At 41.2% G+C, this 125,194-nt stretch overlaps 2 protein-coding genes and 1 long non-coding RNA gene across 8 annotated transcripts; 2 read left to right on the top strand and 1 right to left on the bottom strand.

Moving 5' to 3' along the window:
* Positions 1-13,370: 13,370 nt before the first annotated feature.
* LOC125179842 (uncharacterized) lies at positions 13,371-16,349 on the bottom strand. Its single transcript, XR_007157717.2, has 3 exons — positions 15,800-16,349; positions 14,570-14,771; positions 13,371-14,416 (listed from the first exon to the last, which is right to left on the bottom strand). It is a non-coding gene; the product is annotated as an uncharacterized lncRNA (long non-coding RNA).
* Positions 16,350-16,567: 218 nt separating this feature from the next.
* On the top strand, positions 16,568-19,229 carry NKX3-2 (NK3 homeobox 2). The gene is made up of 2 exons (XM_066995655.1): positions 16,568-17,227; positions 17,486-19,229. The coding sequence occupies exons 1-2, from the start codon at positions 16,816-16,818 to the stop codon at positions 17,962-17,964; spliced, it is 891 nt and encodes a 296-aa protein (XP_066851756.1). The 5' UTR covers positions 16,568-16,815; the 3' UTR covers positions 17,965-19,229.
* Positions 19,230-43,338: 24,109 nt separating this feature from the next.
* On the top strand, positions 43,339-105,484 carry RAB28 (RAB28, member RAS oncogene family). 6 transcript variants are annotated; one of them, XR_010830963.1, is made up of 8 exons: positions 43,339-43,633; positions 50,421-50,517; positions 55,770-55,858; positions 62,545-62,674; positions 94,534-94,637; positions 97,504-97,581; positions 101,629-101,840; positions 103,798-103,898. XR_010830963.1 is itself a non-coding variant. In XM_048046048.2 (8 exons), the coding sequence occupies exons 1-7, from the start codon at positions 43,556-43,558 to the stop codon at positions 103,891-103,893; spliced, it is 672 nt and encodes a 223-aa protein (XP_047902005.1). In that variant the 5' UTR covers positions 43,339-43,555; the 3' UTR covers positions 103,894-103,898; positions 104,812-105,484. The 6 variants fall into 6 exon arrangements, 4 of the variants coding, with proteins under 4 accessions (XP_047902005.1, XP_047902011.1, XP_047902014.1 ...); XR_010830964.1 differs by lacking the exon at positions 101,629-101,840 and adding an exon at positions 98,495-98,613 and having other exon boundaries at positions 103,798-103,886; XM_048046048.2 differs by lacking the exon at positions 101,629-101,840 and adding an exon at positions 104,812-105,484.
* The last annotated feature ends 19,710 nt before the right edge of the window (positions 105,485-125,194 follow it).

Below are 125,194 nucleotides of genomic sequence, written 5' to 3'. Positions count from 1 at the left end.
TTTTTTCTCCCCTAAGCAAACTTGAGTCTGAAATACAAAACCTCTCTGCTCTGAAAGTTAACTCCTTTTGATCTCCACCTCAACTCTGCTGAAATATATACCTTGCTAACATATTACTAATATATACCTATACATGACTAACAGTAATGTATGCATTAATGTGTACTAAGAGTAACGTATACCCACTTCTTCACAGGATGAGTTGAATGTCTTCCTTTTCTTCCCCTTTGCCCCCTGCAGTATGCATAAATTAAAGTTGTAGGTTTCTTCTCAGCCTTCATTCTGTATGTCTAAACAAGCTGAGCTGTTTGTAATCTTTTTTTTCCTTTTTTTTCCCCATCAGTTCTTTTTAGGCTTTTGATCATAGCTGGAGTCCTCTGTTTCTCTTCCTGCTATTGTTTCCTTACACCTGAATTCAGCAGTGAGGCTGCTCGGGAGGTTCCTAGCAAACCTCCCATCACACTGAATGTCTGCTTCTCTCTCCCTCTGCTGGTAATACCTCTCCTGCCCCAGTGCAGGTTACATTTGCCTTTTTCACAAGCACATCTGTTCTCATGGCTTATGGGGATGAAGCTCCTACTTAAGTGTCAGAGCCTCTTGACTGTCTTTTGCCTGACAGACAGTCAGAGCAAGAGAATCTGAGCAGAGAAATACAACCTTGAAGATCAACGACAGCCTTTCAGAGCTAACCTAGAAGCTTTCTTACTGTCCTTCCTCTCACTGGTGGGCAATATTTAGGAAAATCCTCTCGTCTTTGGAGTGTATCTTTGATCATTCATTGCATGATTTCATAGTCTGAAGGTATTAAAGGAGTTCTCTTCCTGCAAAAGAGCTGCTTTTACTTAATCTCTAGAGGAGGAAGAAAGTGCAAATTCCCCCAACTATTTTAACTTTGGCAAACTCCACTTGCTTCGTGATGGATCGCTGGCTAGCTGTCAGCATCTCTTCATTTTTTTTTTTTTTAGTGCATTCTACTTAAAAGTTCTTTACATCTCTCTAATGCCTTAAACCTAAAATGCTATGGATTCACATACTATATAGTTTTTTAATCACTTGTGTGGATTTGGGGTGGAATTTGTTTGCTTATTTTAACCACCTAAAGGATCATCAGTAAAAGTTCAGTTACAGTTGTCATTTTTTGATAGGGTTTGGCAAGCTAGTAACTCGTGCAGCTGGTGAAATTTCCATCTGGAACCCGATCCAAAGTCAGTAGGTGCACTCAGCAGCTGGAGCAAAGTTTTTATTGATGCTGGCAGATCTGTGAATGCCTCAATTTTCTCTTCGAACAGTATCTCTAGTAACATCTCTCCTTAGTTGTGGTTTGCTTTGTTGTTTTGTTTTTTTAATCTGTTACATCAACCCAAAGTACAGACATTCACTGTTTCTTATCTCTGTATGTTCTAGGGGCATCACATGTTCAGATCTGTAGCTCTGGCTCCATTCCCTCAAGAGGCTGAGGAATTCCCTACAGAACCTCAGTAAAACTTTTTACCCTAACACTTCGCAATGCAGAGCAGCAAATGTTTCTGGCCATGGTGACAGTATCAACAGATGTCTGCTTGATGCAAGTCCAACACAGGCTTAGGTGTCAATACTAAAAGTGGTCAAATTCTGATACCTGCCTTGAGTTGTGCTATGGGAAAAGATCATTTGCCACCCCAGACTTTTACCACTCCTTGCTTTTGGAAGAGGTAGTGGGACCTCTGTGGTGCTGAGTGAGTCGCTGCCCCGAAGCTGGGATGTGCTGGGCGACTGCTACATTTCTTTCCAAAGCAGCGTTTGATTTCCTTGGAGCTCTACCTGTTTATATTGTAAAGAGTGGATTTAACTGGTAGGTTTTAGCTCTCTTCCCATTGAAGTCATTCCATGTGAAATGTTTTCAGTTTTAAGATCTAATGTAGACATCTTAATGAAGTAAGCTGAATGCATATTCATATACTCCATATAGTTAATCCAAGCTCTTGATCCTGGGACTTCTCAATATTACTTTGGGGATTATCAATATTGCTGCTCAGTCATTTTGTATACCAGCTCCGAAGACTCTTATCTTTGTGACTTCAACAGCTCTCCATCTATTTCACTTGCTTGTAGCTTCAGTTCAGAGGAAATCACCTGTGTCTGCCTTCTGCAGGTTTTGGCAACATCTTAAAGATACCGTGCTTGTTTCTTCCAAGAGATTCCTTGTCCCAGCTGTGTACGTCACACTCCATTACTTCCATCAGCTTCTCAAAAACTCTGGGTCTGCTTCGAGCAGGGTGTTTTTTATACTAAGACATGAAAGTTTAAACACCAAGGAAATTCCGTCTACATTCTAGTCTTTATTTCCAAATTCCAGTGTTATCCGAAATTCCACTAAAGGTTATTTCTGATTTAAATCCGTTCTCTTTCAAATCTCAGCTTTTTAGCTCTTTACCCTTACTGGCTCTGTGGGGGAAAAAAGAAAAAGAAAGAAGAAAGAACTCCAAAAGGAAAACATAATAAAAATATAAACGTCTGAGAGAGTCCATAGATAACTGAATTTAAAGATTTAATGCTAGGAACATAATGCCAAACAAATGTGGAAGAAAAATATATAGTTTGAAATGGACACAACTTAGTAGAGCGGGAGTAGATTTTTGGAACTGAGTGTGCAATGAATTAGCCAAAGGTGTGGTTTAATGGCCGGAGTAGTCAGGCTGCCACTAGAAGGCACCTTTCATCTTCTGTCTTTTGCCCCATGGCCGGTGCCTTCCTCCATGCCAGCACCGAGTTGTACAGCCACAGACTGATGGATAAGGAAGCCTGAAATTTCCTCTACGAAACTGCAGGTTAGTTTTTAATGTGGTCTGTTTACTAAACCGGCTGTTGGCATAGTGCAAACACTACTGCCTGCACAAAGATGGCCACGTGGCCAGCGGAGGTGTGGAATCACCATTCCTCTGTACTATAGGTTTGGGTGCAGTTGCACTTGGTCATCCAAGTGCACCATTAGCTCTAGCATGTAAAATAGCAATAGCTCCGTGCCAAATAATTGGTGCATAAATGGACAGTGAGCTATTTTGTGGGTTGTATCCTTCCCTTGTGACAGGGGCTTCTTGTAGGAAGTGTGGATTATCCAGCCTAGTTAGGGATCCTTGTTCCAATGTGTCATGTTCCAAGTGATCCATGTGTCAAGAAGAGATCACACAGTTGCTGAAAGCTGAAGACAAACTTAGTCTGGCTATAATGTGCCATGTCTCTTCTTGGCAGTGTGGGTATGTCAGCAGTGGAATGACTTGCAGGGTCACAGTGGGTTCGCCCCTAGTGGGATGCTTTAAATTCTGATGTGGGAAAAGATTTTTCAGGGTTCTTTAGGAACGAAAGCCCCATTTCTAAAACTGATGTAAAATGTAGGGTTGTGCTCTAAACTGAAATTGGATCTAGTGTTGAAACATCTGAATTTAAGCCAACTGGCTTCCTAAGGAAGTTAGGGATCCAAGCAAAGCCTCAAAGCTTTCTCTATTAGGAGAGGTAGGTGCCTCAGATGTGACCCACAACATTGAACAAGCTGTGCTGGAAGCTGACGGCACTGGCCCGTAGGAAACATGTAGGACATGCCTGTAGTGCTGGATGATAACTTCCATCTGCTTAGGTTTCGCCAAGGGTGGACCTTTGTTGGTCTTCCTTCCAAAGGCACAAAGGAGGAAAGTTTTTTTATGCTGCAGTGAGAGCATTGGAGGATTTAAGCCCTCATGTCGCGAAAGGTGAGGCTATAGGGTATCAAGTGGGTACTACTCTGTCTCCTGTTAAGATATTTAATGTGCCATAACATATCAGTACTTGAAGCAGAAGCTAGAGACCAGGTCTCACTGTCCATGTTCCAGATGACTGTTCCCTTCCAGAGGATGTCGAGGAAATGGGTGTTAGAGGCATGCGTGTTCCACCATCTCATACAATGTTTGTCACAAAGCAATGCCTAGGCTTTTATCTCCAAGGTAAGTTTCATGTCTGACTCTCGAGCAGGGTGAAGCATCTGCTTCCACCCCAAGTTAGGTGTTAGAACAGGCTTTCAAGTGTTGTTTGTCTAAATTGCCTGCTGAGGTGGTGTGATGTCCAGCAGGTACCTACCACTGAGAAAGGTACCACAATATTCGTGCAAGTCCTCTTATAACCACAGGCCTGTGTTTCTCTGTGGCCTCATCATTGTGGAAATGCTTCTTTTGCTGTTTTCTGGAGATACACTCTAGTTTAGGGCAGCTCAGTTTTCCCATGTTGGAAGCACCTCATGTGAAGGTTATTGGAAAAAGCAAAGAGAGAGTGAGAATGAAAAGAGGGGAAAATAAAATTTAAAAAATAAATAAATAAGGAAAAAGCATCACTAACAATGAGGCTTTATTGTTTATTTTGTGTATTAGTTTTGGGTTGACAGATAGATATACTGGCACCTGAAAGGCAGAGTTATGGTGAGAACAGCAAGGGGGAGATGTTACAGACTTTTTGATGTACTTCTTTTGTCAACATCTCACAACTACTGAAACTTGCAACTTTAGTGTGGGCATGATGTAGAAATGATGAGGCAACTGATGACCTTGACTATGCAGGAGGGCAGACTGGGTTATTCTACCAGTCTCTGCTAGCCTTGAGACCTTGATCTTTATTAGTACTACATAAAATCTTAGGCAGGGTATGACAGGTAGAGCAGACATAGACTAGAAAGTCGAGTACAGCAAGTGAGTTTGCAGGCACCCGTAGCTACAGTGCCACCCCCATGCTTGCTGTTAGCTTTTATTTATCGAGTGCTCACTGACACTTGTATAACTCTGCTGAGAGTCAACAGTGAAGGTAAGACCCAGCTGTACTGTCAGTTTGCATCTCTGCCCATCGACAGCTCTTATTAGCAAACTGAACTCCCAGACTGAGCCACTTTTTAAACACAGCTCCTGTGCTGATCACACAACAAGTCAGCAGGAGCGCTGACTGTGCCTGTGTGTGTACTGGGGATGTAAATGAGAATAACGGAGAAATATCAAAGCAATTGATTTTATTGTCAGGTAGACAGCTTAACCCTCTAATTCCGTTCCTTCCTTTTCTAGATTTTATTGTGACCCGTCACACATGCTATGCCATAATTTCTGTCAGTTAACATTCCTAAAAATAAATGCTAAGGGTTACATGAGAATGTTAAGGAATACAGGAGAAAGATACCCCAGCATCAATTCCAGTATATAAACTTAAAGAGGTTGAAATTAAATAGTCATTCCTGCTTCAGTGCCCAGAGCAAGCAGAGAACTGGAATGCGACTTTCCTTTCAGACAACGAGAGCTTCACTCTGCTTTTTCTATAAACAAGACCTAAGAATTGCTCAGTAATACAGTGCTTACTTAACTCTATTCAGCCAGGATTTTTCAGGCTAAGTAAATAGGCAATATAAGGCCACTTAAAATAGATAAATAAATAAATAAATACGCTGAAGGTGAAGCATCTTTCAACTAATTCTGAACTCAGCACTCTATTCAGCCCTCACCTCCAGCCTCCCCCAGCGCGGTGCAGCGCTGGCTGGCACGCAGAAGCCTTTTCCTGGGTTAGACTTCAAATATTTTTTCTAACCTGCAGCTCCCTGTTGTAATTTATGCCTTTTTTGTTTGCTCTGTGACCATCTCTCTCTACAGCAAGGCGCTACCCCTTGGAACTTTTTCCTTTCGCCTAATTTGGTTTTGTTATTTTTCTGCTTTAAAAAGTTGTTAGCCACTTTCCATGTCTCCTGTGACTTCTTTCTCCACTGAAAAAAAAATGAAAGAGAAAAGGAGGACCAGCTTGGAATATGAAATCTCCAGGTTTTTGCCCTGCAGTCAGGCTTTGTGGATATACGTTCGTTTGCTTTAGCCTGGAGCTAACAGACCAAGGAGCCTCTTCAAGAAAGGAAAAAGGCAGCTGTGCCATATAACACATCCACAAAGCTTTACTGTTACAGACACATTGCTAGCTTCATTTTTCTTGCACGAACAAAACACTGTCCAGTCACCGTTACAACTTTGTAATAGATGTTCAGACAATTTTATTGTGTTTTCAGAATTAGGGAGGTTCTGCTTCTGACAACAGCAATGGGATCTGGGTGCAAGTGCTAAGTACTTAAAGTACAATGGGATAATATTTGCTGCTGTGATTATATACCACAATGGCAATAATCCAAAATGGAATAATCTGTCATGAGTGAACACAAAGACAAGCAAACGCTACAACAGCAGTGGATGTGGTGTAGAGATACTCCATGAGACAGAGGAGGGAAACTTTCCAAACTTCCCAAATTTTCTCTCTTTTAAGAAAATAATGTATTTTTTATTTTATTTTGCTTTTCTAAGCAATTCTTGGGTCTTGTCAATTCCATTTTCTATGGTAATGGGATTGTTTGAAGATGATGCCAGTGAGCAGGCATCTTCGCCAGCTCTCATTCCTTTGCTCCTCTCCCTCTTTTCACACCTTTCTTAAAATTTGTCTCAGCTTGTATCACCTCTTTTTATTCTGAAAGATAGTAAAGAACAGGAATGTGATCAGCAGTGTTTAAAAACGGGAAAGAGCTCCAATTAGTTGTGTTTCCAACCAAGGGCATCAGACCCAAAGCTGTCCATCTGCACCAGCTCTTCAGCGTTCATTGACCAGGGATGAGAGATGGTGTGGAGCAAAGCTCCACCACGCATGCGCTGGGCCAACTTCTGCTCTGTTTGCCCAATGTCTAAAACGCTGTGTCTTGGTCTGCCTGGGACTTGGCAAAGGTGATTGTATTGTTATATAATAGGGAAAACTTTAAGTGTATTCTAACATGTTAGAGGCCAAAGTCCTCTAAGCAAAAGGTGAAGAATCCCTGTCCCACTGGAAACCTTGGAAGCGTCGCCCTTCCGCCAGGGCAGGACCAGCAAGGCTGGGACTTTGGGGGGATTCCTCCTCCGATGGGAGCCTCCTGGATCCTTTATTACAGTGAATGCAGAGTGGGACCGTGTCCCTGGGTGCCTAGCATGTCCCTGGGTGCTGTGTCAGGAGGGCTCCCATCCACACAAGGGCTCCCATCGCCGGCCCGACGATGGGACGAGGAGTCCGGCCCTGCACGGCCTCGGCAGCCTCACTCGCAGCCTCCTGCGGCAAAATCGAGGCTTGGTGGGGAAATATAAACACATAAATAAATAAATAACCCCCGGAAAGGTGCTTCCCAGGCGCGGATGTCCGCAGGCAGCCGCTAGGTGGCAACGGGTGGCCGCCGGCAGCAGCGCCCGCCGCCCCCGGCCCCGGTGCGGGGGGAGGCCGGGCCGGGGGAGCCCCCAGGACGTGTCGGGGCCATGCTCCAAGCAGCCGTGGTGCCCCCGAGCCCACCGCCCTGCACCCGCAGGAGAAGTGCCCCCGGATTCTTCAGGAGCACATCCACTTGTATCCCTGCTTTTGTGAGCGTAGTGCAGGGCACAGGGGGCTACGGGGTCCCACTCCGGCCCCCACCACGTCTCAAGGTGCAGTGTAAGCGTCGTGAACCCCGTACCTGTCACGGCTCTGTGTTTATCGGCACTTCGGGCTTCTGGAGGAGCAACACGTTCAGCACGTTCCCTCAAGCGCAACAAGTTGGGTTTGGGGGTTTGGCAATAGCTTTCCTCTCCGGTCACCGTTTCCTTGCCCAGCGCTTCCCATCCCTTCTGTTTTCCACCCTCACTTCTCTGTCCTCCCTCCTTTGCTCAACCCCTCCGTGTCTCGCACAGGGCCCTCTCAGCTCTCAGTTCTCCCTTCCTGCCCTCTCCCCTTTTCTTTTCCTTCCCATCATCAGCTTGTTGCTTTCTCTCAGGCCAGGCAGGTCCTGATGGCTCCCTCTGCCCTTGTCCTTCATTTATTTTTCTTCAAAGTCCTTTTTTTCTGCTCCAATTTCCCTTCCTGCCATTCTTCTTGCCACAACTGAGAACTTCTGTGAGTAGCCTCTCCTGTTTTGCTGGTTGTTATTGGAAGGGACGCTTACTGCTCTTTCACTAGCTTCAGCAAGAGGCTTTGCTAAGACCACGAGCTTTAAACAGGCCTGGCTCTACCCGTACTCCGAAAAAAAAAAAAAAAAAAGGCACTCACACCTGCTGTAGCTCCTGCTGCTACAGGCACGAGTCCTGGCCAACGCTCACTTGCTGGCCTCATTATGTAGGAGAGGGCCCTGGTGGCCCTCCCGAGGGTGGCAGACTCGTGGCTGCTCCCGGCTGGATGAGCGTGTCATCTCCTACCCACAGCTCTGCAACCAGCTGCAGGAGTCCTGGGAAGCCACAGACAAGTGAAACGGCCCAGTCCTACTCCCCCCACACATCAAGCTGCTGCATTTTCACCCAAACTGCTCTTTATTCAAAACAAAAAGAAACCAGATAAGTATTATTTATCAGCACTAGTGCATGACTTCTAAGGCAACAGGCCTGACTGGTCTCTTCTTGCATACCTGGAGCAATTCTTGCTGACTTCCCAGTCAACAAGCGTAACACTTACCTGAGCTATGGGAGCAGCTGGGCTTTCGCACGGATCCCAAACCCCGTGGAAGCAGAACATGTGCAGACCCACAAGTCTGGGGTGCAGGTAGATGTGAAGGGGGAGGCATGCTATCATCCAGTAATCCGAGACATCAGAGAATTCAGAAGCCTGGACTGCTTTGGTGACAGGCAGCAGATGTTCTGCACTGCTTGGAGAAAGTCTCGTCAGTAGCGTGGGCAGAAGTTCTTCCTCTGTGCCTCGGTGCTTTGAAAAAAAAGAACAAAAAAGAGGATCACAGGGGTCTGGCTCAGCAAGATGCTGAGACTCTAGGGACACATGACTTGATCAACCGGCTTTGTAAAGCAGCTGGCTTGCACTGGATCGCTGGTATGTGGACCTACTGACATCCAAACAGGTTAGATATGGGCTAAAAAGCCTTTACTAACTACTCTTACTAGCTGTTGAGAGGAAAGGTGATAAGAGAAGTTGTGAAAATATCAGGCAGAGCAATTATAATCCACATTTCATTAGCCACCCCTACTCCTCATATAACTCTGATGTGACCAGAATCACCTTCCAGGTTCCCAGGACCCTGCAAACAAGAACTGGGCTGGAGTCCACGTCCGGCACCAGTGGAGCCAGCACGTGGAAAGGCAAGAGGGAAGACTACAGCCCGTTCTTGAAGGAAACCATCAAACACTCCCTCTGCATCTTGGAGGAAATGCATGGGGGATTTCTGTATGTCAGTTGGGGTCCGAGTGCTGGGACAGGTGATAAGGTGCACACAGTATCAAAGCTAGCTTAGGACACTATTTTCATAAGCTGGTCTTGTCATGGGGCTCAGAATAACACTTTTTGAAAATACAAGAGCACGGGGCTGTGATGTTCACCACAAAAGCCACTACTACACACCCTGCCCAGAGCACTACGGCTGCTGAAACAAAAACACACACACGTTCCTGTCATGACACTGGCTGTGGATGGCAAGCTACTTTTCAGCTCCACAGCTGATAGTCTTGTCTTCTCCTCACCAAAAGGATCTTGCTGCCTCATTATCTTCCTGTCCAGGTGTTCTGACATTTAATATGCTCTACGTAAAAGCACCTGTTACCTTGTACCAAAGCAGTTACACGGCCTGCCCAGGCCTGCTTCTCAGAAGCCACCATGAATGAGAAAGGAGCTCTAGGAGACGTAGCAGTGCACCTGGCCAAATGCAGACCCAAGAACAAGGCATTTAGGGCTGGAAGTTGGAAACTCTTCCATGCCAGGTGCTGCTGTAGCCCCCCCAGTCAGCCAAGTCTCCTCCCCAGGCCTGCTGCCACTGTCCCAGCATCTGCCAGCAGATCCCAGGGCTTCAAAGTCAGCACACCTCATGGCCACAGACGTTTCTTACAGCTACCACTGGAGGGGCCACCAAAAGAGCTGAATTAAGTCCTGTGCGTGATATGGTGTTGTATGTGAAGATCCTTTGCCTCCGGATGGTTTCTGTCCCCTCCATGATAACTACGGGCAAAGTCAGAGGTATGAACATCACCACGGGCGCAACTGATAATGTTCATATCATTCCTCCTCACAAAGAGGAGCAATCATCGTGGTGACAGTACAAAGAGATTAGACTGCAAGGATGTTGTTGTGTATTTTGCAGAAGACTCTGTCGCAGTGGTCTTTTTTGGAGCTATGAAGCACAACACTTTGTTTTGTTAGGAGATGCATTTCCGGCAAACGAAGCACATCTAACGCAAAAGAGCATTGGGAGTGAGTGAATGCATTGCCCCTGCATTACCCTTCTCTGGTCAGAGTCCCTTTGACACAGAAGTGTTGCACAAAGTATATATACACTGTGTGAAAGAAACACAAACTCATCAGAAGTCCTCCAGAGATATGAAAGGACAGATGATAGCAGCATTTTTGGCTGAAGACAGGGTTTTAACGCTTCCTACAGGCAGCAATCTATGATGGTCTTATGTGGGGTTGGAACAGCGAGAGCGTGTAGAGAAAAGCGTGGGTTTTTTAATCAGCTCTCATAAAAAACAGACAACGCTATAAAGCACCAGAATGCCACACCACATACTGCCCTCTTTCCCAAGCAGGGAGAGCAGAAAGCTCTCACTCCTCCTGCCAAAAATAACCTCATCCATAGTGCAGGAAATCACAGCTTTCCATCTTGAAAGTATTACCAAAATGTCCTTCCAGCCAGCACTCCTCTGCCTTCCCTGCTTCATTCTCAGGCAGATTTCTGTGTCCTTTTGTTATGGAAAACCTCCTGGATAAATAAAAGGACTTTCTTGGTTTTCCAAGGGATTCACAGCTGACATTTTGTCTACCCACATGTCTGGTCCCACTTAAGCACAGCCCCCCCGTAGTGCTGGGGACTTCTTCAACCTTTTCATTTACTCTCATTCATGTAACGAATTGGGTGTGAACTGCTTTTGTCATATTGCATATTTTTAATTCTTTGTCATGCCTTAGCGTTTTTTTTCTTCTGTTAGCCCCAAATGTCCCTGGCTAATAAATTATAGAAACTGTTACTCCTATGGCAGTAGCACCCTGAGGACCCACTCAGGCTATGGTCACTCAACACCATAATATCACCCAGCAGGAGACACCTTGAAGCCCAAAATCTCTAATTTTAGTTGAGAAAGCACTAAAAAACAAATGGAGCAAGGAATTCTGAGAGGGGAGAATGAGCTTCATAAGGACAAGGAAGCGTGCGTATTTGCAGTCATCCATAATCGACATGTTCAAAGTCTCTGTTCTCTAAGATGCACGCGGAAAATACGGACAATAACTGAACTGCCTGCAGACAATTCGTGTCGTGTTTGCTAATTTTCTGGCGGCCAATTAAATTTGCATATGACCTGAACAAACCAGGGCCATTAATTCATTTGTGAAGTCTATGTAAGTATTTGTATTATCACTGAGCCAGCCAAAAAAATTCATGATTTAATGTAAAAGCTGTGTTTAAATGAAATGTACGGTCACTGTTCATACAAAATGATTGCCAGTGGAAACAACTCCCACGGTGGAGCTGCTAATTGCCCTAACTTCATGAACAAAACACTGGATCCAAGGTCTCTGTGCTCCAACAGCTTGGCCTTGCTGCTCCACGGGTTATGGGGTGTGGATCACATCATGAGTGAGCTGCCCTTGTCCCCCTGCTGCACGGTGTGTCGAGCTGGGTGTCCTGCTTTCTGCCAGAGGTGTCAGAAAGCCCTCAGACAGGCTAGGATCCCTTTGGAGAGTTGACACACCGCAGGGTGAGATGTTCGGTATGAACTGCCTGGCTTCAGGCTCTGCTCGGAGAAGGGATGGGTGCGCTCCCGGAGGTGCTGCTGGTGCTCATCCTGGGGTTGGGGGCTGCAGATGCTTGCCCAGGGGTAGGAACAGCACAGCCTGCCTGCCCAAATCCTGCTGCAAGGTGAGGTGGCCCAAGGGCATCAGGCACCAAGGGGAGCACCAGGCCACGGCAGCATAAAGTGTCAGAATTCGCCAGGGCTCCTCCCTTTGCCTCAGTTTGACAGAGATCGGTGTTTACAAAAGACGCTCTTAACAGGAGATTGTACCCCTCTCTCCAGAAGTGAAGGGAATTCATTCTGGAAGGTAACTGCATGGGCCTGGGTCGAAAACAGGACAGCAGGACCATGATTCTCATCTCCGCAGCAAGTAATGTTTGGGCACCCAAGTTCCCTATCGGAATCCAGGCTCCTGAGTCTGAGACAGCCAGCTCTGCAAGCAGGAATCTGCCCAAGAAATACATTAAAAAAATAATAATAATTTTAAAAAAGGTTCTCTGTCTCCATAATTTAGGCTTCCAATTGAGTGAAAACGGTGTGAAAAGAGGGAATCGTTTGTCTTAAATTCAATTTTTTGGGGTAATTGGTGTTTTGTATAAATTTATAATATATAAGCCCCAAACCATCTCAGATATTAACTTTTATAGGTGATGAATAATAAAGGGGTAGAAAAAATAGTATAAAATGACTATTGACTTGCTACCAATAAAGACATGACTCTTAGACAAAGATCTGTAATCACCTTGTAATTGTAAACAGTTCCAGTGTCCTGAGAGGCGTGCAGGTTTGCTTGATTTACGTAGCAGAAAATCGATTGTTTAAAATTTGCCTCAATAAGTTAGTTACCAAGTTAGTCCGTCGTATGTGAAAAGTGAATTCAGCTACTTCAAAATTAAAAAAAAAAAAAATAGGATGAATTATTACTTACTTATAGATTGAGGAGCAATAATAAAGGGAACCTGAACTTCACGTGATGTTGCACCCAATAAACATCTAATGACTAATTTGTACTTTAAGTGTCCTTAAAAGCCTAAAGACTCGCACACCGCAAATGCATCTAGTGTGTTTTAGCAAATATTTATTAAAACGCTCCAGCAAATAGTAGGCAAAAAATCAAAACAAATAGATGGACCAGATACTGGATGGTGACTCACGCGTGACTTCGGCATGTCATTCTGCTTCTATTCTTCTATCAGAAAGTGCAAATAAATTCCACTTTTATTGAATATAATATAATTTGAATATACGTATTGAATTTAACTTTATTAAAACAGATGAGAAGCTAAATACAGGAACAAAAAATCTCAACATTTATTTCCCAGAAAAATTCAAAAGCTTTAATTAATGCTTACAAGACGCATCTGGCCATTTGGATACGACGGCTTGTTTTTTATTAGTAAATCAATTTAATCCTGCCCGGGCTGCATTTAACTACGTCAGAAGACGAGGAATATATAACCATTTACTTGGGTAGTAGGAAAATCGGCGTAAAAATAAGGAAAGAGTCAAGGAGAGGACTGACTTCAGGAGATGGTCTTGCCTGCAGACAGCTGTGGGCTGGGGCTCCCGGTGTGTGCAGCTGGAGGTGGCCTCCTGGCACGGCGCTGGGCATCGACAAAGCATCTTCTCTCTTTCTTGGGAGCTCAAGGATTGGGTAATCCGTACGGTTTTTTCCTCCTGGGGGTCTTGCAAGGACGGATAGCTCGGGAGAAATGCTGCCACGCGGTGCTGACAGCGAAACGCTGGCAGCTTTGCTTCCTTGCTCGGTGGCCGGGCGTGCCAAACCCTGGCTTTTTATCCTAAAGGTGAAGCAGCAGGAAGGGGATCTGGGTCGGTTTTCCCAGGAGCAGCAGCTCCGAGCGATAACAGCGGGCCGAACCGTGGCACACCACCCGCCAGCCCCCGGTTTCCTCCCGTTCGGTTGTAAGCGGCGACAGGAATGCTCGCATCGCAGCCTCCCAGCCCTAAAGGACACGGGCTTTTCCCCATAAAAGGAGCATGGGAGAAGAAGGGGATCGCCTGCCAGCTATTAAAACCCGCTGAGCTAATTTGCTAAGAGTTTGTCAAGTCGGTAAAATTAAACCCCTCGCTGTCAGCGTTATATTTGCACATTCTCCGGGCTTAATATTCGGTTGGGTTCCAAAAATCATTACTTTTTTCCCCTCTAATTTGTAGGTGTCGTGTCCTTCTGTCCCTGCAGTCCATAAACATCTCACCCTCGACACCTCAGCGGGCTCCTGACGTCAATTTACAAAGCGATTTGGGGGCTGAGTGTCGCAGCAGAGGTTTACGCGAGGTCCCCCGGGCACATATGGACGAATCCTGCCTGGGGCTTGTCTCAGAGGCACGCAGTTACAGCTGCGGTTACATCTGCCTGGAAATAGGCTGTTACTGTTTAAGAAATAGGGTCGAAACCCGTTCAAAAGCAGACGACCTGAGATTTTCCTGCAAAACCAGCGAGCTGCCCAGGGCACCTTTACATTCGTTTGGTGCGCAGCCAGGGAGAGGCACGGCCGAGGTAAAAGCCACGAACCGCATCTTCCCCGCCAGCAGCAGAGCCGGAGGGGGGCGAAACCCCCTTGCAGGAGGAATCCCCGTTTGTGCCATTGCCATCTTCCACCCGAGCCCCTGCGAGACCCGGCAGGAGGCTCCGTATTTCTGTAAGCACGTCGGGAGGTAAAACAGGGACGAGTCTGGGGAGGAAAAAAAAAAAATCGCATCTGAATAAATACAGCAAAGGTACTGTGTCCCAAGCGCGGGGCAGCCCTGGGCCATGAAACTGAGGAAGGGTTTTGGGGCGGGTGGCCGGGACAGAAGCGGGTCTGCCCGGCAGGAGCAAATCCTACCCTGGAGGAAAAGCTGGAGCATCGCCTTCTCCCCGTGGGAGGTACTCCCACCCGGGAGAGCTTTTTTTATACATTATGTATGGGGTGTGTGCCCTTGAGAGAGGTTTTGCAGCCGTCTTTTTCCTCTGCGTGTGTGCCGTCGACTCTTTCCTGAAGCATCAGGGCATCCTGACAGTGCTTCAGCGAGCGAGTTGCATCGCACCTGAAAAGAAAGATGGCCCGGCTGATTGCATGAATAATAATAAATAATAATTAAAAAAGTAGTAGAAAGGGCCGAGGGCAGGAGCAGCGGCGGCGGGCAGTGCGGCCGGGACGCCTCTAGATGGGGCAGCCCGCCCGCAGGCGGCCCCGGGCGCTGCGGAAGGCGGGCGGGGAGCCGGGAACCCTGCAGGGCGTCGGCTGAATCCCGGGGGGGGTCTCCAAAGAGGGTCCCCCCCCGGGGAGAGGCAGGGATGGGGCAGAGAGGGGAGGCTTCATGCTCGGACTCCCCTCCGCCGCAGCCGGGCTGGCTGTGCGTCCCCCCGGCAGGCTGTCCGTCCGTCCGTCCGTCCCGCTGCCCCTCTCCCCGGAGGGTCGGGGGGGGGGGGGTCTCGGCGGGACCACCCAGCTGGCCCCCGGGCTCCGCAGCCCCCCGCCGGCTTCCCCCCTGCGCTGCTCGCTCCCCAGGCGTTTCCTCCCCCGAAATGTCCTTTTTTTTTTTTTTTTTTTTGGCCGGGAAGAGGGCGCAGAGATAGCCCGGGGAGGAGGAGGGAGGTGGTGGTGGGGATAAAGAGTAAAAAATAAAAAAATAAAAATAGAAAGATAAAAAAAAAAAAAGGGACGGCAGGGAGGGAGGCTCGGTAAATCAGCGAAGAATCGCAGGCATTGTGAGCTAACCGCAGGTATTTCCAAAAGCTTGGAGGCGAAGCCCCGCAAAGCAGGCACTCGGGGGGCTGCAAGCTAGCTCTTCCTCCTCCTCCTCCTCCTCCTCCTCGCCGCTCCCCGAGCCCCACAGCGGCTCTGCCCCTGCTCTGAGCCCACACACCTGAGCGGCGCCTGGACGAAGGAGCGCAGCCCGCTGCTCCCCGTCCCCTCCGCGCCCCAAAGCCTCCCCCCCGGCCCTGCCCCGCCTGCCCTTCCCCTTGTTCTCCCCCCCCCCCGCACTCACACGTCCCCTCTGACACCCCAGATTTCATCCCTCGGCTCTCCAGCACCCCTTAAACTCCCCGCGCAGGGCACCCTCCTACACACCTCCTCCTAAGAGGATCGCTCGCGGCTCCCCTCTTATTTCCCTCCATCTCTTAAAAAATCCCCTCGGACGTTTCCCGGCTGCATCGTGGCACGGACGGCAGAGCCGGCAGCTTCCAGGGGAAATACCTGGGTGGGAAAACGGGAAAAAGAAAGGAGCCCCCCGGGGTTACCGGCGCGGAGGGATGAGCCCTCTTCTCCTCGAGCCAGGCGAAGACCATCTCCGGCGAGGCGCTGCGTACCGAGGCGGGGTTATCTATTGTCCTCATTTATTTTGTCCGCTGAGGACGGTGTGGGAAAACATTTCCCTCTCGCCAAAGTCGTCGCGAACCGATTCCGGCGGGGCAGGAGGGTGCTGGAGGTGGGCGCCCGGCCGGGCAGGAGCAGGTCAAGGGCGCGTGGGTGCCCTTCGAGGGGCGAAGCCGAGCCCGAGGGCACCGCGTGGACGCGCTCTGCTCCGGTCCCCCTTGCTCCAAAAAACCCGGGTGCCGCCCTCCCGTCCAGCAGCATCCCCCCGACGGCGCGGCCCCGTCCCGCTGCACACACACACACACCCCCCCACACCCGCCCCGCCGCGGGCCGCAAGGGGTTAACCCCCGGGGCGCGCGTCTCCCCGCGGCGGGGAGCCAATCGGCGCGCCGCCTGCGCGCCCGCCGCCCAATGGGAAGGCGCGGGGCCGGCGCCGTCGCGCGGCGGCGAGGGCCGGCGGCGCCGGCGGGAGAAAAAGCAGAGGGCGGGCGGGGGCGGGACAGAGCGGGGCGGAGGCAGCGCCCGCGCCGCCAGGGACCCGCGGCGGAGCGCGGCGGCGGCGGCGGCCCCGGCGGCCCCGTCCCTATGGGCGGGCGGGCCGGTAGCGGCGCAGAGAGGCTGCCCCCGCTGCTGCCCCCGCTGCTGCCCGGCCTCGCGGCGGCGCACCAAGGCCCGGCACCGGCAGCGGCACCGGAGCGGCCGGCGGCGGCGATGCGGTCGCCCAGCTGAAGGCGCGGCGCCGTCGCTGCTCGCTGTCGCCCCGCCGGGCCATGGCCGTGCGCGGCGGCAACGCCCTGACGCCTTTCTCCATCCAGGCCATCCTCAACAAGAAGGAGGAGCGCGCCCGACACGCGGCGGGGCGGCCGCCGGGGCCGGCCGGGGGATGGAGGCTCTGCGGGGCCGCCGAGGGCCCGCCGCTCCCCGCCGGTGTCGGGGCCGGTGCCGCCCGCCCGGCCGCTGCCGCCCCGCGGACGCCGGCGGGCTGGGACTCGGACTCGGCGCTGAGCGAGGAGCCCGAGGGCGAGCGGCGCTCCGAGGAGGAGGGCGCCGGGGGCAGCGGCCGCCCCGCCGAGGCGGCGGGCGGCGGGGGGAGGCCGGCGGCGGCGGAGGCTCAGCCCCCGGAGGCGGCGGAGCGGGACAACGCCGGGCTCAGTGACAGCGAGATGTCGGCGGCCGTCTCAGGTACGGGACGGGGCGGGAGGAGGGGTCGCCCTCCGGTGCGTCGCGGGTGGGAGGCGGCCGCGGGGCTCTTGTGCCGAGGGCCCGGACCGGAGGGGTGGGGGGGAAGGGGTCGGAGACGGGCCCAGGAGGCCGAAACCCCCCCGGTGCCGTCGGGCCCCCGGTGCCGTCGGGCCGGAGCTGCCGGGGCGCGGGGGACCGGGGAAGGGGGCGTCCCGGTGGCTGCCCGCCGTGACCGCCGTGCTGTCGCCCTGCCCGCAGATCGCAGCCCGCCGGAGGAGGAGGACGGAGCGGGCAAGTGCGGGAAGCTGCTGCCGGCGGAGGACGAGGCGGCGGCGGCGCCGAAGCCGCGCAAGAAGCGCTCCCGGGCCGCCTTCTCCCACGCGCAGGTCTTCGAGCTGGAGCGGCGCTTCAACCACCAGCGCTACCTGTCGGGGCCCGAGCGGGCCGACCTGGCCGCCTCGCTGAAGCTCACCGAGACGCAGGTGAAGATCTGGTTCCAGAACCGGCGCTACAAGACCAAGAGGCGGCAGATGGCCGCAGACCTGCTGGCCGCCGCGCCCGCCGCCAAGAAGGTGGCCGTCAAGGTGCTGGTGCGAGACGACCAGAGACAGTACCACCCCGGCGAGGTGCTGCGGCCGCCCTCGCTGCTCTCCCTCCAGCCCTCCTACTACTACCCCTACTACTGCCTGCCCGGCTGGGCTCTGTCCACCTGCGCCGCAGCCGCCGGCACCCAGTGAGGGGCACCCAGCGTGCGCCCCCCGCAGCACCCCGGGGAGCCCAGCCCGTCTCCCGCCCCCCCACCCCGCTTCCCATCCAGAGCCCCAGCCGCAGCTCTCGGTGCCTCGGACAGTATTTATTATTATTTTATTGTTATTTTTATTATTAATATTATTTGGACGGTCCCTCACCCGCTCCTCTCCCAGCGTAGGACTTCTCAGCCACCCCCTCACCCCATCCCCGCCCCGGCAGCCGAGGACTCTTGCAATTCGGCACGACTAGTTCATGGTATCCATGTTGTCAGTGTATTTGGTGTAGACTTTTTTGTTTTTTGTTTGTTTGATTTCGCTTCGGATCGGTAGAGACTCGATCTTGTGTGGGAGAGAGAAAGAGAGAGAGAGAGAAAAAAGGAAAGGAAAAAAAAAAAAAACACCACCAACAACAAAACGCCGCGAAACCAAATGCAGCTCCAAAGAGGAGATCAAGGACTCCCTCGGTGGATTGTAAGGAAGCTTATTTTTGACGTCTGTTTGAGTCCTTGATCTTCCAGCTCGTTGCAAACTGAGTGTGCCTTGTATGGTGCTGAATGTAAGGAAGCCTCTTTCAGATCCCCCCTGCTCTTGTTGCCCATGTTATTCCTGTACTCCATGATCCCTGGCAAAGGATAAATATGTCACAAAAGGGTGAGACTTATATCGCAACTCCAGACTTCTTTTTTTTTTTTTTTTTTTTTTTTTGTTTTCCTGAGATCTTTCCGTGTTCGGGGAGGGAGGAGTTACGGATTTTTCGCACTTTCCAGTTGTATTAAAGTTGTTGTTATTATTATTTTTATATTCAATGTGAATATTTCTAGTCAGGCTTTAAAAAAAAAACAAAAATCGATGTAACGGGAAATCTTAATACCATCAGTGCCTTTCACAGTTCTTCTGCAGCCCTCTCCTTCAGGGGCGGGGATTTCCGATCTGCTCAGCAATGTAATTACACTTTCTTTCATTCAAGGTAACTCGTCGCTTTTTTTTTTTTTCTTTAATTTTTTTTCCTCCCTTTCTCTTTTAATGGCACTGTGCACTCAACTAGAGTATTTACTTCAAATGAATTGTGAATGTTTGTAAGCTACCCGCTGTACCTTTTTTTTTTTTTTTTTTTTTTTTAATTTATAAACTTTAGTTTAACACCTCGCTCTGCCGCGTGTGTCGTTTCTGAGGGCTGGCAGGGATTTCCCCGGCGGCTTTTTCCCTCCCAGTTCTGCTCCTTTCCCTCCGTGCCCTGCTCCAAGGGCACCGGCAGCGGCTCCCGTTCCCCTCCGGGGGCTCGGCCGTGCAGGGCACGATGCTGTTCGGTCCGTCCGGGACGGAGCAGAGCCCCCAGAGCCCCCCCAGCTCCCGGAGAGGAGGCTCCCGAGCGGCTCCCGGGGAGGATGCGGCGCGGTGCGGGGACCCCGGGACCGCCACGTCGGTTTTCCCGTGCGAGGGGCTCGCCCGCATCCCTCGAAAACCCGGGCGGCTCCTGAGGGAAGCGGATGGTGAGCGTTATTATTATTCCCCCGGGTCTGCGGGTTATTCCCTCCCTGCTGGAGCCTGCAGCCGGGCTCGTCCCGGCGACCCGAGGCCGCACGGCCGCGACAGCCGCTTGGGGCAGCCTCCAGCTTTGGAGAGCAGCCCCCGGGGCCGGCCCTACAGTGAGCGTCCTGCGAAGGGCAGCTCCCCCCCCGGGGGGACGGGACGGGCCGGGCAGGGATGCGCAGCCCCTCGTTTTTCCATCCGATTTTGCCTCGCCCCTCTCCCGGGCACCCCCCCCCCCCCCCCCCCCCCCCGGCTCCCCGCAGCGAGCGGCCCCGGGCGGATTTGCAGCCCCACCGCGCTGCTGCCGAGCCTCGAGTCCTCCGAGCAGCCTCAGGAGGCCTCCGGGCAGCTTCCTCAGCAAACCCCCTCGCCCCCCCCGGTCGTAATTTCGCCCCGAGAGCAGCGCTGCGGGCTGCGGCTCGCTCCCAGCCAGGCTCCCCGCGGCGTGGGCAGGGGCAGAGGGGTCGGGGGCGAGCGGGTCGCTCCTAAAGCTGGCGGTGTCGGTGGCACGGAGGGCTCCGCTCTGAGTTCGGGGCTTTAGCTGTGCCCCGCCGGGCGGATTGGGGCCGAGGGAAAGGTGGTTTATAGCGAAAATCTTGGCGGATGCGGGAGGAACGACATTTGTTAGCCCCGACCCTGAAATATATTTTTTCCTTCCTTCTTTCCCTTTTTATTTATTTTTATTTTTATTTTTATTTTTATTTTTAACCGTCTCCTCCCGCCTTTCCCTTTCCCTCCTGGGAAAACGAAAGCTGTAGGTGGCTGGAGCAGGGATGGCTCCGAGGGGACAATTTGCAAGAGCGGAGGGGCCGGGGGGGGACACGAAATTTCTATCGCGACCGGGGGGGGCTTTCGGAGAAGCTGCTCACTGCCCCTCTCGGGCTCCGGGATGGAGAGGGGGGATTATTTCGAAGCCTTTCCCGTAGGTGACCGGGTTTTGTTATTTTTCTCCGTGCTTGCTGACGGATGGAGCGCTGCAGGGAATCGCCTGCTGTGAAAAGAAAGCGTCGGTCACGAGAGCTTCCCCGGGGCCCTTCGGGTTGTGCCACCGGGTAACAGCCGCGGGGCAAAGCCGCAACCTATTTTTCTTTGAATCGAGTAAAATTAAGATGCGTTTTATTCGGGACAGAAATCGCTGAACAGGGTGATCCGGGCGAAGTTACCCGGGACGCTAGGACGAGGTTCGATATCGAATATTTCAGTTTCGCTGCTGCAATCGTTTGGCGTTGGCAAAATCTGGTATTGGAGGAACGTCAGTGTTTTACATCGGGGGGGTTTTAACTGGTAATTTAATGGAATTTTACGGCACTTTGGAGGCTTTCCTATTCCTGCTTCTACCGATAATTTTACACTTTGAAATATAAAGCAATCGCTCCGAGTCTTTTTGCCTTTTCTTAATGACAAAATCCCCAGTAAACCGCGCGTAACTGCACCAAGGCCGAAGGAATTAGTCTGGATTTTCGACGGTTCAGTTCACAGCAAAACCCGGGCTCTAGCGTGCTCTCTCCATCCCCCCCGACCACATACTCGGCTCTACAGCACATCCACTGCTGCACCACGACAATAACCTCCCCATCGGTCTGTCCCGGCCTCTCTCCCCGAGCCCGGATCGGTGCAGGAGCCGTGGGAACACTTTTCCATCCGGCCACCGGCAGGCTACGGTCAGAAAGAAGGAAAAAAAAGCAGTCGCAATAGGGAGAGAGAGAAACTACCGCAGCTACGAGAAATTCGATTGTTGAAATGTAATGTAAATTGTGTATATCTTTGCATATGTCTCCACAGGCGCTCGTGTTTGTGTATGCAACACTCGCACAGGCGCAGAGACCAGCCCTGCGACCAGAAGGCTGCCTATATTTAGATCCCTCCTGCTCGCTCGCAGGGCAATAAAACAGGAAACCACGTAGGTTTCCCTTCTCACACGCGCTTGTCAGGTAGAAACCGGCGGAGAAGAAGGAGGCTCCGGGCTCGGGTGCTCGGATGCCCGCCGTGCCCGCTGCCTGCTCCCGACGGCGCGACACCTGCCCGGCCTCCCGGCGGCAACCGGCAGCGGAGGGCAAAGGTGGCCCGGGGGTTAAGGGCCTGTCCCCAGCCGGAGAGGGGCTTTGCAGGCCCCGTTCCGCTCCGCTTCTCCCGTCGGTGGGGAGAGAGGAGCCCCGAGGGCGGCCGCACGCCTGCCGTCGAGGGTGGCTGGGTGCCCGGCCGGGAGGGACCCTTCTCCGCCGTCTGCAGCTGCGAAGGTGCCGGGATCAAGCGGCTCCGTGAGACGGGGCTGGAGGTGTCCGAGGAGGCCGGGCAGCGCTGGGAACCCTGCCCGAGAAGGGAGCGGGGGCGCCGGGCACCGGGGCGGCCCCGACGGGGGCAGAGCGGGAGCCCCGACGCCGGGCAGTGCCGAGCCCTTGGAGGGAGCTTGGAGGTACAAAGCCGGAGCCCTGCGGCCAGGGGAGCCCCGAGGTGGTGGCAGCGGTGGTGGCAGCGGTGGTGGCAGCGGGGAGCTTGGTTTTGGCCGAGGTGATGCCACAAATCCGGGGCGCTTCTTCCTCGTCCCATCCCCGGGGCTGCCACCGCTGCCAGCCTTGACGAGTCCTTTTCTCCCGTCCGAAAGTCGCCCAAAAACGAAATGCGGGCTGTGCCCTGCCGTTGCCCGTTGCAGGGGGAGCAGCACCGGCAGCCAGGGAGCAAAGGCAGCGCGTCCCCTGCCGAGTCGCACGGCGCCGGGACCGCGCACCGCACCGCGCCGGGGCAGCGCTCTCCAGCCTCGGCAGGGCTCCCCCCATCCCCGGGGGCGAGCAGAGAGGTCGGTGGGCGAGGGGGCTCTGCCCGGATCCCCCCGACCCGGCTGGAGATGCCTGCAGGGCCCTGCGCACCACGGGTGCCGCATTTCCCCCCGACGGCTGCCGGTGCCTTGGCGAGGAGGGGGCGGAATGTCCCCCGCAGGTGGGATTTGCTCTTTTTATTTATTCCTTTATTTAGTTTTATTTTAAGTATTGGCGTTTACGGTCTTTCTTTTTTGCAAAACAGGAAGGAGCCTGGAGCTGCCGGGAGGAGGCCGCGGGGCCGAGCGGGAGGGCACGGCCGGGGGGCGACAGCGGCGGTGCCCGGCGCGATCCGGCACCATTCCGGGGCAGGGCGGGGGGGGGGGGGCAGGGCTGCCCCCTCCCACCCTGCCCAGGGCTCGGCCGGGACCCTAGGGCCCGAGCAGAAAGCCCAGGGGAGCTTTAGTCCTGGAGCTGGGAGCGCTCGGCTGCCCGGAGCCCGTGGGGAGGCTGGGGAAGAAGCATCCCAGCCTCCTCGCCGGAGGGCTGGAGAGGTGGGACCCCACGGCTGGTCCCCAAAGGGATCCTGGCGAGCAGTGCCACTGGCGGGGGGCTCCTTGGAAATAAGAGCTGGGGCTGCGGAGCTGCGGCGTTTGCATCCCTTGGGCTCTCAGGTGCGCCCGTGGCTTTTAGCCTCAAGTGAGGCTCGGTAGCAAAAGAGGCCGGCGTTTGGGCTCCCCGAAACCCCCGCCGGTTAGGGACACCGCTGGTGATAAAATATAAATCTCTGTAGCAGGGCTCGTGGATAATTCAAACATTTATTTTAACTATTATTATTGCTCTTATTTATTTTAAAAAGAACCCAAGGCGGGGGCTCGGAAGGCTCCACGCAGCTTTTTCTTACACGGCCGACCGCAGAGCAGCCCGGTGCTCCCCCCCCGAGCGACAACGTCCAGAGAACGGGGAACAGGGCTCTCCTGCGACACAAGCCCCGAGCTGAAAAACCGTGGCAAGGCTGGGAAAACGCACAAGTGCCCGATCTGCAGCTTCTCGGGGCCGGACGGCGGCAGTGGGCGAGCGGGGGCTCGGCTGGGCAAGGGCAGAGGGGCGGCGGGGGGGTTGGGGGGGAGTTATTTGGGATTGTATTGGGGCGAGAGCCCACGGGGCAGCAGGCGGCTGCTGGGCGGCGCGGCTTGCGGCTTTGTTTCCTCGATTGCTCTGTGGGGAAAGCAAATCCTGCTAGCGATGATGGCTCGGGAAGAAAAAAAAAAAAAAAAAAAAAGGAAAGGAAAAAAAAAAAGGAAAAAAAAAAAAACTGGTTCAGAGGCGAGCCCTGCCTTTCTGCTCCGGAGGGAGGTGGCTGTTTGACGACCCCGCTCGCCGTCGGTGCTCAGCTCCCCGCTGCAGCCGCCCTGTAGCGGGACCCCCCCAGCCCCAGGCTTTTCTCCGGAGCAGGGGCAAAACCCAAACGCTCTGCCCGTGGATCCGCGCTCCGAGCAGCCGGGGAAAGTCTTTGTGTCGCAAAGGACTCGAGTGATAATTAGGGATGAAATGCGCGTGGAGAGGACTAATATTATTTTTGGCTTGGGTGGGAATAATACAGATTTGCAACCCGTAAGAATAAAGCCGGGGTAAGGCTGGGAGAGGAGGGAGGGAGGGGAGGCGGCTCCGCTCGCCGCCGGCAGCACCGGGTGTTGATGGCGAGCTGCGTGCCGGGCGCTTCGGCTTGGGACAGCGACGGGCAAACGCTGCCGTGCTTGGGATTTGCCTCTTGGGGTCTCTGGGGAAGGCGGCCGGGGCAGGGCTGGTGCCGGGGCGGGGGGGAACGGGGCCCTTTGGCTCTCGGGCGGCTGCCGCGAACGGATTTACCGAGGCTGCGGTGCCCAAGGCGATCAGAGCAAACAAATACTGTGCCTCGGGTAACTAAAAAATAGTAATAATAATAATAAAGTGTCCGTTCGCAGCTCCATTTATTCGGTTAGGAACAAATACTGATCACAAACGGGGAATTTCTGCGGCCGCACTGCGTTTTCCCAGCGAGCGCACCGAGAAGGGAATATCTGCGCTCCTCTGCTGCTTACAGGCACCGCTCTGCAGGGCTGCGGGCTGTCGTTTTGTCAAGGGTCTCCGAGGTTGCTTTAATTTCTTACAAATCTGGCTAATTTATCGGATTTAAAAAACCCAGATGATGCCTGGAAGGAAAGGACGCTTTTCCTCTCTCCCAGGGCGCTTTTCCTCTCTCCCTCTTGCGCGCTGTGGGCTCGCGGAACGCGGGGAGCTGCGCGTGGATGGCCCCGTGTCAGGCTGTCGGGGATCACCTTGGCATGGTTTTTACCAGCAACGCCTCCCGAAGACGCTGAAATATCGGCTTCGCCTTTGCGAACAACTGATTTCGCCGAAGAAGGATTAGAAGCGAAGGGAGAAGGCGCAGAGAGGAAAAAAAAAAAAAAAAAAAACACACAAAAAAACACCAATTCAATCTCCAGCCCTCGCCGTAAGGGGGGAACTTTAAAAGGAAAGAAACGACATTTTCTCTCGGAAAAAAAAAAATACGCAAGCCTCGCAAAGCGCAAATTGCTCTCGAATTGGTCTCGCCTCGGGAAGGATGCCGTGTGCCAAAAGCCCCTTGGCCAGGAGGGCACCGGGGGGCTCGGAGGGAGCGTGGTGCCGGCCGTCCCTTCGTGCTGGAGCAGGGGGCTCAGACGGGTCCCCCCCGTGGACGGCATCCCCCAGCAGCACCCCACAACCTCTGCCCTCCGGGGGGTGCCAGCAGCACCCACGGGCTCCCCGAGGTGCTGCCGGCCTCCCCCGGCCGGCGGGGAGGGTGCCCTCAATGCCAGGCCTGTGCGCTTGGGGCTTGATTTCGCACGTCAAGGGTAATTTCTCCATACAACTTAATGGACGCGGCTTGACATCCATAATGATCGCTAATCATTCAAATTATTTTTGCTAGCGCCCAGACATGTTCCAGTTGTTGTGATAGATCGCGTTTCACCCATAATGACGGACAATTACCATTTCTAATTCGCCGGCTTTTGACACCTAAATCCACCCACCATATGTGGCTGAAACGCTCGGCGGCGAGGCCCCGATGCCGTTTGCACCGAGCCCCTCTCCTCGAGGGAGGGCCGGCCTCCGGCCTCCACGGCCTCCACGGCCTCCCCCTCGGCCCCCTCCCGATCCCGAGCCCCTCCGGCTGCCTCTTTACGGGACGAACGTCGGAGAAAACCCGGCTGGAAAACCCCCAAACCCGAGCCGCCTCCTCGGGCTGGTTTTCCTGGCTCTCCTCGACGTGAGGATGCGCAGGGGGAGAGAAGGACGGGCTCGGGGGGAGGATCAGCGGTCAAACGAAGGGGCCCGGAGCCACTTTCCGTTAAGAGCATCCCCGTACCGCCGCCCCGTGCCCTGCAAATGCGATGCTCCCGACGGCCCCAGCCCCTCTGCACCCCGGGTGACTTTTTAATCTATTCCTTTATTTTTCGCGAACGCCTCCGTGCCAAGCGCTGCAGGGCGAGAAGACCCCCCCTCGCCGCCGTCTCCGCGTGCCCTAAATATTTCTGCCGCCCTGACGGTGGAAAATTCCCCCTGGGCAGGGATAACTGCCCGTGGGCATCTCCGGCGCAGCCGCCAGGCAGGGCAGCGAGGAGCAGAGCCGGACGGATGCTGATGCCGCCGTGCTCTGCCTCGCCGCGAACTGCTCTCGGAGGCAGCCCGAGGCCCAGGCAGGGCCGGGGCCAGGCAGAGCCACGCGTGTCTGGGGCAGACCCGAGCCAGGGCTGCCCGCTCGCGACACGCCCGAGACGCCGCGGGATCGCCCTCCGCCTCGTGGGGCATCCCCTAAGCGACCCTACAAAAACACCCGCAGACTCGCCTCTCCCCTTGCCCGTTTCCCTCGTTTCCCCGAGTCGCAAAAACTTCGAACCCACGCGAACCCGACAGCTCCGCTTTAGCTGCCCTTTTCTTTATTCTTTTTCTTCCTTTTCTCTTTTTTCTTGTTTCTTTTTATTCTTTTGTTTTGTTTGTTTTTTTTCATTTTTTCTTTTCTTTTTCTCTTCTTTTTTCCTTTTTTTTCTTTTTTTCCCATGTTCCATTTCATTTTTTCCTTTTTTTCTTTTTCCTATTTCCTTTCCCTTTTTCTTCTTCCTATTTCTTTTTCTTTTTCTTTCTCTTTTGTTTTTTTTTTTTTCTTTTTCTTTTTCTTTTTCTTTTTCTTTTTTTCTTTTTCTATTTTTCTTTTTCTTTTATTTTTCCCTTTCACTTTTTTATTTTTTCCTTTTTCTTTTTTCTTATTTCTTTTATCTTTTTTTTTTCTTGTCTCTTTCTTCTTTCGTCTTTTTTCTTTTTTTTCTTTTTCTTCTTTTTTCTTTCTTTTTTCCTTTTTCTCTTTCTTTCATTTTTTTCTTTTTTTTTCTTTTTCTCTCCCTTCTCCTTTTCCTTTTTTTTCCTTTTCCCTTTTTTCCTTTTCCCCTTTTCCCTTTTTTCCTTTTCCCCTTTTCCCTTTTCCCTTTTCCCTTTTCCCCCTTTCCCTTTTTTCTTTTCCTTTTTTTTTTCTTTTTCTTTTTCTTTTTCTTTTTCTTTTTCTTTTTCTTTTTCTTTTTCTTTTTCTTTTTCTTTTTCTTTTTCTTTTTCTTTTTCTTTTTCTTTTTCTTTTTCTTTTTCTTTTTCTTTTTCTTTTTCTTTTTCTTTTTCTTTTTCTTTTTCTTTTTCTTTTTCTTTTTCTTTTTCTTTTTCTTTTTCTTTTTCTTTTTCTTTTTTTTCTTTTTCTTTTTTTTCTTTTTCTTTTTTTTCTTTTTTTCCTTTTTTCCTTTTTTTCCCCGTTTGCTCCAAGGCACACCCCGACGGCAGCGCTGCTGCCTGGAGCCTCGGCGGGGCGGCGGGGGCCGAAGGGAGCGGCAGGGCCGGGGGCGTGCAGCCAGCGGGCTGAGGAAGGGCTGCCGTCGGGTGACAGCTCGGGGCGGTCACCAGGAACTGTCAGCGACCGGAAAGTGCTGAATTTTGACAGATTCTCGCAAGTCCCGCCTGAAGTTGGCACCCCCGAGGTGACTCCAGTGAAACGGCCCCACCAAGAGCAAGCCCGGCAAGCGAGGCACTGAAGTGTTTCGGCCACCACAGTGTCTTTTTAATGAAGAAAGCTGGAGATTTTCTCTTTTTCTATGCATTTCAAATTTAGCACTAGCATGGGTTGCCTGCCTGAGTTTTCTTGGTTCACAGATAGGTATGTGGGTGAGGAGGGGCTGGCTTCTAATTAAACATCCACGGCATGGCTGTGGTGTATTGCCATTTCCCCAAGAACTAAATGCATCTCTCACACTTTTTACAAGTTAAATATCAGGTGCTGAGTGACCGTCCTCCGTGAGGGAAGGCTGCCCCGAAGCACATCCCATGGCAAGGCGATGGGGCAGCCAGGGAGTGCTCGAGCAGGATCCCTGCCCTTTATCCTTGTCCCCATACTGAATGCAGGAAGCATTGCGTCCCCTCCCTCCCGTCCCTTTGCTACCTGCTGCCCTGGGTGCTTTAACCCCCAGCCCTTTTTTTTCTGGAGGGTCCCCACCAGTGCTTGCACCACCTGGCTCCTCAGCCAGCTTCTTGTCCTTCCTCCTCTTGCTCCCAGTGGATCATCCTGGTTTTAGGTCAACTGGAGAAGTGCATAAGCTTGAGCAGTACATGGCACCTTGGTAGAGCAGCATCACTGCAAAAATCAGTCCTCGTTCAAGTGCACTGCCTTAGGATGGCGTCTGGCCAGGCCATGGAGCTGAGGTGGGAAGAGAGGTTGAGGCATGGAGCAGTGCAGGGTCAGTCTTTCTCTGGGAAAGTCATGAATCCCCCCATTTCTGAACCATTCCTGTGATGTGAGACGGGATGGCATGGCATGGCATGGCATGGCATGGCATGGGATCAAACTGCTACAACATGGGTCTCACCAGAGATCCCTGAAAGACTGGTCTCATGGGACTCACTGCCCTGGTCCCTGGTGCCAGCAGCAGTGCCTGATCACCCCACCTGCTCCCACCACCAGTGACCGAGCACTGCCTCCACCCTAATCACTACAGTTTTGTAGGACAGGGCCCTCCCTGCCTCTGTATCCTTCTGGTAGCACCAACCACTGGGTGCTTACCTGGCTTTGGGGCGCGTGGGTCAGAACAGGACCTCCAGCCCCAGACAGACTTCTGCAGCAGCAAATGCTCTTATACTTAAGCTCTTACAACATATATTTTACAAGTTCATGTTGGCTAACTTTCTTCACCCCAGTAAGAAGCCCCAAACTCAGCAGAACAGGGAGTGTTAATTGCCATAGTTGGGTTTGGACATACTGGTACGGTTAAAGGGTCTTTAAAGTCTCCGTCCCTACCGAGACCTTATCAGGTGTCTGGACTCCAGAAAGGTTCATTTCTGCCAGGTCTGAGCTGGAGCTTTGGCCACAGGTTTAAATCATGTTTGCTCTTTCACCACCCTCACCTACACATTAGTTGTAGTGAGCTTCCAAAAGCAAGCAACAAAACCAAACCATAGCATTTAAGAACTAATAAATAAACTTTCCTGTATTCCTTTGACAAAGATTGGGTTCTTACTACATGTGTCGCTCTAGCCAGCTACAGTGAGAGGTAAGTATTTTGAAAAATAAAATAAATAATAATAATAAAAAAAAACACCCTAGATTCTGTTCTCTGCTAAGATAAGCACAGGGAAAAGAAAAGCAAAATTCCAGTGGTCAGTTTTCCCTGATAAATTTGGAAGGCATGTATTATTCTACATTCAACAGACTGTCTTAAAACGTAGAGATCCCAGATATCTGCAAGGAAGCAAGACCAGTTCTGCAGCAAATACTGTTTCTTCATCCCTTCTGCAGGGTATTTTCTAGGTATTCGGGGAACAAAGATGTCTCTTAACTTCCTAGGAAGATTTCCACAGGGGTATCAAGGAGAGCACCAAGTCCTCCGTGCTGCCTGCTCCTGCTCCCCCTCCCAGGAGATGCAGCTGAACCAGCCTGCAGTCCCCTGCTGCCCTGGCACATTGCGTCTGACACTGCCATCTTGTGTCCTAGAGTTTAACCTATTATTTACAAAAGCAGAGTCTTTGTCACTGTTTCATCGAAAAGGTGTAATTGAAAAGTAAAAGCGTAGCTGAGTCTGCAGACAGTCTGATACGTGCTCTCAGAAGGAAATGCCAAGTGCCGGTTTTATTTAAGACAGTTAATTTCAATATGTTAGCTGCTAGCCAAAGAGGAAAGGTTTAAGCGTACTTTGAGCCTGTTGGATCTGGAAGGATGAGCAGGTATTTCTGTGTCTATCATGGTTAGACTCAGGCTTTTGCTGAACTCCCAGGTCTCTCCAGTGGCACTTTTCTTCCAGCCATGTTCATCATCCCCCAGGAAGAAACCAGGAAATCTGATTTGCCCTTTGTAGACAAGAGCATGAGGGTCATGGCAACACCTTCCCGCACATTTTCTGTCTTTGCTACCACCACTGTAACCTCCAACAGATCTCTGCAGACTCACTACTCTACTAACCATGCAGTTCTGGTGTGTGACTTCAGTGGGTATAGCTGCATAAGAGACAAGCAAAGGAAAAAATCTCAAACAAGCTAAGACAAGGAAGACGGTACCCTCGCTTTATCATCACTCTTAACACTCATGCCGAAGAGAACTGCCCTGCTGTACAATGGAAAGGGGAATTTACCATGGATTGGCAGAAACATCTGGACAGGGAAGACAGTTGAGGTGAACCAAGGGTGATATGCTTGTTTTATGCCCAGTAGGAAACACCAAAACATTTGGGGGAGCTGGAAAAGGATGAGTGAAATGGGGACAACAGAGACATATCTGGAAATGCAGAAAGCTCGTCAAATTGTGTCTTCACTTTTAAGTTATCTCTCTCTCTATATATATATTTCTCCTTACAGAGAAGGCCTAGTAGCATGTTAATGAGAATGAACCAAAGTTTATTTAATGTTTCCTGACTTTATTTCTTTCCTTTTTTTTTTTTTTTGTATGCTATGACCTAGATTACTTAAACAGAGTTTTCTTTTTTAATTAAAATAAGTATAGATTGCAAATCACTGTATCCTTTTAAAAGTATTACAGTCACATAAGAATGGTGTAATTAGAGTAAGTGATGAAAACTTTCTGGTAAGGACTTCAAAACACGTCAGATTAATAATGAACAACTTGAGGAAGGCGTTGCAAATAATGTTAATTAAAAATGTCCACGTGCAGTCCCTTTGAGGGCATGTGAATAAATATCTAAGAGCTTCTATTGGGGTCTCAGTTTATACTGAAAATGAGGAAGTCTTTATAATTCATAACTATTTGGAGGTTTTATGAACAGTCTTTCTCATATTTCCCACTGGAAACCATTAGATAATCTGTTTTTATTATACAGAGCCAAACATTAGGCTTAATATTTTTGTTTTAGAACAGACCACAGAATCATGGGGATATTAGCCATCTCATAATTTTTAGGGGTGTCTTAAACCATGTACATTTATTCCCGTCTTGAGAGTTTCTTAATGTTACAATCTTTGATCCCTGTTCTCCTAAAAATGTTGCCCAAGATACATATAAAACAGGCATTAAAGGAGTTTCCTACTCTATGTTTCTTCATTAACCATCTACCTTACCACCCACCAATCTACTGGATTTAAGAGCCTACATAACCGAGTCCGTAAATTAACAAAAACTCCAGGCAGCTGGAGCAACCAAGCAGTAGATGGTACATTGGCCCTAATGTTCTCATGTTAGCACATTAAACAAGCAGGCAGGGAGCTTTTAATTATTATTATTATTATTATTTTTTACAGACAAGGTGCATGTCTTTCCTTGACCTTCTTTCTTGCAAGCCAGTTCTTTTTTGGGGCCAAATCTGAATTAACGGAGATGACAAAAGGCCTTGGATTGAAAGATTATTCTGAGTTTCTGAGGAACATTGTAAATGGGAAGTAATGAACTTCAGGCGCAAACAGAACTGGTGTTCGGTATTCTAACCGATGAGTTATTCAGCATGTCAAACTGACAGCTTGTAAATGTAAATTTTATTAAACGCAGAGCAATAAATATTTCTAAGTTTCTGTCATTTTGAATTTTAGTGGCTCACCTTGAGGCCTCCAGCCTTTTAAATCACAACTTGTACGAGCACAGCTCTGTACCAGTCACTATTCTCAAACGCCTGCTTTTAAAAGCCTCATTATTGCATTTGCTCACAAAACATCCTTGTCAGAATCCAGGTATGCATGTCTCATGTCAGTGACAGGCTGACAGGCTCATGCCCGCTGTTGTGTTTACATTGTATGTTGTATAAAGCTTTCTCCTCTTCATTCTCACTAGGCAGAAAATAAAACAGGGTTAGCCGTGATATCATCCTTCAGACCAGCCAGATTTTCTCCTTTGATCTCACAAAAATGCTTTGCATGTGCATGGCAAGAGTCTGGCTCAAGGATCCTTGTTTTGCAGTTGAGACAGTCACTGAAGGATTCAGGACAAACGAAAACACACCAACACATATCAATTAATGCTAAAATCCACCAGGAAATATTTGGGGAAAATTCTTGCGTGACACAGTGAGATCAGTGGAGACCTCTGGTAACACTTCAATGCATTAACAGAGCTTGAGGAGGAGGCAGTTTGGTGTAGGGAAAGGATCTCAGGAACTCGGCCAAACAGCTCAGACATTTATGAGAGCAATTTTTTTTTTTCAGAAGATTACAGCTGCCACTGAAGCACCAAAGCAAAGTGACAGAATTGCACAGCCTCCAACAGGTTTATGATTGCCAGTGAGAATCTAAAATCCAGCCACTTCACTTGATGTGCTCCAACAGTCACATATAAAATGCACGTCTGTGTGTGCAGCTTGAGAGTGAGTGTGTTTGCCCAAGTAAGGGAACACTATCAATACAAATATCATTTTTTTTTATAAAAATGGTTACTCTAGTTAAAAGTAACCATAGTAAATCACAACAAACATTTCAAATTGTGTTGCACGGTGATAAAAATTAAAGACTCTACACGTCCAATTGTATGTCTGAATCTTGGTTCTCTTAGCACTCTAGATGTGTATTTTTTCACAGTATTTAATTTTCATTGTATTTCATAGTATTTCACCTGCAATACACTGTACAAATTTTTTATTTAATATATTGACAAGCTAAAAATTTATTCATGTATTTATTTATTTATTAATCAGCAAGAATTTCCCCTGAGAAATAACTTAGCAAAACCAACAGGTTTAGATTCTATTAGATTATTCTATTATAGTCAACAACTATTAGATTCTACAGGGATATATGATGAAAGCCTCAAGACATTGAAAAGAACACCTAATATCTTATTAGTAGCACCTGCATATCCTCAAAACCTTAACAGCGGTCTACTTGAGTACAGAACTAGTTACGTAAATTCTGTCATAGTCTTTGCTTTTAATTTTTCCTGGTGTGCTTCCCCTTACAATCTCTTACTCACTGACCATTTTCTATACTCCTCTGGCTGCTAACAGTTTGGCTGACATAGATCTGACATAATCACATCATAAAGCTAATCCAGCTCTGTCAAGAACACCTATAGTTTTGGCAGTGGTAAATTAAGAGGCCTCAAAGATATGAGGAGGAAATTAGTTTGGGAGCACATAGACTAGCACTGAATGAAAGCATTTTGGGTAAGTCATGAGTTTTGATAACATAGCAGAAGAGAGTTTTGCAAATCAGTTATCCCAGACATTATTTTGATGGTCAGACTCACTTAGGTATTATTAGCAGCTCATTCTCGTTTTAGTTTGTTGTGTGCAATAAGAAAGATGGACAGAAAGTCTCTGAAACTCTAGCCCCTTGTCATTCCAGCTGAGATACATTATCTCAGAACTGCAAGCTTTACTGTGTTAAATAACACCAATAATATCCAAGAGAGTATGTTTACTAGAGCTATGACAGGCCAGCTGCTGAATTTGTCCGCCCTCCCCAGCTGCCCAGCCAGGACATCAGCTGCCGGCTTGCTGGGTAGCCAAGATGGCAGGAGGGATGGATATGTGCCCAGCCTCGCTGCTCACAGGGGGCTGAGGTGTGACTGAGGTACGGGTACACATTCATTTTTCCCAAACCTCCCGTGGTGGTGGTAACCGCGGGCAGAGGTGTGGTAGGAAATAACGGAGGGAGCGGGGATGATAACATCTCGAACTGCTGCAGCTGTTTGCGCTCCGATGTGTCAGAGCCCTCTGTCACTGGTTGGTGACAAGAATGCCTCTTGGGCACAACAGACATTTCAGAGCTGATTAAGACTTGCTACATTTGGTTATTGAAATGGGGATCACTTTTCTGGCAAAGCACACGGGGGTATTTAATATCGCAGTCGTCTTTGCCTCTGTTTGCTGACAGGTTGCGCTGACGTGGCTCGGCGGATGAGTGGCTGGATGGTTTGTGGAGGAAACATCAGGCCCATCGTCTCGTGTAGTCACCAGCAGCAACACATGGCGTGAGTGGGAGGCTAATAAATGACACTTTACAGACATTTCAAACTCATTTTGGACTGGAATAATTGTCTGGTCAAGAAAATCAAGCTCGGTTGTCTGCAGTCAGTGCAAACCTATGTCTCCATGAAGGTGTCACAGAAAAATGTGCATCCAGCTAAGTAATTAGACTAAATAATTACTTATATATATATATTATAAAATCAGACTGAGGTGTACAACTGACTGACTACATTGGTTGTATAGTTAAGGCAGCCCAAAACTCCTTGTCAGGGATGAGGATTTCAGTCCACTAAGTGATTTACACAACCAAAGCCACTGGCTCATATTTGTTCCATAAAAAATGCAACTTGCAAGCTAGGCATAAAGAAAGAAACAGGAACTTGCCACAGTCATAGAGCAGAACCAGGAAACAACGAGGCAGTTTTATTCAACAGGATAGATGACTGTACTGGATCACCAGTACCTTCCAGTTAAGATATTTATAGACAAGCAGGTGGAGCTGTGAATGAGAGGAGCAACAGGCTTTCATCTCTTCACATCCGAGTCTCTGTGTAATTGGACTGATTTTTCCCATACAGTATGGGGTCTTCTTGAAGAGCTCTGCAGATGCATAACCATGAGCATAACGAACATCATTAAAGACTGCAGAGATCTCTTTCTGAAAAAAAAAGCTGCTGGAACAGAGGTTCAGGTTTTTCCAAGCAGATCATAACCCAGGCTATTTTTTCTGTGCTATTCAGAGACTAGTAAAAGAAAGCCTAAGAGTCTAGGGAACCAATTAGTTTAGAGCACACTGAAAGCATGGTTGGCATGTGCTGTAGTGAACACAGAATTGCCTGTTTAGATAGAGCAGTCATGACTGTAACACCTGCAGTTTAGTGACGGAGATAAATGTATTTCTGGAGAGGTCAAGGTAGGAGGCCCTAAGCTCTAATCTTGCCTTTGACGCTGACATCATGTAGGACTTTTAGCAGGTCCGTTAGGCTTGGCAGAAAAGGGATGGTAGTGAATTTCCCAGGTCAAGATTCATTCAGCTCATGTATGTGCAGTTCTTGGGACAGATATCAATAAGGAATGGTAATTGTTGGAGAGGCCAACCATAAAAATGTTGAAAAGGATAAATTCACTATCATGGACATTTTAACAATCGTTTGCAATTAATAATTTCTTCAGAAAACTGAATTTTTCTTCTTGTTCACGAATTGTTCATAAGTAGATCATATCTTCACAGATTGATAGACTATATAAAAGCATTTACTGATGTACTTCCAAGGGATTTCTCTTGGCATAAAGTGCAGTGTGAGAAAAGAATAATTAATAAGGACCCCCAGGCAAGTAGAAAATAGGATACATTGCAACACAGGTTTATTTCAGGTAGATTGTGTCAGATTGACGTGACAGTTTTCTTTGCTGAAAGATTTTTTAGACAAGAGGTATATAGTAGGTATCATCTATGTGGACTTTGATAAAGACGGGGCAGCTACTCATCAAGTTAGAAAGGTGGAAATCAGTAAATGATCTGTAAGATGGGTGGATTAGCTAAAGGGAAAATGATTATGGTATTACTGAAAGAAGTATCATGTTGGAAGGGTTGGGCTACCTCAAGGAGCTCTAAGCTTCAGCTCCAATCTTGCATTTCTTGATGAGGTGACTACAAAAAGAAGGATTAGTCTGACTAATTGATAAGAGGATGTTCAAAAGCTATAGCAGTGTCTCAAGATATTGGGCCAAAAGAACTGGTTGACTGTGGGATAAGATTCAGCCATATATAAACAGCTGCACTTGGAAACTAGCAACTGAATCTTCAGGAGAAGATAACACACCATAGCTAACAATTAAATAAGGGAATGCATTGGCTGCTAGATCTATTGGAACTATCTGTCACCCCTGTGATTTATCTTTGAAAAAAAAAAACACAAATGCAATCCTAGCATTTATCTGCAGAGAGACTTAAGACAGAGAGAAGGGAGTTGCACAAAAGACTGCTGTTATCTGACCCTCTAACGTACTTACTCGGAGGGACTGGTAAATTGGACTAGAACAAGTGCAGGGAACTGTTAAGATGATCAAGGGATAGGGGACACTGAAGGGAAACTAGACTAGAAATAAAAAAAAAGACTGAAGGGCAGTATTTTGGCTAGACTGATAAAATTAAAGATTAAAGAGTACAAGACTGCTGAAGCTACAGGATGAATAAAGCATCAGACAGGAAGCTACAAGACAGTTTAAGCACCAAACATAACGACAGAAAGCTCTGATCGATGAATTTAGCTTATGGTTTAATTTGTAGGCACTAGTTTTGGAGTGTACTGAGTCTGGCTGGGATGGAGTTAATTTTCTTCATAGCAGCCAGTAGGGTGCTATGTTTTGGATTGTTGACTAAAACAGCATTGATAACACCCTGATGTTTAACAGCATTTGTATAACTTCAAGGCCTTTTCTTTTCCCCATTCTGCCAACCTAGCGAGTACGCTGGGGGTAAGCAATAGGCTGGGAGGGGACACAGCCAGGCCAGCTGACTCCAGCTGACCAACGGGATACTCCTTACTGTATGATGTTCGGCAATAAGAGCTGGAGGAAAGGAGGAGGAAGGGAGAACGTTCAGGATTATGGCATTTGTCTTCCCATGTAACTGTTACATGTGTTGAGGCTCTGCCTTCCATGATGTAGCTAAATATCTGCCTGCTGATGGGCAGTAGTGAAGGAATCCCTAATTTTACTTTGCTTGTGTGTGTAGTTCTGCTTCACTTACTGTACTGTCTTTATCTCAGCCCATGAGTTTTTCTTGGTTTTGCCCTTTTGATTCTTCTGATTCTACAAGAGGATTACTGATGACTCAGGTGTTTTCTTCCAATCCTGGCTTCTTAGATGCTATAAAATAGGCCAAGAATTATTTTCCTTAATTGTCGTAAAGGGAAGAAAACTTTCATGGCATGGCCTTTCACTAGACTGTCATCAGGCCAACACTGTGAGAAAGACAGCTTTCTCTGTTATTCGAACAAGCACTGTGGTTTATAGACAAGGAACAGAAGTTCTTCTTGATCCCTGGTGTTCAGGCAAGAAATTTCAAATTTACGTGACTCAGTAGCAGTTAGACTTTCTTTGTGTGAATGCAAGTTGCCTCTCCTCTAGATAAGTTATTGTTCTGAAGGTCTTTCTGACCTCTTTTGTTTCCCTAGCTGTTGTTGTAATTTACCCTGGCTGTAGCTGAATTTTCTGCTCTGAGTTGGCTAGCGTGCTTTCCTTCAACAGCGAGAAAAAATGTTTACCACAGTGAAAATGTGGTGTGGCTTTAGTAGCAAATTTGGCTAATGGAAAGACCAGAGAACTTGTTTGTGAGTTCACACAACTGGAGAGCAAGTTTCCAATGTGGGTTTTTCGGGTTAGCTGCGGCCAGAATTACTGTTGGTGTCTTAAGTACTGGCCAGGTGTTATTTAGCTATTTCCCTTTTCACAGCGCAGGGAAAATTTAGCACCTTACACAAAGAAAAAAAAAAAACAAAACAACAAAACAACACCATACTATTTAATTTACTCTTCTCTCACCAGCACAGACTGGGTAGAAGGAGATGTGCTGTTTAGGACCAAACGCCTTGTTCACTTTTGCGGGGAGGAAGATGAGGTTAGCCTTCTCTTAAACATTTAGCTTGGCCTCCATACTCTTGTGCCTGGTGAACCTCACTGGTCCTGTTTTACTGGTTATTTTGTGGGGAACAGCTGGCTAGCGGTTCTTCCCTGTTTTATTATGCAATGTAGTTCATAAAAGTTGCGGCCTTCAGTTTAACCATATTCCTGTGTGGAAAGTCTTGTTCACTGCAGCGTCTGGGCCAGAGACATTTACATCACTGTAATCAACAAGCACTTAAAGCAGTTATTCCTTAAACAACCTTGGCTTAGCAGAAAGCAAGATGGAAGAATGCCCTTCCAAAAGCAAGGATTTCCAACTTGAGTAGGAACTGTTTTTTTACATGTATTAAAAACAAATGATTATTTGCCATTTCCGTTCAGTTGCCAGTCTAGTCAGCTGTGTTCATCACTCAGCCTGACTCAAGGCACAATAATCAAACAGCACAGAAGAAAGATGATCTGGTAAAGACATTAGAGATGATACCAATGAAGAAGAAACCATTTGTTGCTGTTGTTTGTTTGTTTGTTTTGTTTTTATTTGGAAATCTCTACTGCAATGAAAACTAACAACTGCTTTCTAGTCTGGTCTGGAGCAGGGTGCTAAGATCAGCATAATAATAGATCTGTTACTTATTTTTTATTGATGCACATACCACCTATTTCTGCAACATGTTCACTTTTCAAGAAGGACACGTTCCTCATTCAAACAGATGTAACAGGAATTTCCATCTTGAAGATTAGGAGGATCTATGGATCTCAACTGCAAAGGACTTGAAACAGAAGAACTGGTCTGAATGAAGTATGTTAGGAAATGTGTGTGTGTGCAAGCACAATAAGAAAGAGCAGAACAAAAGTTAAAGGAGGGGCTTGTACTGGTAACAGAGGCCACAGTTCCCACACAATCAAACTGAGAAATGTGTTATTTCCATCAAGATCTGAAGACGACAGCCTCAGTGACTTGCTAGCTAAAGACCCTGAATTCTTGACGAGGGTGGCAGGAAGGTTGCAGAATCTCACACATGCCGTTCCTTTTTCCATCAGTCCAGATTTCTACCTCATGGAGCTTGATTCACAACTATTACCAGAACGTGAGAAACGTCCACAGGTCTGACACAGGGAAGGATGACGCAAATGATTGATTCTTACTATGGATATTTCCTATGAGAGTAGTGATTTTAGTTTGCAGCAGCAGCAATAAAAATAAACAAACAAAGCCTTGTGGACTCTTGAAAGTCTCAGTTGAAAGTGGAAACCTATGTTGACTAAATTTAAACCTTCTGACATTTGGTTTACTCTTCTCAGCAACCTCTCAGGGACTTCTGCAAGGTGTTTCAAAACGCTAAGGCTCCACTGATCAAGAACCATCAGGTTAGGGAATTGAAATTCCCTCCCTTTATCTGAAGTATAGACATAGAAAACTCTACATACTGTTTGGTTTCATATACTGAAGAAGTTGATTTAATTCAGTAGAAAATGTTAAAGCCAAGTAATAGGCCAAGACGTGACAGAGGATGAGGTTACAATTAGTTTCATATTTAGAACCTAAATGAAATATGGGGATTTGCAATTTGCTTCCATATAACTTATCATTCAAAATATTCTCGGGACCATCAGGGGAATTTCTTCATAAAGGAATAATATAAAGTACAATGTAAAGTAGAGAGTATAATGAATAACAAAAGAGTAAATATGAAAATACTGACTGAATATCTACTAAACACTATATAATTTTCCATGTCATTGGGTGTTCCAGGCATTTTTACATGAAAGTTCTATTCTGAGGCACTGCTCAAGATTTTTTTTCTTAGTATTCTAAAACTGCTGAAAAAAAAAAGTGACTGCAGTGTGTTCAGTTTGTTAATTCCAGGTCTTTTCAACAGAGTTCATAATATACTTCCTTTACCTTTATAGTATCAGACAATCCAAGACTACCTTCTTTTCACCTATAAAATTTGTTGACACTGAGCAAATAACAAACTAGTTAAGACTGCAATGACAAAAACATTTGAATTTCTCCCTAGAGGGCCTGCTGGAACCAACCACCTGTATCACTCTGTAAAATAACCACAGCACAGTGCTAATGTGCTTACTGAACATTGACAAATAAGATATATAAAGACTTGTACCCTGATTGTCCTCTCTGTTATGGTAGTATAAATCAAAATAATGGTAAATAATCCTGTTTGGTATTTCTATTTTCAATTAAAGCTTTAACTGCACCAGGCAGCTTTAACCTCATACACTGGTTTTCCTATGGCCATAAAGGATTTTGGTACCTCACTGTTTTCCATGCACTTAACAACTGCAAGGAGGCTTTGGGAGTTGAGCTGTCTGCTTATGTTACCCCTCTGTCTCCTCGGGTAGTTTGCATTCACCTTTTCTGGTGGTCAATAACAAACATCAATTTTTTACCCATAACAAGTTTTTTTTTTTATTTGCAAAATAATGCTTTAATATATAAACATTTATTTAAGCAGATCAGTTATGCAGCCTTAAGACAACTTTAAGGACATGACAAAATAGTTCTGTATTGTTCACTCGCTTGGGTGATGAAGCTAACTTTTAATAAGTTCAGATGATTTTCTAGAGGACAAATGAATGTACTATAGGAATAAAATTAAGTTTGGGGATACGTATTATAACACAGATGTTTCTTTGTCGTGTTTCAAGTGAGAATACATGGAGCCTAGAACACCTTCCCCTCTGACTGTCCTGCTTTTGCACTTGTGGCCCCAAACCACGCTAAATTATCTTAATTGTCTTCTCTCAGAAACGAAAAAGCAGTGGGGAATTTTTATGTCTCTGGGGTTTAACAACCTGCCTCCCTCATGCCTTCTCCTCAGCCTCCGCCCCTGCACCCCGAGGGGAGCAGCACGTGCGCCCAACGGCTGCCATGCCACCCCTGCCTCCTGGCAGGTGCCCTGTCAGCACAGGGTGGCCATCCTCCCCCACGGCCCAGCTCCTCCCCTTCTGGGCTGGGAGCCCTTATCTCCCAAAAGTGAGTTCTCCAAGGGTTGGGGCTGCTGTAAGGTCGTGGGACCTGCGTGGAAAAGCTTCCCCTGACAGAGCTACGGACCTTTGTGAGGAAAAGTTTAAAGCTGAGCTCCTGGTGGAAAAAAAAAATGTAATGAAGGATGAGGAGCCTGGCTGTGTTTTCACTTGCTAACCCGTGCTATGAGAGCACTGATATAAACATCTCTTCTGGAGGAACGAGGAAAAAAACGCCCTTTTTGTTCATGAGTTTTAGGTAACTTAATTGGGAAGCTTTGAATTCATCCATTCTGTTCTTTCTTAAGGTGACTGAGGCAGAATCAGGAGGGTTGTGGATGGTTCCACCAATATTTCCAGTGGTTTACTGAAGCATGTGTCTGCCCTGATGAGAGATGTGGAACTTTTAAATGCCTAATGGTAAGTGTACAACAGCTCTGTGTCAGAAGTCTTCAAGGAAAATTCCACATTTGTTGTCCCCATTGCTCTTTCTCCTGAGAGCTGCCATTCAGCTGGGCCCTGGTGCTGATCTTGCTGAAGTTCCTACTTAGGATAACTTGCAGTATAATTAGGCCAAAAGATGATTTGAAGTGGAAAATAGTTGATGAGTAACACGCTTAATTTGTTTTCAAGTATAGAGAGAAAGTGACATAGATGTGTGTCTGTCTGGTTTTCCATTAGAAATTAGTCTCTCTTTTTTTTTTTTTTTTTTTTAAGAATGTCACTGGGAAAGCATTTAGCCTCAATTCTGCAGATGCATGAATACATGAGTAATTTCTTTATTTTTTTTTTTTTTTTTTTTTGCATAAGGAACCTTGATCCCATTGAGGATTCAGTAAAACTGCATACTCGTAAGATTGGAAACTTCTGGCATACATTCCAAGCACAAAACCTGAAAGGGATTGAAACAGGAATTATTTCTATTCAGATGTTATACAAAGTTGTTTTAAATATTCATAGCTTGTTAAAGTACATCTATACTTTATACAGCTTATGTTGTCTCTTTTGTTCAACTTGCTTAAAGCCTGTTCAAAGAATTGTTATCACTTGTCATACTGGAAGGATATGTCAAGTAGGGGAGTGTGGTGATCTGGCATTATCGCATGTTTTATGACTTTGGAATAAAGCAATACGATTCTTAAATTTACATGTAAAACCAAGTTGGGAGATGTAGCATGCATTTTGGAGGACAGTACAATGAATAAAATTATATCGACAAATTTTATAAGTAACCTGAAATATAGGATGAAATTCCATGGGGACATGTAGAAAGCACCACAGTTAAATAGGAATAAAACCTTAAGTGTATGAAATTCTGATAACAGGAGAGGATTCAGAGGTTGTGGTGTGCTTTCTTTTTTGCTTTTTTTTTTTTCAGTAAATCAGAAACAGTATGAGTCAGCAATGTCATACCGTGAAGAAAGCAAACATCATACTGGGATATATAAACAGGAGTCTTGTATGTAAGACACATGAAGTAATACTTCCACTCTACTCAGCACGTATAAGGCCTCAACCAAAGTACTGTGTCCAGTTTTTGGCACAACACTTGAGGAAAATGGAGAGGGGCCAAAGGAAAAAACCAAGAATAATCAGAAGTCTAGAAAAGACAACACAGGGAAAGACTGAAAGAAGAGGAGTTGTTTAGTCTACAGAAAAGAAGACTGAAAACATACTAACAGTTTTCAAATATGTGAAAGATTGCTGTAAAGAGAAGGATATAAACCATTGGACATTGTGCATAACAAAATAATGGTTTAAAATTTGGTTGGGGTAAGGTTTTACTACCACTTATCTATAGGGATAAAAAAAGTTCCGAGTAGATAGCCTAAGGAAACTGTGATGTCTCTATCTGGTGGCTTTTGGAGGCTAGAGAAACAGCTGTCAAGAACGGCTGAACTGCAACTTGAGGAAAATAGGCTGGCCTAGGTGTGATGCTTGCTATTGTATTTGTTTTCTACGCTAGTACAACATTTTTAAATAAATATTAATCTATCTTGTTGCTGTGTGAAAGCCCAACCAAACAACACAACAAAGAGCCTTAGCCATGCAAGATGATCGAGCTAGAATGAAAACATAGCTCCACTGTCAAAATACATTACTTTCTGTTAAGAAGGCTCACAGACCATGTATTTTGTGCTTCCAAAGGGAATCTCCTGGGGACTTGCTCATTTTTTATTTTCCTTTTGTAAGTCTTACAGTGACCGGTCAGAAGATGCCTTTCACTGGAGGCCTGTAGGCTAACAAGGTATGCGAGGACGCGGCAGGACACGAGGTGGCCATCCCAGTGGGACAAGCGACATGAAGTAAGATGGTCAATGATTTGGACTTAGTGAGCTGCTGGCTGGGTGCAAGATGGTTGAAATTGCGCCGGTAGGTTATAAACTGAGTTTGCCTTAATCCAGTGCTTCTTAACTAACTTTCTTGGACATCTGTCGTTTCTTATACATTAAAAAAAAAAAAACAAAAAAACGCCAAGGAAAAGGTTTGAATTGTGTGGGAATTACGGCAGTGGGAAAGAAGTATAATTATCTGAGTGCATAACTTTGTGACGTGATGATCGCTCAGACCAGGAATTAATTATATGAGCGCAGAACCTCGTCATACGTGACGATCACTCGGACCAGGAATTAATTCTGAGCGCAGAACTTCGTGACATCCGACGAACTACCGACCCGAGATCCCTCGGGCCGGGCGCGGGGCGCTCCCACGCCAAATGGCGGCAGCGGGCGGGCGGCCAGCAGCGCAGCCCGGCTCCCGGCTCCCGGCTCCCGGCCCCCGGCCCCCGGCCCCGCGCTCCCGCCACTGCCCCGGGCGGCGGGCAGGCGGCTGAGGGGGCAGGGGCGGGGCGGGAGGCGGGGCCACAGCGGACCGTTAGCCCCGCCCCCGAGGCGTGGCTGGCGGTGGCCCCGCCCCCGCCCCTCGTTGCTTAGTTACAGCGCCGGGCGTCACTCGGCGCCGGGCCGAACCACTCTCCCACCCGCCGCGGGGGGGGGAGGAAAGAGAGCGAGCCGCGGCTGCTCCCAAGTGCGGCTGCGGGCCTCGCTGTCGGGATCCCCTTTCCCCCCTCCCCTCCGCTGTCCCGTTGGTTTCGCCCAGCGCGGCCCTTAGCGACGGCGGGGGCGCCGAGGGAAGATGGCGGCTCCGTGACCGCGCCGCCGCCGGCTCCGTTCCCCTTCCGCCGCTGCGCCCCGCGCCTGCCGCCCGCCCTCCCCGCCGGGGCCGCCGGCCATGTCGGACTCGGAGGAGGAGGAGGGCCCGGACCGCCAGCTCAAGCTCGTGGTGCTGGGGGACGGCACCTGTGGTAAGGTCAGTGCCGGCCCCGCCGCCAGCGCCACGGGCCCCTCCCGGCCTTCCCTATCGCCTGGCGCTGTCGCGACATCGGGCGGCGTGACCCCTTCGGGTGGTCGCCCCGGTGGAGCTGCTGGAAGGGCGCTGAGATGGCCTGGGGGTGCCCGGCAGGCTGCGGGGGCCGAGGGCTCGGGGCCCGGCCCGCGAATCCGGTGCGAATCCGGTGTTCGGCCGCAGCGACGAGCGGGGACAGGCCGCTGGTGGCTCTGTGCAGGGTGGTTCCGGAGCTAAACACCTGCACAGGGGTACGGAGCGTTTTGCAGCTGTTCCGGTTACTGTTTCAGGGTTTGGAAAGGCACCTCTGGGCTGTTTTAGAGTGTTTGTGGCTTTTGTTTTTATTTTGTTTCCCCTAGTCGATATAAGCGTCTTTACAAACAGTTTCTGAATGTATGTAAACATCTTGTGATGTTTGCAAGGTGCTTGTGATCATATCTATTGTAATACGTAGCCTAAATCGCTTTGTGAGTTGCACCCACAAATATTCCTTTGATTGTGTATTAGACAAGTGTACCTCTGTCATTAACTTGTGTATCTGAAAAATACAGTCATACCTCTGTCATTAACCTCTCATAATGAAGAGGGGCAGGAGGTCTTCCTCACAGGTCAGATGTAAAGTAGAAATATTCACAGAGGTGGTTTAAACGAACTGCCTGCCATTAATAGAAAGAAGCCCTTAGCAAAACCATGCACATGTTTTCACTCACGCAGAGCCCTGTGAAGAAACAAAAGAAATGTTGTCTTTAATGATTCTAAACCCAGCCTGAAGTCGTGTTGTGCTCATGTGAGTCAGTAGGTACAATTCCAAGTGACTGTGTGAGGAGAGCATAATAAATGCCTAGGACTGACAGCCAGAGTGCTGTTTCACTGGTAGCTTTCCCCAGGAGTCTTCTATTGAAACTGAGGAATCCTTTCACTACTCCTGTTCAGCACCACGTGGCAAGACCTCTCGCCGAACATGGATTTTCAAGCATTCTTGAGTTTTGATGTGTATGCCTGCTGGTTCCTACCTCTCACTCAGGAGCTGCCATTCATTGAGTCTCCTGCAGGCTCTAGGAATCCTGTACTTCAAGTGCAGCTTATTTTCCATGAGCAGCAGCTAAATTGTGGTGGGCTGCTTTTCCTCCTGTCCCCCCTAGATGATGCTGTAATAGAGGCTTCTTCCACTCATCCTGATGGCCTGGCAGCAAACACTGCAATAATATATTTATTGTAAGATATTGGAAAATAAAGAAGTGATTTGGTCTTGGAATGGAAGGGTAAATGTGCATAGTGCCATTTCAAGCACCTCAGAAGACTAAATTGTTGAGGTTCCTCTCCTTCATTGCTTACTAATTTGTTTCAGTTGTTGAAGCATGTGTATATGTCTATATGTTTTCAACTCTGTCTTACCTCTCATGTCTGTGTTACAGCTGGTCTGTATGCCGTACGTACTTAGCTTCACATTTACTGTGCAAAACATTGATTTTTCTCTTCTTCTGTCACTGGGACCATTGGACAGGAGAAGTGTAGGAAATAATATAATATGTCTTTGAAATATCACATGTCATGTGTTTAGTGTGAGATTTTCAAATTTGACCTTTTCTCATTGCTTGCTCCCTCCTGCCTTTAAACAAAGTTATTTTACTTATTCACTCTTGGTCATCTGGGGCTGGCTGATCTTCAGTTTCCAGAAAAAAAAAAAGATGTTTTTGTGCATCAGTGAGCTGAAGGTGAAAACTTGCATTCTTTTTCCTCTTCTGGTATCACACATCGTGTAGAAGCAATGTGATTCACGTTCATGGACATGCTGATGGCAGTTTTAAAACAAATCAGTATCAGTTCTAAGCTAAGGGTAATGTTTATGTTTCCACTAGCTAGGAATTCCTGTCTGTGAGGCAAGGGAGGGATATTGTGCTTCTTTCTATTCTTTTTTTTTTTTTGTGTGTGTGGTTTTAGTGAGTGGTGGGATACTTTGGGAGTTGTAATGCAAGGAGTAAGCATGGCTGGAGCAAGCTCGAAGGAGATAAGATTAGTAAAGGAAGAAGGAATGAGAGGGGTGTGAGAGTAGAATCTGAAAAAACGTTAGAATAAAATGGAGAGAGTAAGGAAATGGTAGGTGGTTGAAAACAAAAATTAGGAAGGCAAGATTGGTCAGTAAGAGAATGGTTTTCTAGTTTGTGTAGGTCACCAAAATCAACCTGAAGGCAGATCTGAAACTGGAGGTGGGGATAACTTGATAAAAAATCCATCAATTATTAATAGCAATCAGTTCCTCGATTTTGATGACAAGAAGGAACATAGATGCATTAGGCTGTTGATGAAGGTTTTAAATCAACCCACTCTTCCCAAGTCCAAATGATTTTCCATTAAAATAAACCAGCAGTGCAAGTATGAATTGGGGTGTAGGGGGTTGGAATGTGGTCATCTAGATATTTCTACTCTTGATGCACACGGATTGGTGTGATATTGGAGTATATAATGGTGCTGATTTGAACTAGAACTGTTAAATAAAAACAGTTGTAGTTCAAATTGTAAAAATTGCTAACATTGTAAAAAGTTTTGTGCCTCTGGGAGCTATTCATGGTCAAGGAGGTCCTGAAAACCAGGTGTGTGGGAGGAGGAAAGCAGCCAAGGTTCTGTCTTCCTGCTGTCCCTTGCAACTGGAAACCGAAGGGTGTTAGCAGAGACCCCTTCTGTCTTCCAGCAGGTGGATGATGATAAAGTAGCAGGTAATGCTCAGCTCGGTGTGGGAACTTGCAGGAGTTGAAGCACAGGCTGGAATACAGAGGGTTGTTCTACTCCCTTGAGGATTTGGTGGGATAGCATCTTTATTTATTTATTTTTTAAAGTGTTCTGCTAATTCTGGATCTAATTGTCATGCTTGGGCTCGAAAACTTGGTAAATGTTGACCAGAAGTAGCCACTGTTCAGTCTTGCAAATGGAAAACTGCATCAGGTCTCGTGTGCACGCTGGCCTATCTTCATAGCTAAATGTCTAATTTGCGAAAGTTTTGGTATTCTCTACTTCAGCGAGCAAAGTTTCATCAGTAGTTAGGAGTGGAAAGGCTTCACCTTTAGATGACAGAACTGCTTCCTCTGTTAGTATTCCTCAAAATACTTCCCTACTTCCCGCCTCTCACCCCGCAAAGCGAGGCTGTTCTGTCAGAATTTCTCTGTGTTGGGCAACTACGAGTTTTTGTGCTAGGTGAAGCATTTTGTTAGTTGGCCGAACTTCTTCACTTTGCATGTCTTAAGCTTCTTGCCAGTAGGGATGGTATGTGCACATTGCCGCGCTTGGAGAAGTAGACCTGGGTGTTTGAGAAGGGAGGGAGGGAAGGAATAGATGGATGTTGCTGATGGAAAGTGGGTTTTCTCAATTGGTTGGTGAAGTTGGTATGTGAATGGAGATTTGTGACTCTAGGACTCTGTGCTTGCATCCTGCTGAATTTTGGCTTTGGTTTTAATTTCTCACAACTATGATACTGTCCTCTGGCTTCACTTTCTGAAAGTGTTCTTCTGTAGGAATCTACTCAAAGAATTGCCTTTGGCAGGGTGAGTAGTTGGAGCTGCCTATCATTACTTGTTCTATTTGGCTCGGCTGCTACTATTTCATCAATGTTTTTTCTTTTTCTGTTTCTCAGTATGTAGGTATTTAGGAACGGCGTGTCGGCACAATTTATAGAGTTAGCTGATTTGCACTGAAAAATACAAACAAGAAATTGTCTTGCCTCACCTGCAAAGTTTAATTGTGTCTTGGTTTATTTCCAGAAGAACCTCCCAAAAAGCCCATTGTATTTCACGATTAGAATAGTGTATTTTTTTTATATTTGTAATTATTTTTTTTTTAGCGTGCCTTGATTGCTGTGGGCTAGAACCCAGAGAACTTTTATTATCTGAGAGGGGTGTTTGTAAGATTCACTAGTGTTTTGCTGTTCACAACAGCATGTGAAGATTGTTTGAAGGTTATTAAGAGAAATGTGCGAGCCTGCCAAACCGGGTCTCATGGCAAGTCTGCTGTGAGAGGTGATGGCTTGGTTGTCGCAGTAGAGATGTCAAGGAATGAGGCCTTCTTGACAGCATGATGAACCTCTGATGAACCAAATCTTTTTTTTTTAAAGTGTTCTGATCATTTTAGTTCTATTTAAAGCTACAGTTCTGCTGAACCATTATTTAACTTCCATTGTATTTTTACACAGATCATACCCATATCTTTGCAGGCAAAGCTGTTATGCAGAGTCTTTCATGAGAAGCATGGTAGAGAACAATTTTAGGACTGAGGGCAGTATTTGCATTGTAGAGGTACCTGGATATACATTGAGATAACTGCTCTGGCTGGTGTGGAGGAGTTTGAACTGTTGCTCGTTTTGTGGATAAATGGTTTTTCTGTGAATGAATAGAGAATTCCAGTCTGGTAACCCAACGCCTTCCGTGAGCACTAACATTCATTAGAAAAAAATTAAAAAGGAGTTAGTCAATGATTTTTCTGCTATAAATTCCTTTGCATTTGAGAGCACAGTAGAAGAAAACTATTTAAGAGAACTTTGCCATGCTGTTGATTACTTGCCGCTCTTATGGGCTGGCTGTTAATTGAATGGATGTTGTTTATTTTTACTAACACCCTTAGAAGCCCTCAGGGAATATTGAGTGTCACAGAGTGATAAAGCTAATATTTACCGAGCCCTTAAAACAAGAAGGGAGTGGTTGCTTATATCATGGGGATCTAAATTACCATGTAGGAGAATACAGCACGCTATGATAGAGCCATATGATATTTTTATCTGTGCTTTGGTACTGGTTTCCTTTTATGAAAAGGAAAAATTCAGGAAGACTCCACAGTGTATTTGTTTCTGCAGTGTTCTTATTCTTATCTATATCTTTAAGGTCCGAACAGATTAAAAATGTCTTGTAATCTAGAAATTCATCTATTAAGACTTTCGATAGTGTTTATTTTTAGTGTTACAGTCTAAGTTTGTATTGAATTTAATTTGTGCGTGAAGTTGGTAATACTGTTACATAGCTGTAGGCAGAAGAATCTTCTCACGATTCATCCTCTGTGGTCTTTATCCTTTCCACAGTGATATAAATATATAAGCATACTTGTGCTATTTCTAGTTTACTTGCCTTTTTTTTTTTTTCCCCATTTACTTATTTATTTTTAATTCTCTCTGGGCTTGAGTTCAGTGAAGTAAATGAAAATGCTGCCATAGTCTTTAAGTGATTTTTTTTGGATTACTTCCTAAACTGTATCTTCTGATCCCAAAATACCACTTATGTATATTCCTATCACTGTCATATTTGATGTGATTAAAACCAAGAAAACAGTATATCATCTGTTATTTACTTCACAAGTAATTGTGTAGTTGAATAGATGTTTGTCTTTTCACACTAGAGCTTTAATGCTGGAGCTCTTGTGGTCATGTTTTCGTGCAGAAAAAGAGTAAGTTACCTTTTCTTCCTGTGTGTGCTTGACACATTACTAGTATAATTTAGATCTTTGTTATAACAGTTCTATTAACAGAACTTGCCTATTCTCATTATTTTTAGAACTGTTGGCGCTATTTTGCTATTGCATTTTTAACTAAATGTGCTCTAACAGCAATTTCTAATAACACTTCACATGAATCCCTTCTTCAGGCCTTGATGAACTGAAATCTGGAGAAAAAAATTCCTTCTTGCTTATTTATTTATTTTTTATGACTATTTTTTATTATTGTTCCAGGGCTTTTGTGAGGCTCTCAGGCTTCCCTCCCATACATGCAAAAGCATATTTTTTTATCTTTTTCTGCAGTTTGTTTGTTTTTATAATTTCAGATGTCACACCAACAAGAAATTTCTAAGCACGTGCCACAGCTGGATGTAGGATATATGTTAGCTACCTGGCATTCACGTTTAATACAGTATTTTATTTCTTTTTCCACAACATGAACTCGTGTATTCTTTGTAATTGCATTTCTCTCCTTTTTTTAATGCTAGATTATGGGGCTTCTGTCTGTCTAGAAGTCTTAAATTGCTAGTGAAGGAATAGAAATGCCCTGCTTTGTTACTTTATGTAAGTTGGGTATCCTTTCAGCAGTATGTAGCAAAACCTGATACCAACAGTGTATTTAATAAATCCACATAACATAAATTGAAGAAATAAGATTCCAGAGCTCTCTTTAGAGGAACGTTTCTGTAAATATGCATTCTTAACCTGAGTTTAGTAGTTTCTCTGTAAAAATATGTGCAGTCTCTCTTCGTATCTTAGACAGCATGTAGTTGCTGATCCGGAAGCTTTGATGTCCAGGGGCAGGAATCCTGCCACACTTCGGAGCCCCTCTGGGACTCTGCACTGTGCAGATATCCCTTCCCTCACAGAAAGTTGGTCTGGGATCGTGGTGTTCTGCAGCAGGGATGGACCCTTGCTTGGGAAATGAACACTTAAAAACAGTGAGCTGTGCAGGTATGGATATTGTCACTTAGATTTGAGTCAAGTTGAGCTTGCTGTTGGCACCTTACTCAATTTTGTGTAATATTTTGTGATATGAATATCACAGTGTCTTTGAAATGCAAAGGAAATATGCGCCTTGCTGATTTTTGTGTAAATTAGTAGCCATTGCCACCTGCTGTTACTAAGTTGAAGCTGGCTGGAATGCTTATCAATATAAATTCATGAACACTGGCAGCATGCATTGATGTAAAACTTCTTAACTGTGTTTTGTACTCGTGGTTTAATATCAAGTGTTTTGCTGTTTAAAATGACAACTTAATGTGATATTGTTCTTTTTTAGACATCCTTAGCCACACGTTTTGCCCAAGAAACTTTTGGAAAACAGTACAAACAAACCATAGGACTGGATTTCTTCTTGAAAAGGATAATATTGCCAGGTAAGAGAATAAAGATTCTTAATGCTGAAAGGTTGAGATGCAGTAAGACTGGCAGAAACAGTCTTCAAATTAATGTATACTAAATAAGCTTAGTAGAGTGCTTTTTATGGCAAAGTAAAATAGACTATTTAGAGAAAATTTACTTAGTATGTTCTTGCCAGGTGACAAAGGGTTATGTATTTGCAACATATCTTTAAGTATTTAAGTTAAGCACTGCATTCAAGTAAAAGGAATGCTATGCTATCTGTATTCATGATTTTTATTATCTCTGCTTGAGCGTACTCTCTGCTCGTGTGAATAGTGCAGCATAAAACAATGAAGTAGAACTTTAAATATATTCATTGAAAATATATATGTGTTTTGAAAGAAATAGTTTATTATTATTATTATGTTTTTAATGAAATACACAACTTGTATTCGGCTTGTGTGTGAGAAGCATAATGCAGCTATGGAATCGCAGCGCTCTAATATGTGAATGCTGTTTTATGCAAGGCAGCATGAAATTGCTGGCATTTAATAGACCACTAAAATTTAGGGTCCCTCGGCACTCATAAAAATACAGTTTGAGCATTCAAGATGTTTCACTTCACGACGGCAAAGAAACTATTTAGATGCCAGTTGCAGCACACTGCATGGAAAATGCAAAGAAATAATTAAAAAAGAATAGTTGCTGCTAGAAGCTTGTTTCTGAACAATCGGAGGTTTAAAATAAGGCTTTTCACTGATTGGAAACTGAGCAACAGAGCAAGCATGGAAGTTTTTTCAGTATAAGCAATTCTTCCTGTTTTCTGAAATAAAAGTTGGAAAAAATATGTTTAATGGTTAAAGTTGTAGTGAGATTTGATAAAGTTGATGCAAATTCTGTGTTTTTTCCTTGCGGGTTGGTGGGAGAAGCAAACTCAGATATTTAATATTTCAGCTGTAACCTGACCTCATAAGAAAATACAAGATCCCTGAACTTATTGTGTTAAAAATTATATTGCCAATAATTTTGTGATTATATGTTACTTTGCATAAACAGAGTAATCTAGTCAGAATATTCCCGTAAGCACCGTTTTGGTTTGGCCACTTTGCTGTACTTCTTCAGTATCTGCTGAGCAATATAGTACCAAACTTCAGTGCTTATTTCTCCATATCATCAACAGAAGGCTTTTCTTATTGTCCTGCTCATTCCTTTAAAAATATCAGTATGCAGATTGCTTACAGCAGTACTTGCAAATGGAATGTGTACACAAATCATGCAGTGTGAATGCTGAGAACTTGTATTTTGCAAATTTTTTTTCCAGCTGCTAAGCATACAGAAGCTATTAGTACATTACTGGGATTCTAAATATTCTTGTTGAGTAGAAAAATTAGAAAATTATCAACTGTTGACCCATTCATAATTTACTTTGTTCTAATTTATTTAATAAAATCAGAATGTAGATGCAAATAAGACAACAACGAAGTCTTCTCATCCATTTTCCTTGTTTATCAGTAACAAAATACAGACAGGGAATGTTTTCATATTTAGGAAAAAGCATTTTTCTATAGGTTGTCATTCAGTTTTTGCCTATGCCTATGAATGTACTTAGGGAGATATAAATTTGTGTGTTTTATAGGTAACCTGGACTGGTGGGGGGAGTGAGAGGAAAGTAAGGGGGGAGGTAATATTTCTAAATACTGGTATGGAAAGCATTACTTAAGTAAAGGGATTTTTCTAATTTCTTGATTAGTTCTGGGTTTGCAGAGCTGCTATGTTTACTTGTAACGTTAATTCGTACCACTGCACGGGATTTATAATCTGTATATCTGTAGGTAAAAGAGCCCTGATTTCTCTTCTTTAGTAGGATAGTTAACAATTAACTATGTTACAGTGTTTGAAATGTGTTTTTCTCCTTTAAATGTAAGCAAACACTTCAGAAGTTAAAATTACTGATTTCTAGAATTGCACAGAAGTTTATATAACGATACATTAGAAGTCCATTTTAACTTGTAAAATAAAGTACTGGTATTATAATTTTTAATAAAAGGTCTGTTTATCTCCAGTTCTTTTAGTAACTGATGCAGTCTTACAGTGAAAAAGGAAAATACTTGGTAAAACGGTATGAGTTAATACAAACAGTAATTTGACTACTATTTATTTGATTACTATTTACTTAAATAATGATTTAAATTGATCTTTGATTAATTGTGTACAATATGATGTATTATTCAGGTGCTGAAAAATTCTTTTCATGCAGTTTATTTGAAGTATTTTTCTCAAATGCAAATCAATTTCAGTATATTTTGTGATGCAGTATGTTGTATAGTCTGGATGCAACCACGGTGCAGATTTTAGTGCTTAAACAACATATGTGTTAATCTGAGGTTCTGCTGATAGAGACCCTTAAGAGCCATAGTCAAAAACTTTTAGGAGGGTTGTGGATGCAGTCCAGTAAACAAGATTCTTCCCTGAAAAGGATTTTTTAAGTCGTCAGTGCAAGAAGTGGGCAGACTTGTGTTTTTAGCTCCATCTTGACTGTGCAGCACTTTGAGTAAGGTTAACCAGTGCACCAAGTGTACCTCTGCAGGGTCGCTGTTGAATCAGCCCAGTGGCTTTAGTTCATACCAGAAATGATCTGGAAACCTGCACTGTGTTGCCTCAGCTATTTTATCTTTGTGCTTGAACAGAGTAAAGAAGTGTTATCGTTTTCTTGTTCAGTGTATTATTATTGTTCTGGGATTCTTCTGTTATTTTTGTTGTGTGTTAACTTGGTTTCTAAGAGCTATCTTAATTTATGCCTTGTTAGGTTCTCTTTATTTTGTTCCTGTTCTCTCCAGTTTGTATATTGCTTTTTAATACATATTAAAAACAAACAAAAACATAAGATTTCAAACTTTTTGCAGAAAATTTCATCTGTTGTCCTCATAGTTATTAATTGAATATTTGCTAGGCAAATGACCTGGTACTTTTCCTTCTGTCAAAATAATTTTAACCTCCTTCTTTCTCCCCCAAAATCAATTTGAGCACCAAGCAAATACTACAGGACCTGTTTTTTAAAAAGGGGAAAGTAAAACATTGCACAAGGGACAATCACCATGAATTTCAGTAGTTAGCGAGGTCTTAATAAAGAACCATTTCATGCAAATGAACATTCCAGACTTTTTTCTCCAGTCTTTCTTCCGTTGTTAGTAAAGGAAAGTAAATAACAGAAGATTTTTAAGTAGAGGAGTCACTGGCAGACCATTTAATTTAATGTCCTGTAATAAAGTTTCCCAGATAATCTCCGTATCCAGGTACTAAGCCCAGTTTGCTGTGCATGGTTGCTGCTCTTGGGGGAGAGATAGAGAATGAAGTTAGATTTAAAGCATTTGAACACAAAATTAGGCATCCGGAAGTTGTTGGGTTTGAAAGTGGTAATGTTTCTAAAGCTTTTTTTTTCTAAATAGCTGGTATGAATGATGTGCTAAATTTCCAGTAGACTACCTGCAACCAGATTTGGGTAGAATACTTCAGCATTGTGGGCTTCTTGAGCACGTTTAATTTGTTTACCCACTGAGGATGCGTGGTCACTTCAGGCTGTGGGCCAGCTGATAAGACCTGCTTATCCATGGCAGGTGCTCTGTGGAAGACTTACCTGCATTGTCTGCAGTCACTCCTGCTCTAAGCTTTAAAAAGAATCAATTAATAAATTGCAGTAGATGCACTGTCAAAAGAAACAAACTTCTTACTCTGTAAAAGGTTGCCTTTACTGGACTGGAGTGTTTTACGTATTTACTAAGATCCATTTGGAATTTCTTTATCTTAACGTTTGGTAAAACTTAATGCAGCTTAAAAGTACTCTGACCAGATTGTCCCATGTTCATCCCTGCATATTTGAGACCAAGTTACCGGCTTGAGAAATCTGTGCTTTTAACCAGATAAAAGCAAGATGCATCATAAAAATGTAGTATATTTAATACCACAAGTAGCATATATTCAGCTATATAGTTCTAATTTGTTCTTATAGTCACTGAGTGCTGGGATATATTTCCATGGAGTGCATTCACTTGCATAACTAATGTGCAAGGTGGTTTGTTTTAAACTGATGGCTGAACAGGTCACCTTGTATAAAATACGGTTGTTAATAACACAAAATAACTGAATTAAAAGCATACCTTGGAATCCCCAAATACCCTTTTCACTCAACTCAAATTCTGTGATGGGAAATTTCTGGCTATCTATATATTTAGGAATAAAATTCATAGGGAGTTACAATTGTTTTTGAGTACATAGGATTGTTATTAATGTGGTTTTATGGAGATTAGAAAAAAATAATCAGATCTTACTGCATTAGTTTGGTACTTCCAAGTAATCAGTACAGTTTTGTAGTTCTCACTGCAAAATGAGTCAGATTATACTTTAAAATCTGTAAGCATGTCGTGACAGATTTCTATGTGCCCATGTTTAGTCTGTGGGTTTGCAGGATATGTATGACTTGTAGAATATTAAATATTCTGCATTTACAGTGAATTTTTTCTTGTAACTATGTTTTGAAAACCCGTTAACAGTTTCAACATAGTTTTAATATCGATTCTGAAGACTGTTTAGAGTAGAAAGGAAGATCTGTTCTTGGTGCAGATTCTTGGAAGATGAAATTATGTAAATCACATTCGGCTTAGTTGCCTGCTTTGGGGTGGTGGATGGAGGAAATAATCATAGTCTGCATCCTCAGTGTAGACTTGTATTGGCATATCCAGTTTAATCTGTCAACTATATAATTCTTTGTAGTACTACTAAGAGCATCATTACTAAAATACAATTACTCTGCATTTTTCACACTTCTAAATTTTCCTCTCAGATTTTGGAGGTGGAAGAGAAAGGGGACACAGTATTACCTAATGTGGTTAGGTTGATATTAATTGCATTAACTTTCATTTCCAAGTGCTGCCCTATAGAACTTGCTTTCTCTGCAAAGTTTTACGCATTTCTTTAGTAAAGTATGTTGTATAATTTCTAGTTAGGAATCTTTATGCAATTTTAATTCTTTTCTGCGAGTTTCCTATATTGGGATGTTAATATTTAGCTATGGTTTTATGGCATTGTAATGAACTACCTGGACACAAGTGACTTTTTTTCCCAAGTGATAGTCATCTTTATCTTTAAATTTGGTTACTATTTGTGCTATACTCATAAAAAGCTATTGCTGTTGATATGCTATGTTGTATTACCTGCCATGATAATATATCTTTAACTTATTTCTATCTCAATTTTCCAGGTTACACAATATCTATATAATTTTCTTTTCCAGGAAATTTGAATGTTACTCTTCAAGTGTGGGATGTCGGGGGGCAAACAATAGGAGGCAAGATGCTGGATAAATATATTTATGGAGCTCAGGTACAGTATAAATGATGATAATTATATCTGTAGCAATTATATAGAATTAATTAAAACTTTATGCTGCAAGATACCCATAATTTTGAGGATATTGTTTTCTAGATCTCAAATGTTGAATCTTTCTTGAATCTAAACTTAATTGATATAAATATACATTTTTTTGGTGTTGATTTAAAAAGAAAAGGAACGGTGTGCGTTTGTAGATCTGAACAACTCAAGAACAGATGTATGTTTCCATGCTTTTTGTCTTGAGTTAAGAAAAGCAATCATACTAAATAGTAAGAGCTATTTGGATATCCACATGGTAGATATAGTGGCTGCTTTTAGAGCAGATGCCTCCTGGGGGGAAGAAGTAGAAGGAGGAAATTAAGAGCAATCCTACACCATTAAACTCATACGTGCAACTGAGGTTATAGGAGAGCAAACAAAAGGAGGCAACCAGGTAGCTAAATGTTTTTGCAGAACTCCAATCCAATGAAAATTTATTTTATTTTTAGGTTAACTAAGCAATATAAAGTGAGTGGTAGGTTTAGGTGAGGGCTAAATGCTATAATAGTATCTTGAGTTATGAGCTGATTTAGGAGGATGCACTGTATGCCAGACTTTCTAAAATGATTAATCCTAAAATGTACTCTGTTATTTAATTTGGAGCTTGTAATAAGAACAATAAGCACGATATGTTTCATTATATATTACATTTATCAGAAAATAAATGTATTTTTTTCCTGCAATAATTTATGAAGTATGGAATCCTAAAAGTTGATTTGGATAGAACCTTTGTGCTGATAAGTGCAGCACAGGAATGGCTAATCTTAAGAAGATTAGGAATTACTAACTGATTGGATAAAGATAAACTTAATATTTTGTCACTTTCAAAAACAAATGTGTTTTTAGCTGTTGCATCTGTTTTATAAGTTTTTCTTATTATTTTTAATAAAAAACGCTTTGCTGCCCTGCGAAAGATATACCAAGCAACAGGAGAAACTGGCTTCCATGACAGAGAATTTGATTAATCACAAATTGTTGCCATATGCCCAAAGTGAACTCAGTGAATGAAATAAAAGGCTGTTAACCTTTTTCCTGCACTGCATTTGGTGATAAACTCAGGAGTTCCTTATCCCTTGTTCCTTGATAGTACATCAAAAATTAATGCCAGTACCCCAAAGTAGGTGAAAAAGTTGATATCAGTAAGTCTAAAGTCAGAATAATATGACTTTTAGCCATTCTGAGCATATTAACAGCAAAAAACCCTACATCCAATCTCTTCTTCGTTTCTCTTCTATTAAACCCCCTCCACATCATTGCAAACCTATTTTTTTTAAGGAACTAATGGCCGTTCTCACTCCTGGTATTGGTGAACAATGTCAATTTCTGTAACAGGCTTCTTATCATTGGAGCTGACTTTCAAGACACTTTTCTATTAGTTTTGTAACAGCATCTTTGAAAGACAGATAAAACTGATCTTTATTTTTCAGCTATTCATGAAACACCATGAATAATTCTGAAATTCTGCTTGCAGTTTATTTCCAGGCAGAAGCTTATTTCATGTGGAGCATCTGTAGCTTTGTAGAAGAAATAGGGGAAAGATGAAGTAGAACAAGTAGGAATACTTAGAAGGCAAATTCCTTCTGTGTACATAGAAAAATTCCTGTGAATGGATGGCAAAGCGGCAAGAAAGTAATTAGGAAGAGCTAGCATGGAATTATCAAGGGTAAATTTTGCCCAACCAATTCGATTGCCTGCTGTGGTGAGATGACCAGCTCTGTGGAGAGGAGAGCAGTGGATGTTGTTTAATGTTGTTTACCTTGACTTCAGCAAGACCTTTGATGTAATTTCTCCTGGTAGTCATACAGACAAAATGTATAGATGTAGATTAGATGGATGGACCATAAGGTGACTGAAAAACTGGACAGACAGCTGGACTTAAAGGGAGGTGGTCCACAGCTCTGTGTCTGGTGTCTGGTTATGAGTTGCATTCCTTAGGGGGGTTGATACTATTTCATGTTTTATTAATCCTGTGAACAATGGAACAAAAGATTGTAAGTTTGCAAATGATTCCAAACGGGAGGAAGGGTCACTGTGCTGGAGGTGAGGGCTGATACTGCAAGAGACTATGACAAACAAAAGGAATGGGTCAACAGAAATGTTATGAAGTTCAGCGAAGGCAAATGAAAAGTGCTGCACCTGGGACAGAGTAACCTTGGCCAACAGTACAGGCTGGGAATTGACTGCCAGAGAGCCAGCTGGAGAGTGTCCAGCGGAGGACCACCAAGCTGCTTAATGTACTGGAGCATCACACGTGAGGAAAGGTAGAGAGAGCTGTGACTGAGTTTGGAGAAGATAAGGCTCATCAGTGTGTATAAATACATGAAAGAAGGGGGCTAAGAAGACAGCCAAGCTCCTTTCAGTGGTATCCAGTGACAGACAGTGGTCACAAACGAACACAGGACCATCTGAACATCAGGAAATACTGAGGGTGTACTGAGGGTGACCAAGCACTGGCACAGGTGAAAATGTGAAAATAACATTTCTGTAGATTTGCAAGGTATCATAATGAGGTTACTCTACTAAAGTTAATATTAGAAAAAAAAATTACAGTTTTGCTCTAACACTTCATGAACATTAAAAAATAAAAGGAAAATTTAGTTAATTCATACTGAAATCCCTCATAAGAGGAGGGCAGCTGAGGATAAGCCTGAAGACCAAAACAAGTGTTTTTAGTTACTGCTCTCTGTAGCTTTCTTTTATGTCCAAGATTTATCACAATAAAATTGACACCTTTTAAATGGTGATTGTCCAGTATTCAACCAGTCAATATATTCATACTGTTACGACACTTCCATAATTGCAGTTCTGTTGTATAATAGCACTGCTGCTGTTTGTGTAGTAAATATTTCAGGACCACTCCTATCTCTCAGCTGTAATTGCTGACCCTATCCATGTATCTAGTTTAAAGTATCTTTAAAAGCTGGCATATGCTACCTCATAAATTGGCTTGTTAATAGTAGTAAAAGTACTGCAGGCTCTACCTTCTCTAGGGACCAGCAAATCATTTCTGCAATATTCTAAGTTTCCAGTGGCCTATTTTTTGAACATATTCTATAATTCTGAAACAAAAAGCACTCACATATGCACTAATGTAAGCAAAATGTCTCTATTACTGAACTGCAATTATGCAAGCAGGGACTATTTGCCACATTGCTGGAGACTAGAGAATTAGTATACTGTTCTCGGCATGTTGTCCTCCATATGTTTCAAACCTTTTTCATGGCAGTGAAATGTGCTAATTATTTAAAATAATAATAATAATAAAAAGCCAGTGTTAATTTTCCATCTCAATTCCTCATGCATAATAGGGAAATAGCAGGCTTTATACTGTCTACTCATTCCATAGTAGTCCATATGCTGTAAGTTGGTGGAAAATAATGCATTTTTTGGGAAAGCAATGATGGGTTTTCTATCTTAAATAAAAAAAAAAAAAAGAAATTTTAGATGTGGAGTTATGGCTAGTCCTTTATTCACATCACATTAAGTTGCTTACAAAGTGCTTTTTTGACAGAACTTAGGCAGGAAGTATTTTTTGTGACCTGGATGCTGTGGTGCCTTTTTTCCTCTCTCTGAGATATTGTATCTGTCAAGTACAACAAGTATTCAGAAGATTTAAAAAGAGAGTAGTTAAGAAAAGAATATGCTTTCATGGCATTGTGTTAGGTCATGGAGAAAGGTGGAAAAAAAAAAAAGGAAGCTAGTTCTAAACTTTGTTCAATAATATCTTTCACGGTAAATCTACAATGAATGCCCTTTCTTCTGAAGGAATTGGCTACACTTGACTCAATGATCTGTAGCAGTGTAGCATTTTGATGAAGAATTAGTAGAAACAGCCAACATTAAGTGCTTAACTTGTCAGTGCTGAAGGTGCTTTAGATTTTTGCAAGGTGGTGAGAAGAGGACTTGACTGCTGGTGAAAGAAATGAGAAAATGCACACAGCACATTTACAGCTTTCAACCTGTTTTTTTTTTTTTGCCTTTACAATACCTGTCCTTCAGCTCGAATTTCTTTTCCACCAAGCATTTAATATCACTGGTGTATCTTTTCTAAAACAAGGCTTATATTATGAAAGACATATATACATGCAAAGTCATTTGGATAGTTAGAAAAATGTTCAGGAGTTACTGAGACAAGATACTAAGGGATAAATTGTAGAAAAGTTGGACGAAGGAAGTGGATGTTTAATATTAGATTTGATTGGTGAAATAAAGGGAGAAAGATAGGGAAAAGATGGGTGTCACAATTCTTAACTTTCTTAAAGAAACTAGTGAAAGCTGTTCTTCAGAAGTAATAGTAGACATACCAATATAAGTCACAAGAACTCAGTTTGCCAAGGAGTTGATGGCATTGCAGGAAAAGGGGGATTGCTGCGTGTTTTACTGATCACAGAATCATAAGAAGGTTCAGGCTGGAAGGGGTCTCAGGAGGTCTCTAGTTAACCTTCTGCTCAAAGTAGGGTCAGCTGTGAGATGAGATTAAATTACTCCAGTTCCTTCTAGAAATCTCTGGGATGGAGACTTCACAACCTCTTTGTACAACCTATTCCACTGCTTGGTTCTCCTCATACTGAAAAAAGCTTTTCCTTGTCTATAGTTAGAATCTCTCATTTCAACTTTCAAACCCATTGTTTTTCATGCTCTTGCCACACACTATTGTGATTCCATCTTCTCGACAGCCTCCTCCTGGGTCTGGGAAGGCTGCTTTTAGGTCCCTGCAAAGCCATCTCTTCTGCATAATGAACAAGTTTCGTTCCTTCAGCTTTTCCTGATAGGACAAACGCTCCAGCTTCTGGTCATCTCATGACCTTCCACTGAACTTACTCCAGCTTACTGATGTCTTGTGGTATCTAAGACTGGAGTTTAGATGTGATTTGACACGTGCTGCTATTAACATGTCCCTCAGTCTAGGGGCTGTGCTCCTGCTAATGCAGCCCAGAATCCTGTTGGCCATCCTTGCTACCAGGGATCATTGCTGGCTCCTATTTGGCTTGCTGTCTACCAAGACCTGAAGGTCACTTTCAGTTGCTCCCAGCCTGCACTGTTTATTCCTCCTCAGCTGCAGGACTTTGCATTTGTCCTTGCTGAATGTTGAAAGGTTCTTGTTTGCTCATTTATTGTGTCCACATGCAGAATGTAGCCTTGCCGTTAAGTATGTTGGCTGGTCCTCTGAATTTAGTGGTGTCTGCAGACTATGCATAAAAGCATATAAAAAGAGAACTACTGATATCTTCTCTTCAAACTTTTACCAGCATCATCATGCCTTTCATCAGTCTTGTGTTTGTTGAAGCATTCCGTTTTTTTCAACTTTCTGATGTTCGTCATGTTTTCTAAACCTCTGATACTGTTAGTTATCTTCTAGCCTATCCTTTTCTTGACATCGTGACCAGAGTTGGACGCATTATTTCACCTGAGGTGTTTCGTGCCAGTGTGATATTTGCCTTTTTCATTTAAAAAAAAAAAAGCTTGATTTATATTCAACTGTGATCTACTGTAACTCCTTGATCCTTTTCTATAGAACCTGCTACAAAGCCAGATGTTTCCTATCCTCGTGCAGCTGATTATTGCTTCCTTTGAACTTGTCATGGTACTTATTGAATTGCGTCCTATTATTTTTAGATTTTTTCTCATTTTATAATCTAAACTGTCTTCAGATACTCTTGTAGTCTTTACCAGTTTGTATAGTCTGTGAAATTAATTTAATGTGTACGTTATATTTTGTGATCTAAGGCAGTCCTTATGAAACTATCAAGTAAAGCTGGGCCCAGACAAGCCTCTGAAAGGCTTGACTTGAAAAATCTGTATGTATTTGTATGAATTGTATTTATTAATTATTATTATTTTGAAAAAAAATCATTAAATTTTAATATGAGAAACAATGCTCAGTTGCAGGGATCTTTTCCAGATGTGAACTCCATGAAAACAAGCACAACAGAATCCAATTCTAATGGTCTTCCTTGTATACAAGATTCTCAGGAATGCCTGTTTTGAGTATTCATTACCTGCAGCCTGGTCCACAGCCTCTGAAATACATGGAACTACCCTCTTCTTGACTTCTGACCATTTTTAATTTGTCCTTTGAAAATTAAAAAGATTGTCAGTACTTCTTGCTTGCCTTCTACAGCAGTAAGGGAAGGGAGCTTGACTTTCTTCCCAAAGGAAAGCAGAGATGCAACAAGTTGGGCAATGTGCAGAAATGTATGATTAAGCTGTTTTTTTCTTTTTTTTCTCAGAAAGAGAACAGTAAACTACAAATACGATTAGCTAAAATAAAAGTCCTTCTCCAGTGTGATTTTTCTCTTACTATTAGTATGAAATGCTTTTTGGATTTTTCATAATGCATATGCAGTTTGACATATTTCTAATATAACTCATTGTACTCTTTCCTGAATTGCCATATTTTTCTCCCTTTGTAGTTCAGCTAGTGTCTGAATTTGGAACACATGGAATGCAGAAGTACTGTAGTAAAATTTGTTTATTACAGTGGCTTACACAGACTCTTGTTTAATTCATGAGAAGATAAAATGCCATTAATTGTAAATACCCTATCTTATTATAATAATAAATTAGACTAATGCAGATTTTGCCATATTAAAATATTTTTACAACTTGTAGCATTTTAAATGTATCTTTTTCTTTAGGGTATTCTTTTGGTTTATGATATTACCAACTGCCAGAGCTTTGAAAATTTAGAGGACTGGTATAATGTGGTAAAAAAAGTGACTGAAGAATCAGAAACACAGCCACTTGTGGCCTTGGTTGGAAATAAAAGTAAGTTACTCATATTTAAATATTAATTGGAATACTCTGGATGTTGCTCTCTAGTGAAGAAATGTCACAGGGCATATATCATTAGTAAAATGAAACTAAATAATACTGTCTTGTGCACTATTGCCGTGTACAGATGTCATATTTGGGTGTACCTCAGGGTTCTGGGCAGTTAGGTTGAGGAACTTGTTGCAGCCTATCTGCCTGTGTTTTCTTTACTTGGAGAGCAGCACACAGGAATGGAGAGATGTCTCACCCATGTTTGAGTTTGATAGGGCTTCAGGATACAGCCGTGGCATGCATCTAGAATGCAGACCTGAGAAGCATTCCCGGCTCTAATAACAGATACATTTCATGGTTCTGTAGGTCAAGAGGCTGGTATATTAAGCTCTTAATCTGTTACTTAAAGTAACTAGACACAATAGTTGAGTTGTTAATTAGGCCTTTTTACATGCTATCTCTGATTTTGCACGAGTTTACTTATTTCCTGTTGTTCTGTGGGATTTTTTTTAAACTTGTCCTCTTTTTGATCCTTTTTGATCATGTAAGTATGATATAATCCTTTTCTTCTGACAACTAAAATATGCCCCTTTAAATAACCATCGCCTCATTAGTTCCCTAATTAGCTGGATAACAAATTCCCCCATTTCCAGTTAAGAAATTTTCAGAAATATTATTATTAGCGTATCTGAGGTCTTGATCCTTGTTCTATTACCCTTTTTCTATCGAAGATAAGAGCAACATAAAACAATTTTATAAAAAAGTCAAGTGGTAGAAGCAGGTACCCATTTTTAACAATTTAAATATATTTATTTGAACAACATACAACAGACTTTTTCTTTTGACTTTGCAATTCCTTTGCGTCCATGTCACAATGTCCACATCAAGAACAAATCTGGAAAAAAAAAACCACACTCATCCAGAAAGGTAGTATTGTTTAAAAGAATTTTAATACAATGTAGAGACAACACTTTCATTCAGAAGCATTAATGTAGTGTTGCTACTACGATGCTATAACATTTTATGATCTTCATTGTGAGACTGTGAAGAAAACAGAGATGCTCTTAGAGTTACAATATACAGATAACACTTCTAAAAGTATAACATAGACAGTGTTGTCCTGCAGCAGACCAGAATCAATAATACAGATTCTGTTGAAATTCATATGAAAAACACATTTCACTGACTTACATTTTGTCCCAAAACTGTACTTGCTAACTGGAGTTCTGCAAATCTTATGAGGTATTTGCAGTAGGATACTTTGTAACATAGGATAAGTAAAATTCTTTTGCTAGAATGACAGCACAGAGGTAGTAGATCAAACTCTGTTTTTCATTTGCAGTTAAAGGACTTTGTTTTGTAATTATACCTTTAGTATATATTTTTTTCTCATATACGTGCCTATGATTCTTTAAAATCCAAATATTTCCTGGGGAGCATCTGCAAACAAAATACAGTTTTGTAGGTGAGTTTCCAGATAAAGACTGATGCTGACTAGGGAAATGGTTTTTGTTTCATGATGATGGCAGCTGAAGGAATAGTGTACTTGCTACCTTGCTTTTCATCAGAAACGGTATATAAAGAAAAAAAGCAAGCTATTGCTTTCGTGTGGTCCTAAGGATGCTTGTTGTTTTTGCACACATTGAACCCCTTGGTATCTCTCAAAAGAAAGCAGGCAGGAGATACTTTTACAGTTGTCATGCTTTTAATTTTATTTCAGCATGATAAAAAGTTCAGCTTTTAGAACTGCATTATTTTTATGAATTTGGTAAAACAGAAGAATATCTAGGAGGGCTTCCCTCTCAATACTTCAGTGGCCTGTGAGAGGTTACTGATGTTACAGAAATAACAAACAAGGTAAGTGTTTATATAGAAGTATGGTATTGATTCTTGCATATTATGAAAGTATAAAGCTACTGATAACAAGTTCTTCAGATGGAATCACTGTGTTCAGAATAGCTCAGCTTTACTCAGTAAATTATAAGAGATCTATGCATAACATAAGAGCAATAGGTTTGAAGTCAGTAAAAGCCATTTGATGAACAAACTTATTTGACCTTGTACATTGTAAAGAACAAATAATTTCAGTCAGTAGTTTGTCTCAGAACTGTACTTGTTTTTTGGAGCTATTTGTGTGTTTTAGAAAAATATCCAACTATATTCACACCCTCAGGCAAGTGATTCAGAGAATCACAGAATGGCTTGGGTTGGAAGGGACCTTAAAGATCGCCCAGTTCCAACCCTGTTGCTGTGGGCAGGGACACCTCCCACTAGACCAGGTCATTCAAAGCCCCATCCAGCCTGGCCTTGGTGTCATTGTCAAACTTGCTGAGGGTGCACTCAATCCCACCGTCCATGTCACCGACAAAGATGTTAAATAAAGCAGGTCCCAATACCAACCCCAGCAGAATGCCACTCATTGCTGGTCTCCACCTGGGCATTGAGCTGTTGACCTCAACTCTTTTGAGTGTGATCATCCAGCCAATTCCTTATCAACCAAGTGGTCCATCTGTTAAATCTGTCTCTCTCCAATTAGAAGACAAAGATGTCGTGTGGGACAGTGTCTAATGCTTTGTATAAGTCCAGGTAGATTGTGTCAGTTGCTTTTCCCTTATCCACCAACCCTGTAGCCCTGTCATAGAACATCACCCATTTGCGAGGCATGATCTGCCCTTAGTGAAGCCATTTTGGCTGTCACCAATCACCTCCCTATTTTCCATGTGCCTTAGCATAGTTTCCAGGAGGATCTGCTCCATGGTCTTGCCAGGCACAGAGGTGAGATTGAGTGGCCTGTAGTTCCCCGGGTCTTCCTTTTTTCTCTTTTTAAGAATGGGGGTTATGTTTCTAACAGTCAGTCTAACACTGTTCTAATATCTTTCTGATAAAAGTTTTAAAAATATTGCCAAGAATGAATGAAGATAACTGCGTGGCATTTGAAAAGTTGGGCCAGCATTCAGATACCTCAATAAGAATTTTGTAGAGTCCTGCACTTGGGAAGGAACAACCACATGAATCAGTACAGACTGGGGTATGACCTGCTGGAGAGGAGCTCTGCGGAGATGGACCTGGGGGTCCTGGTGGACGACAGGTTGGCCATGAGCCAACAGTGTGCCCTGGTGGCCAAGAAGGCCAACGGCATCCTGGCATGCATTAAAAGAAGCATGGCCAGCAGGTCAAGGGAGATGATCCTCCCCCTCTACTCTGCTCTGGCCAGGCCTCACCTGGAGTACTGCATCCAGTTCTGGACTCTCCAGTACAAAAAAGAGATCTGGATAGAGTGCAGCGGAGGGCCACCAAGATGATACGGGGCCTGGAGCATCTCCCCTGTGAGGAAAGGCTGAGAGACCTGGGTCTGTTCAGCCTTGAGAAAAGAAGACTGAGAGGGGACCTTATCAATGTATATAAACACCTGAAGTGTGGGAGACAGAGGAGTTTGGCCAAAACTCTTCAGTGGTCTGTGGGGACAGAACAAGGGGCAATGGCCACAAAATGGAGCCCAGGAAGTTCTGCACCAACACGTGAAAGAACTTCTTCACAGTGAGGGTGCCGGAGCACTGGAACAGGCTGCCCAGGGAGGTTGTGGAGTCTCCTGCTCTGGAGATATTCAAGGCCCATCTGGACGCCTACCTGGGCAACCTGCTCTAGGGAACCTGCTTTGGCAGAGGGGTTGGACTCGATGATCTCTTGAGGTCCCTCCCAACCCCTACAATTCTCTGATTCTGTGATTTGTGCATTTGATAAACAACAAATAGAATTGTAAAGTTGAATTTCTTTTTTATGTTAGTTATAAATTGTAAGATCATAATTATCCTAAAGTTTACAGTTAGTGTGGAATCTTAAATTTAACTTCCTTTGTAACTTACTTTGCAGTAGTTTTATTTAATATAATGTATATTTGAACCGTGCTTATTTCTGTGTTGCTGTGTACAACTTCAATTGCACCAGATATAAAGGTTTGAGCCTTACTGTGAAGATTAACAAATACCTTTGAGCTTCAGTGCACTAACGTTTATAGACATGTTACCATGAAATACTTTTGAGTTATATTGTGTAGTATAAATAAAGCCGTGGTCATCAAGTGAATGAAGTGTATTTTTTCACTTAAGATTTTTGCTTAAACTTAGGATTGATTTAAAGTTCAGTAATTCACAATGGATCTTCTAGCTGTTAGTGTGAGTTAGAGAGGTTTTATGGTGTTATGCGTGACTGATGTGTTTCTTTCCTTTCTACCTTGACTACTACTATATATATTTTCCTCTGCACTAATCTACAAGCAGAGTCCTCAAGTGTCCTACCAACTTTTTCAGTGGATATATTGTAAACAAAAATTAACCCAGGTTGCATGGGAGCTACACTCATTTTGATTTATAGCTACCTAGATGGTCTTAGGGCGGTGGTTATCTGTAGCTTATATGGGGACTAGGAATTATCAGGTACCGTTGTATAGTGGATGGATGAATGATTTCTATCCCTAGAGATATTAACCAGATCCACTCCTCAATAAAGACTAATAACTCAGATTTTTAAACAGTCTTCATGACAGATGAGGGCACAGAGGAGAATGCATCAACACTAATTAAGAATGTTGACCATTTGTTCGTCTTAGCCATGATTAATTGATCTTGGAGTGCTATCTCTGAACAGGAAGTGATATGCTGTTACACTGGGAAGTTGAAAGGTTACATTTTAGTGTACCCTTTAACTTGCATTTACATACAATGTAAAATCTTTTTACCTATCTTATCTGAGTGCAGAAAGAAACATTTTCCAGCCCTGATCCCAATGAACATTTGGCGTACTGTGTACTAATGTGAGTCTGGCTGGTAACAGGACATACCCAGCCTGCATTTGGACTCGGTTACTGCCTTAGCCACTTAGTCTCCCCAGTTGTACTGAGAACACTACTTCATTAATACTCTTTTTGGGTCTGGCATATTAAAGTTCAGCTCTACACATTTATTCTCTTGTCCCTCCCCACCTCCCCCAGCTGTTTTCTGTTCTGTTTCCTGTGGGCTTGCACTTGTTAGGTCCTTCACCTGTAATTAAGACAAGTGTTGAACAGCAAATGCAAAGACCCCTGTTCTTTTGAGTCTTATGCCTGATTAAACTAAAGTTCCTGTATGTCTGACAGCAGGTCCCATATGTGCTCCTGGGATTGGAGGGTAAACTACTTGCATGTAGAGACTCCCTTAAAAAGAAAACCTTGTCCTATGCTACGGTCAATTTACCAACTCATTTGAATAAATGTAGAATGCTACCCTGTTTTAAAATATGTATAGAATGTTTGTCTCGACTAACTTGTAAGATTAGTAGAAAATCACAGTCTTATGTATTTGTTTCTTTCAGTGGTCAGTTAACTCTTTAAAAATTATTTTTATTAAGAAACTTAAATTAATGAATGGGAAAATCACAGGTGAAAATGGTCTTTTATTCACCATAATGATAAATTTCCAACACAGTGTCTGAATGTATTCTGTATTACTTTAGAGATGGGAGCAAGGTGAAAACATACAAATTCTGGAGTGATAAAGTTGCATTGCTTGTCTGGGAAAACATCTGTCATGCAAGATTTTGATCCTAAATCGTGCTTGGTGTAATAGTAGTGGAGCTGGCTGCCTTCAGTGCCAAAATGGTCTATTTAATTTTCTCTGTTACATTGCTACGTGGGCAATATTAAACTGTGATATATGTCACACAGGGATAGAAGCCCCAAGTGTGATTCCTTAGAAGGTAACTAAGCTAACAGAAATTTGTACAGAACAAAAGGAAAGGAGTGTGTGGGGAAAGTTTATTGCTGTTCTGTAGATTTACTTAGTATTCCATTGCCTGAGAAGGGAAACCAGTTGACAGGTTATGTCACAAGGATCTGGACATACATACATACTGTATTCTGGCCCAGATCTGTTGTGATAAATGTTGCATCTGGCCACAAATTAAATCACAGAATTGTAGGGGTTGGAAGGGACCTGCTGAGAAGTAGACTCCACAGCCTCCCTGGGCAGCCTGTTCCAGTGGCCCTTTGTGGCCCTCCACTGGGCTCTGATATAAACAGGTATAATACTATGAAAGTCAACAAATTTGTGTTCATTTGAATCAGGGCAGATTAGATACTGTGGAAACTGCTTGCTGAAAATGACATTTCCTCATTCTAATTTTATGGTGCTTTAACAAAAAAGGAGGGTAGTTATGAACTAGTCCAGCCAATAGACTGTCCTTATGTTATGCTTTCTTACTTCAGTGAGTGTGGGTAACTTGGTTTCTTCTCCTTCCTGCACTTAATCCTGAGTCCGCTTGTCACTTTTTTTCATTTGCTCACATAAGTTTTGCCTGCTAAGACCAACCAAGAACTGAGATCAATTTCAAAGACCTGGTAGAATATTATTAGTGTGGTTGGAACTCAAATGCTAATGTGACAGAAGTGCCAGTAAATAATATATTCTCATTCACTAACAGTTATGCTTAAATTCAGAAAAATCTTAAAGATGTCATTGAAAAATGGAAATAGAAGTAAACCGTTTAAATACAAAGGTTAGAACAGTATATGTATCCTATTTTTACAATAATACACAAACGAAATGCTGAGAGATCTCTTACTGTTTCCATGGATTTTGTCTGTAGTTTATTTAGCAATGTAGACACACGTCTAATAAAAAAGATGCTGCATAAACCATAGTCCAGGCTGAATGTGCTTCTGTTTTTGGTTTAGGTAGAAATGTTTTTTCTGGCTGCGTCCTTCATACTTAGGTCTTCTTACAACAAATGGAAAGCCCTTAATTGTACCTAAGGGAATAGTTAATCTACGGTGGACATATGGTGGACAAAAGCTGAGTCTAGTAAATGAAAAAAATTATAAACAGAAAATGTGTGAATGTCTGCACAGTCTTGAGAGTCATGGGAGATATTGTGCTGTTGCATTTTAGCTTGTTATAAGTTATTTTGCTATTCTTTTCTGTTATGTTAATAGAAGTCAGTGCAGGATAAAATATGCGATTAAAAAAAACCAACCAAACAATTTCTTATCTATTTTATTGGATTGAAAAAAATACCTGTTTTTAAGATAGCACAGAATTTATTTTCTTTGCAAGTGTTCCTGCTCCCATCTTTGCCACATGCTGTAAATGCAGTTTAATTTCACTAGTGGAGTGAAGCTCTCTGAAATTTTTAAAAGTTATAGCTTCTGATTGGGGGCAGTTAATCAGTGTTAACCCTGAACAGCTCTTGGGCTTTATGGATTCAAGCATTATATGTGGTTGCACTGCTCCAGCAAAAGGTTAAGTATTAATGGAAAATGTTCACAGCTCTTTTACTCAAAGAAAACATGTTACTTGTAAGTTTTCTTTTGATTTTACTTTTACAGTTACATTGAATGTCTTCATTCATTTAGCCATCCATAAAGCAAATATTGTTGCACATGCAGTGGATAATAAGTCTTTTTAGGACTACTTGTGTGGTATGTCACAGATCATTAACTGCAAGTAACCACCTGACTTGAGGGAAGTCTGGAAGCATCATTACAGTGAAATAGGCTTTTATTTCTGTATCACTGCAGCACATTGATTTGTAGGAATGTCTCCATTAGCTACCGTGGAAATATATTCTCATATATTATTATTGAAGGAAGTCGATGATAGAGGATAACCAATGTTCAGGTGTGAATAGGACATTAGTACTCAGATTTTGGACAAAGTGGGGAAAAGAGACAAGTGCTATTGTAGCGTTATTTTCAATTTAAAACCTAGATAAAACTAATCTTTTTCGTAATGACTCACGGTTTTAGAGTCAGACTAATAAAATATAGTAACAGTTGCACAGTATTTATGTGTACACTACAACTTCAACTGCAATGTATGCAGTAACTGAGTATGTTTACTACTCTGTACAGGCAGAAAGTGTGGAAGAGAAGTTTCTTCCTAACCAGCAAGGAAGACTTAAACTTTCTCTATTTAGTTCAACAAACCCTAAAAATTTAAGATTTTTATCGGAAGTAACCAGTAATTATTTCAGATCCAATTAGAGCCTATTAGATAGGATTAGAGCCTATTAGATAGGCTTTGTCAATTTGGAGGACAGTCATAATGGATAACCTCCATTAATATGATTAACAGCAGTTTGTAGAATGCAAAATACAATTCTGACACAATGTCCTGAAAATACTTTAGAAAACTTGAAGTTCTTACAGAGAGTAAAGTTAAGATAATACTGTAGGATTATCTTGCTACGTTGATCTTTTGCAAAGTAATTTGCTGTGAGATCCCATCTCATCCAGATAGGTATTTTTAATGCTTAATTTTTTTTAACAGTGTAAAATGAGCTGTACCACATTTTCTGCATTCTTTTGTTCAGTGTGGGGAATTGGCTGTAAGATAAAAATTGCAGTTGGTTATGTAGATATAAACGTGGAGCAATTCTAGTGACTTTATTTGGGCTGCTCCGAGTTTACTTTGGTATTTACATGACTGGCTCATAGATTGTAATATTCTTGTGGATTACTTTTTTTATACATACCATGTGTTGTTTCTTTTTCATTAAATATCATCCAATAGGTTTACTTAATTTTGTATGATAATACTGTAGTTGTATGTGATGATAGAATCCATTAATATTTTGAAAAAAAAATATATATAAGAGAAATAACATTATCTTTTTCTGAGACTAAAGAACCTATTCTTAAGCATTCCTATATTTATAGGATAAAAAATCATTTGAACACTGTCATCAGGCTTATTGCTCTTTTTTTTTTTTTTTTTCAGATGCTGGACAAACAAATTCAGAAAAGGTGTAGGCTAAATAGCCTAGTGGAACACACAGAATAGTAAACTCTCTTAAGAAAGGCTTGCTTTTGGAAAATACTAGGAAAATTATTTTGGAAAATCATTATGTATATTGAGGGCAACTTTAAAATGCCTGTTTCTGAAATCTTAAACATTTTTGTGGTGGATAAGTTAATTTAGAATGAAGGCTGGAAAAAGGTTAAGATTTGTACTGATAGTGCACCTTTGATACTATTGCAAGAAGAGAAGAGAGACCCTCAGTTGCTAAATGTTTACTTTATACATTTACAGGAGAAGTTTGTATGAAAATTCATGTGGTGTAGTCATGCAAAGGAGAAAAGCAGGGTGTAAGAGTTGTTGGTCAGGCTGTTAAGTAGGACTGTTCCTAAAAATGTTTATGTTCTGATGTCCACATAGAAAATTGTGGCATTCTGGAGTCTACTGAACACTCTTCAAAACCATTAACGGAAAATCTTTAAGTATTTTGATCTGGAGATGCCATTGCTATATCATGGGAAGTGGGATGCTTGTGCTTTTCTTCCTGTTCTCCTACAGGCTGGGCTCCTTATGCTGTGGTTATAAGGGCTGTTTTTGTTTTTGTTTTGGTTTGTTTTTGTTTTCTCTTTGCCTTCCATGAATGACGTATCACATCGTCTTAGGTATGATAGGACTTTGTCAGAGTAATGCGTTACAAATACTGTCTGATTGGCAAATCCAGACTTGGGAGAAAACGACAGTGCAAGACAAACAAAGACCCCTCAGACTGAGCACCATAGAGATATTTCTGAAACAAACTGTTCTCCTGGTTGGATTTTTTTAGGAAGTTAGTTTTGTTTGGGAAAAGGAACATTTTTGAGCAGAAAAAGCAGTTTTCAGTTGAAGAAAAAACACCAACTAGTAGTTCTGGCTAATGATTCTGGACTTGTCCAGTTGCAGAGTATTGACAGAGTTTTTTTTTATTTTGATCCACTGTTCAATTCTAAGAATGCTGTTGGGGTAGTTTATCTTAATAATATAACCTGTACTTGCACATATTAGGGGCAAAATAAAAGCCTTGTCTGGCTATATTGCAATTCTGTGAGCTTAAAAAATATTTTGAATGAAGGGTATCAACAGCTATTTAAGAGGAATATTCAGTAACTATTCATCATGTTGTAAAGACACTTTCTAGAAAGCACAGTATAAGGAGTTATAAAGTATGCGATACAAGTACAGGCTGTAGAAAAGTTATGGGTTTTCCTAGAAGTTATTTATTGTTTTCTTTACTCTGTTAATTTTTTTTATGCTATAGTAACTGTAACTTTCTACAACACTACTGATGTCTATAAAGAGCAATTACTGAAAATGTCTGTAATTAATGACATTTGAACTTGCAGTTGTTTTGTTTGTTTGTTTGTTTGGGGAGGTGTTTTTAAAGTGAAGGCTTTTTACTTCTTAAGTTGTCCCAAGCTACAAAATACAAGTAATGGAAACAATATAATGGAAGAATAAAGAATGATCATTGTAGAAATCTCTTCATTGCCAGCTAATACAGTGCAAAATTGATAATTATTAATTTTCTTGAACTGGCTTTTTAAAGAACGTACATTAAGATCTTCTCTTCGTACACAGTAAGTTTTGCAGTTTAATTTTGGGAATGGTGCATCCAAAGGGTTTTTAGAGAATAGTTACTGGTGTAGTTGCATGTTTAAGTGGTTGATCACTAGAGCAATAATGCTGGTTTCTGAGCACAGCCAGTACTTTTTCCAGCTGCTTTATAGTGATATCTTGAAGCTTAAAATGTAATCTATATGGGTAAGCCACAAAAGCCACTATATATTAAAGCAGACTCTGACAGTAAATCAAAATTGAACAGCTGGCAACACTACTAAAGTCATAAACTTATTTATTAAAAAAACTAAACAGAAGAATTATATTAAAAAGAGAGGAATATGTTCTACAGACCAGTGGATATAGCTTAAAACCTGGAAAGTGCTGTAGATTAAGGGCCCAATTTATGAACATCTGTTCTGGCAGTTTCTGTAAGATTCTCATGTTCTTTACAATAAAAGTGTGAAACATGTTTCCCCCCCCCCTCCCCATACTAATCATGCTTTTCTGCAGTTCATAAAAACTTGCACTGAGCCTTATGTAACTGGGCCTGTCTGCTTTACGCACTTGCTGGAGTAATTACTATTCGTGAAAGAGTAAGGACTACAGCAACGTCACAGTCCCGCGGCATACAGTTCTCCTAGCTTGTTCCAAGCGGTCTTACAGACTTCAAAAGCACTGAATGAACACCAAAGTTTCCTTCATATATTTAGACTTAAAGTGTGGCAATGAATAATGCAGGCAGGCCACTAGAGAGCAAAACGGACAGAAAAAAACGTCTTGTACGTGGTCATGATGTTCTTGAAATGTACTTACAGCACTGAAATGTACTTACAAATTAGCTGTTTTGCTCTAATATATTTCATATCTTCGGACATTTTAATAGTCACCAGAAATAACTGCTAACACCCCTCATCTTCTAATTTTGAAATAAATTATCCTATAATGAGTATTGTAATAACTTTAATAATTTTAATAACTTTGTTGATTGTGATATTTCCACTGAGTTCATTTTTGTCATATTGACAGCTGTCTGGGGATAAGCTTTAGGATGTTCTTGATTTTGCTTTGAGAGGGAACTGAAAAATAACGCATTCAAAACTGAATGTTTTGTTCCACAGTACTGCTGTTCCAGCAGTAGTGCTGTTTTGCCTTTGACATCAGTGTGACTAAGATTCATTTCAGAGATTTTAGCTACAAGCTCCTTTTTATAATCACGTTTGACCCGTGCAGCACAAGTGATAATATTTTGTGCTCTAGTTCTTTCTTCATGTCTGGTGTTTAGATTGAACTAGAATAGATCATTGTGAAATGTTGTCGGTTTTATTCTCACCCAGTGCAGCATCTGCTAACATCCCAAGCACTGCTGTCATGAGGAGACAAAGTCAGTCTCCTTACAAAGTCAGAGCTTAGGAAACTGAGGCGCAAAGATACTACTGAGCAAATGCACAATAAAACCATTTTCTTTTCATTTGAACTTGATTAGTTTCACCACATTATGCCTTTGTTTATTAGGTTGGATATATGTTATTATAATTGTTCAACCTGAGGAGAACACTTCTAGTTTACAGCAGGGAAAATAGAGTATTTCTGGTATCCTTTCGACAAAGAAATATCGTATGGGAACGAGGGATTTTCTGTTTCCATGCCATCCACTTTTGAGCATTTTATAATGTGAATACATCCCTGTGGTCCTATTTATTGGGCATATCCATTTCTCAGAACATTTAGCCATTTTTTTTTCTTTTTTTAAGCTAACTTATGGAATATTAAGGAACTGTATTTCTGCCAAATCTTTATTGGTCATTGATAGCTCCTTTTGCCTTTTTATTAACTGATGCTATAATAATTGATTTATATGTATTTGTAGGGCTGAGGGGAGCGCTATTAGACAGCTAAACAAAAAGTTACTTTACTTAAAGTTACTTTTATAACCACTTCATAGTTATGAAAAACACAGTTAGGAAATTATTATTTTTTGGGTCTGTCTAATATGAAACATGTTTTGTTAGTTGATTCACTGTGAATCATTTTGTCTGTCAGGGGTGTACAGTCTATTAATCTCAGTTCTCAAAGCATGCCTTCATTCAGAGAAGGTTCAGCAACATTAATGCTCTATTTGCTTTATCAGCATGTTTCCCTGTAGTGAACTTCTGTTTGTTGGGTTTGATATGTTGCAGTGCACAAATGTAATTTATATGCACCTGTAGAAAGTATTTCACGTGACCTTTGTTTCATTTTCAAATTGTGTCTTGGTTTCAGCAAGGGACTAACCCAATAGAAATCAAAGCTTCGTATCATCAAAGACGGTATCAAGTTATGTCCCTTAGGCAGGGGTCCGAGTTGTAGTGTGTTTATTGACCTGACTAGAATACTCTGGATTTCTGGTTTTGATTAGGTCAGCTGGTCAAATTTGTTGTGAATGCTTTACGTCTCATCCTTGAGTCTCTTATATGTGGGTGGACATGGGAAGGAACAGAGATCACTAAAATTTTCCACTTGCCTCCCTCTACTAGGCACTGCTGTCTGGGCTGGATTACTTCTCACTCTTCCTACGCTACTTTGTCCTTTCCATTCTCTCTACACCTAGTCCCTTGTACTTGGTGCAAAGGGAGTGCTCTTAATGTTGTTGCTTTTCTTTTTCATTCATAGATTGGCGCTTCCTCACCAGGTGTGGACACCAGGTTTTTGTTCTTTTTAATAGTATCTGTTTTTGAGAAGTACAGGTTGTTTTGCATACTTCTTTAGTATATTAGACATCTAAAAATTCTAGCAGCTTCTCTGGCTGAGTAAACTTGATAGATGCACTGTTAAGGTCTTCTGTTTTAAATAGTATATGTACCACTGCACTGGAAAAGATTTCTTCTGGAGCTGCTACAATCTACAGTGTATATAATCCATGGGAATTAATGTGGCATTTCCTTCATAATCCTATGAGTTTTCTGCCTTAAAAATATGTTTATGTTTTTCCTAAATGTTTGAGTAGAAAAGACCCTTTAAATACTGTGAAGATATCTAGAATTATTTTATCGTCATTGTGTGCTTTTGAACTTAATGTGTATATGTAGAACTATGTAGCTTGACATTTTTATTCTCCTTTAAAAAAAGGTCTATAGTGCTGTTTAGTAAGTAATATTAAACTTTCATGAGTTTGCCAGTGCTCAAAAATGTAGATAGCTGTCTGATGGGATTTTCAAATGTAGTTAAACCATTGCCTGGTTGCCCAGTAGTTGCTTTGGTGCTTTAAAATGTCCCTCTAGGCATGCCTGCTTGCATCTTTCAGTATCCCAGTACGTTTGCAAATCTGATTTAAAATGTTTAATTATTCCAAGAACAGATGTAAGTGCATGGGAAGTCAAATTCCTTTGAGAGGCAAAGCAGTAAATATATGGCAATATTAGTGAGCTAGTGCTGAGTTGTGTGTCACATAAGATGTATTTGGGAGTAATATCGGAACCTGTGAACCCACTTCATTCTGGAATTAATTTTAGGATTGCTCCGAGGGAAGAGCAGAGCAGATAGCGAAATTCTATTATATTTGCAAAATATGACAATTTAATTTTTGAAAACATTTCTGAAGAAACATAGGGTTAACTTTCCATTAGCTAACAAAATCTCATAAGTGTGGTGTGCACTTAGTTTTGTGAAACTTACTTTGTGTGTTTACTCTGCCTCACTTCTTGTTCTGGAATTCTTTTCCCTAGCATCAGCACAGCTGCATCATCCATTTCCACGGTCCTTTTAACCTACGCTTTTAATTAAAAAAAATTAAATCAGATGCTGTTTAAAGCTTCCCGTTTAGTTTTGGGAAAATAAAAGTTCACATCTAGCTTAGGCGTGTGTGAACAGCTGTTAAAAGCCACAAGCAAAACGATACTTGTAAAAGTGGTGGGGGGAATTTTAAGAGCAAGCTGCCAGTCTGACTGTACCTTTCAATAGCTCTTCACTTTCAGCCAAATGGTTTTAACAATAATTTTCTTTGAAAAAAAAAATCCAACCTGTGTTTTATAGAAGCAGCAGCCCAAGCAGTTAGGCCAGTGGTAATAGGAGGCAACTTGCCATTTCTCTTTAACTTTTTATGAAAATTTGCTTTGAATCTGGGGAAATTGCTCATTAGAGAGGTTGGAAGGGCTGATGTCCATCAGCGCCCACCCACTGTGTGGGTACATCTGTCTCCATCTGATTCTAATGAGGGGCCTTGTACACTGAAATTCCAGAGTTCCAAGTCTAGGCATAGGAGGGTAATACTTCACTTGCACTGTATTTTACAGGTATTATAGCCCTGTTCACGACCGCAGCATTTTAAAGTAATTATAGAATTTCTATTCTCAGTCTGAGTTACCAAATTTGGTTAATCTGCTGGATAGAAACATGCAAGGAACTTAATCAGATGCTGACTATTTAATAGAAAGAGGAAAGACTTAGAAAGTTCTTTATCCGGTCCACAACTTTCAGAGGCAAAAAATAAAATAGATTTCCTCCAAAAACGCTTTGGCTTTACTGGTGGTGAGGGGCTACAGTGTGAAATACCCTGTGACCTAATACATTTATATATGTATCTCTAGAATTAGTATGAGAAGTTCTCTCTGGGCCTGTGATAGTCTGTTCTATAAGTGAGGTGTATCCAGTGCAGCGCCTCCGAGACAGGCCTGCCCCGTCCCCCCACAGTGCAGCATGGCAGGGGGAGAATAAATTGGCTTAGCTCAAGCTTCCCATGTCTCTATGCACTGGTACTCGTGCAGAGCATGCTTCTGGCTGTGGAATCGTCTTCATGCAGTTTGTAAGCCTGACAGATTTTTGGCTGTGGAACCGGCCTGGGCTATGTGTGGAATATGGATGTGAAGCGTGAGTGTGACAGAACAAGCTGGTGGTAACTCATGCTGAGCCACCGAGGTGAGAGGTCCGCTGAGCCACACTTTCTAATTAAGTCTCTTGACTTTAACATGGGGCAGCAGAATGATAATAAATGCTTTTCAAATCTCTGCAAAGCTGCAGTTTTTTTATTGAGGTTATTGAGGTGTCTGTTTTCTTTTAATCTCAGCGGATTATGGCCTGTGCTAACTGGTGCTGTCAGTAAAATGGCTTGGTATGTGTTGCTTTGTTGTACTGGTAGCTGCTATGTTGGGGTTTCCACACTCATGCTATGCCTTCAGTATCACTTTTGTTCCCAAGAGTGTAGCCTGCAGTGTGCAGCCTAATGTTTTGTGTTTGAAGGCTCAGCATGGCTTTCGTTTGACATGGCTGTCTTTGCGGTATGCCAGTGCATTCTTTGCTTGAGCAGCTAGTGAAGAAGTATTGGGTAGCAGTGTTAACTCTATGAAATTATTTTGTCTTCACATCATTGTTAGCAAGCAAGAATCAAAAAGGTTGTTAATCATTTCCCACTTCTTGGCTGTCTCATTTTTGCATTGTTTAGTCAGAATTCCATAAAAACTTTCCACCATCTTTTCTGAAAGGGAAAGAAGAGATGAATACAACAAACAAAATGCCAGGTCAGTCATTTCTTCATTTGACAGTGAGTATCCCTCGTGCCGTATTGCAAAGCTCCTGTAGGACAGTCTATATTGGAATTAGAATTTTGTGTATACATTGCAGAATTATTCTCAAGAATTGGGAAAAGTTAAGATGATCCCAGCCTTCACAGTGCATATAGGAGAACAACAACAATCAGAGGAATGGAACAGCTTTTGTATGAAGAGAGATGAAATAGTTGGATTCCTTGTCATTAGAAGAAGAGACAAATACATGTATAAAACTGTGAATGATGTGGAGAAGAGACTAAAGAACAATTATTTAGCATCTTGTCATGAGATTTCCTTAGTTTTTGAAATTTTGTTAAACAGCAAGCCTTAAACAGATTAAATTGTTTTCTCACATGGTAAGTAATTAAACTGTGAAGGCCAAATCACTGGCTGTTGTAAAAGCCATGCACGTGGGTTCAGAAAGGGACTGCAAAGATTTGGGAAGGGTTGAACCACCAGTGGCTAGTAAATATTTCAGCTGTATTTGTAGCAGGTCAGAGATGTAGTATGAGGCTGATGGTGTGTATCAAGGAACAGTCACTGTATTAGCTTATTATTTGCTCATGTGGCTTTCTAAATATCTGTTACTGACTGCTCCATGAGGCAGGTTACTGACTGGGTAATACCAGACCTTCAAATATCAGATATAAAAAAAATCATGTATATATTCCTGACCTTGAGCAGTTACAACTCCTGCTCTCCAGCCCCTCCAGCCTTCCCCTGTACCTCCAAAATAACCAAAACAGCCAACAAAGCCAACCCACTCACTGTTTTGCCATTCAGTGCCTTACATTGTGTAGCTGAATTTATATATATTACTTTGTGGCTGGTTAGTGGGAACAATTGAGATAAGTGAATCTGGGTTCTGGCTGATGTTCAGTGGTCTTAATTGTTAAATACAACAGTTTTTGGATGAAATAATTAAGAAGTTTGTGGGCTAGAGAAAGGAACTGTATATTTCACTAGTGATTAATATTACGTCCTCAAGTTCTTTACGGTATCTGCTCTGAACACATTCAGCTGTGGTAGGTACTCAAACTCTTCTGAATACCCAGCTTCTTGTCTATAACGTGTTAAAAATGTTTGTTTCACTGAAAAGATCTAGAAACCTAATGTGTTGTTTAATACATTTTTATAAGTGTTTTTGATGGAAGTATGTTAAATTGTAGCCTAAATGGATGTCTAACCATTAGCTAAAGTCAAAGCGTCTTTGCCATCCTAATTCTGAAAATTTCAGCCATGGAAATTATGCCCTCTTAATATATTTTAAAAGAGGAGTGTATTAAGTGATAAAGAAAATAAGATATTATCAGGACTGTGCTAAAATTTTCATAGATAATATGTTAGGGTTGCATACCCCAAGATATTGTTAACTTCTTGACGCATTCTCCCTTTCCTTTTCAAACCTAGCAAAGGAAGTGTGGCTTATCATTGAGGGTTCCTACTTATAAAAAGTAGAGTGGGTTTGCTGAACTTTCCGAGGTTGTGACTGACCAAAATGATAAGGCAAAACACACTTACAGCATCTAAATTCCCCTGTAAGTCAGATGCAGCTGATTGCTTTTTTCTAACTTCAATAGAAATTGAATGAGGCAGAAACTCTTAAAATCCTCTTTGCTTTTAGAATGATTTAGGAAAAAAAAAGTTTTAAAAAGTTTCGAAATATAAGTCCCAGATGAACCTTAACTTGCCTGCTTAATATTTTCATATAAAAGTGATTCCTGACCAAAAAAAAAAAAAAGCGCATACGTGTGAAATTCAACTGGTCTCAGTGTCTCCACAACACTCAGACTCTGAGAAGGTGATTTCACAACTGATTTAACCCAGTTTTGCTTTTGTCAGCTGTAGGCATGGTAGTACTGCACAGAGAGTTCAGTTCATTGATCCAACCTAAACTGAACAGAACAAAGGGAGGCGCTCTTATTTGAATGAACTTATGGATTTATCTTGTGCTGTGGTGGTGCTGTCACATGAGAAGGTTTGGAAGTGCTTGGCCAGCAGCAGAGGGAAAGCCGGGACCATCCATTTGACTTGCAATTAGCTTAAACTGCTGAAGAAATGACCACTTTTCTAACCCTAATTTCAAGCTAGCATGAACAAGCTAGCTACTGAACATTTCTTGAAGTAGGTTTTTTTTTGTGGGAAACTAGCAGAGTCTGAGGGAATAGGATTGCTCTGCACAGCCAGGTGGCCGAGGTAGTTCGGAAAAAGAGTATAGAGGCTGCTTTGTTAAATCTATAACAATTAAATAATTTACAAAGTATTTTTCTTATGTCTTTGGATCCTGGATTATGTATTAATACATAATTACATAGCTTTTTAAGTCTTAGACAAAGTTTGGGTTTTTGTTCAGTCCCTTGTAACTAGCCTGATGAGTTGGTTCCCCTTGCTCATCTGGGACTGGTTAATACTGTAAAGTTGCAATATAAGTGTACTCTGTCTTAGTTTATCAACTAATTGATGTTTTTAGTTTGCTTAGAGAAATAGTAGATACAAATACGGCAGAAGATTTTTTACATTTTTTTCTTCAGTATCTGAATCAATTATAGTTTTCAGTTAAGTTAATGAATTTTTGGACCGAAGTGTTCATATCATGATAGAAATTTGTCAAGAAGAAACAAGCTATATGCCCATTCTACCTGGAGATGAGAACAGCTTTTCACATACCATCATGAATCCCTTACTAGTAGATGTATTGAATGAAATTATTATTGTTATTATTATTATTATTATTTGCCTGGGTGACTGCTTAGTATATTAAAATATGTGAGATAGCAAATGTGAAAGATTTGTACAGATCTATGTCTACTGCCTGATCCTATTGTTGAAATATAAATAGTCTGAATTCAGTTCTTTGTAGCCTTTGAATTGCCATAGATTGATTTAACAAATAGCTCATAAATTTACTATCAACGATCTGAATATGTTTGATATTATTTTCTCATTTTATAGTTAAAGTATATTATGTTTCTTTACTAAGCAGTTTTACTTTTTTCTTATAAAATCTTTCTTATAAAATTTTTCACTGCCGGTTGAAAACAGGTTGGCTTGTTAATAATTAGTTACAAAAGCTTCCAAATGGAAGAAAAACTGGGCTGCTGTCAAGGAGGATTTGATACACATGGAACAGTTAAGCAGTAATAAATTGCTTAGTAACTGAGTAATTTCACTCAGATATGTGCCAATCTTGCATCTACATTGGAAAAAGTTTGGAAGAAGAACTGAAGTGATGTTTTAAATTGCTTAATGCTGGAGTTTTATTATAATAACAATAATACTGACTTGGACTGATCTTTGAACATTAAAGGCTTGTTTTTATATCCTAGTGAATGATTTCATATTCATTTATAATTTTTGTTGTGGGAGAGCTCCCAGAGGGGTATGTAGGAGAAGCAGTAAGTGTCTCCAACCCATTATTACATCTTCTGGAAGCAACAATGGAATCAGGCATGGAAGGGCCCTGGAGGTGACCTGGGCTGGCTCTGTTAGGAGCAAGCAATTCAGAGTATTGGATGAAAGCACCACACTCAAGTTTTTTAACATGTCTGTTTGGCCTGAAATGAACAGAAATATACCTGGAGAAACAGTCTGTATAGATGGATGCAGCAGCGGCCATTAAGAATGCTGGAGTGGCTCCTGTGAGGAAGTGTTATTTATTAGGTCAATGCTTTTTATAGGAAGAAGTGTCTTATTAATGGTTCCTTTCCATGTCTTCATAAAATATATTACTCTGAGATTTGTTCCTACCCATTCTGTTAAGAAAACTGTTCCAGGAAGTGCTATGTAAGGATAAAGCGTTTACCTTGGTGTTGTAGTATGTCTGGACTTCCTATTTTTGGAAGAAATGACCTGTACAACTGTACCTTGCTTACAAGATGCTGTAGAATGCTTGAATATAGGCACAACTGCAAATGTGCCAAACACTTCAGTGTAATAAAAAACCAAACCAACCAACCAACCAACCAACCAAACAAAAAAAAAACAACACAAAGAACCATGTAATCACAAATTGCATCTAATCTCTTAATAAGGAGATACCTACTTTTAATAACATGAAAGATTTAATTTTCTGTATTCAGTAGTGAGACTGACTTTATTAACTTGCCTGCTCTTTTGAATGCTGACAGGAATTCAACCCATCAGAGTTCCTGAAGGCTCTATTTCCATGGTGGTTGGTTTTGTGATAAAGCTGGTTTACAGCTTGAAGTTAGCACTGGTACCCCACAGGAAATCAGATGGGTGACTTGATCTGGGTTAAACAGAAGATAGCAAAAAAGAAATGGCTATTTTTAACATGGATCAGCTCATTGAGCTTCATAAGCTCATACAAGCTGTGTGGCCTCGTAAGCTGGTGAGAAGAGAGTACGTGCATTGTGGCGTGAGGGTGGGAATGAACAACCAGGAGTGAGACAGGACAGTGATATTTGTTGAGCTTTGGTGCTGACGGTGGTTTGTCTTGAAACTGTGGCCAGAAACTCTTGTTGTTGCCTGTAGAAGACAGATGGGAGTGAGTGACTGCAGGTAGGATCTAAGAAACACAGAAGTCTTCAGAAAGATCCCAAGACCCTGAGCTGACAAAATTATAATGAAATTTATATTTGTTGGTTGTCAATCCACTAAATCTTTGTGAATTTCTGAATGATGAAATTATTTAGTAGCATTCTTAGCATTTAACTAAAGGTAATTATACCTTTTCCTGCTATTGATAAATTCAGCCATGAGGTAGTAGATACATCAAAATTAGTTAAAATATTTGAGAGATGAAGAGAAGCTGATCCATCTGTGGCTTGCAGATATATTGGACTAGCACCATCTTCTGAATGTTTGCTACATTACAACTTAATGTCTTCACTCAGGTATTAAAGACCACATTAAAAAAATCACTGAGCTTCGAATTTCAGTGATCATAGTACTGTAATACATTCCTTTTACACTCTATTGAGTTTATGAAATTGTTAAATTAAACCAAGATCAAGAACAACTCCACTTGAATTAATGAGAAATCCACATTTTTAAACACTTTGTTTTAATCTGTGTCCTAAAAAGCAGATCTAATATTACAAGGAGGGAAATTATTTTGTGAAGAAAGCTATTGAAATCTAGCAATTTGTCATTAGTAGTTCAACTCTATCGATATAAGCAGTTTCTAATGTTGTTTCAGTAATTCTGATTAAAAAAAGTTCATGCTGAATAAAAGCAGTTGTTCTTTTTCTGTCAGTAACTTTTGTTTCAGAGTGTTTGGTCAGTTATTAAAGTTCAGTGTGGGAAAATTGGAAAACTACTTCCAAAAATGTTAATGTGTAATCTAAAGAGCAGCATATGTTTTTGAAGTTAGTCTCATAGAAATTCATTTGCACAGAGGAGTTCATATGAACATTTAAAAATGCATATTGCAGTCATCAGTGTTAAAAATTTTCTTACAAGATTATGAACCAAGTATTCTGTACTTCTCATACGTTGTTCTGTGTTTCTGAGAGAAAATGTAGATTCTAAATGGCATAACTTTTTCTTTCAAAGTATTGCTGAAACACTGGCAATTAGAAAATGAAATACCATTTAAAGCTTTTTTTGAGTGTTTATACTTAGTTATGTCGTTATGAAGGATGCTGGATATAAAAAGTGAAATATTGCATTTATTATTTGTAGAAACTTTTAAGTATGTGAGAAGAAATGCTGCAGCTGGAGTTCTAGAAATACGAAATAATTACTACAGATTTTTGTGCTGTATTTCAGTAGAGCTTCAGTATTTAATTAACAGAATTGCCATGTCCCTGAGATGGTCACCCTAATGCTATTATGGTATTATATCTAATTCCACTAGCCTTTTCATTGTCTAGTGCCAGTGTGTTAGAGTTGGCCGGAGGGGACTGGAATTCCAGTTCCTGTATGATGTGTTGATGCTGGGCATCCTGGATTATGGCTTGCGTGAGTATAGGTTGATTTGTTTTGTTTTGCTTTCTCGGCGTTGTTCAGTAAATAAGTCTTTCCTGACTGTGTTTGTGTGCCATGCTGGCCATTGTGCCTGCCCAGTGATTTCTATGGTTGAATTAATATAGCAAGGAAAATCCAGGTGGAGGTGTTCTTCTGGTCTGGCCACTCTCATTTCTTTTTATCTCCAGGAAATAGCTATTTATAAAGATGTTTGAGTCCAAATTAGCAGCTTTAACTTAATAAGGAAGAAGAACTAATTGCTATCAAAGTTCTTGTTGGCTCAAGGATTAGGAGACCCAGCCACAAGCATTAGCGAAGATGAAAGATGATTTAGTGCATAAAACGGTAAAATTATGGTTCAGTGAAACTTCATGTGATCTTAGGCAAGGCTTCAAATTTATCTTTTCATCAGTGTTTCATTTTTCATTTGTAAAAATACGGATAGTCTTTGCCTAATTTACTTGGAAAAGAATTAGTCAGCAAATGATCTGTTAGTAATTGCAGAGCGCTTCTAAATGATGGTGATAAGGGCTGTGTAAGAATCTGACTGTCTAGATAAAAAACAACAGTGAACAAATGGTCTTTTTTCCTGGAGTAGTTTATAATCTTAGCACACATTTCATTGTGGAAAGTAAAAACTAATTAACCAAAGGTGTGAAAATAAAGAAGGTTAAAGCCCTGTGAGATGATGCTTTTGAGAGAGTGGCATCAATTTGCTCACACTAGGCTGTTCACTCTCCATAACGCTATCCAGAAAAAATGTTTCATGTTCTTTCATTCACACCCGCACTTGATGTCTTAAACTTACCCTAAGGGCCTGCTTGTTTAGCTATGTACACTGCAGACAGTAAACAGAGGTACACGGTAAGTTCATCTGGGCTGCCGTGTCTACACCCTTCGTGACCAGGTTAATGCACTTACTTGGTCATCTCTTTGTTATGTCGCAGTCTGCAATACAGATATATCTTCAGTGCACTTAGTCTCACTGGAGTTGCAGGACGGGGAGATGCATTTCATCCTCCTCTTGCTTTATGTGTCTTTATGTTACCCTTCTAAAAGAAAAATAAATAAATAGGAGAGTCGTTCCAGTATTATTTTAATCCCAAGCTAATACTACAAGGTAGCTCAATTGCTATATTTGTTTAATAATATCTCTTTTGAATACTTGCTTCCAAAAACATCTTCACTAGGGGTAGGGATAAGGAGTATAGGTGCCTAACAGTGGGCATTGGATTGTAACTATTAGTGTAATCATAGTCTGTTCAAATGATAAATGGCTGCAAAAATTTCTGCCAAGAATGTATTGAAAAATAAAAATGGGAATTGTCTAACTGAGAAAAAAAATATGTATTCTCTTTAACTGTCTCTTCAAGCTGTGTCAGCTGATCATCAGCTTAGTTTTGAAAAGAAACTTTGGTGTGTTTTTTTCCCCTTCACAATAAATTTTACTTTGGTATGAAAAGATGCCTGCTGTTTGTATTTGCAAAGGTTAACTTATCTTCTTAAAAATGACCTGTCAGCTACCAAACATTATACACGCTTGTTATTAGGTGAGAATCTTGTCCCACTGTGTCCTCCGTTGTCAGCTGCACTGGGTGTGCTGAGGTGGAAAGGCCTGCTTCTGGCTTTCTTTCTTGTTATTTCCTACATTAGAAAGAACTATTAGGACCAACCTGATTTTATTCATTTACCTTTATCACATAAGCTCATCACAAATTTTGTGTTTTTTTTTATATGTTGTTCTTTGAGAGGAAAGAGAATTCCACATAAGCTCTGTACAAATAAATGCAGAACCATAAGAGAGGTATGCCTGAAAGCAGGCAAACCTCACTTCATGGACAAGATGCCTTTCTGCTTTTAACTGAAGAGACCTGGGGATTGCACACCTTATATTTCCTGTATTAAGCATACATGTTTTTTATATTGTTTCTGTAGAAATTCATGTCTTGGATCAGAAAGAGCTCAGATCATAGATTTGACATTTATAAGGTTGACATACATGTTTGTTGATAATTCTGATTTTTTTTTAGAGGAGGAAGTGTTACAATGCTTTGTGTAAATCACAAGAGTTTTTAAGCTATCCATTTTTTTTCTTTCTGAAACCAGTGATTTCCTGTTGTAGCTGGAAATGTTAAGTATAGTTTTTTAAGTATTAAAGTACAGCACCAGCTATTATTATTCTGCCTTAGCAAGTCTTCTAATACAACATTTGATTTGTTACTACATCCTCATAGGGAAGCATCAGCAGCAGAGTGTACATGACAGTGAGAAAGTAAACACATGCTTGCAATCAAATTAATGTATTTCATCTGTCTTCAACTAATAACAATCTGTCATGCTATCTATCTGAGAAGGGGCATAAACAGTTTATTTTGTGTTTGGAATAACTTCCTGGAGGTAGTTAATGTGACACGTAGTTTGTCTGACATGAGTATAACCAGATCAACACTCTAGATGTTTTCTTGATAACCTAAAAAAATTACTGAGAAAATCTGTACTGGAACTATATTTATATTTCGTTGAGCTTCCTTAAATCAGACTAGAGGCATAGTTTTCAGGACTTCCATGAAGGAGTTTTCTTTTCTTGGCAGCTATACAATTTTAGTGTGAGAAAAAGATGGAAAGTATTAAAAAAAAAAAAAAAACCTACAAAATGTTGCAGTTTGCACTCTGGCATTTTGATTTTTGAAAATTAGCTGCTATATTAATTTAAAAGTACCAAATCAAAACTGATTTTTTAAAAAGCTAGGTAATGTACAAAGTCTGATAATACTGCAGACTCGTTGCAATTGATTATTATTTCTGCACGATTCTGGTTAGTCTTATAGTATTATGTCAGAGATTAATTAGTTATAATTAGTAATAATATCAGATAATTATTATAGCAGATAATTATTTACACAGAAAGAGCCTTTATGTCTAATTAGAAAATGAAAGTGCACTTGCTTGAAGTTCCAAGTAACCCATTCAAATTCTCTTGAAAAATTAGGGCTTAATTAAATAGCTGCATCTTTTAGTGAGAAGGTTACCGGCAAGCTGGGCAATAAAAAGCTGGGGAAGTTCTTTTTTTTGTTGTTGCTTTTTTTTTGCTATTTTCTTCGGAGCGACGGCAGGGCTGGAAGAAAAGCTGGGTGGTATCGTCTAGTGCAGACGAGGCCTGGAGGGCTCTTGGTGGCCGGCGCTGTGGGGCCGACCAGGCCGGGCCCTGCTGAGGGGTCTGCAGAGCCCACTGCCCTGCTCCCAGCATGTGTAGGGATTTCTGCTTTATTGAATAGTGCACATCTCGGAGAAAGCCCCTTTATGTTCCCTTTCTCAGGCACTTTTACTTAGGTAGAGGCGAAGCAGAGCCTTCATGCTCTGCCTCAGCCGTGCATGCTGCGTGAAGACAATACCGTGTAGCACTGCTGTCTGCACTGGGATGTCAGGGCTTCAGGTGCTCAGGCTAGGTTTGTTCTTAAGAAATCAGTCTGAAATTTTAACAGAAACAGGATGAAAAAAAATGTCATATACAGCCCCCCCCCCCCCTTTTTTTTACAACCCTGGAGTATTTTCAGAAGGGAAAATATGTACATAATTTTAAGCACATGTAAATCAAATTAATAAATTATTAAAGCATTTTACTTGTCATGTCTGTGTGGGCTAATCGTGATAGCTCATTATTTAAACATTATGTAATTGTATACCTTGTGTGAACAGCTGCAAATACTTTGCAGAAAGATTTATATTTCGTTTTTCACAGCACACTATAAAAGAATATATTTTTGTGCACTACCATAGATTAATATAGATGTTTACTCATAACTTTCAAACCACCCGTAATTATACTAAAATATAAAAGTTATGCATGATAATTATGGATCAAGATAGTTGTAAATTTATGTAAGTGTTAATACAAATTTTAATGGTAAATACTGTAATTATCAATGAATAAGTTCAGCTTAAACTGGAGAACCAGCCCTTTATAACAGATTCCCTCATAGGTATTACACTCGCAAGCTTTGAAAGTGAAAGACTGTCAGATTTGGGTGGAGAGGTGTCTTTTTTAACTGAAATACTCGGAACTCTAATGTTTCTTTTCATACACATGGTTTAGCAAGGTTAGTTATCACTGGTATTATCAACTGAAATGACTATATAGTGCCTTATAGTTTGCAAGTATAATCTCAGGGTCCAGGAGAAATGCCAACAAACTATTAAACGTTCAGACTTGCTTAACATGCATAATGCATGCCACTCAGCTGTTTATGGCACTCTGAACAAGTACTGTCACTATTTTTTTCAGCTGCCTGGAAGTACCTGTAGAAGTTATATGTTTGTGTTTCTTCCAGACTTACCTGAAAGAATGATTCTTGAAAAAAATGTGTGTTTTCTGACTTAAAGGAAGCTTCTAGTTTTACGTGGAGCTCTTCGTCAATGATGTTATGAAAGAAGACACTGGCAGTCCTCTGGGAAAGGGAGATAAATAGCAGAAGTAACAGCCTTTAGATTCTGCATAAATGATGTTCTAGTGTCTTTTTAAAATATGTGCAGTTATTTGCTTTGGTGACAATATTTAAATCAAAATAAACTATTATTATTTGTGTTTTGAAAGATGATGAAACCAGAACATTCATCATTTCACTGGTTAATGATGCATATTTTAAAATGTTTACTGGCTTCCTGTTTTTCCCAGTTGTATTACTCTGTAAATTGTTATACATATTTTATTAATACCATAATTTTAGACAATACAGCTCTGGGATTTGATATCACACTTTATTACTTGAAGCATTACTTTATTACTTCTGGTGAGCTAATTATGTTTGTGGTAGTTCATTTCAGTGAACTAAACTAGTATTTATACTGCTTGACTATTGGGTTTCCACGTATAAGGTGTATTGGATGGAAATCGTAGAACCACAGAATATCCTGAGCTGGAAGGGACCCACAAGGATGATCTCTTGCTCCTGCACAGTGGTGTGAAGTGGCTTGTTGCAAGCCTCTGTTATCTTAGAGTGGTCTATACGTATAATAAAAATAGCGTAACAGAAACACATTTGACGTTAATTTGTTTACCTTTAGTAGTTTCAGAGTCTCAAGTAAAAATAGCAGAATTAATCAAGACTGAATTGCTATTGAACGGCTATGTGTGGTGGAGATTGTAAGACACTCATTTGTGTGTTAGCTAGCACTTCCTAGTGTCTTTGTATTTCCTTGCTGCTAACCAATAAAATCAGTTGTCTGGGGCTTACTCCTAAATACTCGTGTGAAGTTATATAAGAATTTGTCTTACAGTAGGCCAACTTATATTGTCTCAAGTGTTTGCTCAGATTTTTTTCAAATGTTATATATTTCTAGCCTTGCAGACAATCATTTAAAATATACATCTACTCTGTTTCCTTTTCTGTTTTAAGTTAGCATTGTCTCTCAGCGATGTATATCAGCAATTTGAAGGATGATGAAAAAGTTGTTTACATGTCACCTGAAGATAGGATCTAATCAATTTTCTCCAGTTCTGACTTAAACCTACTCTTTTATTCTTATCTTCTTTGAATTGTCATTTACCTTTCCAAGAAGTGACAGTGATGATGTTTACATCATTTTCCTTATATTGATTCTGCAATTTTCTTCTTACCTGCTTTTCTTCAGGGATGTCTTGGAGGGAATATCTCTGGGACTTCTGTGGGAGATCCAGACCTCTCCCCTTGGTTCTCTTTTCTTTGTTCACTTCACTAGAACTCTGTTTGGTCTCACCTACAAATCAGAACTGAACTCTGCAGAGTTCATGAGAAGCAAGTCTTACAGCAAGTCTCATCCAATTCTGCAGCAGACTCTGATCTATTCTAGTTTCATCTGAGATCCACATGTATCTAGCTGAATTTATGAAGTTTCCAATCTACTTCCGTTGTGCCACGATCTTTATGGGATATCTGTGCATACTATATTTATAGATATGTTACTTAAGGAGCAGCAATTACCTGCAAGCTTTGCTTGAAGTGACTCTTCACACCAGACAATTTGAAGGTAAATGTTTAGTTTGATCCCTGAGAAACAAAAAGTTAGGTTCTTGACTAGGTAGAAACAGTTGCACAAGAGGAAAAATAAGACAATGGAGATAATTTTTGGAGCACATCTGGGAACAACGGTATTTCTGTAGTTGTCACACCGACTTTTAGTGTGTATTTCAAGAATAAAGAATGACCAAATGGCAGCAGCCTGTGTTGTTCTTAGAAGAGGACTTCAGTATGACTTTGGGGGCTGATGAGACCAAGACCAGGTTAGGTGAGGCCCTGAGCAAACTAATCTAGTGGGCAGCATCCCTGCCTATGGCAGGGGGGTTGGAACTACGTGATCTTCAAGGTCCCTCTTTCTGTCCTCATCTGGCCAGTCAGGGAAACGATACCGGGACCTTTCTCTCACTCCCGTTGGTTGTAATATTACTCTGCTTCTCCTGCTTTCAATTTTATTGTGGTCTATTACTCCGTTTGATTTAAAAGTACTCCACTTAATGCAAATGTGCTAAGTGGTCCCTTTACAGCTGAGGAATTAATAATATTCTTGTACTCCTATTAGCTTTTAACTATTGCTTTACTTTAAAACTTTAGAGTTTTAAAGATGATAGATAAAAGAAATATTCGTGTTATATTCTGCAAAATTTACCCATCTTTTTTAGCTTTTTATGGACAGAAACCATTATTTATTAATAACACAGTTCGTATGCAAGTGCTTTAACTACGGTACCTGTTTGTAACATGTATGTATTTTAGGATTGCAATGTTTGTGAACAGATAAATCTCTTTTCCCTTTTCAAACAAAATCCTTGTGTCTCCTTTTGATATCTCATTGTGGATTTCTAGCCATAAACTTAAATTCTACTTGGTAAAAATGGAGCTATTAATTTCCTCTTGCTATTGTCTTCTCCCTCGTTCAGTTCAGATGAGGAGGATGATTGAACCATCTGGCAAGTAAACTTTTCTCTTGGCCTTTTTCTAAATGTTTGTGTTCAATCCATGTCCAAATCTTGCACATTCTTTCTTCGTGACCTTCATTAGATACGGCCTATGACAACTATCACAGTTAAAACGTTCTTCTTTTGCATTGTAATTGCTGAAATTCCTTCATTTTGGCAAATGCAATGTTATCTAGTCATTTAGAATATTTTGCAAGATCATTTTCCTGGTTTGTAAAATCAAACAGTATTTATGTATATAATTCTCTTCTTTCTATCCAAAAGTTATTTGTCTTTGCCATTAAACTTTTCATGGCTTAAGTGCATCCTCGTTGTCATCCTTCATCCCAAAGATACCCGTTCCTGCTGTTAACTGGCTCATCATATCAGCCCATATTGGCCAGCTGTTTTTCTTTTTTTTCCTATGAATTTCCTACATTCCTTACAAACATCTATTCAGAAGATCGTTTTTCTTATCCAGATCCCTCCTACAGTCTTTTACTGTGATGTCTAAAAAAAAGAAGCTGGACAAGAGTTATCTCCTGGTAACCAGGAGTTCTGCCTGTTTAGCTGACCAACGTCAGATGTTCAAAAAATCAAAACAAAAGAAAAAAGAAAAGGACTGGAGGGTAATTATTCACTTCATTTTAGCTGATCTTCAGTGACTCTCTATGATTATGCCCTTAGCCTGTGGCAATGCAAAGTAATTTGAGTTAGCATAGTCGTCCTTCATTGACTGCAAACAGCAACTTTTTATAGTTAAATATTTATTAATGCTTGAAACCCTTTTCTTGTACTAAAACTGTGCCCTCTTTCATTGAGGGCTAATGTAACATGAATTGCCTTGCATTTACTGTGGGCTGAGAGTGTGCACATGGACAGTTACCTGGCAGTTATCTAGCATAACACTAACTGTACAGTTCACAGCAGACTGCCCATAATTCAGAAGGTATGAGCTGAAATACTCCTAAGTGGGGAGAGGGACTGAAAATTGCACGAAATTCAGAAATGCAATTTCACTTTGATTTTCACTTCCAGTCTGTTAGATTCTGGGATCATATGTGCTTTAATTTCTCTGCTATAGTAAAATATATGCTCCACTGACAATATATTATTTTTGATATTTGCTTGAATAGAAAATAGGAAGCATTTGGGGATATGATTTCCTAAATGGCAGAGGCATTTTCTTCTTGAAAATTCATTTACATTTCTGCATGCTCCTGTGTTCCTCTGGTCTGTATTCTTTCCTTCTTGGGGAAGAGATTGTAACTTGTAAGTCTGTAAGCACAAACTCACATAAGTATGCCATGGTATCATCAGATACCGTGTAAATATGATCAGTGGGTGTCTTTAAATTGTAATTGTGTGTGGGTTTTTGGAGTTGTGATATAGTTGAAGAAATACAATGATGTGAAATTTGGAGGTGGGGTTAAGGTTCTTCAAATGAAAATAAAGAAAATATTTATTGATTGATTTTTCCCAAAAGATTAATCTTACTGTTGTGCTTTCCAGGCTCCACTTAGCATAATATATAAAGAGTAAAATTAATAGTTAACAATGACATGGTTTAGACAGAATGCTGCGCTTTTTTTTTTTTGTTTTGTTTTCAAAAAGCGTTTCAACAGAGGCTCTCTCCTGGTAGTTATTTTTAAAGGAAAAAAGTTAAGTAGCTGTTACACAGACTGCATGAGTTTTTTTATCGACTTTGAGATTTAGCTTAATAAATGTATTTGTTCTTCCTATTTTTTGTGAAACTGTATAACCTACATTTAGTATTATGAAATACTGTACTACAAACGTTCGTGTTAATAGCTTAGTATTTTAGTCCTTCACAAATTAATGCCTGTGGTAACTGGGTGATTTTAGGCCTGTTCTTGTAAACAAGGCCTTACTGATGTGCAAGGAACAGTAATATGTGGCAAAAACTCCACATTAACCAAAGTAAGCAGTATAAATGGGGTATAGGAATCCCCTGTTAGACTAAAAATCTCCAAGAGAAAATCTCCAGAGCCTACAAATTAAAGACCTCCAATATCATTTTAAAATAAAGCCTTTTATGTAGTATGAGAGCATTTTTTCAGCTGATAATCAAATGACACTATTATGCAGGCTTACTAGATTTGCAAATTTACAAGTTTTTACAAGTCAGTTGGGTCCCTTCCTCAGGAAATCAGTTTAAGTTTTTTTTTCCTGTATTGACTCAAAGAGCCTGGTTGTCCTTAAATCCTTCTGAATATATTTGCCTTATAATTTGACGGCATTGAGTCAACACCCTTATAGGAACTGTAATGCAATAAAAAGAGAAACTGTTCAATATAGTTTCCAGTTACCTTAGGATCAGATTTGGAGAAACTGGAATGTACACAATAAAACCTGTGCGAGACTTGAGTTCCATGTTATGTTGTAAGCAACCAGGGCTTTTCAACAGAAAATACCATTTGAAAGCTTTACCCTGCTTCCAATGGTTATAAAATGATAAAAATGAAAATGTGTGAGACTCTTGAAATACGCATTTTACTATTCTTAATTTTTGGAACCATACCTTTGTGGTATTGAAAACTTCATGTACAAGTAAATAAGCACATCAATGTTTTTATTCAGGTCTTTTTTTATTATAGTGAATGTTTTTGCTCTACCGTTTTCTGCAATAAAATTCTTTACAACTCATTTACATTTTTTAACTTAGAAAAAATATGTAGATTCAGCTGTACTTTGTGAACTCTATTTTAGAAGAGTCTTTAGATTACAATGGATATCCAGCATACATCATGCGTGCAAATAGAATGCACACAATTTAATTCAGTCTTGTTTTTTTTTTTTCCATGTAGTTAGCAGGAAAGTTTTTACAAATTGCTTGTGTGAATCCAGAAATAAATTTGTCCTTTAGTTCAGATATGAATTTGTTGCATTTGATTGCACAATTTTAATTGTGGTTTCATTTTTATTTATTATTATTATTGTTTTCTGACATAAGATTATAAAAAGAAATGTGCTTTTGCATACATCTGCAAAGAAAAAGGTTACATTTGATGTATTTCCAATGAATATATTTTCTAAGACAGGTAACTAAATAAATGGTCTCTACTATAGTAATTTATCTTTTTTTGCACTTGCTTTTAGTTGATTTGGAGCATATGCGCACAGTGAAAGTTGACAAGCACCAACGATTTTGTCAAGAAAACAATTTCAGTAGCCATTTCGTGTCGGCCAAGACAGGAGATTCTGTAAGTATGAAAAATAAAGTCCTTGTAGATTTTTATTTTTATTTTTTAGAAAGCTGTTATTCTGAAATATGATGTAGCAGTTTTTATTATACTTCACATATCGAACACTGAAGAACTCTGGCTACTGCAGGTCCTTTTTGCCAGCCTGCTTGCATGAAAATAGATCTTTTTATGAGTGTGTATGTTCTTTACAGTGGCTTCTCATCTGATTTGTGGTTTGAGGTATAGATCTTAATATGGAAATGCTCTGGCTTATACGTCAGAATGAGAAATGAGACCTGCTGGATCTCTGCTGTCAGCCTTTAGCTAAACATATACCTTAGTTCCAGGTGAAGTTCCATCTCTAGAGCATCAGTACAGAAACTTTTAATAGTCAATAAAATCACAGGATCCTGTTATGATCACAGTTTTTAATATGGGTCCTGAGCCAGGAGTCATTCTGTCTGTGGGTCCATTGAAATTTGAACATTCTGGTATTTGTAATGCTTTGCAGAGCACATTTTTGAACAATCATTTGACTCTGACCTAACTGGCATATTTGTTTTAGTTGGAAGTGTATGGAAGAAAAGGTTCTCTTTCAGTTGACTGTATCAGTCAGATTAAATCATGTTGTATTGTTTTGCTTGATTTCTGTCATATGCCCAATGACATTGTCATTCCCATGAAAAAAAAAAATCTGTGTCTGTCTCAGTAATGTTATTTATAACAACATAATTTGCTTTATTTTAATGCTATTGAACGGTAAGACCATGTTCAATTATATGGAAGTACAGTTCTGTAACACGTGTGGACTCACTGATTGTCTTAAGATCTTTGATGAAAGATCATTTACTTCTACAATGGATTGCCAAATTTTATTAGTTAATTATTGTGTTATACTGCTGATACAAGTGCAGTGAATCCTGATTCTCCTTACAATTTGTGTTAAATCTTTGGCATAATTTTTTGTTTAAATGTGAAAATGGCTTTTTATTCTAGAAGAAGAAGAAAAATTTTATAATACTTTACGCAGTGAAGCTTGCATATGTTAAAATCTATTTATTTCTCAAGGAGACAACAGTTTGGTGGGAGCTGGTAGTAGGAAAACCAGCATTTTTTATAAGATTGATATAGTTAACATTATAAATTATGAAGGAATCTTTATTATGTCATTTTAATTGATTCATGAATTGCAGCAGCATCCCACTATATATACTGATTATACTTTATAACTTGCTGTTTAAAAACAAAAGTAAATCTGAATATACCTAGAAAACATTAACCAGAAGTTTCTGTTTAAATGGCTACTAACAAAAGAAGCTATGAGCTATAGTTTACAGTAGTTCATTTTGAGTTTTGGTATAGATTTGAATTAACTCTACCTACCTACTACTGCACACTGGCTTTTCAAAATCTTCGTAGTTAATATATTTGGGTAGTTGTGTGGAAAAGACAGGGTGATTTGCCAGTGATTTGAGACGAGGCCATCAGTTAAGGTAGATGAAGTGATTTGTTTGGTTTACCTCAGATCTTTCCAACAAACTCATTTGCAGAAGATAATTTTATATATTTAGAAAAACCCAAATGTCTCCTCAGAGGAGAATTGATCTTCATGAAAGACTTGCTGCAGCTTAACCATCTCACTGTCCATCAAACTGCCTACCTAAAGGGCTGAGCTCACACCTCATGTTTTTGTGAACAAAACATCCTCGTGGTAGGTGATCTAGTTTAGTACACCTGAGAGCCTGGTGCGGGTTAAAGTAGGTCTCTGGAGAAGGTCTGCCTGCTTCAGGTTGCCTTCCTTGCTGTGTGGATGCTAGTAAAATAGACCAATATTAGACCAAGGAGGGCAGAGAAAGAAAAATGATTTTTGGAAGCTACTTTGGCTTGTTGGTTGTGCCACATATGTGCTACCAATTTCCATCTGAGCTGTAAGAAAAGACTGCATGAATGGTATTTTTATTTGACTTTTAATTGAAAAGGAGTATAAGCACTTACACAGGCCTTACCTTTTGGGGGTGGTGTCTGTACGATGAAAAGCAAGGTATGCTGGTGGGTTAGATTGTGTGCACCATGGCACAGCCACGTAGGTAGTAGCTTGACAATGCAGTGAGTTCAGCAGCAGTACAATCGTAAGCTGTTCCTGTTTAATATCTGTTGTGTTCTTTAATGTGATTTAAAATGCAGCTGCCTAAACAGTAAGATTGGTGGACTGTATTGAGATGAAGTAAAGGAGTTATTTAAGATATCCTTGCCTCCCAATGTTATCTGTCAAACCATGTTTGAAGTCTAACTCTGCTAGGCTGCTTCATGCCACACAACATTTTGCTTATTTCCTAAATACTTCTGTTCAGTATAACACATTTAATGTTTTGTAAGGCTCTTGAACAAATGTATCATTGCTTGGCTTTCGTGTTCATAATGTTTTTAAAACGTGTGCAGCAGAGATTTTGGTGATATTGATGCACAGTTCTGTTGTTCTTAATTTCAGAAATCTACATCTCTGTTGCACAATACACCGGTAAAATATTTTTGTGCTAAACATTAGTGAATACCCTTATTCATATTTTATAGCACTGAGAGTGGTATTTGAGAGGTGGGTTGTGTAAAAGCTTGTTTAAACTTAGGTCTCTGGAGGCAGAGTAGAAGTGTTGCCTAACAATCTAGCATACTGTTCATTCCTCATACCATTGTTGAATTATTTTCTCCAATTTTTAAACAAAATTGAAAGTACCAGATGAGGTTATTTTCAGATCTGCTTTGCACAGGTCATAATTTTGTATATCTCATTGTTTACAGTTCAAGAATGGTTTGATATATTTGAAAGAACTTTGAGGATGTCTGTTTTTAATCATTTAAATGCGATTTAATTTTTTTTTTCCCGTAGGTCTTCCTGTGTTTTCAGAGAATTGCTGCTGACATCCTTGGCATCAAATTAAACAAAGCAGAAATGGAACAATCACAGGTGATTTCCACAAATACATGTTTTTCCTTAATATTTTGCTTAGTATTTAGAAAAAAAAAAAACAAAACACAAATCACATTGCAAATTATTAACTGTCCTATAAAGCAAACTACAGCCATTGTTTTAGAGACAATTATTTACTTTTACAACAGCCTTTTAAAAACATTATCATTCTTTATTTATCCATCATGATAAACTTGCTGAAGTAAGAAAATGTATGTTCAAAAAATAATAATAATAAAAAAGTTCTAGATCTGTTTGTTTAAAAATAGTACATAAAAGTTTCTTAGAAATTAAAATGTCTCTACATGTTTGCATATACAGGTAGCATGGAAGATACTCTTCTATATACATGAATTACTGTACACTGATGTCAGATACAGTTTTTATGACAACCCTTTTCCTTTTTAATTCCTTTACATATTAAATTTCATTTTAGAATACTACAAGCTTAAATGATAGAAGGCATAAATTGTGAATGGAAATCTTCTAAATCAATGTTCAGTGTAGAAATACAGGAAAAAAATATTATTTGTCAATCAGAGTCAGGAATTAACTATGTCAAATCCTTTGGTTGGTTAATCTCAGATTTTAGTCTTCATTGTGTGCCTATATAATACAGGATAAGGACACTTTCCTCAGTAGTGACTGCTTGCCTCAGGGAAAGAATGTTGATTTTTGTAAGAGCACTATTTCCCATTTTATTTCTGATCTGCAGATGAGAAATGAATCCTGTTCTGCTTCAGTATACCCATTCTCAACAGCATACATACCTGTGGAATCACGTTTGGATAGCTATTGTGGCTCCCTGCCATATGAAATTATTTTTCTCACCATACCAGTCCCAAATAATCTCCCCCTAAGGGAGTTGTGTAGTTTTCTTCCCTTGGACTTTGTGTTTTGTTCGTTGCAGTGAGTTGGGGATTTTCTACCATCTCCTCTGCTGTATGGAAGGGCTGAGAGAGAGGACAGTGCTTCCCAAAAATAGGTGGGAAGGTCGTTAAAAAGGATGCCCTTCATTCTCTTATATTGGTTAGTAGTGAGTGAGGGATGTGAATGCAGTGGTTTTACTGTGCACACATGTCAAAACCCTGTTGCATGTCCTGCTTTGAACTGTAACAGCTTTTTTCTTTAAAGAGTATTTCATGTAATTGTTGCATGCAAAATAGCTCTAATGAGGGCAGTTTTATAACCTTTTAATTTAGTGGGGAAAAGATGTTTTCAGTATTTTTTTTTTAATTTGAACTCTAATTTGATTAGCTGCATTTAATAGAGTTTAAGCCATTTATTTAATATCAGGGAGTGTTCAAAAATGTGTTAATTGTTCAAATAAGCAAGCAAGCAAGACATTTTCCACTATAACTCCTTTTTCCTTACCACCTCCCTCTTCCTAGTTCCTGCCTCTAAAAATAACTTTGCTGCCAGGAAGATTCTATGTGCATAGGTTTAAACCAAAAGGGTTTTACATAAAACCAGTTTCAGAAACCTCAGAAACAAAGACTATACTACTGAGGCAACCTTTACTATATAAGGACATTTAAGATTACAATACACTTATTTTAAATTTATTTATTAAACTAAAAGGTGGCTGAGCTGCTGGCATAGTATCCTGGAATTGCTACTTGCTGTTAATATTAAAAAAGTACTCCAAAAAAAAGTCAAGTTTACTTAACAAACAAACAAAAAACAGCACAAAACACTTCTTGTGTATACAGGTTGGTCTCCTGCTTTTTGAAATATACAATAAATATGTAATTTCTGAAAGTGTTTCACCATGACAGTGTTTACAATCATTGTGGAAGTGGTCAAGAAAACTGTATTGCAAACAGTAAAATGGCAAAATATACTTAGAGTGCACATCTAACAAGTAAAGCAAAAAAGCTTCAAAAATGTATGATTTATAAGTAGAGAAATATGGAGTGTGTCTTTTCAATATTCTTTTACTACTAAGTCACCATCTTTCTATTGTTCTGAACCCTATAATGGTTACTACATAAATAATGTATCACATAAATAGTTCTTTAATTTTTCTTTGGCTGTTTAGCTTGCATTGGAACAGTAGACTCAGATCTCTTGTGCTGACTGCTGTTGTGTCCTCATAACTCAGGTGTAAACTTGTAGATAGGTATGAAAATGCCTTCAATTATAAAGAGAAGGTGAGGTACGAGGTTATACAGAATATTGTAGCTTTCTAGAGAAAGTGTCTGTTTATAGGTTCTTTTTAAGGTAACTGATACTGGCTTCTTCCTACCTTAGTATAATAATCACAATTTTTAATTATGTTGACCAGATCAATGGAATATGCAATATGAGGGTAGGACAAAGTTGATATTAAGCAATTTACAGTAGCAATAGCCTCTAAATAATGTTCATAATATAAATACTCACTGTGGCCCACACGTTACTGTTAATGTGAATCCAAGCTGTCAGAATTAAAAAGTAAATAAATCCGAACATAAACAGCAAAACCACCAACAGAAAAAGAAACAAAGCCTGTAAATGGAAGTGGATAGAAAAGAAACTTTATTGTCTCATCATTCAGGTACAGCAGAAGTCACTGTATGGTGATATGCTGCATGTAGCTGAAGGGTGTAAAGAAACAGTCTGGCTTTGAAAGCTTCTTCTAATCAACCATAGTATCAATATATTCTAAATAAGCAATAATTTGTTGTCAACGGTATAATGTTTGCTTGAGAGTGCTATTTTGAGTGGGCAGTAGGAATTGTCCATAATTAAGTCAATGAGAAACCAATGATAATTGTATTTGAGAGTTCATCTGTTAGCTTTATCTTAAGGTTCATTGTTGTATGGAACCAAATACTCTGGTCACTTCCTAAGAAAGGAAAGGAAAAGTCTGCTTAAAATTGGGGAAGGAAAACGTTAACCTTCACAGCTTCAGAGAGAGAAATAGAAGGATGATTCTTGAGAGAAATTTATTAGTCTGCAGTGGAAAAGCCTAACTGAAGTAATGTGTAGATGCTGTTGTCCAAAAGCATGGAGCTGGTCTTTTGGCTGGGAGGAGGTGATGTTAAATGATATTACCATTACTTGGGTACTGGTTTACTACAAATGTTTCTGTATGATAGGTACAGATTCTATAGTGTGCGTGTGTAAGGGGGGATGTTTGTTTTTAAATTTCTCTCAAGCGGGCGTTAGGCTTCCTTAAATTGTAGAATGGCTATATGGTCATGCTCCTAAAAATTTCTGGGAGTTTAATATTCTACCTATTGTACTATAAAAGTACATAGATGGGTAGATGCTATAAAGGAACAAAACAAAACACAAAAATAAGTGTGACTTATCGTTATCTCAGTAAATACATGAGTAATGAATTGGATTTCATCTTTGATCAAAGAGTAGAACACATTTTAGTTTTACAAAAGTGCACTGTTTACTACCTGGATTATATCTTTGAATTTTCAGTATTTTGTGTAATGTGAGGTTTCTTCATTTTGAAAAATAAGAAGGTGTCTGCTTGAGTATGTTTGTCAGAGAAATTCAGCCTAGGAGGTGACAAAGTATAAAATGAAACACTGAATTTGAGTAAAACACGAACAGTGGAATGCTATATGCTAGTTACAATCTGTTATGTATTTATTCATTATTACTGATTGTCTAATATTGAGAGTATTCTTTAAAAATTATTTCTAGCACTTGTGATTCTATGGCTGAAGATGCTGTTTCCTTTGTTTAGAAACCAAATCTAATTGTCGCAGTCAATAAGAGGACCCTAGAAGTGAGTCACTTGGTTAGAAATAATAGGCATCCTAAACACGTTATTGAAACTGGTGTGAATCTGGGGGGGTTGACTCATGTCTTCTGAGCTTTGATAACTCGCAGAACTGCAGAAATTCTTGTGGAAAGTGGATGGGGTTCTTGGTCCTCTTCAAATTAACTGCTAAACCGTTAATTAAGTGCAAGAACAAACCCTAGCAATTGAACTATTTACTATGCATTGTTATAGAAAATGGCTGCAGCAGTTTAACATGTAAATGTGACCAAAGCTATTTGTTACTGCCCTTTTGCTGGAATTTATCGCTCCCACAGCAGAATCACAAAATGGAAGGCGATCATGTGCCTTGGCCACATCAGGGTGAAGTTCAGCAGCTTAGCTTAAACTGCTGATGAAAGTTATTTTTAAGTGAAGTTGCCAGACTTTGTGCTGAAGCGGATGAGGTGCAAGTACACGTTACATTCCACCAGCTCTCCTTTGGCAGCAGTGATCTCCAGCAGAGGACTAGAACAGACATTTGGGGGTGGTAAGTTTTTAAGCTATCTCAGCTAGAGCTACTAAATCTTGTCTGTTCACATGCTGAGATGACTGTTAATCAAACCTTTATTTGGTCAAAACTGTGGTGAAACAAAGGAATAGATTACTGTTTGTGTGTGACTGGAACGTGTTTTTGAAATGGAACAGTTCCAAAGTAAGAAAATTGCAGATTCTGACTTATTTTCAGTCCTCAAATTCCTCTCTTTTAAATCACAAGGGTCTGATGAAATTTGAGGAAATAGCTCCTTTACTAATCAAATGTTTTTCTTTCTATATTTTTTACTTTCAACCATAGTATAAAGACTGTATGGGGTACAGCTTTGTTCCTTGGCATTGGCAAGAGGTAGCATTTTTGTAAGTGATGTGTAGTTTTCTCTTTAACTACATGCCAGTTCAGCAAATGAGGGTGTGCGTGTGCCAGCTTTGTACAATAAAACGTTTGGCAGATAAGTCAGATTGGGAATTCAGAGCACCTGCACCAAGTAAGTTTCTTTCTCATTACTGGCAGTGGTTTGAACCTTGGCAATGATATGGTTTCTATAGATATGGATACAAAGAGGTTTTTAATTACTGTGGAGTTAATAAAATAAATGCTTCAGTGTTGTTTTTTTTTTTTTTTTAAACACTTATTTAGGTGAAATTCCTTGAGAAAATCCACGTCATTTATGTTAGTCAGCTTCTTGCTACAATGTGCCTAAACAGGGGTCACTAACCTAGCTCTGTTTACACGATGGGATTTAGACCAATGTTTTGAGGAACAATTAATTGCCTACTGATTGCAAGATTTTTTTCTCAGCTCCAGTCAAAAGATTGGTATGAAGAAACTAGGTCCTGTGAGGTCAGATAACACTGTTTAACGCTAAAACTCCTACTACTGCCTTACATGGGATTTGGCAACCTTTCCCTTGATAACATCAGGCCAGGAGTCTAGTAAATCATGAGCGTTGTCTACTAGATAAGATAATACCAATGTGATCAATTAAACTCAAGAAGAGTACATCAGCAGCTAATAAATCCAGATCCTTTACCAGGCTATCTAATTACTATTACTTGTTTGACATACAGGTTTTATGTACAGTGGTAATCTTTAACATGTACTGCTTATATGTTCATATAATCCATTTTATGTATTGTTTCCTTCAAAATAATAACATAATTTCATTTATCCTAACCTTGAAAACATGTTATGTAAAAATCAAAGTATTTTAAGAAAAAAGCATTAAATTGGTTTAGCATATCTTTCATAGCAGACCACCTCTGTAGGTTTTTTGCTCAAGTTATAGTATGAGCTTTTCTCCCCTTTGTATAAACACTGTGTTAATAAAAAGCTCTTAACAGTTTTGTTTGCCTTTAAGGGGAAAAATGACTTTTTTATGTTTTTGAATGAAGTAAAAATCAAAGCTTCCAGCACTTTGATGTGAGGTTTTTAATTTGTCACTGTTTTTTGATTAATATTTGGTTATAATGTAATAGCTATGTAATGGAAAAATTCATGCATACCTCTAGTAGACTTGTTACAGTTGCTGATAGGAAGCTGACTACTGTAAAAAATTTATGTACCTTATGCTTAAAAGAAGAGGCCATTGTCATCTTTCCTTCCACTGTATTGCTTTGCCTTTTATTCTGTCCCTTCCCCTCCTTTAACACTTTTTGTTGATTGCATGTGTGAATATTTCACTTTGGTGCTTTGAAAGTTGCATGTCCTTGAAGAAGCTTGAGAACCAGCTCAGATGCTGTTAGTGATGCCTTCAGCTAAACACGTTGCTCTTGTTCAGCATTTGACCTGAAAATAAATGCATTTTGTTTTTGCTTCTGCATTGTCATTTTATGTCATTCATTCTTTCTCTCCAGCTACTGATCAGTCTTTCCATTTTTTTCCTTCTCTTATCTTTTTGCCTTCTTCTCCTTCACCTCTATCCATTGTGTTGATACATGATTAACAACAGCATGTTGTCAGGGCAGAACTAGTGAAATATCCTGAAGAAGATAACCAACATCACAACACTTCCAACTGCCAGAGCAAAGTCTGCTCAATGCAGTAGTTCAGGTATTGATGTAAAACTTGTTTGTTTCAAGCTGCTTTGCTTTTACATGAAGTAAGATTTACAGTAAGTTCTATTAGAAAAACATATATCTGTAAGCAGTAATAATAATAGTGTATTAATTTGAAACAGTATGCAATTATGTGGTATTTCTAATAACTGGTTAGTTCATAGAAAATCTGTAATAATTCACAATAGTATTAGGAAGGGCTTTCAGTGCTGTATGTTCAAAATGTTACACTGCTGCCTCAAATGGAAATGGACACAAAATTGGAATCTCGTTTCTCTCTCCTCAAGCAGGAGAGACCAACAGTCCTGTCAAATGCTTTGTAAATAGAATGGGTAACATCTGTTGGATTTATAATCGAAAATAAATATTTATAGTATGCAGAAGTTCTTTTTATGTTAATCTTTAGTCTACATGCCTGTTGAAGCTTTTTTTTTGAAGTATGGTTGTACGTGAAATTTGCATTGCATTCTGTTAGTATTCTGTTAGTGCTTATAGCAAAGAGTGAAAGACAAACTTGCCTACAATTTCCAGTTATCATTAAGGGAGTTATTCTTAAAGAATGCATACTATAGTCTTTGTAAACTTCTATTATTTACATACAAAACAATTCTCATGGAAGAATAACTGTATTCATTGCTTTTGCAAAGGAGTTCTGTTTTGTATTAGTCCTGTAAAATTGTTATGAAAACCAACCTTCCTTCTGCTTAGTATGAATAGACTGGTATTTAGACTGAGACCTGGTACCTGATAAGACTTTCTATAAGGTACTGAAGAGAACTGAACTGTGACTGTTTTGCCTAATTGCTTTTTTTTCTCTTATGTTTCGTAGTAAAATATCTCTTGAATGCTTTGCCAGCATCAATATTGTATTTTGTTTCTGATTATTGCTGTGTTTTCTTTTATGACAGAGGGTGGTGAAGGCAGATATTGTCAACTACAGTCAGGAGCCTGTGACAAGAACCGTTAATCCTCCTAGAAGCTCAATGTGTGCAGTTCAATGACCATATTATTTTCCTTTTGTTTGATACCTTTGACTGTCCTCCTACCTTGACACAGGCTCTGGGATTGCCAGGAACTTTTAACAGTGACCATCGCTACAGTGCAGTTCAAAAACATGTTGTACCATTGTACATTGAGAAGCAGCAGGCATTTTTTTGACCGGCTGAAATGAAATGTTAGACCACACACTTTGAAAAATTGAGATCTATATTCTTTTAAATTATATTTCAATAAAACAGTATAACTGTGTTTATAGGTTTTCTCCTACCTGTTTGACTCATACTGGAATACAAATGGATGAAGAAGTCCTGCATTTGAAATAGTTTTAAAAGCATCGCTACGGAAGGGTATTTTGCCAAAGTGGTTTTTTTTTTTTTTTTTTTTTTTTTTGCTTCTGTGATCTAAACTAACATTCAGCAAACTGTTACTTGGGAAAGCTACTGCTGGAATAATTTTAGACACTAATATATTTTATCAGGATTATTTGGAAAATACTCCATAAATATATCTACATAGTGCGAAATGTATAAATTGTATCCAGGAAGAAGCAGTGCTTGAAATAAAGCTGTAATATAAAAATAGTTACTTTTCTGAAGTCTCAAGTTGTCTTCATGGATGCTCTGGAAAATGCTAATGTTTTGTGTATTTTTATTACCACATCAGCATTACTTCTTGCAGCAGCAGATAGGCTCATATGTCTTCATGAATATGGATGAACCTCAGTAGGCAGTTTGGGCTGTAAATGTTGAGTGATATATTCAGCATGCATTAGAAACTGTTGATAGATCAATTAGGATCAGTCATTTTTAATAACTAACTGAATGACTTACTTTTGGACTGGTACTCTTTTCTTTCTAGTTCAGAGTAAAAAACAAATAAAAGCTGGCTCCTCCGTGATCATCACATTTCTACTCTGTTCTTTTTCTATCAGTCTCTTTTAGACATGCAGTTCTCTCCTGCCACATCTAAATATAAAGGTAAGGTGAGAAAAAAAAAATCAAGCCAACCTAATTCCAAGCTAGAAAGCTTTTCCTGCTTTAACTCTAGAATGTGTTTTCTTACAAAGTATGACAACACATTATGAGATTTAGAAAATTAATGAGGTTGAGCAAAGGAAACTTGTATATTGCAAGTGGAAAAAATGAAAAGGTCCTTCAAGAAAATATTCTTGTTGAGCTGTTCAAGAAAGGGACTAATAGTTGGAACAAATATGTTAAAAAAATTACAAATGGCAAGAATACACTATTTGTTATCATTTTGGTATACTCAAAGTTAATTGAAAAGCTCAATCCATTTTTAAACTGTTCAGTATACAGCTTGATGCGTAGCTCTATAACTTCATGATAATGACTTTGTGTTGTGATATTTTAGCATTCAAATGCGGGAAGTTTTCTGAAACAATCTGTGTTACTGGGAAATTGTACACTAGAGGTAGGTGTGAATTTTCAATAGATTATTCATTTCCGGATTACAGTCTGTGTTGTTGCTTCTGTCCCATGGAGCTCATGTCCCACTGTATAGCATTTACCTTACAGTTAAATGAAACTGAAAGGTGAACTATTTTCCACTTGCCACCAGATGAGAACATCTGCCTCAAACATTTATTCTGAAGTAGCCAATGAGTTTACAAGTTTATGTTCTCCAAAGCATGTGGTAAGTTTTTTTTGAACCCTCGGATTTTTTTTGTGTTTGTGTCCTGAAGACTGCCCATATGCTCAGATATTCATGAGAACCTCTCTGAGATCTCCCTGGATCTTTCTCTGGCACGTGAGTCAACTTCATAGTCCTGCTTCCCAAGTAATGTGTAATATGGTCTTAAAATGTGAGTATTTTTGGCATTTCAAGAACTTTTCCCCACATTTTATAGTAAGCTAAAATCAAGGACTTTTAATAAAGCTATGTTAAAAATGGTAGAAATAAGATGCCTATCAGTTTGTATTGAAAGCCTGTCAAAGATGTTCAAGTACTTAACTGGCAATTGTCTTACACTCTGTTCACTCTGTTGGTGTTGATGTTAAGGAGGTTCTGTGTGCAGGACCAAGACAAGCAAATGCTATGAAAGTTGTTTGCTCCCTGTATGCTTTTGGCATGCAGGTTCAGATGATGGGAGGATTCATAGTCATACAGGTCTGCTGAGGCTTTTTAGCAATGTAAACTGAGGCATCCAACTCTGAGGTGCAGAAAGTCAACATGACAAGCCCTCAGCAAGTTTGATTAAATTAAAAAAAAAAAAGTTTGTTTCTCTTAAAACGTTTTTATCTCCCTTTTTCCTTTTTCACAAGAGAATATTTTTTCATAACTGGTTAAGCAAAGCCCCTTATTACCTGAATAATCAAAAACTTCTGCTTTTACGTTTAGGGTAACCCTGCACTGTGAAAGCTATGACATTTCCTAGTCTAGGCTATTTTACAGATGGATTTTATTTCTGTCCCTTTGTGATCTTTTATTCTCAACGTGTGTTTTTGTAGCAGTCTTTGACTTTTACTTCCTTTTGTGTTTTTTTCCCATTGATCTCTTCACCATTTTTTATGTTTCAGTCCTACCTCCTCTGAATGTATTTTGTTTACATTTGCAAGCCATTCTCATTCTTCCTCCCTAACATGCATGTGTATTATTTACGCTAACCATGAATCTCTTGTCTTCTATGCCCCCAGCCCCTCCTCGTGCTGCCCCTCTTAACCTCCTCAAAATTTCTGTGTTGTATACTCACTTCCACTCTCCCTGCCTTTCCCTACCTTAGCCACCCCATTTAGATCCATTACCTGTCCACATTTTAATCCTTACAAATGAGCTTTGCTCTTTTTTGCTCAGCCCTGGGGACCCCACCCTGAGCCTTCGGATTCCAGCTGCAGCCTAAATCCTTGGCGGTGGTAGCTGCCTTTGAAGTATCGCAGCAGCTGTTGCTGGAGATTCACGGGTGCCTTTGCCATCTGTATGGCCTATGCTCCACCAAGCTGAGCAGAGAGGTCAGAGATAATTCTGGAGGATTAAGCAACGTGGAGAGAGGGAGTAGCCTGTTCTGCAGACAAAGCAAGGGCTATCTGGAGGCTGAATGATAGGGAGGAACCAGCTGAGTTGGAGAGGTGTGTAGTGGGGAAGCAGGCGAGCCAGCACCTTGTATCGTCTCCTTCTGCAGGTGATGTTGCAGATCCCCGGGGTGCACACGCAGCTGAATTTAAGCGTGTACCACATCAATGAACTTAAAAGTTTCTTGCAAGGTGAGAATGGGTTGAGAGCAATTCAACAAACAGTAATGAGGTTAAATAATGCAGCACTCTCCTGAAGTGAGGCGACATATGCTTAATGTCCATTGACATTGGGGGGCGGGGGGGCAAGCATGTTCTTTCCTGAAGCTGAGGCCAGATGAAGGGAAGAAACTTGTTTAGGCCATGATCTTACACAGATGCACACTGATGAAGTGATCTGCCTGCTCAGAGCTGTTGTAAGTAATCACTGAAGTAACAGCTCTGCAGCTAAAAATTGTGTTTGAGTTCAGCTCGCCACTGCAGTCAGTCGCACGTGCTGTCCTGGATACCAGCGGCTATGTTCTGGCTGAGGGTATGTTCAACTACCAGTGCTTCTGAAACATGCATTTGAAATGTTGTTTTACACAGGCAACTTTTTTCTTTTGTGGTTCTAAAATTTGGTGGGACCAAATGTAGTCTTTTTCATGAAGTTATTTTCCCTTATGACTAACTGCAGTGAGTGCCAGAACCTCTGATGAGTCCTGGATCTCCTCTCTCAATATATTGTTCTTCTGACAGTTCATAAAAGCTATGAAAAGACATGAATTTCTTTTTAACCAAATAACTTTTTTTTTTTTTTAAGCTTTAAAGGAAACACACAAGGTCAAAATTACACAAAGTGTGCTCTTCTGAGAGTTTGAAAATTGTTAGTGCTATCTATCTGCATCATTAGGCATCTATTTACCTTAAGAATCTGTTTCATAAAGCACTGTTTGGGTTTCAATGAAAGTAAAGGGCTTTTGGATCAGGTCGTTTCTTTGAAATGCAGAGCTAATTTGATTGTCATAGTAAGTGCTGGCAAATTCACCTCATGATGAACCTAGTAGACAAAGTTTTGTAATAATTTTATAATGAAAAAGAGCATAGTGATATTTAAAGTTGGCAATTTAAATAAGTCAATCTGTGTTTTTCCTTTTTACATCTACCCTGTGTTAGGAAAATGGCTGCGTTTTCATGAAGGAGCTTTGTAATTTTTGTTTCAAGATGATCATGACCTTTTCACAGTAGCTGTAGTATGGAGTACTGTTTAGGAGGGGGCCCTATTTCATCACTGGAACAGGCTGCCCAGAGAAGCTGTGGCTGCCCCATCCCTGGAGGTGTTCAAGGCCAGGCTGGATGGGGCTTTGGGCAACCTGGTCTGGTGGGAGGTGTCCCTGCCCATGGCAGGGGGTTGGAACTGGGTGGTATATAAGGTCCCTTCCAACCCAGACCATTCTATGATTCTGTGATTTGTGTGTTGATCTGAGACCAAGATTTAGGTCACTGGACAAGAGCAGCAGGTGGCACTGAAGCTTGGTCAGTATGTACCTTTGCTGTGGTTGGATCATGTCTCTGAGCTGGCACAACAACTGTAGTTTACTGGTGACAAAACAAAACCCCTTGTAACTTAGTGTCTTTAACTCTTTTGAAATGCATCTTGGTATATGTGACTGGAACTGTGCTGTTCTGTTTATCTTTTATCTTTGACCAAAGACTAAATTGCTGTTCCTTAACATAATTAACAATTCTACAATAGTGGGATTTTTTTTATGAGAGGATTTTTCTCATTCAGAATACTTGCATTCATTCCTGATGGTAGTTGAAGAGTTTGTATGATGGTTGTGCTACAGATGTACTTAAAGCAGCAATGACTTTTACAGAAATTGTATTTCCAAAACTGACATGATTAACTACTGTCTTCTTTCTTCTGGAATTTTAGCGTTATTTCCCAAGCAAAGATTTTCTTCTACAATGTTGGACTTGCATTCTTCTTCTTCTCAGTTCAAGTACTACTGCTTAACATATCATCCGATTTCTTTAGGCTGTCTTTATTTAAAAACGACTCATAACCACTTAAAATGTCAAAATAGCTGAATGCTGCTGAAAAGAAGCAGCCAAAACATATCCATGTTTGTGTAGGGGTAATGGCATACATATGAGATTAAAACACCAGTCCAGATAATTATCTGTAGGAAGCAAATTTATACTCTGATTTCAGACACTATGAATAGAATGTGATTAGAATTTAATGTGCTACAGCTTTATTTACAAAATACACAGGTTCTATATAAAACCTCTTTTTATAATGTACTCTCAAGAAGCCTTGGGGATCCCTGTTTAACTTGCAAATGCCGAAGTTTGATCTTCCCCAAATAGAAGATAGTGAAGCTCCTGAGTTCCACGAACTGTGATTTCTATTTTCAGCTTCCCATAGAGAGCTGACTGTTCAGCCAATTTAAACTTTTTTCTACTCCACTTCATCTTCGTTCATTTTGGCACCGACGGGGCTTTTGAACTGGAAAATTTCCAGTTAGCTAATTGGCCATTTGCCTTGTTTTATGTGGGGGTGATGTCAAGTGCTGAAATAACCAATTGACTGAAAGCAATCTTGTTTCAAAGGTTGGTCAGAACCAAACCTAAGAAGGTACCAATTTCAGGTTTGTTTTGTATTTAACCGCTACACTGAGTTCCTTATTCTGGTGGACAAACCTCTGAGAAGAATATAGATTTGAGGTCAAGAGCTTGTGTTTGCTCAGATACCACATTTAGAGCACTGAATTCTAGGGGAAATAGCTAGGAATCCAGATCTTTTTTTAATTTCACTTTCAGGACTTTCTCTACATCTACTCCCTAAAATCATATTGGCAATCAGCATTTTTATAAAGATATGGATTTAAGTCCCTGTTAAAAAAAAAAAATGTGGTAAGTATACATTTGTTCAGGATTTTTTTTTAAGGATGAGTGGACCAAACTGCTTATGTTGTATGAGGTGTCACTGGCATAGGTGAAAGTGTTTGATACTTCTTAATAGCCAGCTGTACTAGTTATGACCTGCTGAATTTCCCATATTCTGCTTTCTACTTTTCTTATTTTAAAATATGTCCTAGAATGATTATAAATGCCAAATAAGATACCAAACTGATTTTAGCTAGTTTCTGCCTCAGAAAAAATGGATCCTGTAAAGTGCTCCAGGCAAACATTTTTTCTTTGCCAGCTAAACTCCATTTCTGTCCTTTCCTGGGCTGATCCATACCAGGTAGCTTGCAAGATCATGACCTACTAATCCTTTTTGATTTCTGGTGAGCTTTTAAAAACAAAGTAGACCAAGAAACATCAAAGGAGGATTTAAAAGACACACACCGTGCCCTGAGAAGTAAATGTTGCTTTGGAAAGCATTCTCTCCTTTACAGAGACCTAAATGCTGTGGTTCAATACTATTCACCAAAAGCACTTAAGCATATGCTCAAAATTAAGCGCATATTTAAGTTCCCTTGAAGTCTACAAGATTTAAGTACACACTTGAAGTTAAATACATTCTGGCATACTTTGCTGACACAGAAATTCTGGCTCCATTGAAGTAAATGCCTTTGAGGCTAAAGTTCATTCAGGAATTTCAGTGTTGTTTCTGAAATTTACTATCCATTGTGAAGGGTATAACCTAAAACCACTCCCAAGTTCAAAAGAAAAAAAAAAAAAGAAAAAGGTGTTTTTCAGATATTCATTTACCTTTCTGATGCCTTTTCCTAGCAAGAATGACAGAGAATGTGGAGAGAGGAAAAAAAAGTGAGATACTGAAATGTGGTTCTTCTGTGATCAGAGCATTTACTTGTCATTGGGTGAGTTGCCATTTTTGGAACAGCTGTTCTTCAGATCCATAATGAACCAGAACCAGAGAAAAGAATCTGGAGAGGCTTGGTGTAGGCAAGTCACACTGAAATCTGAATGCCGGACCTATAGTGCAGCAAAACATATTTGTAGCGTCTGAATTGCAGATCTGACATGGAGGATAAACAAGAACTGGTACTTGTTGCTCAGATTTGGAGAGGTATTTGATCACCATTTTGGAAAAAAAATGAAGTGTGATTTCTGGATATATTCCAGTGTTTGTCAAAGAATGGTGAGGCAATGTTTAGCTGCATAATGGAAACTGGAGAGAAATTTTGACATCCCACTCATCAATCCAATTGCTTTTTTATCTCCCCACTGTCTTGGAAAGAGAGCAAAGTGTAAACCAACATTTGGCACAAATGGGCTGTCTGTGCCGTTTAGCAGCAATTTGCATGTAATTGGTAACAATTATACAGACAACCCATTTATAACAGAGAGTGAGCTCACAACCTAGCATAAACTACAAGAAAACTAATCATATCCCTCAGGAATCACACACTGATGTAAGAAAGGAAATAGATGTCCTTCAGTTTAACATCTTTCCTGGTTTTATCACCTAGAAATTCAGGGATGCAAATTTGCCTATTCTTGGCAGATTACACATTCTCAAATTAAAAGTACAATTTGCATTTATGGCAAGTAAGCTTGAGTGCAATCAAGAGTCTTAAGAGAGAGCTCCCTATCTTTTTTTCCCACTATGGTTCTGCTAAGCTTCCTCCTTTTAAAATCTCTTGTCTTGACTAATTTTTCTTTCTGACTAATTGGGCGACATTTGAAAGTCAGAATGTGAGTCTGTCGCCATGCAGTTAACAGCCTGATCTCCTCAGTTGAGAGGACCTGGTAGCCAGCCGGGTCCCCAGCAGCAGAGACCGAGATGACAGGCGGTGGTGTCATGCTTGGGGAAAGCTCAGCCAAGTTGTGCAGTTGCAGAGCTGTATGTGATTAGTTTGACTTGTACACAGCAACCGGCAGCTGAATGTCTTCCACTGTCTTTTGGAGAAGAGACAAGCTGATATTTTTTAAGGGGAGTAGAAGTTTACTGTAGTTTTCTAATTACGACATCAGGCTGGATTTTTCTGCATCATCCTGGGTGTAGGCATAGTCTTCTTCTCTTTGGGTGAGAAAATCATAGCAGTATAAAGATGTTAACTGTACTGATTTTGCCTGCTTCTGTAGGTCTGGAAATTCCAGGTGAATGTTCCCATTTCACATGCAGAGTAAATCCAGTTCCTTGCAGCTATTACATAGGTACTTACATGATACCTGTGCTGTTATATCATACGTGATGTCATCTCCTTTTGTTGCTATATACATATACTCCATAAGAATGTGTTTGAATTCATACAACTTAGCCCTGTTAATAGAGTTTCATTAAAATAGAAATAAGGGAAGATCTCCGAGTGAATGATAGAACTGAGGAAAATGCAACAATTTCAAAATGAAGGTGTTTTTGTGCACATCTGTTCATTTCCATACTGGCGTAAATCATGCATGTGAAAGAGGGTTGTGGTCAAGGTCCATGCAGAGCCTTCTGTTTCATGCAAGTCCTACACAGATTTGTGGAGCTGACCATGTGGAAAGGCAGAAAAATGCTAGACAGGATCAGCACAAGAACTGTGCTGTTGGCTCTGCATTTAATTATAGAATAAAGTCCTTTAACTGGTTTTGTACCCAGTTTTTGATACTTCAAAGTGACTAATCAAATTACTACTATTGTAAGTGCACATAAGCCTCCATTTTTTATTAGATATTTTTGCAGGCAGATTTTGTGTGTTTGGAGCTGGGCTTTGCAGGCAGGCATTTTCAGCAGAAATTGGCAAGACAGCATCTCTGGTGTACAAGGAGGAAGTACAAGTGCTTCCCGTGTGCCTTTGTACAGCACTCAAGCTGTCTGGATCTCAGGACTTTCTGCAGGGTGACTATAACCCTTCACCCAGCAGGACTGCCATGGACACAATGGGGGATGCCCTTTGCTTACATACTGTGGCTGTGGAGCTGTGGTTTTGACTGGTATCTTGCTGAGACATGGGAGGCGTCAAGCAATCTTATCTAGGTTTTATTGCTAATGCTTTCATTGTGCAACTACGCAGTCTGATGGTGTCTCTGCTATAATCACACGCACAGTGGAGAACTGGGCCAGATGTATTTCAAGTGGAAAATAGGTTCAAGTGTATAAATTATCCCTGTGGAGTTAGCTGACTCTTTGCATCACACAAGCCATACAACATTAAAAAAGTCTATTTCTGTTATGCAAGTGATCGCTGAGGTATTTTGGCAAAGCCTGGGGATGGATGAATGGTTTGCTTGACTGCAAGCCATGTAAGTCAGTCTTGGGATTCTTTTGAATTAAAAAAAGAAAGACTAGTCTTTTTACTGTTTTGTCCCTTTCCCTAATTATTCTAGTAAAATCCAAGAATTTAACAAAACCACCTTGTTAGAATGCTTAACTCATTAGAGTTGTGGTCTCTCGTATATATGGCAACTTCAGTCATCCTAAACAGTAGCCATGTATCTACATAGATCTATTGAAGACATGTAACTGCAGAAGAATTGTTAATATTAGCTTATATTGTCTGATTTTTGTTGTTTGTTTTTGTTTTCGTAAGGCATTTGGTCTGAAATCTTTGGCTTTGTTTCAAACTGTGGCCGTTTCGGCTGCCATTTTTATGAAGAACAAACGTAGGGTTCATTTTCTTTGGAGTCTATTTTTTCTGCTCTTTATATCAAGCAGGTAATGTATAACCGATGCTTTCCTTATGCTTATCTCCCATTTAAGCATTAAACCTCCAATATGCACTTTTCAGTGGAAAATTAGGACTTGGATCTGCCTCATCCACAACTTGACTTTTGCAAGTTTACGAATACATCCCTCAGTTTCTTCTAAGCATGACTGACTCTTTTCTTGCTGTGCTCTTTAGTGGGACATTATATAGCTTATACCCACACAGATGTGTGTGTATAAATATATATAAACATGCATAGTCTTGCACATGTATATATGTCTTGGTAGTTGGTGTTAGCAAAGTTTTAGATAGATGGTTCTCTCCTCACTTGTCTTTTCTTACTGTTTTAACACAAGTTTTTCAGTACTGCTAAAAGCACATATTAGATCATGTGGCTAAAACTTGGAAATACTTACAATATTTTACACATAATATCAATAATTATATTAAGTATAGCTGTCTCTACACTATGACTATATCGATACAGTAGATTAAGCAGCTCCAAGGAACACTGCTGAGCAGTGGTGCATTGTTGCTTACACTATTGTGGTGTAGACTTGACATGCCTGCTTAGAGCTCATTGACTTCTAATTACGTGGTGGGTGCAATTGCATGGTGCTGGAATAAGTATAGAAATGGGAACATGGCTGGAGAATAATTGTCAAACCACGTCTTGTTCTCATTTCTCCAAAACACTTGGAAATTGCCAGTAGTATCGGCCTATAGTATTTCAAATCCTCCTTCCTCTCTACCATCTAAGGCAGCACAGTTATTTGTCTGGCCATGTTATAACCTGGACTAGAAAAATGACCCTGCCGAAAAACTGTGGAAGAGGAGCGTAAGAGAATCAGCGTTTATTAGAAAGCAGGAGCAGAGTGGGGAGCAACACACATTCGTTAAACATAGCTGAGGGAACAGGGAGCTGTGGCACAGGCATACCCTTGGTCAGTATTTCTGTGAAGGTAGCTTCTCATGGAATTGTAAACTTGGGAATATGTGCAGTTCTTTATGACCTGCATTCCTCAGGCCATACAGAAGTTGTAAGGAAAATTGACCTTCTTCTCACCACTGTATAACCTCCTCTTGACGTCTGTTCACCTGCAGAAAGTCAGTTTGCAAACACGTCCTTTCCTGGGCTCCCAGATACTCAATTCACAGTTCCTTGCATGTTGCTATTAATGGCAGGGGCACAGAAGACAATGATTTTCAAGAATTTCCTCTTCTTTTGCCAAGACAGCTGGCTTATCAAAGAACTTCTGGCACAAAAAGACAGACCTCGCTTTGTTCCGTATACGGGATATTTGTTTCGTGAGTATGTCTGGACAGGTGGAAATATCAAAAATAAGACACTGAATACCTGAGCATCTGACAGTAGGACTCGGGTTACTCCAAGTTTTACAAACTGATCTCTCTCACTTCTTTGTTCTATAAAATCTTGCTGTTTTTTTTTTTTCTTTTTCTTTTTGTTTCTTCTTTTAATTCAATAAAGAAAGATAGTTACAATAAACACAAAATGACCTATTCCTTCTCTTCGGCATCTCTACAGTGGTTTCTTGAAACAGCAAAGGAAAGAGCAAGAAATGCACTGGGATGCCCTTTCAGTCTATCTAAAGTCTGTTATAAAGAAATACTTTAAATTCCTCTCTGGGTTTGCTGGCATATATATATATATATATATTTCTTTTCATAAAAGGAACAGTTGCTGTTCTTAACATACCTGGCTTTTCTCTTTTTCTTCCATCTGATGGTGAATAACTGACTTGAGAAAGGGAGTGCAGTGTCATGCCAGTGATGGCTCTATACTGATTATAAGCTTTCTTGTTTAATTCTGCTCCTGGATCAAAAATGTGTGTGAGAAATGTGTATGTTTACTTCAGTATAGTAACCTGCATCTGAAGCTCATGTAATTGTGTCTACGTGCATCGAAGCTGAAGTTACCCTCTCAAATAGAAACCACAATACCTAGCCATAGCTTGTTAATTTATACTTTGGAGTATATGTTATGTACATAAATGCTTATGCCATGTAAATGACACACATTTAGTCAAATAATTCAAACCGAAGAGCATTCCCCTCCCCATTGTTTTGTGTGTGTTTGTTTTGGGAAGCATAGAAATACATTTAATTGTAATCTTTATCAAAAAGTGCTAAAAACTCTGTGATCTGGAACTCCTGAAGCTATGTTGTTCAAATGCAGAAAGAAACACATTTGCCCCAAAGAGCTGCCATCGTAGGCAGGAGTCAGGGGCCAAATGTGGATGTGGGATGATAAGTGTAAGGGGAGGGATAGTGTAACTGTACTGGTGGAAATGGGAAGCTCTGTAGGTTGGATTTATGGCCAATGCAAAAGCTCACTGTTCTGCTACATCTGGGATGCTTGGTGGCACTGATTTTGGTAATTAAAATTACTCATTGGACTCTACTAAAGACTGAGAAGCATTTCTGTTTACCACGGCTTCCATCCACACTCTCAAGGTGGAGACCGAGTGAGGCCTCCTGGATTCCCACAAAGACCACAGGGAGTCTGTCCTCAAGCTCCTGATATTCAGAAAAGTACGTTCATGTGTGGCAAAAATGGTGATATCAGCACCATATATTCAGTGCGAAGGTCTTGTGCCTTGCACTGCAAAGCTGGATGGTGGCGTTGCACAGAAGCTGAATAGCAGTGCTGCAAATATCTTCCATGTAGGAGCCCTTGGCTGGGATCCATGACTTGTGATTTTGTTGGCATTGCCTGAACCATCCCTGCTAAATTCAGAGAATGTGTTAGACACACAGGTGCTTCTGTGCTCCTGATGGAAAATTGTCCTGTTCTGTGCTTAACAGTGGCATCTAGTCAGATATGATAAGTGTTTTGTGTTAAGATTACGAGGTTTCTTTTATTTCAAGCCCACATTAATGCTTGACAACCCAAGGAGATAGCTGGAAATGTAATCAGGTGGGTTTACATCCTTCTCCTGGAAAACATCCATTTTAGAAAATGTTAAAACCACGAGCAGTACAACTAATTATGGTAAAAGAGCAGAGGCTCCTTGATTCCAGGTTGTTTCTACACTAAACTCGATGGTATAGCCTTCGGAAGGGTAGCTAAATTTTAATGAATAATAGAGCATAAAGGACAAAGAGTTTATCCATGCAGCTACACAGTACTTACTACTGAATCTAATACTGACTGTATTGAGTCAGGAGATGGATTTCATGGAGTTGGACTCCTGCCCCAGATTACTAATTGGTTACCATTTACACTCACAGAGTCATTGACCTTTCAATTTGTAATTTATGAGGGAGTCTTACATCTGATGATACTTCAAAATATTTTAGATCTTACTTTTTATCCAGGCCAGCTGAATAAATGTTCTAAAAAGTCACAGGGATTTGATAAAGCTGAAATAAACCCAAGCATATTATTTTTTGTCAGTGTGCTGCTATTTTTTTTTTTTAACTTGAGGCATTTCATTTGGTCTTAAAGTTGCAAGTAGGAAAACTGTTTCTGTTGTGGTCTCTGATCTTACAAATCTTCATGGCGCTTCCCATGAAGACTGAGTGCTCCTGGTTACTGTGAGATTTTTTGAATGCCTGTATGAATTTGACAAAAGGAAAAATTAATTTTGCCTCACACCTCTAACAGGGGTTTGCTACCAGTGCAGATACTGCACAGCGGAGGACCAGTACCTCTGTGCTCCCGTAGTCTCATTTGTTCTACAGATGAAGCTGCATAGCTGTAGATTGTGCAAGGACATACCAGGTGTCCTGGAGACAGCAGGAAGGGGAGCTTCAAAGGCACAACAGTGACCTAAGAAGTACAGACAGACCTCCGGCCTTTGGATTGAAGGCCACCGATCTCCGCACTGAGCATCCACGCTCTGACCGTGAACTCTGGGATGTAAAGGCAGTGCCAGGATTTTCTTCAGACTCCAAGGCTTGAAGCAACCGGTGGGGATAGAGTGTCTGAGAGGTCTCTCTTCAGAAGCCCATAGAGAGCAGACTGCTTGATTTTAGGACAGTAAAGATTTAAATAAGCGTTTCCTAGACCCCTCTGATTTCTTCTTAGGATCCAATGTAATTGGTGTGCAGAGATCATAGAATCATAGAATATCCCAAGTTGGAAGGGACCCACAAGGATCATCAAGTCCAACTCCTGGCTCTACACAGGTCTACCCAAAAACTCAGACCATGTGACTAAGTGCACAGTCCAAACACTTCTTAAACTCCGACAGGCTTGGTGCTGTGACTACGTCCCTGGAGAGCCTGTTCCAGTGCGTGACAACCCTCTCAGTGAAGAACCTCTTCCTGATATCCAGATACTGCAGAAGGCGCATATTTGATCCAAGGCATACACCCACCACTGATGCATCTGTACCGGGCAGCTGTGTGTGTCTGGGTGAGGAGAACGTGCAGCAGGCGACGCAGAGAAACACAGGTTTTAAAAAATGGGTCTGTTCTTATGCTCATGGTTGACCAGCCCATCAGTGCAAGTTGTTCTTCAACATGCAGGAATGTGCTGATATGACCGCCAAAATGCAGGTTAATGTAAGAAATTTTCCAAAAATTCTTTTTCAATTACTGTAGAGATGAGAAATTGGAGCTTGTGGGAAAGGAGAAAAAAAAGTGTAATTTCATGTTACTGTTATTTTTACGAAACCTCAAATCTACAAAGATAGCAAGGGTTAACTCAGAATGTGCAATATACTCTGTCTTTTTGAAGAATTAAATAAATGTGCAGAATCAACACCTTTCACCACAACCATTAGCATTGCCTGCCTTCCATAGGATCATCTTTCTTTCCTCAGAAGGCTTTGCTGGGAACTGGCCCTTGAAGTGGTGCAAAACGAGGCACCCCTATCCTTGGAGGCTGTCTTTGCAAGCGAGTGCCTCTCTCTCTTCCAGGTGGTGATTTTAACCCTGTATGTTTTTTTTTTTTTTTTTTAATCAGTTCAAATTCCCTTTTCCTAGACATTAGTATTTTCTTTTGTAAAGACTGTCGGCAGAGCTGCTGCAGCTCCTGCGGTGATTTACCACGTTATGTTCCCCCTTCCAGTTCCCTGCTCTCAGTTCATAAAAAAAAAAAAAAAAAACTTTGCAGGAATGGGGAGAGGAATTTCACCAGCAGGGGTTCAAAGAAATCGGGAGAAAAACCTAAAGTGTTTTTTTGGCCAGAGTTGCAACTTGGATGGAAACCTCGCTGTCTAGGTGTGGCTCAGCCCAAGGCTGGATGAGGAATGGGGTGAGTGGGGCGTGAGAAAGCGTGGAAGGCAAGTGCCGGCCAAAGGGGCTGGGGCCGAGCGGGGTGACGGAGGATGGGGACTGGGGTGCCGCGAAGAGGCCAGAAGCAAGCAGGTTGCCGTGGTGATACTCAACACAAAATAGCCCGCGGAGGAAATGAATTCTGCCCTCACAGCAAGGTTTTCATTCGGGCTCAGTAAGAGAAGGATGTGTCACACCTCTCGGTGCCGTGTCTGAGGGAGGGCGCCCGGGAAAAAGAGCAAGCAGCTGCGTGATGGGAGATGGTGCCGTAATGCATGGGCATGAGTAGCCAGTGCTAGGGGGGAACAGGAGACCCTGACTCTGGCTTTCTGCTCACTTTCTGGTGTTTCGCTTCAGAGCCTTAAGGTTCCTTCCGATGGCGTCTTTGAATCCAATATATGTGGAACCTAATCCGCACGTATAAATAATTACTCTGGGGTGGAGCCAAGGCTGTAAGGCAACATGTAGTAGAATTTAAAGCAAATTATCTTGCGTCTTAATTGAGTTTTCAGATAGATTGCACTAACAACATTGTAAAAAGGGACACTTTTAGCTTCTTAAAATATATCCCTCAAGGTTATTTCAAGTTACCGCAAACGGATTGTGTGGGGAATGTGTTCATGTTCTTAACATTCAATCAGTAAGTAATCTGTGAAAATTCATTTTAGTCCATGTTATTTTTTTCGTCTTATACTGCTTGCTACAAATGATCCATGCCATATGATCGTTCCTTGGTTTTGCACATTATTCTTTTTGTTTCCTTATGGAAAGCTTAAGACTGAAAAATGTGCTATCTTGTTCTCTGTTTCCAAGTTGCCTAAGGATTTGTAATGGTTATTTCTATACTGTGGAATAACAGCTTTATTTTTCCTGTAAATGCAGAATGTGTATCCGCGGTTTGCATGGGATGGCTTTTGATCCGTGCGTGCATGGTCCCACTGGCTGGCTCTGCCTGAGCAAGAGTTTGTGCACACAGGCGTGAGCAGGATCCAAGGCAGGAGGGAACAAGCAGGGTGCAAATACCAGTACAGTGAATCACCAGAAGAAATAATCGACAAGGGAATAGTATTTGCAAATAAATGTTGGCGTATTAACCTAGCACTATGAAATAAAAGATCTGGAAATATTAACTGCTGTGATTATCTGACAAGTGAGCAAAATTGCCAATAGTCACTACCAGTTAAGCTTGGAATTAGTTAGTCATAGCAGACTGAAGGGTAAAAAATTAAAGTACCAATATGAAATGCCAAAAATAACTCCAGATAAAACAGAATGTTAATTTTTTTAAACTTTCTCTGGCCTCCTTGCCCCGTCCCATCTGGTATTAATTTTGATTTTATTTTATTTTCAATAATCTTTAAGACATCAAGGGCATTAGGACTTTGCAGCTTTGGAGCTCTGCTTTTCACATTGAAGTGAAAAGAGCACACATTTGAAGTGCACTCATTCATGGTTCAGAAAGGAATAACCCCCCCCCCCCCCCCTTTTTTTTTCTTTTTAAACCTCAGAGATTTTAAATATTGTTTTGATAAATGAAGTTGGAAAATGTTTGGGAGCAGTTTTGTTTCCTCTTGAGCCTCGCATCAGCCCTGAAGGGAATGCTGCCAACTTAGAGATGGATGGAGAGATGCATCTAGCAAGTGAAAGATTTGAATGAAGTTCTTGCTCCCACCCAATTCTGTGTTGCACGGTCTGGATTGCACTGCATGCTACCTGCTCCTTAGCTCTCAAATTGCCTGGTACTTCCCTGAGTGCAGAACCGGGATGGTCACAACCACGAGACTGCATTTTTATGCCAGGCAAACTTTCTTCCTATGGCTTCTCCCACTCATGGTGCTTGAAAGAGTGAGAAGTACTGCTTCTCTCTCAAATGCATCTCATCGTAAAGCATACTGTGACAGCAGTACGGTAGCATGCTCCGCTAGGAAATAAGATTTTATTTTAAAGGTTGCCTAAATAGATATGATGCTCATTCTCAGTGAAGCAGTGAGTTTACATGTCCTCCTGCCTGGGAGGTCCAGGCTGTTCTAAAGTGAGGGACTTTCAGCTTATGCACCCAAACTCTTCTAAGAGAGCTGACTCTGGATGTGCCAAGGCCCAGTACCATGGTTATCGTGGTATCAAAGCTCAGGAGACCACGGAGCACTTCAGACTCCCTGGCTAGTGCTGCCAGGCGCTGCCTCCACGGGCAGTGCTGTGACATTTGCAGCAGGCTGCATAGGGTCAGCACTGACACGGTCCTCCCTCCTGCACAGCATAAATCATCTGTCGGAGCCTTCCCCAGGATAATATCACCTCCCCAGGTTGGATTTTGCTTTCATATTGCAGTATTTGCACATTTATTTATTTATTTATTAATGGAAAAAGTGAAATCAGGCAAGTGCTGTGATGTCACGTGGTAATGGTGATGCCTGCCTTTTAGGGATTTTCACTACTTGCTCATCCGTGTTAGTGTGAATTATGTTTCAGTACTGCAGTGCTACGAAGTTCTTTATATGAATAAAAGAAAATGTTTGAACAAGAACAGTGTGTGTGTATATATATATATATTTAACCTATCCTTTCTTTGCCATGGTTAAGAATGCTACATCATTAATATTCTATGTAGTAGATAGTTTTATGAGGAAGGGAGCTATTATAAGTGTAAGATTTACAATTCCTTTGTCTAACTTTGTGAAACAATATTAATTTCTCAAGCTACTGCCTAAAAGAAAACATGTCACTGTTGATTTATAGCCTTTGGTCAAATACTCGCATAAAGTTTGATCCATCTGCTAGATTGTACAAATTTTTAGAAAGATTAATTGAAGCATGTAAATTACATCTTGGTGAGGTTTCTCCTTGTCTAACTATGCATCTGTCAAATAGGTAATTACACTGATTAAATTTGTCAAAGAAAAGGAATTCTAACCAGATGCGTGAATAAATGCTTTGTGCTTTTATAACAATTAAAATCTTCCATTGATGCAACAATTTAAGGAAGCATTGAATTAATTAGACTTCATAAGAAGGGGGTACTTCCGTGAAACCACCCATGAGATTTTACAGAAACCAAAATATTTAAGATACATGTTACATTTCATTAGGATAGTTTCACATTTCCTCTATGATTCTCTCAGCTCAGAAATACAGGGCTTTGAACAAAAAAAATGCTCACCTGTTTTTAGTAATTGTATTCAGATGAGTAATGTCAGACCTGTTGTACTCAATATGTGATACAGTAGTGAGTTTATGGATTGACTTGTATTTATTTAGGGAGCAATCGAATCTTTAACTAACAGCAGAATAGAAAGCCATGGGAATCCCATAGGCTCTCATATGCTATGGAAAGCAGATGGGCCTGATAGATCCTTTGCACAAAGCAAAAAAATTTAGTGATGAGTAGTGAGAAGAGGAGAGAATAAAATGTAGAATAGTGATTAGCCACCATCAGCACAGTCCTGAATTCTTCATATATTAATTGAATAGTCCCAGTAATTGTGGTGAGACTGCTTATGGTAGTGAAGAGTTTCCTGCACATCGTGCCTGTGTTCGTTCATTCTGTTGCTATGCTTTTACAGCTATACGTGGCACAGGAAAAGTAAACCTATCCATTGTACATTCTCAATATATTTTTTTTTCCTCCAAAACCCCTTTATTGAAAAAAAAAAAAAAAGCCTTTAAAATATTTTGCTATAAAATTCTAGATTCACCATTAACACAGGCCAGCTAATTCAAAATGTGTGCGTGTCTGTTCGACTTAACAAGAAAATGAGAACAAAACTGTTGTCTTGAGATGTGAGGGGAAGCTCAGCAGAGCTGATTTCTAAGTATCAGGCACTAGGAGTATTTAATCTCCAAATTTCAGTGGATTTAGTATAAAAATTAGGATATGGACAAGTAAAACACCCTTATGGAACCAGCCCCGACCGAATTCCAGAGAAATAGCTGAAACTATGTGTGCCGACACAACGTGTCATTAGGTATCCTCATCTGGATACATGCATGGCATGACAGCTAAGCAAAAATAGCCTTAAGGATAGATTATTTAGTTGGTTATTATGATTTAAAAATAGTATGCTTGTGTTTCTGACTGTGTACATTAGTACAATTTAAATAACTGATCCAAAGCCTGTATCTTTTGAATCCTTCTAGAAGAATACAAGATCCTGCTGTTTGGATGCTCAGAAAATGGGAAAGTATTTATTGCTTTTACTCTACTTCAGCACTGGGAATGGACCATAGTGTTTAGTGTTACAACTGGTTTTCATCAAAATGACTCAGTCCTGTCTTCTTAAGGGAAGTACCAATTTTACCAGACTGTATTTCAGCAGTGGGGTAACTCTACCTATAATAGTCTAAAGAGTTTTTGTAATCTATCTCCATCTTTTGAGCAAAATTCATCTTTACTGAAACTTCATGTCAGGGATATATCTCACCCGATATTTGTCTTATGTTTGTGTATATGGGATAATCATAATTCTGAGCTATTATTATTATATAGAATTTAGGAGTCTGCAGTCCACTTGCTTGTAATTCATGGCATGCCGAAATTTAGTCTTGCTAAATGACCTCTCCATGATGAATTGCTCAATGCTATTTCTGGATAGAACAGCAGAATTGGAGTCAATTGGATTTTTACAGTAAACTTGAGAAACCCTCAGCTTCTAATAGAAGAGTAACTACAACTAGATTATTTCAATGTGCCTAACAGTACTTTTAAGACAAATTAGTTATTTTTAGTCCTGTCTATCATAAGGAATTTTACATGACAGCTGGCTGATGAGGCATAAATTGGCATTCTTCAGTGTAACTGAGACGACCCTTCCTTGCTTCCAGTCTTTGCCGTCCCTCTGCTAATCTGACAGCTCAACAAAGGTGACCGGTGTCTTTGGCTTTTAAAGGAGTTCAGGTGATCTAAGCCCAACAGCTGTGTGTTTTCTCCCAGGAACATCTGGCACTCATCGTGGTATGTATTGTTGTATGTTTTGTTTTACATGTGCCAATACTGCCTTAAAGCTACTAGAAGGCCAAAGTTTATTTTGGCTGAGTAGTCAACTATTTAGAATACACAATAATTTTAAATTGCTCATTTCCCTCCGAGCTCCTACAGCTGTTTTGATAAGTTGTAAAGCAAAGAGGAAAAACTAGACATGACTGCAACTATAAGATGGATTCTCTGGTGCATCTGCAGTGGGCTCACAGCTTGGGTGGTTGCAGGTCAGATATATAAAAGAAAAGGGATCATTTCACACTGGTATCCATCATTAGTAGTAACTTAGGACAAATATTAATATTAGTGAAATCAAAGCTCCTTGAGTTTTAAATGGGCTAGTTACATGTAATAAACTACTTAAAACATGATGAATAGCTTTAGAATTGTAGTGTCTTCAGCAATTAAATGTCCATTAAATAAAATTTTGGATCTTTTTGATCACCAGAGTGGATTCATT

The sequence above is a fragment of the Anser cygnoides genome, chromosome 4, assembly GCF_040182565.1.
Source record: "Anser cygnoides isolate HZ-2024a breed goose chromosome 4, Taihu_goose_T2T_genome, whole genome shotgun sequence".
Lineage (NCBI taxonomy): Eukaryota > Metazoa > Chordata > Aves > Anseriformes > Anatidae > Anser > Anser cygnoides.
Note: the sequence above shows the minus strand (reverse complement) of the source record. Positions and strands in the feature narration are given on the sequence as shown.

Coding starts and splice junctions, on each gene's coding strand:
- RAB28 (XM_048046048.2), top strand. CDS start 43,556: ATGTCGGACTCGGAGGAGGAGGAGGGCCCGGACCGCCAGCTCAAGCTC. Junction 50,518..55,769: donor GAAAAGGATAATATTGCCAG/GTAAGAGAATAA, acceptor TTTCTTTTCCAG/GAAATTTGAATGTTACTCTT. Junction 94,638..97,503: donor CGGCCAAGACAGGAGATTCT/GTAAGTATGAAA, acceptor TTTTTCCCGTAG/GTCTTCCTGTGTTTTCAGAG.
- NKX3-2 (XM_066995655.1), top strand. CDS start 16,816: ATGGCCGTGCGCGGCGGCAACGCCCTGACGCCTTTCTCCATCCAGGCC. Junction 17,228..17,485: donor GATGTCGGCGGCCGTCTCAG/GTACGGGACGGG, acceptor CCCTGCCCGCAG/ATCGCAGCCCGCCGGAGGAG.